Source organism: Haliotis cracherodii, unplaced genomic scaffold, assembly GCF_022045235.1.
Source record: "Haliotis cracherodii isolate W230 unplaced genomic scaffold, xgHalCrac1.p SCAF_12, whole genome shotgun sequence".
Classification (NCBI taxonomy): domain Eukaryota; kingdom Metazoa; phylum Mollusca; class Gastropoda; order Lepetellida; family Haliotidae; genus Haliotis; species Haliotis cracherodii.
Window position 1 is genome coordinate 41,183,945 of NW_027266267.1, and position 144,179 is coordinate 41,328,123.

The window sequence follows — 144,179 nt, forward strand, 5'->3', positions numbered from 1 at the left end:
AAATGACAGTGAAGAGGACGTCTGTTGATAATCTGAAAATTTTAGTTTGTGTGATTAAAGCCAAAATACAGCATTTATGGCAAAGATGTTATAGAGGTAGAGGATTCACAAGAATTATACACTTAAGTGTCATGTCATAAAAACACAATATTATAAGGAAATAAAGGTGCTGCAAACCCGACAAAGATCTATTTTATTATCCCCTGCCACAAAGTGAGAGGGGCACATAGGAATGGGTGCTGTCTGTCCATGAGTCTCTTCGTCCATTTAGCAATCACATTTAGTTTGAAGAAGCATAAATTGGAAACCATTTAATATTTTATTACTTTACCAAAATTCAGGTTTCTTTCATTACCAGGGCGTACCTTTACAACCAGATATATCCATATTTCTTTTAATATATCTTCTATGAAACTTTATACTCATATTAACCAAATACTGAAATTGTTGTGGTTTGTTGGATTTTCTATAAAAAAAAGACCTGCACTTGGTTGTCAAAGAACCGATACCATAATTACCTATTTGAGAGGCATACCACTTGACAAAGGAACTTGTACAAGGTATATATATGGTGAATTATTGTGAAGAAAAACACAAACCACAATTTACAAACGGCATCTGAACCAGCCTACTTCCTAACAGTGGGTTTAAATATTATCACATTGAAGTTTAAGTGAAGTTGTCAAGATTGAGTTATTAAAAATTGATACTGTATAAAAAAGATTCTAAAGTTAGTCTCCCTTTCTCCATCTATATGCACTACTATATGAACTAATTTCAAATGTGCCCCATGGTAGGGGGATAGTGAAGTGATAGAAGTGATAAGAAGTAAATGGGGACAAATTACAAAGCAAGCAAAATATCATGGAAGTACACATCTACATACCTGTCCATACAGCCTTAAATCCCTTCCAGGTATGATATCCATCTGTAGTAAACACAACACGGTAGTAGACGGCTGACTGGACAATGTAGCGCTGTCTGTCTCCACTTAGATGGACAAGGAGGTTGTCAGAGGCGTCATAAACCTGCAGATTACAAATGGAGTAATTACATGTAAATCTACATTATGTAGGTCAAGGAAATGAAGATTTTTCTGGAATTATCTGTTTTTCTTTTTCGTTTGTTGTTTTACGCCGTATTTCTATTATGACATTTTCTAGAATGCTCGCGGCAGACACTCTGACAATGAGACGTCTCAAAATTAAATACTGGGTACAATTTGAACGGTCCACATGAATTCACAGCTATACAAAAATAAAAATACCAATAATAACTACAAATTCCTGTGTTAGGTCTCAAACATGATGATAGCTTATAGACAATGAAGAGGACTTGTTAAAAATCTAAAGATTTTAGTGTGATTACAGCCAAAGTAGAGGATTTCAGTCATTGATGTAATTAAGGTTTTGTATTTGTAAGAGTTATTTCCAATGATAGCACACCTGTCCAGGACTTGCCCAGATTACCTCTTCAGAGGCATCCCATCAGACAAAGGAGACCGCCCAAGCATTTTGATGACTACGTTACTGATTTTTAATATCACAGTGTGCCAAAACATTTATGTTGCAGTGTTTTCTTTAGTATGATGGAAAGAAGTCACTCAACCAGTTCATGCATTCCATGGTAAAAGAAGATCAGACATGGTTAGCATTCATGTTTATCTGTGACAACTTCCCACTGGTGACATTTTAGTGAACTTGGCAAGTGGTGATAAATTTTGATATTCATATTTTTATAATCTGTCAAACTGTATATAAATGTGTGTGTTAAATCATAAATATTCAAAGGGACTGTTCCCAACACTCATCAATATCTTAATGAATGAACATTAGTTTATCGTATGGATTAAATAAAGATCTCACTCTGTATATGCTCTAGACTCAGTGATCATGGATGCGTTTTGCTCATAGGTTCAGGAAGAAATGGAGGTATTTATGTATATGGGTCCAGTCTTTGTGGTAACGTAAGCTTGTAATGGTTTTTCAAAGAGATGTTCGCAAAGTTTAATCACAATGACATCGTAGGTAAATAGACTGACAATATCAGTTGTTGAAACTCTTTCAACACCAGTCAACCAGAAGCGTTTACTGCTGTGACAATGAGTTTCCAGAGACTCTTGTGTGATAGCATCTTCACGACGCAAGAGAGTTAACTGACTTTAAAAGTCAAGTTGCCACCCTTGCCGAACTAGGCTGTAAATCCTGGCCTCGATTGTAGCGCCACCAGTGGTTATTACGAGTTATGTCCCTTCTAAGCCTCTCCTATGAACTAATCAGATTCCATCACTTGCAAAATGAAGACTATCTGATCAATTATCAAGATCTATATTTTGATAAAACGGGTCTTACATCGAGAAGCGCATCAAATCACGCGAGCACCTTGATTAAAAACATGAAAAGGTTTGGAAAATATCTGTTGACGAGTTGGCAGTGCAAATGCTTTGCAAATCCTGCAATTGACCGAAATCTGCACGACTGTTTACGAACAGAAATCTCTGCTTGTAAAACATCTTTGCTGCTGTATCCTATACACCATTTGAAAGGTCTGATCCTATTGTTTATAAATATGAAAGTTATGTTTATCATACTATTTGAATAATGCATTTACAAATTAATTAAGTTTGCGGTAAATAAAAAGATGTAAGCTAACACATTCATAACGTCCAGATTTAGGACCAAGGAAGCTAAAATTGTCATATAAGATTTCATAAAATCTACTTACCTACTTTTAATAACATTGCAGGCAATAGTGAATAATTTCTTAATCTATCAATAAAAAATTATAAAATGATAATTGAAATGGGATATGTATTTCAGACATTGTGTAATGTGATAGATTTAACAAGCATGAAATACTCACAATCCCCGCCGATATGACATATCCGGTTGTGTGCAATGCATTAGCTCCTGTGAACTATGTTCACTGGGCCTTTTTGTAAATGGCCTAATTGCAGCACTAAAAAAAGTTATTACTGGTGTTGTTTTGCCATCTGCAGTTTATGATAGAATATGTACCTGTATTTGTAATGAATAAGGATGAGACATATGGACGAACAACTTCTTTATTACAATTAGGAGAGAAGTTAAGTACAGACCATGGTTGACAAGAATATATAGTGTTCATACAGTTGAGTAGGTTTAAGATCAGTTACACTGTTGTATTTGTAATGAGTTGTGTTTCTGCATGAAGTTAGTCAGTGAATGTAACAACTGTGTCCATGACACTTTTGGAGGAACATATACTCAAGCAATGCAGAACTTACCAACAAGAAAGGAAATGTATTCAATACTGTGAGATGACATTATTTGCCAAGTTTGGTGAAGAAATATGGTACGGTTTTCAAGATCTGCTCCGGAAACGAGGACTACCGGCATTTTCAGTCTAAGTTAAAGTCGTTGCCATTGAAACTATTAAAAAAATAAAAAATTAAATCCCAAACTATCAAAAGACACCAGTTCACCAGTAGGCCTATCTATGTGCCAAATATGGTGAAGAAAAATGGTACGGTTTTCAAGATCTGCTCCGGAAACGAAATGTGACGGCTGGACGGACGGACGGATGGAAGGACGGAGGGAGGGACGGACGGCACTCATTCCTTTATCCACCTTCCACTTCATGGCGGGGGATAATAAATGAATGATATGACAGGTAGGTTTATAAAATTATATACTATTTTGACATCACTACAGATTGGCCGGTCTACCGGCCTACGTCTGGGGACTTGATGCTTCTTGGTCGGTATAGATGATCTACAGGCCTACGGTGTTGAAAGAGTTAAGCAAGTTAAATTTGAAAACACAAAATCATTGTCAATATACCGGTACATCACAAACATATCGCGATACGTAATTGTTTCAATTTCATATTGCGGTTTAAAGGTATACCAGTAATACTGTGCAGCCCCACAATATAAAGATGTAACATTCTTTATATCCATTCACCAACATTGACAAACATGATGCTGTTTGATTGTGTAATCATTAGCCTTTCAAATTTCTTACTAATGATTGGAGAATAGGGTCCTTCATATCAGTATCGTATCAGTATTATGTTCTATTTGATGTCTGCTAAAGTATTTTCTAAAATATTCACTAATCTTGTTCACTTATCTGCATGCTTCATGCCATATTGGTTCTAATTGCTTAAAAAAGTGCACAATACCTAGCATACATTTAAACAAAATAACAACACCTACCTCGACAAAATCATTCCATACATTTAATTTGAAATCTTCAAACACAAGAGTGAGCAGTGTCTCTCCTGCATCAATGATGTAGGTACAGTGCAGGTTGTTGTAATAATGGCCAGGGTAGTTAGGTGAGGAGATAAAGCCAGATGAGCCTGTGTAGCGCCCTCCGCATCCTGAAGTAGAAACATTAAGGCTTGAATGTATGGCATGTTTACAATGTATCTTTTTATGAAGAAATTAGAGAAATTTGAACTTAAAAACAAATGACTGTAGTGTGTGAATGAGTATGAATTAAAAAGTTGGTTCCAAAACATAAGATAATCACTTTTATATGTGGAAAGATATTTCTCTCCAATTCAAGCATAATTAAGAGTAAAGTAAAGAGTTAAGTATACGAGGTTGAGGAAAGATATAAAGCCGTAACTTATGCAGAAAGATTTTGTCGTTATATCACCAAATAACAAAGTGAATAGAGGATGAATTACATGTCCTACTTATGTGTGACAGATAAACTGCTCTCAACAATTCCTACTTGGACAGACATCTTATATCAAATTCTGTTCAATGAGGTAAGGATATATGGATGAACAACTTCTTTATTATCATAGGAGCTATGTTTAGGTGTAGGTTCTAACACTGTTATCCAGTAAGTGATGTGACACATCACAGCACAGCACTTCCTTTCTGTAGGGATAGGTGAAAGCCACCAGCCCACTGACACTAAGCAAATCACCAACTGATACGCTCCTATTGTAATAAAGAGGCTGTTCATCCATATATCTTATCCTTACTTAGTTCTCAATTTTCTAAATGCCTCGCAAAGACGTTTCTGTTAAACACTTTTCTGATACTATCACCTCTGAAAACACTGATATATTACACTAGTCCTATTATCTCTGAGTAACCAAAGCATTCTTCTTTTTAATTTAAGATCTGTCTTTCCAATATACTTTTCATTGCATCCACTAGAAACAATCAATCTAAACTAAACTCGTACATCACAAATAAAGCAGCCACACAAACCCACAATTCCACTCAGTGAACATTTAGATACATGTGGAAGCAGCAATTTTTTAGTTTTCCCGCTATAGGAGCTAAATTATGATCATGAACCTACATGGTTTCAAAAAGAGCAACATTTCATATTTTCATGTATATATATTAGCAGGCATTCTGAGATACGCACAGCGCAGGGGTTGCTATCCTACATGGAAACCATTAGGGGCGGCGGCGCTTAGATTCGGAGGGGGAGCCTGGTCGATCTACGACCAACAATTCCCACACAGAATGTCAAGGGACTCCTTACGCTGCTGGTACAACATTGACACGGACCTGTGGGTGCAGTACATGGTCACACAGCCGGTATGACAACCAGTCAGGTGGAAGGGGCACATTGCCAGTAAGGTATGCTGGGACTTTAAGAAGTTTGGTTGTAGCAGGCACAACTGTAAGTACGCTCACAAATGTGGTAAGTGTGGCAGAAATTCCCACAGCTCTAGGAATTGCTTTCAAGGGAATGGGAACCAATCTATCTCTGACAGCAAACCAGTCGCCAGGAAAGGTAAATTCAATGGCCCCTTCCCCCAGTGGATCTCATTGATATGGCACCCTGGTTACGCCAATATGCTGAGGTCAGTTATAGAGACGCTAATTACTTATAGGTGGGTTTTAGTTTTGGTTTCAAGCTTGAGTTCCAGGGTAGCTGCACACGTCGCCTTGCGATCAGAGATTCACCAAGACACGGCAACCTACGTCAAACAAAAGCTACAAAAGGAAGTGGACCGTCGCAGGATGGCGGGCCCCTTCAAGGACATCCCCCTGGACAACCTCCAAGTATCCCCAATAGGTCTGGTGCCAAAGAAGCAGCCAGGCCACGTTCAACATTCAGGTAAGCACACAGACAAATTCAAACTAATTCACCATTTATCCTAACCCAAGATCAAATCTTTAAATGACTTTATAGACGCAGAGGCCTGCTCCGTAGTGTATGCCAGATTTGGTGAAGCTATTCACATGGTTCAACAACTGGGAAAGGGGCATTACTATCAAAATTCGACATCCAGTCAGCCTTTAGAATAATACCAGTCCACCCATCCAATTTCGATCCAGTTGGCATAAGACATGAAGGTGAGTTCTATTTTGATAAATGCTTACCATTTGGCTGCTCCATATCTCACGCCATATTTGAAACATTTAGAACCTTCTTGAAATCCCACCTCCAAACACCAGATTATGCATTACCTGGAGGTCTTCCTAACAGGAGGCACAGCGGGCACCAGCCAGTTCTTAGACAACCTTAACAGATGCGTTCATACACTGGAACAGTTTGGGGTCCCTATTGCCCACAACAAGACTGTCTGCCCCACTACACAGCTGACAATCTTAGTCAAAGATCAAGGAGGTGACAGCGGAAATCCAAGACATCCTGTCAACTGATAACATAAAGGTCACAAAAAGGGCCCTTCAGTCCCGCAGGGGCAAGCTTAACTTTATGTTCAGGGCTGTACCAATGGCAAGGGCATTCAGCCGTAGGCTTATAGATCTGCTCAGCAAAAGTAACCAACCATTTTACAACATTAGGATTACCAACTGGGTCAAGGAAGTCTTACAAATGTGGTTAACATTTCTCACCAGTAGTAATGGCATTTCAGTGTTTCAGGATCAACTACAGGTAGACAGCCATTTGCTTCAGCTGTTTACAGATGCAGCCGCTGGGGCTGGCTTTGGGGCCTACCTGCAGGGCAAATGGTTTAGTGGCAGATGGCCAAACCAGTGGGTGACGGATGGAACTACATGAGACTTGCCACTACTGGAGCTATTCCCTATCTCACTGGCCATCCAATTTTGGGGCAAGCAACTAGCAAACGAAAAGGTCCTCTTCTACTGCTACAACCAAGCCGTCATCGCAATCATCAACAAACAGTCTACCAAAGCCCCAAGAGTGATGATCCTACTCCGCTACCTAATCCTGCAGTGCCTCCGGTATAATATTCTGTTTAAGGCAAAGAATGTCCGCACCCATGCTAACACTATTGCCCTGGGTTAGAAATTGGCACTAGTCCTATAGTCCTTGCCAAACTGCCCAATAGTAAAGGTATACTAAGGACTAGTAGAATTTTGACATTTTTAAAGGTTTTGATATATGCTATCATTATAAGGACAAGTGGACTGAAACTGTTAGTTTCTACCGCACTATTTCCCCCCATCTCAAAAACATTATCAGCTGATCACCGCAATTATGTAACACCGGAAATACCAGTCAACAAATATGAACTGAAATACGCAAGTTAATCCTATTACTATAATATCTGGTTATAAAAAAGTGTACATTGTTTATCTGGACTAATGTTTGCAATATAGTTTATCAATTTTATTCATAATTTCATTCAATAATTATTATTATGTTTACAATAATTTCAGCGAAATCTTATGCGAAGTGATCGGTAGATCGTACAACTTGCCGTTATTTTCAGCAACCACGGTCATATTACTGCTATTGATGCCTTGAAACGAACTTCAGTTGCAAGAGAATGGATACACATATCATAAATGCCATACCTTGACTAGTTAAAAGTCATATTTGAGGCAGTTTTAAATGTCAACATAACGTTTTCACAATCGAAATACATGTAGCGCGGGAAGTCCCTACGGTGACTGGTCAGATTGTTCCATACATAAACATATCCTGCATACCACCTGTACCAAAGTGCTACGCTTATGGTTCTTATAATTTTAAATATATACAGTGAAAGCTGCAACTAAAATAACAAACACGACATTGGAATATATTATTCCTGATAAAATTATAATTTCAGATACAATTTCTTCCGAGCATTGCATCAAAATTCTTTGAAGTTGTATCATTGGGTACTTTTTAACTGAATCACCGGTAGATAGGGAGGAAACGTGTGCACAGCTGATCGCTATTTCCGGCTTAGTTTACGAGAAAATACACACGGTCATCTTAATCTCTGCATATTTATCAAACAATGCTTGGGAGAGCAGGAAAAACAATTTAAATGGTAAATCATCGTGCCTACTGATTTTTTATATCAAATTACATCTTTTTAATTGACCAAGTTTGTTATACCTGTTTATTCGCCTGAATTCGCTGAAGGGATATGATATGTTTTTTAGTGCATATTTACACTCTATAAATTGTTTTTTACACTATGAATGATAAACAACTTCTATTCTAATCTTTTTTTAAACTCTGAAACGTGCAACGTAGATGGTGGTAGGTAGGCAGAGCATGTATACTGTTTTGTTGGTCATCTACTACCTACAACTCCACCTCAGCTAAACCACTGATCATTCATAACGCTTATCAATTATTTGGACCCCGAAGGTAGCGTTGCAGCGAGGGATCACTGTAGTACCTGCACACCCTCGGTCATTTAATCCACTCTTATCTCGTTTTTATTATAGGCATGGGCATCCACTGTTTGGTGGCCTATGCCTCTCCTTTAACATAGACTATAAAAAAAGAGTGCTATTGAGCCTTCAGAAGAAAAAGCCACTTGGGCTGCTTTATGTCATCAGAAAAAATGATTATATGTGAAATTAATACACACAAAAGGTCCCATCTCTGGAAAAATAACTTCAGTCTTTATAAGTATCTCTTACATAACCTAACTTCAGCACATGCACCAAGTAAAATATCATGGATCAAGAGGGCGTAACTCTGTAAAGAAATAATTCACACATCAATTTCCGAACTCAGTCTTGACAAGTATGTCTTACATAAGCATGCAAACTTTCATTCATGTAACTTCAGTAGTTTCTTAGAAAAGTTGTCCCCATTTCACGCAATTTACACCTAGTTGAAGGAGCAAGGGCCTTAACTCTGTAAAAAAATGAATCAGGGAGGTCGGATGTACCTATATACTGAAGGCAATGATTATCATGGATGGGGTGTGACCATCAAAGTGGATTCCACAGGTTCATACATCTTCAACCAACTTGACTGATTCATGGAAATTATTTCAGATATCTTAATAATTAATCTTCAAATTGCTGATGGCTGAGGTCATTTGGAAATATTCACAATTTTTATCAACTTTTGAAAGGGCATTCTTCTACATCATGAACAAATTTTTAAAAATCTATGGGACATTTTAGATGACAATAAGTCAATGTCCTTGACATTGAACCGAACTGAAAATTGCTAACAAACAACAAATAGGTAAAATGCTTTCTGTGACCTAGAAAATAAGATAACTAATATTAACTGTGTTCTACAAACTTCCCTAAGACACCATCATGAGGTTCTGAAGATGTCCTGCTTGACAAGCAGTAAATTGGACAAATGCTTCCCATGAATTTTAAAGAAAAGTCAACAACATCACAATCAACAGGGGTCTGCAAACACCTCTAATATACCTTGGCACAGACACTGAACCATATTCGTGCAGAGGTTCTGGAGATAATTTGCTAACAACAACTATGGGACATACAGACAGATCCCAATACTAAGTCCCTGCTTTAAGTAAAGGTATGTCGGCCAGGGACAAAAAGAATAAGGTTTTTCATAAGAACTACTAATACATTGGCACCAACTGAAAGCTACTATAGTGACAGGGTGACTTTCCACTTGCACAAAGAATAAGGAAGTTGTTTTCGTTTTTTTATCTGAACACAAAATACACAAGTATTTCAAGATGGCTTGATTGTACCAATGCAGAAGCAGTAACACTTCAAAGGTATCAACGTCAGTAAACAGAAACTAAAGCTTTCACTAACTATAATCGCAGTGAAGTGGTTTTTTCCTCTTACTTCAATGCCAATGCTACATGTGAAGGGAGGTAACTCACTGTTATCAAGAGCATTTTAAACATCATTATCCCCAATAATATCGTCAAACTAGTAAAAGTACTTTGCCATGGCTAATCCAGCATGTAAGATACACAAAATAGTGGATTGGGTGGTAATGACAGGTTTGGGGTCATCAGCTTCAGATGACATGGGTCATTGCTCGTGTGATTAACACCCGGTGTGTCTGATTCAGATTTGTTTTGTTACAGGCCACCATACTAAAGATGAAATGTAACTGACATCAATACACTGAAACTTTATGTAATATGTCAATTACACAAACACAATGGGAGGATACAATTGTTAAGGATGCAAAAATGTACCTCTCTTTATAGTACATTACTATAACTGAACATATGAGCATTCACTTACCATCGGCATTATGAAGTTTTCCAATGAGAATGCAAAACACAACAGAGAGATACAGTATCCAGCTATTTGTATGGTTCATCTTGGTGTGAGTCATCGTACTGTCCACATGTACTCACAACACACCCTTGACACCTGCATATTCAGTCATCCAGTAAGACTGAATCATCCCAAACTGCGATGTCACTTTATATGCGAGTTCGCTGTGGAGTGTTTCATAATGCATGTGTTTGATACTTCCTGCTTTTCATAAATAATGGGCCTGCCCCTTCGAATATCATAATTATTTTTTATAGAAATTGATACAGTATGCCTTCTAGCCCTGTCCACCATCGATTATACACCAGATGATGTCCAGTTACTTATGAATGTACTGAATTACTTATGCTGCTGTCCTTGATTGCACATAACAAGAGAGGGAAGAACCCTATCTTGCCCATCTCTTGTAAATATGTTGTGTTTGTTTGTTTGTTGTTTAACGCTGCACTCAGCAATATTCCAGCTATATGATGGCGGTCTGTAAATAATCGAGTCTGGACCAGTCAAGCCAGTGAAATCATGACACAATTGGGATACAATGACATGCATCAACCAAGTCAGCAAGCCTGACCACCTGATCCTGTTAGTCGCCTCTTACGACAAGCATAGTCGCCTTTTACAGCAAGCATGGGTTGCTGAAAAAAAATTCTAACCTGGATCATCAGGGGTCGTGTATACCATGCATGTAATAGGTTCCATTATTATGGTAGCATCAAATAAAATTGTTTGTTTGTTGTTTGATGACACATTCATCAATATGACGGTGACCTGTAAATAAGAATCCAGTGGTTGGACGTGAAGTGCTGCCAATTTCCAGATAGATTGGAGACAAAAGACGCTCTCCCACTCAACTGGAGTCGGCATTATGTTGAAAGTCAGTAGACATAGATTGGAGTCTATAGTTATAGTCAGGTTGAAAGGATCGGAAATGATGGGATGGTTGGGAATGAACTTGCGATTTCCCTGACCTACTGGTGTGGAACTTTTTCGGTTATTCTCTTGTTGTGTCAGGCTGATGTGAGGACTCCAATGTATACTGAGATATGTCCCTTCCGTGACTGGATTGTAAAGAATCCTTCCCCAAGGGGGCAAACTTACATCCATGCTTCCTGAGCCGGTTCTCTTTAACACTTGCATGGAAAGGATGATTCGTGGGCCTTTACTGCCAAGTTTATCGTGGATACTTGAAACCGTTCTGTTGTATCCTGACAGACTTCATCAATGATCTCCCGGAGCTTGTCATTAAAAACCTTGGGTGCCATGATGGGTTCTGACATAACCATCCTCTTAGTATGATCCGAGACAGCACTAGATCATATCTGTGACAGTAGCTGTAGCCTCTGGATCCATCTTGGGTGGTTGATGTGTCCTCCTGCACACGGACGATGGTATCAAGCATAAGTCCAACTTGATCCATCCTGATGGATTGCAGTGTGCTTCCCTTGATACCCTCGTATGATTCCGGTTGTGGTGGAATGACACACAGAAGAGTATCTTAAACATGCCGGGACAGAGCTGGGGCATGACAGCCAGTGTATTCTGGCATCTGTTGTAACTTCTGTTCTTCTGTCTTAGATTGCCTAGCTCTAGCAGGACATAAGATTGTAGAGATGTTCCAATAATTCCGAAAGGATAGAAGTCTGTTGACATAGGTCCCTCAATAAGCAGCTGGTGTTGCTGCTGGTAAGCGCTGTATCCCGTCTGGTGGTTGTTGCTCAAACCATATGCTTCTGAGAAGATCCAGCAAGGTGACCATGATGGCCCTATAAGGGATGATGCTCTGTAATTAGTAGAGTGTGTGCTGGCAATCTGGCCAATGCGGTGGTCCACTTGGTTCTGTAATGGTTGGTAAATACACTGGTCTCCCCGTGGATAGTTGTACATGAGTCTGACTGCCCGTATGGGTAAAGCTTGGGGCTTCTACCCCCGATGACTAGCTTGTGTTGTGTTGTTGTGTGCTCCATCTGACGACCATGCAGTCCGAGTTGATGATGAAGTTGATGGGCTAGTCTCATGTGTCTGTCCCACATGAGGCCTCTTGGCCAGGGCATTCTTCTTAGTCTGATCATCTTGACATCACTTCAGTCATTCCCCATCTGTGAATAGTGCTAATTCCAATGCCGACCTGCTTGTTAAAAAGTTGCTCCAGCAAACTTCTGGAGATGGCAGGGGTCAGTTCACCCAGAGCAGGAGTCTTAGGCGTTATGACTTTAGGAGACAACTGGCTGGGATGAAAGGAGAAGGTATGAAGATGTTCCCTGCCTTCTTAGCCCCATCTTACTTCTGGCTTCCTAATGGAGTCCGACAACTTGATGAAGGCCAATAGGGAGAGGGTGGTGCACTGCTCACATATCGTCTCTGCAGAGCAAAAGACATATCTACACTTCAAGCAGGAAGGATGAGGATCTCCCATGATCATATAATGACCACACAACTTGCACCAAGAGGGAGAGATAAAGGAAGCCATGACAGCTCACACTCACAACATCAACTTTATACTTATGTGATTATCAACCGATCAACCAACTTACTGAAGATATGTTCCTAATTTAGCTGAATAAAGTAGATAACTGAACTAGCTAGACTAAAGATTTAGTTAAAGCGTGATTGCAGCCAAAATTCATGATCATGGCAATGACGTAATGGAGGTAGAAGGATTTGTCATAATTATAAATTTTTGGCACAGCAAATTGCAGCACCTTAGATGACTAGCACATTAAATTTTATTTTGCACTTGTCCATAAAAAAGATCTCCTGCAGAGCTGCCATCTGGTTAATGGCAAAAGTGGCACAAGGAAATGTCACTAGTCCTTCCTGTATTCTACTCTGACTACTCAGCCTCAGACTTGAGTTGTTATTTTAACGCTGCAACCTGTGACACTTATCCCCAATGTTATCCATAACAGCATAAATGATATCTACAGTTCAAGTTGAGTATATTGGATATTAACTTATAGTAGATAGCCTCAGTGCACGGTTCCTTTAGATAAAAAAAAGAACAAAATTAAACGTTCCATTTCAATAGTGAATTTCTTCAAGAGAAAAATAAATCGATAATGACTGTTTGTCTCATATGTAAACCTTGTTAAATTCTGGCTCATTTCAAACTATGGTTTGAAGGAAATGAAGTCAAATTTGCATAAACATTATCCTGTCAAAAATTGAAACGAATACACATCATGTTTTAAATGAAACAACAAATAGAAATTTCAGTGTTGCTATAAAAAAACATCCCTGAGTCACGGAAACCATCCACAATTTTCTTCCTTATTACTGTGCAACTCTCTATAAATGTATTTGCCAATGAACGTACCAGGAAACAACATAACACCTGACAACTGAATTAACAAAAAGCCTATCACAAGAGCAAAGTTAAACATGCCCTTGACAATCAGAGCTGTGTGTAGTGTGTGCACTTACGTATGATGCACACATCCCATTCTTGGGTACATGTTTTGAGAAAAAATGCTATTGCATATATTGTGCGCAGTCAGTTATGATGAGTCAATGTTTGAGGCTTCCTGCAGTCTTGCTATTTCGATCATGTAAACAGTACATTGGCATATAATAGTCAAATAACAAAGAATTTTTACATGTCAAAGTCTGACGATTATGTATACATTCTCTGACAACTAAGGTTCGTTTCAAGGCATCAGTGGCGGTAATCTAACCATCGTTGCTGTAAATATAGGTGAAAATATTGTAAATGTTTTTTTAATCTGGATACTTCTAATAACCTGACACGTTACATTTCCTGATGAACTGATGTTTCGGTACCATGAGTGAACATGCCCCAATATATTGCATGGATCAATAATTCTAGAGACTTTACTTCTTAGTTCACCTGACTGAAATTCAAGTGAACTTATGTCGTGGCCTTTTTGTGAGTCATTCGTCCTAAACATTTTCTACTCAGAAACCACTAATCCAATGGTACTGAAAATCCTTACACTTATTCCAATAAATTATGACATCACAATTTGTCAAGAGAGGTTCGAATCCAACTTTCAATATGGCCGCCTTGTCAGTCACATTGAAAACCTATTTTAGACAATTATTCAGTCAAATTTTTTTTAAAAGAAATGAAATCAAATGAAATTTGGCATGTGCAATAGTAGTGCGGCTCAACAGACATGTTTCATTTTTTGCAATATTATAAATTTTGACCTTGATTTGACCTTGATTTGACCTTTTCACTTTGACCTTACTGCAAGCTGAAACTAGTCCTGGACATTGCTGTCAGTTTTGATCAAAATGTAATGGAAATTTAGTTTATGTGTAATTAGTTGTTTGGCTGAACACATGCTCCATATTTATCAATATATTAAATTTGACCTTTATTTGACCTATGCAGTTTAACCATACTGAAAACTGAATCTTACCGTCAGTTGTGTTTAAAATCTAATGAAACTTGGTGTGTGCAGTTAGTAGTGGTGCTCAAAATATATGTTGCGTTTTTTGCGATATATTAAATGTTCACCTTTACATTTTAACCATGCTCATACATTTTTTTTAAAATACATCATCTGTAAACATCATCTCAGAAACCACTGGATCAATGAAGCTAAAATTTCACATGATTGTTCCCAACAAAGATGACATCCCAATTTGTTCAAGAGTATCAAATACGATCTGCCACAGCAGCCATACTGATCAATTCTTTTGGCCATTACTCTTACCTTATTTGTTCAGAATGTCATGGAATTTGGTACCTGATTAGTTTGAACACGTTCTGCTTAGTTCTTAGTTCTTAAATACCCTCAAAAGGCATACATGTATTTGGCTGAGGGAGCTGCACTTTGGCATATATGATTCTCCATATGATGACATCATATTTTGTTTTTAGATTTTAGTGGTAGTTTTTTAGTTTTGAGTATTTATGCAGAAAAAATGAGAATATCATTACTGACAGCAACTCTATTTAAGTGCCTGTCTTTGCTGACATTTTAAACTGTTGACTACATATCCAGGTGAAAATGCTCATCAGAATAGTGCTTAACCGAAAAACATAAGACAATATTGCTGGGTAATTTTACAGTACAAAGTGGGGCGGCAGAGTGTATCACAGAGAAGGTGAAATAAGGGTTAGTACAGTGGAACATTCCTACCGAAAAGGTTATCGGTCTAGCGTCTGATGACGAAAGCGTATCACTTGACAGCAAAGTGGAGTCAGTGTTCAACTGCAACAAGGCAGCAGCCTTTTCATGATTTATGTGCACTGAATCACCCATAGGGTGGCTTCAGCATCCCTTGATGCAGCCAAAGTATCCAAGACTATCGCTAATTATAGAGAAACACTGAATAACATTTACAAACTGTACAAATATTCAGCGAAGAGATACACCAGATTACGTGAACTGTCTGATGTTCTTCTGATTCTGATTTTCAAGTGTAAAACAGCCTTTGAGGAGACAAAAGATAACTGGTCTGCACTTGTCATGGAAATAGAAGAAGGAGCAGCAGAGCGAATTAATGGTGCAGCAGTCAACATCCAGAAAAAAATAAAATTATGCAGATGCACATTCAGTACAGGCTTTTCAAAATTCACGTGCAGGCTTCATCGATGAATTGTGCAGTACATTACATGACAGATTTCCCGAAGACAGTCTGTCTGACCCTTACTTGCCTTGACAAAGTCCCAAACCCATCTCACTTCCCAGATTCACAAGAAGAATTGAATGACTATGGAAGGGATTCCCTAAATCAGCTGAATACCCGTTTAGCCCTTAGATTGGTCCAATAAATAATGACGACTCACACATAGATTGAAGTCACTGATTTCGTCTCTTTGTCAACAGCTTTTTATGTTTATGATAAAGAAACAGCCTGTGAAGTAATTATTGTGGACTTATTTATTTTGAAGAATTGACTTCAAAAGTATTTGATTATTTGGAGGATTTAACATAAAAACCAGTGTGCACACTGTGTAAATCTTCAATATATCACTTTGAATGTCTGGTTTTATTTCAATCAGGAGTCAAATTAACACTGTGCTAATGTAGCTGTATAATTCTAATGGTTTATTATGACCTTGTTACTTAACCTGGATTTTATATTGTTCGCTGAATATCTTACTTCTGTCATTAGGAATTTGGTTTGATTTGGTTCACCGCCATTAAATGTATTGATCACCGTTCCCTTGAACAGGAAGAACTACATTCATGTATATTACTTGTACTGTATAAACAGGAGCTTGCAACTCAGACAGGGTACATAACCAAGGGTGTTGAGTAGTTTACAATACCAATGTATTATATTTGGCTTCAGTCTCTGACAGAATATTAAAAATGCGACTATTACCTAAATTTAAGTTCTTTCACATGTGGACTGGACCGGAAAACATAATGTGCATTTGAGACACAGTTTCAAAACTGCACTAAAAAGAATATATCATACATTTCAGTTTCACACAAAATCTTCCTTAAGCAGATTTGTCTTCCCACCAGGTTTTTTACTCTCCAGAAGCTCTTACATAAAGAAATAAGGCATGCACAAACGGAACATGGTCAGTTAATTCTGAAGTGCTGTGACAGATCATTTAATTAGTTTAGCATGTTAAATGCATGTGTTTATCTGTTGGATTGAATGCTTACACTGCAATCAGCAGTATTCTGCTATTCTGTAAATCTGTATGTGATCGAGTGTGGACCAGACAAATCAGTGATTGATATCATGAGCAGAGTCCCACGTTGTCAGGGTATGACTGCAGCATTCAACAAAGCCACTGTGTCTGACCCACCGATCTAGTTTAGTTGCCATGTATGACCAGCAAGAGTCCTGAGGTCATAATCTAACCCGGGCTCCCTATGTAGTTGCTAAATGTATAACATGGCTGCAATTATGCTAAGGTAGGGCCCTTAACAGATGAAAGAAATCTATCAGGTTCTCAAGTAGTTCATGAAAAATTCTGACAGTTTGTCATGTTTTGTACATATACTGTATGATAGTAGTGTATGAATATTGCCAACTCTTGTATCAAATTTCCACGAGTCATCGCCACATTCTTTGAGATATTCCTTGTTTACTCTAGATATTCTCAAAGATATCATATTGGATTAGTAGTTTATTGTCTTCAAATGACTACATAAGACATGTAAGCGTAGCCAGTGTAGCTTAGATTCAAGGCATCGCCAGCAAGTATGATGTTAATATATCAGTTGTACCCAGTAAGTGTATGTTGTATATATTGTGGTGTCAGTCTTTCTTCTGAGTAAAGCATTTAGGTATTATTGTACATGTACACACATCTTTCGATCTTCATTTCAAGTGAGAAACCAAGGAACATGACTCTGTTAGAATCAGTTTTCTGTCTAATCTTGACTTCTGTCTAAACCGGAGTTACATCCTGGTCCCAGGCAAGTCCGGTTTAGACAGATTCCACTGTATCCCATCTTTTAATAAAAGTGTTATATTGGACAAAGGTTGTCATGATTTGGATACCATGATAAAAGCATCAAATTCTGGTTCCAACGTTATTTTTTAACTCTTTCAACACCAGTCAACCAGAAGTGTTTACTGCTGGGACACCGAGTTCCCAGAGACTCTTGTGTGATAGATGAAGCCAACATTTATCAAAGAAAATACCTGCTTGTAACATATATTTGCTACTACATGTTATACACCATTTGAAAGGTCTGATCCTATGGTTTATAAATATGAAAGTTACGTTTTTCACATTATTTAAAATAATGCCTTTACAATTTAAATAAATTTGTTGTAAATAAAAAATGTACGCTAACACGTTGTTTACATCCAGATTAAGGACCAAGGAAGCGAAAACTTGACGATTTTCGGCAAATATATGATTTCATAATATCCACGTACCTATTTCTGTTTTATTTTCATTGTTTACATCATTGGGAAATCATTTTAAAAAGAATTATAAATAGTTTCTGTCATCACTCATTTCCCGATAACAGCGACTGTCCGCTCAGTAAAATGAAGAAATACCCCTGTTTTCAAGGTTTCGTATGAATAACACGTTCGTCGAAGAATGGCATGTGACACATCGCTGGAAAGCTTATTCCTTCATCTACACGCTCATAACATCGACTGTTTTTTTTCTGTAGTTATAACAAGCGATTTCATTGGATTAAAATTGGTTTCTAATGACGCTTTCTTGCCAAAATCTGCTACAAGTTTCGTGATTGGTCAATTTTGAGCACGTGACCTAAGGCAGCCAATCAAATTACAGCTGTGATACCAAGCTCGTGTTCGATAAATTACAGAAGTTTGCGAAAGAATTTTGTTAAATCGTGTTATTCTGAACGTTTAGAGCAGGAAATCACGATATGTATTAAAAATATGGAACTTCGTGAATGTATCGTGCTAGGTTACGAGCTGTGACAAAGATTTTTCATGCATATATTTTTGCATTAAACATCGTGTCCGAGCCGAGAATTCAAGGCGACGAAAGCCGAGATGTCATTTGACTTACATTACACGCGATCGCACGAAAAGATGGAAATAATAACTTAGATGTAAGTTTGATTACTTTTATATATATTTTTGTTGATTATATATATTACTTTGTATAATGTATTTAAAGATTTGTTTAAAACGTCTTTATTTTCTTCTTTGACGTGTTCGATGTGGACCCGTTGTCGAAATGTGTGTCAGAGAATTTTATTTTCAATAACATCGCGGGAAATAGTGAATAATTTTTTAATTTAACGATAAAAAATGTTCAATTGAAATGGAATATGTATTTCAGACATTGTGAAATGTGATAGATTTAATAAATGAATGATATTACAGGTAGGTCCATAAAATTATAGTACTATTTTGACGTGACTACGGCTTGGCCGGATAACCGGCCTGCGGTGTCTGGGGACTCGATGCTTCTTGGCCGGATAACCGGCCTACGGTGTTGAAAGAGTTAATACTGTGAAACTTTATTGAAATATATACAAATCCATATAGAAATATGTCTTTCTCTGATGTTTTGAAAGACACACCATGATGTCTAACAAAAGGTTTGAATTACATTTGATGATAAAACTCCTACTCAAGTAGTAATATGGTCACGTGAGTCAAATGACACTTAAACAATCAGGTGAACGTGAGTATCTTAAAACAATGTCGTCAACAGCCATCCATTTCATTATTCCTCATCTTTATATGCAGTATGATATCACCATCTCTTATGATTTGTGATGATAGCTCATGTACATGACTTCAATATCGATATTTGCGTTAGAACAGTTTCATTACTCATGAACAAAACAATACAAAAACATATTCTTGTGATCTTAAGCAAATTTTCACAATGTTTAAGAGTTAAAATGGCCTTGTTCTAAGCATATTAGAGTTGGGTCCCTTATCTTTGAGCACTTTAATACCAATCTGTCTTTGATGACATAGAAGAAAAACAATTTTTGTCATTACAACAAGTTATTTTCGCATTGAAAGTGTTACGTTATACATAAGCATACAAATCCATTTGATCTATCAGTATGTCGTTTCGAAAATAGGCAGTATTTTTTCTCGCAATGCCACATGTGCAGTTCCAATATCAGATATGAAAAGCATAGTAGGTGAAAATATAGAAATACTGTTGGACTATTTTGTGAAAGAAACAAATAAAAATGTTAAATGTAACTCTGAGACACTTTATGTCTGAAGGATTTGTGTCTCACTCCACACCAAGTTCCACAATGTGCATGTGTCAGTGACCAAACATTGATCTGGATGGCCATGGATTGGGATGTCTATGAATGGAAGTAATCATTGAGATGATGTTGCTGATAGAGTATAACCCTGATCATAGGTATTCAGGGATCTGGCAATGATAAGGCAGGTATGTTTTAAATGTATCTTTATCACCACTGATAAAATAAAATTGTCTCTCTTCAAGCCACAGTACCGTACATTGCTACAATAGGTCAAGACTGTTTTGAGACTTTAAAAACATCAAAAAATATTTTTACAAAGATATACATGAATTAGTTCTTTTCATTTTGATAAATTACACAATGTAGTACTGTTGTCACTCAGGCCCATGTATTAATTCAATCTAAATCAGACTTTTGGAAGAAAGCGGTGAACAAATATATATTTTTTCAGAATACCAAGGATGTTTTGTGTTGCACCAATGGCATCACAATACATGTAGGTTAATATATCGATACACAGGTATTCATGATCACATCACCAGAGGTTATCACAGGAAATAGTAAATCACTGCTTGAATTGAATATATTTTCTGTTAACATTCTCTCACATCACAAACACTTAGCTGAAGATTACAGAGACATATAAATCAACCATTATGTGTTTCTATTACACTAAAAACTTCATATTTTCTGTTGGTGACATCCATGCGAGTGCTATGGAATCAATGCTTTATAGTACATGCCTAAGGTGGAAGAGGTAACATTCTGTAGATCAATTTTTCAACATTGACAAACATGATGCCATTTGTTTGTGGAATCATACACTGAAAGCCTTTCAAAAATCTTATTGATGATCAAAGAATGGGCTCAGTCCTATCAGTATCATACCAGTGTTACCTCATATTTTCTGTCTGTAAAGGTATATTTTTTTTATTGCTTGTCGTAAGAGGAGACTAACGGGATAGGGTGGTCAGGCTCGCTGACTTGGTTGAAGCATGTCATTTATCCCAATTGCGTGGAACGATGCTCATGATATCAATCACTGGATTTTCTGTTCCAGACTTGATTATTTACAGGCTGCCGTCATATAGCTGGAATATTGCTGAGTGCGGCGTAAAACAACAAACAAAACAAAATCATTCCATTATGACCAAGTATACATCCTCAAAAAACAACATCTATACATACCTTGACAACATCATTCGATGACTCTGTAATGAAGTCTTCAAACACAAGAGTGATCAGTTTCTCCCCTGCATCAATGATGAAGGTACAGTACAGCTTGTTGTCATAATTGCCAGGGTAGTTAGGTGAGGAGATGGAGCCAGATGAGCCTGTGTAGCGCCCACCGCATCCTGAAGTAGATACAATAAGGCTTGTTAACATGGCTTGTTTATAATGTATCTTCTCACCAAGAAATTAGAGAAATCCATGGATTTATAACAAAATTGGTGTAGTGTGTGAATGAGTAAAAGGTCAAACAGTTGTTTCAGAAGAAAACATAATTACTTTTAATGTGGAACAATATTTCTCTGCCAATTCCAGCATGATTAATGCTCTCAATGCAACTGTCAAACCCATTCGACAGGCACATAGTCGAAGGACACCCAAAAATGAAACTTGCTATAACAGTTTAACGAGTTGGCTTTGCATATATTTTAAGTTATGTATGCTATGCATAAATGCTCAGCATGCAAAATATCAAAACTTTCAGTAGTTTTTTTACATAAAAATAAAATAAAGGGAGTTAAGAAAGTATCGACCACATTTATCGGCACACAATTACCAGAAACGGCCATTGTTGACTTTTGGCACTTCACGTTCAGCGGCATGCAGTCCGATATTTTCTTTATAATTTTATAATTTTTCATATTCGATCATCAAACAATAGTTATCAGTTTTAATAATAAAAACAATACAACCTCTATTACATCATAGCCATAAATCCTGTATTTTGGCTGCAGAGAACACTATTACTTAACCTCTTGATATCTTTAACAGATATCCACTCAACTGTCAATTATAGTCTGGAAGGTAATTTAAGGTACCCACGTTTACTACAATATCTGAAAAACTATTGGACCTACTCCAGTCAAAAGTGGTATGAAATTATTAAACAGTCATATATAACTGGATATTACATTTAAAGACAATCGGTACATGAATAAAAAATCTGTCTCTTTAGCTATCACTATATTTCATCAACAACCAGACCTGTTCGTCACGGGTGGAACAAGCATTCATTGTAACAGCCATCTGCATAATGCTGTTGAACCAATCAACTCACCACGAAAGGGTGCACGGGAATCAGCACGCACGAATACGGTGTTAGCTTTGGGCGTCTCAACGTGCGCGATTCCCATGCACCCTTTCGAGTTGAGTTGATTGGTTCAACTGTGTCATATGGCCCTGTGATGCAGGGGTAGCATTATGCAGATGGCTGTTTCAATGAATGCTCGTTCCACCCGTGACGAACAGGTTTGGTTGTTGATGAAATATAGTGATAGCTAAATAGACAGATTTTTTATTCATGCACCGATTGTCTTTAAATGTAATATCCAGTTATGTATGACTGTTTAATAATCTCATACCAACTTTGACTGGAGTAGGTCCAATAGTTTTTCAGATATTGTAGTAAACGTTGGTACCTTAAATTACCTTCCAGACTGTACACACAACTAGATTTTCCCCTAATAGCACATGTAGCTTCTCGGCTCTTCTCTGCAAAAAGGCAGGAAAAACGTCATTTCTTTCCAAAGAATGGGGGAGGATGGTGGGAGTATTTACTGATGTAATAAAGGTAGTATTCTTAGAATTATTAACAATGATAACTATTGTTTGATAATTCCTGCGAATCCTTTACCTCTATTACATCATAGCCAGAATATACAGGATCTGAAAGGCGGGATCTGCCTCTAGTATCGCCCTGTGTAGTTGATAGCAATCCAATATGAGTTCTTGTATATTTCCAGATTCAAACCCTTTCAAGAGGTAATTAGTCTAGAATCTCTTTTAGAGGACTTGAAATAGGGTATTATGATTATATCAGTCAATATGCGATACCTTCACCTGAAGTACCTTATTATTTCCTGATAATCATGAAATGATGTCTTTAGTTCTATTCTAACTCATCATTTGTCGAAGATTCTGAGAGTGACATATATTCCATTTTTGGAAGATCCGGGGAATGCCAATATCCTCTAGGCTGAATGCTCGCATGAGTCTGTTAAGCACCGGATGTGTTCCGATCATTAATCCATCGAGCTTGAGAACGGAATGGAGGGTGGATCTATATCATTCAATGGTTCCATGTCGGAAGTTATTATCCTCTCATAGGTGTAGAAGGAAATTTGCAACCATGGGAATGTCCACTGTGACATTAGTTAGACCACACCTGTTTCTCCACTGGACAAATTTGTTCCATCTGTTGTCATAAAGTTGGGTGGATGACGATCTCCATGATCTTGCGACAGCAGTAGAGGCAGCTTGGGAGAACCTGCATACCTGCATTCTCTACAAGATACTTTCAAGGCGGTGAGATGGAGGCTTGGAAGATTGGAGTAAAATAGGTTCCACTTGGGCTGACGCAGGAGATCTTTGCGAAGTGGAAGAGTGAGTGGCTCGTCCATCAGGAGCGATAGTAGTCTGGGATACCATGTCCTGCTTGGCCAAGATGCAGCGATGAGGATGACTGTGCAATTGGTCACTTCCAACTTATGTATGACCTTGTCAAGGAGAGATCTAGGAATGACCATGGAGGGAACTCGTAGGCGAACAGTCCTGTCCAATCCATGGATAGTGCATCTATCTGGATCTGAGTTGACATAAACCAGAAGTTGATGGTTGAGACAGGTCACGAAGAGGTCCAGATGTGGGGTGTCCCAAATGGAGGTTATCCAGTTAAACACGTCTGGGGGAAGAGCCCACTCTGTGGGTACGATCCTCCCTCTCAGGGATAGGCTGTCCGCTAGTATGTTCAGTTTGCCTGGAATGTCTCGATCCTTCTGGCAGCTGAATGAGTCAGCCAAGGCAAATAGCTGAGTAGTTTCATCAGCGAACTGGACTTCAGCCTTCTGTCTGTGGCAATCAGTACGGATAATTTGATGAGGCAATCTTTTCAAATCTGGAGAGCATCATAGATTGCTATCATCTCTCTGCAGTTTATGTGATGAGCTGTTTCAGTCTCGTCCCATAAACCCTGAACTTCGAGGTCGTCTATGTGAGCTCCCCAACCTGAATCCGACGCGTCTGTGAACAGGTGGTGTTCAAGACCAGGTAGGGTGAGAGGAATCCCCGTCATTACATGATCTCGTTGAGTCCACAAGATTAGATCTTGGCGCAGATAGAGAGGTATAAGTACCAGTGTATCCTATTTATGATTATCCCTATGCTTGGATCTATCATCAGAGGAAGAAATGTGTACCCACCTTTTGAAGCTGTAGGTGATGATCCCTCCAAGCAAAATCCCTTTAAGATTGGGCTGAATATCGCATTGGTAAAAGGATGGAAAAGTTTTCTGTGATTCTCACTGACAACTTGAAACCACTTGTTCTGAGGAAACTGAAGTCCATGAGGCAAGACTTGTGGCTAGAGCTCTGATTTCATAGGAAGAACACGATCCTGGGTGAGGCCTGGCGATACCATGAGGCTATGGGGCCTTAAGCCATTCAGCTACGGTGGCCTTAGTAACGTTGGTGATGGGGAACTGTAGAAGCTAAAAGAACTCGAGAGCTCTTATGGGGCACAGAAGACTGTCAGGATGATCCATCGTAGGTCACAGTGCAGGAATGGTGTAATGTCTGTGACCCAAGGGGCCAAGAGCAGCAGCTTGGTTCTTAGCTATGAAATCCAGGAGAGAACGTAAGGTGACAAAAGACCCATTGGGGGTACGAGTGAGGCTTGAGTAATCGAGTACGTGTAGCTCAGAGAACCTAGCAGCAGTTGCCATGGCTAATAGGAAGGCAACTTTCATTTTCTTTTGGAGTAATAACAGATATCATGTGGGAAGCCACCAAAGTCCTGTCTACCAACAACAACTGGAGACAAAGGAAACTACAAGAAGCCATTGACATCAGGAGACACCAGCCAGCCATGAGCGGTGACCAGGGAACCCATCTGCCTAGTGCTTGGGACATTGCTTTGATCTTTGTCAGGGCTAATTGCCTAGCTGGCTTCAATTTGCCCCTTGCTATGTCCATTCTTACACCTATCAGTGCTAATTTACCCCCAGTCTGGTCGACTCCTTCACAATGGGTTGTGAGGCATGATTTCTTTCTGTAGGCTTAGACAAACGGTTGGTAGAGCTGTGGGGGGATCTGAACGGTCATGGACAGTCCCCCATGTGGCCTCATGGCCTGGGTATTCTTCTGCCCCTTGGTGGAATCAAGTCTTTTGAGCAAATAATAGCTCCAGCAGGGTGACCGGAAACTCTGGATGTGCCAGCGGCACAGACAACTGTTTAGTGTCTGATGGTTGATCAGACACTAGAGAGCAGAGAGCTAGGTTGTTTCTCAGTCTGGGAGATAATATCATCCACTTTTCTCTTGGCTGCATCTTTTCTCTCCCTTTCCTGGAGAGAGGGAGACAGAGGGGACAGCGATCATCCTCTGGACAGGTGGATTCTCTGCACTTCCAACACTCTACGTGAGGGTCGCCCGAGATCATAAATTGGCCATATTTGTGACAAGCTGACTCAGGAGGAGAGGACGCCGGGAAATCCCATGTCTATATCATGCATCTAATACTTATGAATCAAAGCCCATAAAACCACTAAATCATTAGTTGGATTAAGAAACTTATACTGAAATGTATTAGAATAGTGTGACTACAGCTGAGTGCTAGACAAATACGTAGACGTGTTGAATAGCACACACAGGAAACAAGTGAGGTTTTCCCGCCTTTACGCACAGAAGAGATGTAGACTGCTAGAGGTGCTATGGCGGGGACAACAGATTGTATAGTTGACAGTGAAGAGGACCCCAGTTGAAAATCTGAAAAATTAGCATGGTGTGATTGCAGCCAAAATCGAACAATAGTTATCATTGTAAATAATTCTAAGAATACCACCTCTATTACATATCTGCCATTAATCCTGTATTTTGACTTCAATCACACTAACTAAAATTTTCAGATTTTCAACATACGTCCTATTCACTGTCAATTACACACAATTTGTTGCCACCAAGTAGTTTCGTAACTACCCACGCCGTGACGTCACCATGGCGGCAACCTCACTTTTTTCGCTCATCTCCTATTAGATGTAGATGAATTGGGGAGGTTGGAAGGAGTAATTCATATGTAATAGAAGTATTCTCAGAATTGGACGATAGTTTGTGCCGCGACCACTGGACCAAAGGAATAAATGCCCTGTAGGTCCGGCTGCACGGCACGTAAGTAAAAGCTGGTGTAGGTGTTTTGTCAGGCCCACTGATACCTGGAAACTACTTGTTCTACAGAGACTGTAGTCCATGACACGTGATTCATGGCTAGGGCTCTTATTTCGTGAGCTGAGCAGGATCCGAGGCGTGGTATGGAATTCTGAGCCTGTGAATAGCTTTGTGCAACTGTGGCCTTCATCTATCCTGCTAAAGTAGCCTTTGTGATATCCTTGTTCCAGTTGGTCTTACAGGAAAGTAAGAGTCTCCTTCGATGGCTATGTGGGTCTGAAGACTTGAGAGCTCTGATGGGACATAACAGTCTGTCTGGGTGATCCACTGTTGGTCCCAATGCCGGGATTGTATAGTGTCCATGACCCAACGGTCCCATTGTGGTAGATTGGTTCTTGGCTACAATTTCTTGGAGCGATCTTTTATTTATAGAAGCCCAATGTTCATCATGGGTAAGACTAGAATAGTCTGAGGCATGTAACTCCGAAACTTTGCTGCTGTAGCCATGACTAGCAGAAACGATGTTTTCCTGGCTTTTTGTTGTAGGGTAGCCTTCGCTATGGGTTCATAAGATTCCATTTGCAATCCGTCTCCTCCACCTTGTGGATGACTTTGTCTAGGAGAGACCATGGTGGGAATGCATAGCCAAATAGATTCGTCCAATCCATCAAAAGAGCATGATCTTGTGAGCTCTTGGGTCGGAAATTTGACTGACATAAACTGGAAGTTCATTGTTCTGGCAGGTGGCGAATAGATCTATGTGTGGTATGTCCCATATCTGAGCTATCCAGCTGAAGATCTGTTCTCCCCCAATGTAAGACGCTGTCGACCAGTATCTTCAGTTTCCCGGGTATATTTCTCGCTTCCATCCGGCAACCAAGGCAAACAAGCGTGTCGTCTCCATCATCTTGGAGTTGGATCTGTTTCCTCCCTGCTTCTGAATATATGCCACTACTGTGGTGTTGTCTAGGGCTTTTATGATTCACTTGCGTATTCGGTGAATCGAACCATAGCTATATATGAATTGAATTCATTACTCATCATGTATTTGTTGCAGCCCTAATGTTGTCCCTTGCTATGAGAACTTATGATAGATGAAGATGTGTTCTCCATTCCAGGATTGCGTAATATATGGCCTTCATACCCTGCAGTTGATATGAAGGATCTTCTCTGTGTTCCATGATCCCTGTGCTGTGAGATCGTCCATATGAGCTCCCCATCCCGAATCTGATGCGTCTGTGAATAGGTGATGTTCTGGCTTCGGATAAGTCAGCAGGATGCCACACACACATGCTCTTTGTGATTCCACCAATGGAGGTCTTGTAGCAAAGTTGGAGGTAATTGAGACTGGAATTCTAGCCCCTTCGATCATATAGAGTTGACCCATGTCTGTAGAGGACATAGCCTCAGCCTTCCTCTGAAGGTCATATCCTGTAAAGATGTCAAGTTGCATGGCAGAGACTTCACCATCTCAGCAACTTGCTGGTTTGACCTGAGATTGATTGGGTCATCTTAATAGTCTTGTCGAATCGATGCTCTGGTGGACATAGATATCCCCTGTATTCCTGGAATCTTACTCCAATGTATATAATGTCTTGGACCGGAGTGATCTCTGACTTGGCTGGGTTGACTAGAAAACCTAGGTAAGTCATAAGCTGGACCAAGAATACCATGTTCTGATGTAGTTGATCTTTCCCTTGGTCTTCCGCTAAGAAGTCGTCCAGATAACCATAGATTCGAACTAGCTAGAGATGGGGGAACTTGATGGCTGGCACTGTAATCCTGGTGAATATCCAAGGTGCTATTGCTATCCCAAATGGAAGGACTTGGAATTTGTAGCGTGAAGCATAGATATTTCCGAGATGATGGATGTATCGGGACGTGAAGATATGCCTCTGTAAGATCTAGGCTGATAAGCCAGTCTCCCTTCTTCAACGTCGACCCCAACCCTCTTTAGATCTATTAGCGCCCTCATCTCGGTTGTGTTCTTCTTCGGCACTAAAAAGACTAGGGAGTAAAAAGCCTTGGTGTTGTTGGACCCCTTAATTGCCGAATGGCTCGCTTCTTTAGTAGCTTCCTGGCGGTCAATTCTGCAGCTGCTAACTTCGCACTGGTCAGGTGAAATCTTCAACCCATGGGGTGGATGTTCAGGCTCGGATGTTTCCTGATGTGTAGCTTGTAGCTGTGAGCCACGTCGTCTAGAATCCAGTGGTCGGGTGTAACCTGCTTCCAATTTTCGGCGCATGGCAAGACGCCCACCCTCCCAATGGGCCTGGAGTCGGTATTATGTTGAAAAACGGGGGCGTAAATCGCAATCCATAGACGTAGCCAAGTGGAAAGGGACTATAACGTCAGAGGGGGGGGGGTTGTTGTAAGGAAGTCAGAATTTTCTTTCCCTCTGCCCTTTGATCTTCCACGGCGATTATATCCTCGTTTCTTGAAGCAGTCCTGCCAGACTTGGGATGACAGTAAATCTTCCTGAATCATGGAGACAGTGGGTTAGTCCCACTTGATCGGTCCTAATAGTCATAGTCATCCTTCATAGGATGGTTGTAGAGGCGGTATGGTGTGTCTGATTCCAGCGACAAACCAATTTATATATGCCCCGATGTCCATGGAGTATCTGGCAACCGATGCTATATCCTTGAAACATGATGTCGGGATTGCGCACTAATTTGAAGAAATTTGTAGAATCCAAGTGTTGCAACTCCGGAATTATAGCCTTGAGCGTCTTGTATAACTTCTGTTTTATAGGTGGAAGAGACCTAGACGTTCATCGTGCTTGAGTCTATGGATGTTATTCGTTGATTGATCTACGACCTTGCCAGCATAGCAGGGCCAAGGTAACGTCTGATAAATATGCTGAGATGGAGCAGGCAAATAACATACCCCGTATTCTGGCGCCTGGGCTGGTGAATCCTCTGTCAAATGCAGCCGAAGTGAAGGCATAAGGTGGTATAGCTCTTCATTCGTTTCTACAAAAGTGTAGCCATCGCTGTGATATCGTTGGGGTGAGTTGTCTATTTCTGATTCTGGCTCTGAGTAGCCTTGGGTATCTCCTGTTGGTGGTGGATAATCATATCCCTCAGAATCTGCCCCGTAGGGCTCGTCATCCTCTGGTGACCATGACTCCAGCATAATAAGTGTTTGCGTGGCTTGTAGCCCTTGGGTAATGGTAGCCATGCCTTGGCTGTCCTCACAGCTGGCTGGTCAGTCGGCTGGCAGCGAGCTGGGTAATTCTGTGGAGTCGTCCATGAGGCTGGTTTGGGTCCCATTGAATGATCAAACGGTAAGCCGTGGTCGGTAGGATTGGTAGCTGTTGGTTGCTGGCCCATGGAGTCTAAGTCTTCACAGATGGATGGTTGGACGGCTTATCAGTTGGGTGGAATGCCGTGGGGCCATACGCCGTGGGGCCATACGGCGTCTGGCTGGTTGCCGTGGACGGCCTGTCCATGCATATCGTGCGGCTCAGCTTGTAGATCTTGTGTAGGCTGGCCCACGTCCGTGGACAAAGATCTCTTAGTCTTAGCCAGAGCTGATACTGATTTTTCAGTGATGATCTTATCAACCTTTTTCTTCGCCGCCTCTCTCCTCTTGACCTTCTTCGTGGCCTCTGACATTTTGGAGAATATCTCTTCGGATATGTGGGTGCACTTTTCACATTGTCTTCTCTTCTCCATTGTGCAGGTCTTCCCTCTGCACTTCGTGCAGTTTACATGAGGATCTCCCATGATCATAATTCGATCACACTTCTTACACCCAGGGTTGATGGGAAACTGCATGGCGACCTCACAAACCCACCAGCTATACTCACATGCGTGTAGTCTCTTTCAGCAGCACTATTACTTCAAATATATATTTATTCTTATGTCTCTTACAATAGCAATCTTATCAGAATAATCTTAGGTTAATGTGATCTACTACCATGTTACCATGTGCTAGATTGTCACTTCTACTATAGTAGGTGTTGATTCTAGCACACACAGGAAAAAAGTGATATGGCCGCCGATGTGACGTCACGGCATGGTTAGTTACGAAACTACTTGGCGGCAACTAATTGTTTGTAATTTACAGTGAACAGGGTTGAACATGAAGAGAAGTTAATTCCTATATCATAAAAAGTGTATGCCTTGAGTAGAATAATAGCATTTTGTAGGCATGTTTTGTGAACGGATATGGATTACGTACCCAGTATTACCAGATTCTGTCCACAGTCAGGGATGATTGGTCCCCCTGATGCTGGTGAGCCTCTGTAACACTTGTAATGACCTTCGTCTTCCCAAGTTACATCAGAGAGCACGAATCTGAACAGACCGGTTCCTGATGATGACACGTGTCCAATGAATCTCACTCTAGATGTGAACTTGTCACTGGCAGCTCTGACATCATTGTGGCTTGTGACGTGAAGAAGGCATGTCTTTGTCTCACTTTTACAGACACTGAACTCCCTGGTCCCAGGATCCGGGAGAGTCCATGACAACGTGGCATAGCCGCCAAACCTGGCATACTCAGATGAAGTAACTGCAAAACAGAAAATTTATGAAAGTTTGACAGAGAGTACACTTGCAAAACATGTATCACATATGAAACACAAAGAGTGAATTATTTAAGAAAATTTGTTTGCAACAAAAGCAAAAACAAAACATCTAAAGAAGTGAGGTCAATGCTCTAGCAGTGTACCTCGTGTACATGTAACCATATGATGACTGTATAACATCATATTAACTACAAAAATGTCAGAGCTTACACAAAACACATATTTGTCCATAGGTCTGATTATAGTCATACAATGAGACTATAAATGTGTTGTAAATATTAGGGCTGCAACGAATACGCTGTGAGGCGAATATGATTCATATCACGAATATATGGTAACGAATATGAATATTTAATCACTAATACAGTAACAGGTCATCAGTTGATGTATTATTCATCATATTCAGCGAAACAATAACAAAATAAATTATTTGACATGGTTTGACCATGTTGATGGTGTTAATGATAATTATAATATTATACATTCATATACTGCACTTATCCAGGTACTAGTATCTGCTAAAATGCGACAATGACCAGTGACCACATAGCTGTCAAATTAAACAAGCGTTTAGTTGACAAAGTCATCTATATCCCCCACCCATTTTAACACGTTACGGTCCCAAACCAGGTAACTGACCCAACATTTCTCTTGCCCATGTCAAAAAAGCTGCAATGGAAATTCTAATATAAACATTTCTAAAACTCCTTAATATCAAATGGCACTAGTTCAGTATGCGCTTTATATTTAGACATGCAATGTTTGGCAAGGAAATATTTAACAGTTTATTTGTTATACTACTTAAGTAAACCAATCCTATATTAAAACTTAAATCCAACTTGTTGTCATGGAAACATAAACAATAAGAATTTCTAAAAGTGCTATATATCAAAAGGCACCAGTTCAGTATGTGTCTGGTAAACACGCAAAGTTTTGTAAGAAATTATTTAATGGTTTTTGAGTTACGCTCCGGAAACGAACACCACCCTTATAGAACCTAAGTCCAACTTGTTGCAATGGAAACGTAAAAAATAAAAATCTATAAAATTCCTAAATAGCAAAAGGCACCAGTTCAGCATGAGTCTGATAGACATGCAAAGTTTCGTAGAGAAATAGTTATGCTCTGGAAACGATTTCGGGACGCACATACACACGCACGCACAGACGGAACCCATTTCTATATTCCCCGCCAACTTCGTTGGGGCGGGGGATAAAAAGGACAAGATCTGAGGCTGTAAATGGGCCTATTCCAAAGAATTTTGTATTTATCATTTTCCATGATGCCCTCTACATATTCCGGGTCGTACCATGGATGGACCTCTCTGTCATAACAACAAGCATGGTGAAGACGGGAAAAAAATGATCAAGACACTGTCATGTCGCTTAAGATACTGTGTTTGTGCCAAAGCGGGGCATCCACTGACAACGTGTTGCACAGTCTCATTCAATTCATTGCATAATCTACATTTCATATTTACATTTTGATGCAAAATCACACATTGGTGGATTCAAGTGGGAAGTCACTGGTCCTGAGCAGCAAACAGTAAGCCTACTGTTTCACTCTCAGGTCAGCCGACTTCATCCAAGCAAAGGACTCTGCAGGGTTGCTGATCATCTCAACACACTGCACATAAACTCGATTCAGTAGTCCTTCAGATAGCCTCTCCTTGAAAAGTCTGGGCCGTTTTGATATGGTACTTTGCTTGGTTGACACTCATTTCTGTAACCTCCAGCAGTACAGAACCATCAACAAAATAAACACTGACATAGAGATTACCGTATTTTCTTGAGTATAGTGTGCACTTTTTTTCGAAAAGGTAATCTTAATCCCTAGATATAAAACAATGCCTAGCAGAACATTAAGTACTATTTAAACGGTAAATAAACATGTCTGGCGATATTTTATCTCAAATTTCGAATTTGTACTGACAAAGTTTCTCGGCACCCGTTCATTTGCCGGACTTCGCTGAAAGGGTATGGTGTAATTTTTTTCTGCGCCTAATATTCAAATTTCTTTTTTTCCAAAATATTGAACCCGCTAGAGGGGGGTGCGCATTATACATGGGTGCGCACTATACTCAAGAAAATACAGTATGTCCTTTACCCTTGGCTCGTTTATGAAAACAGTGGAATGCCTTGTTGTCATCATGAGTCTTGACATGCTTCACAAGATGATTAACAGACAAATATATGTGTGCAAAAATGCACAATACATTTCTATCATGAAGAGCCTCCACATTAATCAAACCATGCCCTCCCATTATGATTGGTAAATATAAGCGATTGGGGGAAGAGCGAGGATGGTGGGATCTATTGTCAGACATGATTCTTCGTGTGAGAGTGTCAATACCCTGAATTTCTTTTTTCGTCCAATCAACGACACCAAAAAATAGGAAAGGACAGGTACAGCATAAGTATTTGTGGCTTTAACTTTATTGTCGGTGTTCAGCTCTGAACTCCAGATTTTTTCGAGTCAACATTTGTACCCAGCCAGAAGTTTGTCCTTGATATGTGCATTCTGGAGTTTTTCCCTAACCTGCATCCCTAAGTACATATAGGCCTATTATCAGCATCACAGAGCCAGAGGCCAGGAACATGGTACAGGCAGTTATCACTAGCAAAGCAGAGGAATTGGCAGGGGCCAGCATCAAGGTAACCAAGGGCCAGCTTCACCTCAGTTGCCAGGAAAATGAAACCCTCTACTGCCATGAGTCGGGTTGTTGGTGGGGTGGAAACCAAATACCTGTGAGATACAGGGTCAATAATTACGAAATATTTCTTCAACTATTTCTTCAAACCATTCGGTATTAAGCTTCTCCAAAAACAGGGGTGGCTCATGCTTTGGACAGCCAACGGTTTGGAGAAACCAAACATTAGATATATTGAACTGGAAATTGACACATTACGAAAAACAATTCCTAAATTGCTCTGATCTGGCAACCAGGCAGCAGAGGAAGGAGATGCCACGTATACATGGGATGACTGTTATTAGACTATGTTGAGACATGCTACTTCAAGAGCATGGACAGAACTTAAATGTGGTCTCTGAGATGTCTGTCCATGAGTCATGGATCAAAAGTTTCATGAAAATATCTGAAACAAGATCCATCTTGGGTACTGTAAAAGTAGTGGCAAGAGAGCCAGTCTGCGTACCAGGAAAGTATAATGTGGTTGTTGATGCAAACTCTCATAAAAACAACAGTTCTGTTCAATATGCAATGGTACAACAGATTCCGGTTTCACCTGGGCATTAGTCTGCAAACTTCCATGTTGTGAACCCCCTGGTTCAAGTTCAGAAAAAAGCCTTCCAAATCAGGGTGGCAAACAATCGGAGTGTCTGATATTTGGTGGGTATACAGTTTAGCATATTGGAAATATATTCAGGAACTTCCACAAGAAAAAGAAATCAAATTCAGAAAATTCAAGATGGAGCAGAAGAATACCTGGAAGTTTTTTGCTTTTGTGTTATACATTGCTTGGTTCAAAACAAATTATATGAGAAATTTGATTTCTATAATAATTTCAGGCCCAATATATATCTGGAGAAATCAGAAATAGTTTCATTTGATTTCTGGGTTAATCCAAAGACGTATATTGGTCTTTGGTTAATCTTACTTTCAAATTGGGAATCAGCTCGAAAAAGAAATTGTGGGCTCGTCTGTGATCGGAGTTAAATTTGCAGGGGATTTTAAAATTTAAACAAAATGATTTCAGTAGTTGCAATGTACCTTGTTACTTTGCACAGGATTATTGTAAAGTTTGTTACTATAGCATGAAGTTTAAGGGTGAGACATTTGTTGTGTCTCCAAGTAAGGGGCAAATCAGGGTGTTGAATAAATCAGAATTGTCAAGTGTTATAGAAATGGAAAAAAAGTGAAGTTAAGAAACTTGTAGAATATTTGGTTGAGATGGAAATATGAGGGAATTCAGCTTTTGCAAAAGAGACTGCAAAATGGAAATAATTCCTCTCAAAATTACATTGATGTGAGACAAGAAATGTTAGATTAGTCCCTCTAGATTTCCACTCACTTTGAGAAGGATGCAACATACTTTATATGACCACAAGAGCATTGGGTAATGTTATTGCTAAGTGTTTCGAAGGGCACAGCTGAAGTTTATTCAGCACTCCCCATTGATGTTAGTTTGAACAATGATGAAGTGAAGCTATTTTAGAAGGCTTAGAAGTTGGTCTGCAAGGCATATAGACAAAAGTTTAGGTATTGAATGACACGGGGTGATTATACATATGTGGAGTTCGCTAGGTAAAAGGAGACTTTGTTTGATAGGTGGTGTTTATGGATGTTGGCCAGGAATTTATACTTCTTAATTAAATCAAACTAAGAATTTGTACAGTGTATTTTCAAATTAACAACTTCTGAAATGTGTTGAGACCATGACTTATCTAGACAAAGGCGCCCTTGAAGAGACATGTCTTGAGCGTCTTTCTAAAGATTGTGAGATTTTCTGTTTCTCAGATTTCTTGTGGCAGATTGTTCATAGCAATGGGTCACCATGTTGAAATGATCTATCACCATATCTGTTGGTGTGGTACTTTCGTACCACTAGCTGATGATGATCTTTTAATCGGGGAGACATGCTGGCTTGTATGGTACAAGCAATTCCTGTAAGTATGGATTGGCAGCCATTGTAGTCATGTGTTCTCGCTAAGGTGTTCTAGTCAGAAATTCTTGCACCTGCATTCTGAACATGCAGTAGTTTTACTACATCACTCTTTGGTAGATCATAGAGGAGGGAATTACAATAAACCAACCTGGAGACGACAAAAGCTTGGATCAACAATGAAATTTCCTTTGTCCGATGTTGATATGAGTTTGTCCTTTGGTAATTTGCACATTTGAATATGGCTGTGATATGCTTATCTAATCTGTAGAGCGGATCCATGATGACACCCAGATTTCTCGCACAATGATACACCGTTGCCGTTAGCTGCAATTTGGAGCATGTGTGGTAGGAGAATTTCGTTGATGTATCATTGAGCCGTAAGATGGCCCTGGATATGGACCAAACCTGCACTACCATGATGAGAGATAGCCTCCCACATCATAATGCTACCCCCACCAAACCTGTCCACTCCCTGAACGCAGTTTCCTGCATAATGTTCTCCCCGACGTCTGTAGACCCATGCTCTTCCATCCTCTCGATATGGAGGAGAAATCTTGATGCTTCGTTGAACCAAACATCTCTCCATCGCAGTTGAGGCCATACCCTGTTGACAACACCAATGCAGTCATTGTTGACGATGTTGTCGACTCACTATGACACGTCTAACAGGACATCTTGCTTGTAGACCTGCTGCTCTTAAACGGTTTTGTATGGTCTGGTCGGAGATTCTGCGCAGTCTGGGTATTTGGTATGCTCGTAGGTGGCGTAGTCGGATGTAGCAATCTTGGGGTGGTTCCTCTTGGTCATCCCAACCTTGGCCAATCATGTGTTGACCCATGCCGGTGCTGGGCGCTACATTGAAAATCCTGGCTATCTTGTCGAACTGTCACTGTTCGATTGACACAGATGCCAGGCAATCGAAAACCCTGCACTTTAATACAGTTCATAGTGCTGCTGCACATGCAGTGTGTGCAGCTCCATGGCCCTTTTGTTAATGTACTAGGTGCGTTTTTCTGAATCGTACATGTTCCCCAACTAATTTTGTTTTTATGGCCAAAAATATCAGTTTTTGCGTTTCTTTTTTTGAAGAGTATATAAACTATGCAAAAGAAACTAGGGGATATGAAAATACACCAATGAAAGAAAGTGATAAATGTGGCATGAATATTTCCGAAGAAATAAAGAAGCTACCAAACATAACATTGTGACAGTCATGAAGCACATGACCTCGGACAGCACATTTCAAGGGGTGGTGTGGCTGATTTACCATGTCACATGTTTTTATGCAGATGCATATTGTTATCTTGGAACCAAACCTCTGGTGGTATAGCGTCTGCAGGGAGGAAAGAATGTTGGGGGTCGATCCCCAGCCGCGTCCTACCAAAAGATGTTAAAAGATGGTACTTATTGTTACCCAGCCAGGCGCTTGGCAGTAAGGTGCTAAATCAAGGACTGGTCCCCTTGGAGTTAGTATACAGTGTCTGAGTGGGATATTCATGTTACACTGCAGCATGGTATCTCAGTTGGCTAGAACTATCAAATCGGCATTAGTCCAATACTAGTACAGACAGACAGAAAGACAGATCGATATGTAAGTATAACCTGGGTATTTTGGAAAAAAGGGTTTTTAATATTAACTTAAAATGTACTTTATTAAATCAGGCTTTAGGTTAAAATACAGATGAATATGAGAGAAGTGACTGTACAGGGTGAGGGCATCACCCCCAGGGCAAATGATTATTGATTTTGCTAGTGACTTTTCATTAGTAAAATGAAATTAGTGGAATCCGGTCTTGCAATATAAGTGTCAGAGGGGAAATGAATGGATTGAACAAATTATCAGTCTTGATGAGATCAAATATTTCTGAGTACCGGTACTACTGTTCGATTGGAATGTCTGATTAACATGATTAAGTATCTTTTCGGCACCTTCCAGTCTGACAGAGTATTTAGTTTTCATCATAAAGTTCTTTGAGTTAGGAGTATGTTCGGTTGATCAATGATTTAGGAAATTAACTGAGGGTTTGGTTATGAGGAGCTTGATAGTAAAACTGATTGGAATGAAAATTGGGGTTCATAAGGAGGTGAGCGATGGGACTCATTTCACATGATGTCAAACATAATTTTTCTGGGAGGAGCTAAAATTATCATTGATAGTATTTTGTTAGTTGTCCGGGAGTAGTGCGGGGATTCGAAAACTCACAGCTGAACAGAGAGGTTCTCTCTGTAGATTTGAATTCCGGGTCATAAAAGCAGTAAAGTTAACAGTTGGCGAGAAAAGCTATCAGGCTCTTCAATACATCCCTTAGGTATGTGTTGTATTTAAGTAATACACGCAACAAGAAAACAACTGAGAACCTAGTTTACATTTACTATAACTTCTATCTTCAATAAATGGACTGAAGCACCCAAGTTGACTTGTGATTTGAGAGCTACATCATCCCCAGAACCAAGGAGTGGTTAACCAGAGAAAGTGACCAAAGGTAGTTTGGAAATGTCCTAATGAGCATTTTATGGACATTACTATGTTAATATCAAACAGCATGATCATCTTTGGAATGGATCCATAATGGTATGGGGTGGTATCACAATGACTGGCCAAACTGTGCTCCATATTGTCCATGGCAGAGTCACAGGTCAATACTATCAGGAAAACATCATTGCACAACTCATGTTGCCATTTGCACAACATGTTTTACAACGTGTCATCTTTCCAGATGATAATGAATGTGCTCATCGTGCCAGGATTGTGACCCAATTCCTCCAACAGCAAAACAGCCACGTCATGCCATGGCCATCACTCTGTTCTGACCTCCTCCTCATTGGCAGACGTGTACCGTATATCACTGTGTATGAGGCGAGTTTTTCGTACCTAGAATGAGGGGGTTAAGAAGGGGGGTCATCTTATACATGGAGTCGAAGATCTCATGTTTTTTTCCAGTTGTTTCACTTTCAGCTTCCACTGGCGATTTCAACTGGCGTTCGATAGCCTGCCCAGCAATTGACAATAAAACTTCCCATTTTGTCCTAAATAACTGTTCCAATTTACCTTTTTTTATACATGAACATGCTTTGTATCTGTTTTCCTTGAATAAAGTTGAATATTTTCTGCAAATTAAGTTGAAATGACCCTCGCCTCGATCCAGATTGTCAAGCCAGCTGACACGGTAAAACAATCAACATAAGTGAGCAGAGAGACGGAAGTACTGGTAAGCATTTGCATATTGCACATGTGACCTAACATGTGATAGCCGGTGAAGCTGAAATCAATTCCCGTTGTTTTTACAGTTGTATTAACAACCGTTGGGGACAGTGTGTGTAAGTGATTGTTGAATTAACATTCTGAATGTGAAGCAAACATAAGCCTTGTTAGTTACAACATGGTTACTTGGCGATTAAATAACTCACCATTGTCTCTTATGTTATTACTTCATAAATGAATTTCATTACACTAGCACCAATTTGGTGTCGCACCGTGTAAACACAAAAAGGCGACGTGTGCTGGAGTTACACACGCAACCAATCTTCGTAGAAAATATAAGGTTTGTGTGCGCACTTGTGATGTGCTTCATTCCAGGTCGCTTTATACACGGAGTGTAGGATTTTGGGTCGATTTTGAAGGCGTGTACAGGGGGGTCGTCTTATACGTTGGGTCGCCTTATACACAGCGATATACGGTACGTCAATGTCGATTCCATTCACTACTTTCAATGAACTTGGTGTTGCTCTCACTGATGAGCGGAAGAACATATTTGTTTGTTTGTTTGTTGTTTAACGCCACAATATTCCAGCAGCCTGTCAATAATCGAGTCTGGACCAGACAATCCTGTGATTGATATCATGAACATCGATCCACGCAATTGGGATACATAGCTATTAGTCGCCTCTTACGACAAGAATGGGTTGCTGAAGACCAATTCTAACTTGGATCTTCATGGGTTGGAACAACATGAATCAAGTTGACATTGGCCAACTCATATGCATGCCTCCAAAAAGTCTTGCATGTCTGTGTGGTTGACCTAATATTAGTGAGGTTGGCTGCAAAATGAAAATTTCGAAACTGATCCCCAACCTTAACAACCGAGTGCACCACCTTGTCATCACACCTGCCATTAGAACCCATGAGATCCTGCAGCCTGTGTATCATTTCCATTTGCTTATATGATATAGATCAGAAGATATGTCTTGATGATTCCCACTATCCCCTACTGTTTTTGCATAGTATATATCAGGGATGTACATTAGTCCCAAATCAAAATAAGCAGGACATGTCAACAAGTGAGTGAGTTAGTTAAAATTTAAAGTCATATTGGCAACAACAGACAGTAAAATAACTAGACTTATCACAGATTGATATTAAAACTAGCATGGAACCATATAAATACATCACTATGCATGACAATACATATATAAAAACAGGCTATCGAGTGAGATCACCATGCTTGGGACCATGGGGACTTACAGTACTTCTGCTATCTGCATGGACCCCTGCAGGAATTACATCATCCCTTCAGGTTTCGGCGATTATTGACACATTTAGCCTAACATTAAAACAGCACATAGTCTACAAATAAAAAACGTGGTACTTAGAACAAATCTACTTGGCAGGGTATGTCAATTATTTTACACTACTTCAAACCCCTTTGAGGGTCATCTACTAACAATCTCTGTTATCACATTTATTCTGCCAGTTATAAAAATCCTGTATTTTATACACAACATAGTAATCAAAATTTATGAAAATTCAATTTCTTTTCTAAAAAACAATTACTAAATGAGAACTGATATTAAAAAGATTCATTATGGTTGAAACTTTGAACTAGTTATCCCTTGTGATGGAAAAAACAATTCAGTCAAGCAGGACATGCTTGACTGCAATGCTTTCATCACAAGGGATTTAGAAGGTAGGATCCTCACCTAATTTCATGTATTTTATTTATAGCTTCTTGGGTGTCCCATCTGATGACAACTTTGCTATCGCTGTAGCTGATAAGTGGTGTCAGATTTGTTGCGTGCTGCTTTAGCTGCAGCATCAGCCATGGAGTTACCAGTGATCCTAATGAAGCGGCCATAAAATTTCTGAGTCCCGTGATGGGATTCGAACCACAGACCTTCTGATCCAAGGTCAGACGCCTTGTCCACATGACCAAAGAGGTTAACCCCGTCAGCAAGCTGACAAGGTAAGGATATCATCTGTAGGATGACTCCACGCCCTGCTGCACCAACATGGCAGAGTAGCCAACAAAAGACGATGCCATAATGCCCAGTAGCAAGTTCATTATATAATTCAACAATTTCGACCAAAAGTGGATGCTGACATGACATGTTATGAGTGAGTGAGTGAGTTTAGTTTTACGCCACTTTTGGCCATGATTGCTTCAATAAATTTGTATTTTAAAACTTATTGTTTTGCTGTTGTGCTTGTGATCACTGGATGAAGTCCCAGCTGGGATTAAGGAGTCTACCTCAGATCAGTGGATCTAATACAAGACAAACCATTGAGATGGGATTTAAATTATTTATTTGTAAAGCTAGGTGGCCTTTACTAAGTGCAGGCACGTGATGTCTACTAACATTTCGGGGAGTTGATGTCTTGGCCATATCCTCCCTGTTCTGTTGCCTGTACACAGGCCAGAGTCCTGTGTCTAGATCGACAATCGGATCATCTAGAAAACCCATCCATCTGACGAAAGGTGGGGGTAATACACATGCTGGACTGTATGCTGGGATGAGTAACAATGGTGAACGACAATGGGCCATCAGCCATGTTGGTTGTACCGGTGGCGATGGTGGTGGTTCGTGTTGCTTCAGGTGATTTTTATGATCGTCCTGGCGTCTTTTGGCATATTGCACAGATGAACCTGTAGGAGCTACGAGCGCTCCTAATGTCTTTGTAGTCCATCCTGGCAGGAGTAACTTTTAGAACGTTGTGGGCAATCAAGGTCTTCCATGATTGTGAGTGCTGATTGTTACGTCATTGAGATAGATGTCAAAGTTAGTAGTAGTCATGTTTTGATTGGTGTATCAGAATTGGGTTTGTGTGGAGAAAGAGCTGTTCCAGATAGAAACAAAAGACAATGAGGGAGTGGGGGGAATTCCAGGATTAGATCTTGTCGTTTATCCCAGCTACATCAGGGACACCACCGACTTTATCCAGACCCTAGGTAACTTCAACCTCCCACCAAACAGCAACATCATCTTTGTCACATCCCTTTACACCAAGATGCCAAATACGGGAGGCCTTCGATCTGTAGCCCAGGCTATTAGATGATTCAAACCTAACTGGTCTATCAGACCCACTAGTTTTTCAAACTTAAGTCAAATGACATCTCGACTTCCGTCGCCTTGAATTCTCGGCTCGGACTTGATGTTTCATGCAAAAATATATGCATGAAAAATCTTTGTCACAGATTGTAACCTAGCACGATACACTCACAAAGTTCCATATTTTTAATATATGTTGTGATTTCCAGTTTAAAAGTTCAGAATAACACGATTAAACAAAAATCTTTCCTCAACTTCTGAAATTTATCATAAACGAGTTTTGTACAACACCTGTAATTTGATTGGCTGCTTAAATTTGACTAATCACCTTGTAGCAGATTTTGGCAAGAAAGCATCATTAGAAACCAATTTTAATCCAATGAAATCGCTTGTAATAACTATGAAAAAACTCCAGGCGATGTTACGAACATGTAGATGAAGGAATAAGCTTTCCAGCAATGGTTCATATGCCAGTCTTCGACGAACGTGCTATTCATACGAAGCCTCGAAAACGGGGGTATTTCTTCATGTTACTGAGCGGACAGCAGGGGTCCGGAAATTGTCATATGCGCCGGACATGTCCGATTGGGAATCTCAAAAGTCCGGTTTAAAATATTGCTTACCGGACATTTAAATTTTTCTGTACAGACATTTTAAAAAGTATTGTCCGGACATTCTTAAATTTTGAAAGGACATGATCAACAGTTAGGACTGAGCAGTTTCTGTCTGCAGTTGTAACCCAATGAAGATAATCTACACTGACAAGCTTTGTTTGTTTTGATTGCTGTTAAAATACATCGTACCTACATGCTAGTCCAATCGGTCAATCACTGTAATAGGCAATAAACTGAGTTGAAACTGATTAATCGACTATTAATTACTGAGAACATCTTGTTCATTTGAGTGAAAGTGTTTGCAACTGTACATAAAAACCTTGCATCATCGATGTACCTCATTATCCTCACAATGCTACGATACGTAACCTCAGACAAGAAGCGAAAGCGTGACGACAGCCAGTCGACCGATGCAGATCAGTCGAGCGGATCTGCCAAACCCTCAAAGTCTGGACAATCATTTTGTAAGTCGTGGCTAACGACTTTCACTTGGTTGACATACAATGAGGATTTGCAGATTTTATTATTTTCAGTAGCTAGTCGTATATTGAATCTTGATTGACCGCCACTTTGCTTTCTGTTATGGTCAATAATTAAGAACAGATGAAAAAAGTATTCAAATAACTATTGCTATCAAAGATATTTTAGTATTTGTGATTATATTATCTATCTTGTTTTTAAATAATCTTTAGTTATTTAAAAAAACTTTTATTCCGTGAGGTCATGTGATAACCAAATATGGGATAATACTCTCGATCAAAATGTTACAACGCGTACACTTGAGCAGACTCATGAATATTAATTAGACCATTCACTACGTTAACAGATCGTTATTATAACAGAAACAAACGTATGTTTCCCATGTATATCTAAAATGATATTATTTGTTATTAATTGTCCGGTGAATTAAACAATTTAAATTAAAACAATTCATAATTGGTTATATTATGAATACGTAACAACTTGTAATGTGTGTGAAAAGTTGTACTAAAATACTCTATTTGAAGGGTGTGTGGCCTAAATGCAAATGTCCGATTGGGATTTTATATTTTCCGGACCCCTGGCGGACAGCCTCTGTTATCGGGAATTGGGTGATGAGCAGATACTATTTATAATTCTTTTTAAAATGATTTTCCAATTATGTAAACAATGAAAATTAAACAGAAATAGGAAAGTGGATTTTATGGAATCTTATATTTGCCGAAAATCGTCAAGTTTTTGCTTCCTTGGTCCTTAATCTGGACATTAACAACGTGTTAGCTTACATTTCTTATTTACAACAAACTTAATTAAGTTGTAAATGCATCATTTTAAACAATGTGAAAAACATAACTTTCATATTTATAAACACTAGGATCAGACCTTTCAAATGGTGTAGAGCGTGTAGTAGCAAAGATATTTTACAAGCAGATATTTTCTTTGATAAATGTTGGCTTCATCTATCACACAAGAGTCTCTGGGAACTCGGTGTCCCAGCAGTAAATTCTATTGGTTGACTGGTGTTGAAAGAGTTAATAGATTAAACAATGTGGGGAACCATGCTCTGCTGGGCCAGATTGGTGCTATCAAGATTATTATGCACTCTGTTTCCTCCACCTTGTGGATGACTTTGTCTTGGAGAGACCATGGTAGCAAATAGACACACGTCTAATCCATCGAAAGCGCATCAATCTGGTGAGCCATTGGGTTGGGAACTGGACTGACATAAACTGGAAGTCGATGGTTCTGGCAGGTGATCTAGGTGCTGCATGTCCCATAACCTGGTTATCCAAGCTAAGATCTGGGGATGTAAGGTCCATTCTGTTGCCACTATTCTCCCCTAGCTGTAGGCAAGGATGTTAAACTTCCCGGGAATATGGAGTCTGTCACGGCAAACAATCATGTAGTCTCCATCATCAGAGAACTGGAACTGGTTCCTCCTTGTTTCTGAATGTATGCCTCTACTGTGGTGTTGTCCCTGGCTATGTGGGTAGGTGATTGGGAAAGACATATCTTCCATGCCAGGATGGCATAATAGATGGCCTCCATTTCATTGCAGTTGATATGTAGGATCCTCTCTCCGGTGCTCCAAGATCCTTGTACCGTGAGATCGTCAATATGGGCTTCCCATCCTGAATCTGAATAGATGGTGTTAAGTCTTCAGAGAAGTCAGAGGAATGCTGCTCATCACATGCTCTCTGTGAGTCCACCAATGCACGTTCTGTAATAAGTTGAGAGGTAAGTTAGTCTTGAACGCTTAGGTATGGGATCATTGTGAAGTGATCCATGTATGTAACATCAACCTTCCTCTAAAGGTCATAACCGGTAGAGACGTTAGGTTGCCTAGAAGAGACATCCACCACCTTAGAGACCTGCTGGGTTGACTTGATAGGGATTGAATCATAGTAATAGTCTTGACAAATCGATCTTCTGGTGGACATATGGTAAGACCTGGAACTCGTAACAACGACCATTGATTGCAAAGCACAGGTATGGGCATCTTGTAGGTCGAGGCTGATGAGCAAATCTCCTGTATTCAAACTCGACCGCAATTCCATACAGATTCCATCTGGAACTTTGGAGGAGGTACCAGAAATTTCTTGTTGAGGATCATCCTCATGTCAGGCGAATTCTTTTTTGGAACTAAGAATACTGGAGAATAAAAGCCTTTGGTCTTGTTGCTCTCTGATAGTTTCCGAATAGCTCGCTTCTTTAGTAGCTTCCTGACGGCCAGATCTTCTGTGCTAGCTTGGCTACGACTCGACAAAAGCTGTGTCCAACGACTTGAGATTTCAGAATGGAATGCTTCTTGAAATGCAGTTTTTATCCATGAGCCATGACGTCTAGACCCCCAGCGGTCGGGCGTAATCTGCTTCCAATTTTCGGTGGATAACAGAAGACGCCCTCCCACTGGCCCCGGAGTCGGCATTATGTTAAAAGATGGTAGGCGTAAATCGCAGTCAGCAGACGTAACCATATCGAAAGGGTCCATAACGGCGGAATGGGTGGCAAGGAACTCAGAACCTGCGTTCACCTCTGCCCCCAGATCTGTCCCGGCAATAGGATCCTCATTTCTCAGAGTCGGACAGACGAAAAGATCACTGAGAAGACTGACGTTTGTCGTATTCCCGACTCAGTTGGAATGAATCCTTCCCCGAAGGGACAAACTTCTTCTCAGGTGGTTGTTTATATGACAAGTCCTTCTGAACCAAGGAACGCTTCTGGGATAGGAAGATCCATTTGCCTTGGCAGCTAGGTTGATAGTTGATACTTGAAATCGTTCAGTTGTATCATGTCTGATCTTGTCTATGACATGTCCCAAATTGCCATTGAACGTCTTGGGAGCACATATTGGTTGTGACATTATTAACCTCTTCGATTGTGTTGGAAACTGCTTTTGAACGAATCTGTGCTAGTAGTTGTTGACGCTGAACACAGAGTAGCTGTGAAGACATCCAGACTTGGGTGGAGAGCAAGTCTTCTTGCATTCAGACTATGGTGTCTAGTGGGGCTGCAACGAATACACTATGAGGCGAATACAATTCGTATCATGAATATAGGGTAGCGAATACGAATATAATATTGTTATAATACAATAACAAGTCAGCAGTTGATGTATTATTTGTTATATTCAGCATGTTCAGTGAGGCAACAACAACATAGATTATTTGAAATGGTTTGTTAATTATTAATATATTATCAATATATTATTCATTTATATGTATATGCTCAAATGCAACAATGACCAGTGACCACAATACTGTCAAATTAAATAGTATAAGAGTGTTGTCTTTTGAAGAAATCTATGCATAAAATATGTTCTTATGGGTATTTTTTTTATGTAAATGCATATGCTTGCATATTCATAAATATTCGATTCTAGTGGCCACGAATAACGAATTCAATTCATGAATGGATATGGTTCGATTCACTGAGTACGCGAGTGAATCGTAACAGCCCTAGTCTCTAGCAGGCTGAGAATGAGTCCAACTCGATCCATCCTAATATTCATACAAGTCTCTCCGGATAAGCCGATGTCTGCAACGGTGGAATGATGTGCTTGATTCCGGCGACAAACCAGTTGATATAAGCGCAATGTCCATTGAATGTCTGGACGCAATGGACAGGTCCTTGATCCATGAAGCAGGTAACGTGACATTAGTATTAGGGTTGCGTACTAGCTTTTAAAGTCTTCATCCAGAACTTGATGATCCGGAAGTGGAGAATCATGTATTTTATACAACTTCCACTTCAATGTTGGTAAGGGTAGGCGGTCATCATGTCTGAGCTTTAGTAGATTTTCAGACCCCTGATCTACCATCCTGCCTGCATAACTCGGCCATGGCAATGTCTGGTGGATGTGTTGAGATTATGTAGGAACATGACATCCTCCGTATTCTGGCATCTGAGGTGGTGAATTTTTGGTCATTGGAGGTTGGAGTACAGGCATAAGATGATACAATTCTTCAATGAGTTCAACAAAGCTGTATCCTTCTGTATAATCCCACTGGGGTGAATCGTCAGCCTGATTAACCTCTTCATATAGGTCCGATTCCACCTCAGAATGACCGTGGGTAACTCCTGGGAGGGGTGGATGTTTGTCATAATCCATACACTTAACATGTTCCCCGTGCGGTTCATCATCTGCATGTGGCCAGGATTTCACTATAAGTAAGGTCCGTGCAGCTTGTGATTACTGCCTGTGTATAACGGAGCCCTTACGGGAATGATGGTCCTCCATCAAACCGCTGGACTGTCCCATGATATAATCTTCGTCTCGGTCGGTTGGACGGTCCCGTGCAGTCCGAGCAGTCAGCTTTGGCACCGTCAGTTGATGAATCTTCCGTGACAATAAAATGGCCACACTTCTTACAAGCAGAAGTGGGAGACTCCATTGCGACCACACAAACACCTCGCACCAGCCTTATACTCACTTGAGTACGATCGTCACTATAATAAGCAGCTATTGATATAGACTTAATATGTCTGTTTTAAGAAAACATATAGAACAATCTAAGATTAATGTGACTAATACCAAGTGATAGGTAGTTACAACTATAACAATAGGTGTTGACTCTAGCACACACAGGAAAGAAGTGAGGTTCCCGCCATTATGCACATCATAGCTTGGGTTGCTATAGTGCTATATTGGGAACAACTAATTGTGTAAATGACAGTGAAGAGGACGTCTGTTGATAATCTGAAGATTTTAGTTTGTGTGATTAAAGCCAAAATACAGGATTTATGGCAAAGATGTTATAGAGGTAGAGGATTCGCAAGAATTATACACTTTAGTGTCAACACAAAAGGGATATATTATAAGGAAATAAAGGTGCTGCAAAACCGACAAAGAACTATTTTATTATCCCCTGCCACAAAGTGAGACGGGCACATAGGAGTGGGTGCTGTCTGTCCATGAGTCTGTTCATCCATTTAGCAATCACATTTAGTTTCCAGAGCATAAATTGGAAACCATTTAATATTTTATTACTTTACCAAAATTCAGGTTTCTTTCATTACCAGGGCGTACCTTTACAACCAAATGGGTTGTTTCTGGATCATATATCCATATTTCTTTCAATATATCTTCTATGAAACTTTATACTAATATTAAAGAAATACTGAAATTGTTGTGCTATGTTGGATTTTCTCAAAAATAAGATCTGCACATGGTTGTCAAAGAACCATAATTACCTAATTGAGAGGCATACCACTTGACAAAGGAACTTGTACAAGGTATATATATGGTGAATTATTGTGAAGAAAAACACAAACCACAATTTACAAACGGCATCTGAACCTGCCTACTTCCTAACAGTGGGTTTAAATAGTTTCACATTGAAGTTTCAGTGAAGTTGTCAAGATTGAGTTTTTGTATAAAAAAGATTTTGAAGTTAGTCTCCCTTTCTCTTTGTATATGCACTACTATATGAACTAATTTCTAATGTGCCCCATGGTAGGGGGATAGTGAAGTGATAGAAGTGATAAGAAGTAAATGGAGACAAATTAAAAAGCAAGCAAAATATCATGGAAGTACACATCTACATACCTGTCCATACAGCCTTAAATCCCTTCCAGGTATAATATCCATCCGTAGTAAACACAACACGGTAGTAGACAGCTGACTGGACAATGTAGCCCCGTCTGTCTCCACGTAGATGGACAAGGAGGTTGTCGGAGGCGTCATAAACCTGCAGTTTACAAATGGAGTAATAACATTTAAATCTACATCATGTAGGTCTAGGAAATGAAGATTTTTCTGGATTTATGTTTTTCTTTTTTGTTTGTTGTTTTACGCCGCATTTCTATTAGTGTATTACATTTTCTAGAATGCTCGCGGCAGACACTCTGACAATGAGACGTCTCAAAATTAAATACTGGGTACAATTTAAACGGTCCACATGAATTCACAGCTATACACAAATAAAAACTAGAAAGTGTTTTTACTCGTAAAAACATATGTCTCCCCCCACTCCCCTAACCCCCATTCATTCGTTTACTTCACGTTAAACCCATCTCTTCATTCCCACCCTCCATTACTAAATAACAGAGACAAAAATAGAAATTTCAAACAACTAATGGGCACCACTTCAGTGCTGGGTTAATGTGTATACAAAGTTTCGCGAAAAAATATTAAATGGTTTCTGAGTTATGGTCAGGAAACAAAGCTTACCCCCATTCAGAGTCTATGTTCAACTTATCTCCATGGAAACGGGAAAAAATAAAAATGTCAAAAGTCTCTAAATAGCAAAAGGCACCACTTCAGTGCGAGGTTAATGTGTATACAAAGTTTCGCGAAAAAATATTAAACAGTTTCTGAGTTATGGTCAGGAAACCAAGCTTACCCCCATTCAGAGCCTATGTTCAACTTATCTCCATGGAAACGAGAAAAAATAAAAATGTCAAAAATCTCTTAATAGCAAAAGGCACCACTTCAGTGCTGGGTTAATGTGTATACAAAGTTTCGCGAAAAAATATTAAACGGTTTCTGAGTTATGGTCCGGAAACCAAGCTTACCCCCATTCAGAGTCTATGTTCAACTTATCTCCATGTAAACGAGAAAAAATAAAAAAGTCAAAAATCTCTAAATAGCAAAAGGCACCACTTCAGTGCTGGGTTAATGTGTATACAAAGTTTCGCGAAAAAATATTAAACAGTTTCTGAGTTATGGTCAGGAAACCAAGCTTACCCCCATTCAGAGCCTATGTTCAACTTATCTTCATGGAAACGAGAAAAAATCAAAATGTCAAAAATCTCTAAATAGCAAAAGGCACCACTTTAGTGCTGGGTTAATGTGTATACAAAGTTTTGCGAAAAAATATTAAACGGTTTCTGAGTTATGGTCAGGAAACAAAGCTTACCCCCATTCAGAGCCTATGTTCAAGTTATCTCCATGGAAACGAGAAAAAATAAAAAGTCAAAAATCTCTAAATAGCAAAAGGCACCACTTCAGTGCTGGGTTAATGTGTATACAAAGTTTCGCGAAAAAATATTAAACGGTTTCTGAGTTATGGTCCGGAAATGGTGGAACGCCGATGCCGACGCCGACGGGAACCGTGCCAAAAACAATATGTCTCCCTCCATTCTGGGGGAGACATAACACCAATAATAACTACAAATTCCTATGTTAGGTCTCAAACATGATGATAGCTTATAGACAATGAAGAGGACTTGTTGAAAATCTAAAGATTTTAGTGTGATTACAGCCAAAATACAGGATTTCAGGCATTGATGTAATTAAGGTTTTGTATTTGTAAGAATTATTTCCAATCAGAGGCATCTGGTCAGACAAAGGAGACCACCCAAGCATTTTGATGACTACATTACTGATTTTTAATATCACAATGTGCCAAAACATTTATGTTGCAGTGTTTTCTTTTGTGTGATGGAAAGAAGTCACTCAAACAGTTCATGCATTCCATGGTAAAAGAAGATCAGACATGGTTAGCATTCGTGTTTATCTGTGACAACTTCCCACTGGTGACATTTGAGTGAACTTTGCAAGTGGTGATGAATTTTGATATTCATATTATTAAAATCTGTCAAACTGTATAAAAATGTGTGTGTTAAATCATAAATATTCAAAGGGACTGTTCCCAACACTCATCAATATCTTAATGAATGAACATTAGTTTATTGTATGGATTATACAAAGATCTCACTCTCATGCTTTGCAAATCCTGCAATTGACCAAAATCTGCACGACTGTTTACGAACCAGATTTCGATTTCGTTGCACAATTTTGATTGAACTATGCACAGATCCGTTAGTCCGGCCAAAATGTAACAGTATACTCCATGATACCAGCCTAGTTCAGCAAGGCTGGAAACTGGACATTTACAGTCTTCCTCTCTTGCCTTGGGCAGATGGTGTGATAGATGAAGGCAACATTTATAAAAGAAAATATCTGCTTGTAAAACATCTTTGCTACTCTCTGTTATACACCATTTGAAAGCTCTGATCCTATTGTTTATAAATATGAAAGTTATGTTTTTCATACTATTTGAATAATGCATTTACAACTTAATTAAATTTGTTGTAAATAAAAAGATGTAAGCTAACACATTCATAACGTCCAGATTTAGGACCAAGGAAGCGAAAATTTGACGATTTTCAGCAAATATAAGATTTCATAAAATCCACTTACCTATTTTTAATAACATTGCAGGCAATAGTGAATAATTTCTTAATCTATGAATAAAAAATGATAAAATGATAATTGAAATGGGATACGTATTTCAGGCATTGTGAAATGTGATAGATATAACAAGCATGAAATACTCACAATCCCCGCCAATATGATATGTCCGGTTGTGTGCAATGCATTAGCTCCTGTGAACTATGTTCCCAGGGCCTTTTTGTAAATAGCCTAATTGCAGCACTTAAACAAAGTTATTACTGGTGTTGTTTTGCCATCTGCAGTTTATGATAGAATATGTAACTGTATTTGTAATGAGTAAGGATGAGACATATGGACGAACAACTTCTTTATTACAATTAGGAGCAATGGTTTCGGTGTAGGTTCTAACACCCTTATCGAGCAAGTGAAGTACAGAGTATGGTTGACAAGAATATTTAGTGTTTATACAATTGAGTAGGTTTAAGATCAGTTACACTGTTGTATTTGTAATGAGTTGTGTTTCTGCATGAAGTTAGTCAGTGAATGCAACAACTGTGTCCATGACACTTTTGGAGGAACATACACAAAAGCAATGCAGAACTTTCCAACAAGAAAGGAAATGTATTCAATACTGTGAGATGACATTATGTGCCAAGTTTGGTGAAGAAATATGGTACCGCCCTTTTCAGTCTAAGTCAAAGTCATTGCCATGGAAATGGAAATGGAAATTTTTTTTAAATCCCAAACTATCAAAAGGCACCTGTTCACCACATCTATCTATGTGCCAAGTTTGATTGATGAAGAAATATATTACGGTTTTCAAGATCTGCTCCGGAAACGAGGACTACCGCCATTTTCAGTCTAAATCAAAGTCGTTCCAATGAAAACTAAAAAAATTAAAATTTTAAACCCAAACTATCAAAAGGCATCAGTTCGACACTAGACCTATCTATGTGCCAAATATGGTGAAGAAAAATGGTATTGTTTTCAACATCTGCTCCGGAAACGAAATGTGACGGACAGACGGATGGATGGAAGGACGGAGGGAGGGACGGACGGCACCCATTCCTTTATCCCTCTTCCACTTCATGATAGATTTAATAAATGAATGATTTGACAGGTAGGTTTATAAAATTATATACTATTTTGACATGACTACGGATTGGCCGGTCTACCGGCCTACGTCTGGGGACTTGATGCTTCTTGGTCGTAATAGATGATCAACAGGCCTACGGTGTGGAAAGAGTTAAGTTAAATTTGAAAACACAAAATCATTGTCAATATACCGGTACATCGCAAACATATCGCGATACGTAATTGTTTCAATTTCATATTGCGGTTAACTGGTACACCAGTAATACTGTGTAGCCCTACGATATAAAGATGTAACATTCTTTATATCCATTCACCAACATTGACAAACATGATGCTGTTTGATTGTGTAATCATTAGCCTTTCAAATTTCTTACTGATGATTGGAGAATAGGCTCATTCATATCAGTATCGTATCAGTATTATGTTCTATTTGCTGTCTGCAAAAGTATTTTCTAAAATATTCACTTATCTTGTACACTTATCTGCATGCTTCATTCCATATTGGTTCTAATTGCTTTAAAAATAAAGTGCTAGCATACATTGAAACAAAATAACAACAACACATACCTCGACAAAATCATTCCATCCATTTAATTTGAAATCTTCAAACACAAGAGTGATCAATGTCTCTCCTGCATCAATGATGTAGGTACAGTGCAGGTTGTTGTCATAATTGCCAGGGTAGTTAGGTGAGGAGATGGAGCCAGATGAGCCTGTGTAGCGCCCAACGCATCCTGAAGTAGAAACATTAAGGCTTGAATGTATGGCATGTTTACAGTGTATCTTTTTATGAAGAAATTAGAGAAATCTGTGAACTTAAAAACAAATTACTGTAGTGTGTGAATGAGTATAAATTAAAAAGTTGGTCCAAAACATAAGATAATCACTTTTTAATGTGGAAAGATATTTCTCTACCAATTCCAGCAGAATTAAGAGTAAAGTAAAGTGAAGATTCATTCTTCTTTTTAATTTAAGTTCTGTCTTTCTGATATACTTTTCATTGCATCCACTACAAACAATCAAGTAATGTATAATGGATATATTGTTGCACCATATACCTATGCTGATCTTGTATTTGCATGGTGGCTGTATTAGAAGTCTATGGCGTCTATAATGAATAAAATGTCTGTCTGTCACATTAAAAATCTGTAAATCAACACAACGGATAAATAGTAAAATAATTATAATTTATCAGTTACTGCCCCAAATGAACAACTCTGGGCAGAAGTGACCAGGAACAACTTTCTTTATAATTACCCAGTAATAAAAGGGGAAGAACAGGTGGCCAAGTGACACTGAAAGTTGTTGTGGCCCTTAGTTGGCTACTCTCTTTTAAAAAGAGGGATTTTTATATAAAACGTTGGGTTCACATTTCCATACTGGAAACATTTGCTTTCTTTATTCCAAAATACAGTTCAGGTTTCCTTAAGAATCAAATAGTCATCATAATAATCAGAGAGAACTCTAGGTTTCCAAATTATGTTCGCTGCCAAATATGTAAAAACTCCAAAATCAATCAAAATGCTAACTGAGACCCTGAAAATAAGGTCAATATCACAACAAGAAATCAGCGTTATCACTATCCCACGCCATGGGGCACATTAGAATTTTGTTTGTTCATAAAGTATTGAATATAATTACATTTCGAACTGACTACAAAGTGGCTTTATCGCACTTATCCAAACCATGGGCTAATTACTGCTGTAACTCAATCCCCCCCCCCAGGTCAGCGCCCTGCCCCGTGCCCAGGGCACAAGTGTCACCCCTCCTTTGTTCCATCGTCTATAGCCATTCGTGCAACGTCTCTCTTCAAGTACACACATGTTTTGCCATATCTAATTGCTCTCACTTTGTTCGTTTTCTTTGTTCACAATCGCGTTTGATTTGCCGATTTACACTTTGAATACCATCCATTTCAGTACCGATCGTATCAAACTTATTTTGCTTTACTCTCCAAGTTCACCCAAGGGACATTTACGACTTGATGATTACCACCTTCATCAACTCGACTCTCCGTGATGCCTTCCAAGAAAAGTGCAGCCATCAACCACAACTCATGAGGGGTGCCAACCAGGCAAGGACAACCTGGATGCAAACCCAGGGTACTAGAGTTCAGGAGGCCAGAGCCGATGGTGAGTTTTCGAATAACGGGAGTATAGAAGGTGGCATGTCCACAATTCCTTCCAACAATGCAATTAACATGCAATCTGCACAGCTTACAAATGCCGCGCAGGCTATTAACTCAGGTAGCCAGGTAAACCAACAACTTGTTAAAATACTTCAGTTACTAGAACATTCAGCACCCAGCCAGGTCAGCGCATACCAAGAAGTACAGCTCGGCTTCAGTTCACCCGCCATTTCACCCACCATAGGGAGAATCACCGAAGCTCTTAACATGGATGCCAGTGACGCGGCTTGGTCAGACAATCAGAACACAATATACAGGGATTCCCTATCCTTCTGTGCAGACTGAATAGACGCACATGTCAAACAACCACTGAGGGGAAAAATCTGTCATGGCGATTTTGTCAATCTAGGCACCCTACTACCAAACACCGAGGAAAGCCACAAGGATGGAACAATAATCATTGTCGATCAATAATCACGCTGGATTCAGCTTTCCACATTTACATGTATGTATGTATGTATGTATGTATGTATGTATGTATGTGTATGTGTGTGTATATATATACATATATATATATATGTGTGTGTGTGTGTGCGCACGCACGCACGCACGCACACACGCACAGTGAAAGCTGCAACTAAAATAACAAACACGATATTGGAATATATTATTCCTGATAAAATAATATTTTCAGATACAATTTCTGTCGACCATTGCATCAAAATTCTTTAAAGTTGTATCATTGGGTACTTTTTGACTGAATCACCGGTAGATAGGGAGGAAACGTGTGCACAGCTGATTGCTATTTCCTATTACGAGAAAATACATACGGTCATCTTAATCTCTGCATATTTATAAAACAATCCCTTGGAGAGCAGGAAATACAATTTAAATGGTAAATCATCATGTCTAGTGATTTTTTATATCAAAATTTCATCTTTTTAATTGACCAAGTTTGTTATACCCGTTTATTCGCCTGAATTCGCTGAAGGGATACGATGTGTTTTTTAGTGCATATTTATACTGGATAAATCGTTTTTCACACTATGAATCATAAACAACTTCTATTCTAATCTTTTTTTAAACTCTGAAACGTGCAACGTAGATGGTGGTAGGTAGGCAGAGCGTGTATACTGGTTTGTTGGTCATCTACTACCTACAACTCCAACTCGGCTAAATCGCTGATCATTCATAACGCTTATCAATTATTTGGACCCGGAAGGTAGCGTTGTAGCGAGGGATCACTGTAGTACCTGCACACCCTCGGCCATTTAATCCACTCTTATCTCGTTTTTATTATAGCCATGGGCATCCCCAGTTTGGTGGCCTGTGCCTCTCCTTTAGCATAGACTATAAAAAAAAAAGTCCTATTGAGCCTTCAGAAGAAAAAGCCACTTTGGCCGCTTTATGTCATCAGCAGACATTATTAATATATGTGAAATTAATACACACAAAAGTCCCATCTCTGGAAAAAAACCTTCAGTCTTTATAAGTATCTCTTACATAAAACCTAACTTCAGCACATGCACCAAGTAAAATATTATGGATCAAGGGGCGTAACTCTGTAAAGAAATAATTCACGCACCAATTTCCGAACTCAGTCTTGACAAGTATGTCTTAGATAAGTGTAACCTTAGGTTCCGGGTACTTTACCCTTCTACCTTTGGTCACTTGTCCTTATCAATCACTCCTTGGTTCTAGGGATGATGTAGCTCTCTCAAAATCACAAGTCAGATGGTTTGCTCCAGTCCTTTTTATTTATGATAGAATTAATCATAAATATACACACATGGTCCTCAGATAAGTTCTTGTTGTTGCCTGATATAAATACAACACATACCTAGATGATGCTTTGAAAGGCCTGATGGTTTATTTGATAAAATGTAACATTCCAGTACGTAGCTAAGTAATCAGCTAAATAGATGATGGCATGTTGACCAAAATTTATAGAATAGGCCAATGTCACACTCAATAATCGCTGCACATTTAGTAAGGTTGTAGTAGTTTCTTATTTCGTTCTGAAAGACTTGAAATGACGGGAGTCTTTTGTTTAACTTACTTTTAAATATAAGGTCTTTTATTATCAAAAAGATGATATTTAGAGGGTCATTGCGTTTTTCTGGAAAGCCAATCATCACATGTTTCTTTGTAATTTCGATTTGGATGTTAGCCTTTTGAAGTAGCCAAGCTTCAAGTTGACGCCAGATTTGCTGAACCATATTACAGGACCAAAAAAGATGGATTGGGGTCTCGATATCAACTGAACAAAAACTGCAATTTCGACTTTCAACATAACCTAATTTACACAAGAGAACATTAGTCGGAAGTATATGATGGAGTATTTTGTATTGGAGCCATTGCAGTTTAGTGTCTCTCGTACATCGAAAAGGCATTCTATTGTATTGGGACTAGTTATCAATTGAGTCATCCGTTAGAATATTCTTTTCCCATTTCGTACAGTGTACATTTTTTGTAGTGACTTCTGAAATTAGTAAGTTGTAGAAGCATTTCGATCCATTTACAAATTTAAGTACATTTTCGATACATGGGGGTATAATTGGATTTTGCAACTTGTTCAATTCTTCTAGTTCAACATTACTTGCCTTAAAATAGTGTTTTATGGCCACGATAAGGCCGTTATATAGTAGGAAGTTCGTTTTTATCTCGAAAGATTTTAAAAAGTTGTCAAACGACAGAAATTTTCCATCTTTGTCAAGGAGGTCATTTATGAAACGTACCCCCTTTTGATTCCAGGTGCTATAAAAAACGGGCTTACGCCCAATACATATGTTACTGTTAAACCAAATATTATCGGCCAGTAAATGATTTGCGTTGTGTTCCAGTTGAGCGTTTAAGTCCCACCAGGCAGTCAAAATATCTTTGTAGTAATTGTTAGGGGTAATTGGTAGTAGTTTATTTCTTAAGTAGTTACAGTTATGTTCTAATATATTGCCTGCACCTACCGGTAACTTGGGAAGATTAAGATTAAATAGATAACTCCACTTGGATTTCGAAGTAAGAAAGCGTCTTATCATTGATATTTTTTTAGCCTGGATTGTTGCTTTAATGTTGGGGACATTGAACCCTCCATCCCCTTTTTCACAAATGATTTGGTTTCTCTTAATTTTGTCAGGCTTATTCTTCCAGATAAACTTAAAACAATTTCTTTGAAATGCATTAACAACATCAGTGTTTGGATTTGGTAGTGAACTGAATAAGTGATGTAGCTTAGGAATAATTAACGATTTTAAAATCGTGTTTCTGCCAAGGGGAGTAAGGTTGCGGGCTGACCAAATAGACATTAGCTGTTCACATATTCTAATCTTTTCTGTATAATTTGTTACTATCATATCATCAAGATCCTGGGTAAATGTAATTCCTAGAAGGTCAAAGTCACTTTGGTCCCAATTGAGATTAAGTTGGGGGCATAATTTCATTCTTGAGCGTTTTTTGGATCCAATCCATATGAGACGCGTTTTTTCAATGTTAACTTTTAGACCTGAAAATCTGGCAAAGACGTTTAATACATTAAACACAGGAAAGAGACATTGTTCGGAACCGTCTAAAATACATACATGTTGTATCGTCTGCAAACTGATTGATTAGAAATTCTACATTGTCTATATTTACCCCTTTGATATTTTTGTTGTTTTTTATCATTATGGCAAGAATCTCTGCACAGAGAATAAATATGTATGGAGAGAGTGGATCACCCTGACGACATCCCCTTTGTATATCAAACATAGGCGAACCATAACCATTTACAAGTACACTGGATTCTATCCCGTTATATAATGTCATGAACCACGAACGTATTGATCGTCCAAAATTGAAGAAGGCTAGTGTCTTTTCTATGAAGGACCAGTCAACTGTATCAAATGCCTTTTCAAAGTCGATTAGTAGGAGTAGTCCAGGAATTTGGTGTGATTGTGTGTATTCCATAAGGTCATAAAGTAACCTCGTTATCTCGCCAATATACCTACCAGACATAAAGCCTTTTTGGTCGTCGCTAATTAATATATGGAGCACAGATTTTATTCTTTTGGAGTCCCCTTTTTAGAGTAATGGGCCATCACCTTTATCATATGATTGATTTATAGATCGGATTAAAAATTTGTTGATATCTGACCAAAAAAATTTAAGAAATTGAGCAGTGAAACCATCGGAACCGGGGCTTTTATCATTTTTCAAACATTTCAGTGCTGCAAGTAGTTCTTCATAGTCAAGTTTGCCTTCTAGTGATGATGATAAATTTCTATCCAGCTTGGGCACATTACAATCCTTCAATACATTTTCAAGATCAACATTACTAACATCATTTTTCTTATGATAGAGTTTGGAATAGAATTTTCTAATTTCTTCTTGAATTTCCTGTTGATTTGTTAAAACATCTCCATACTCGTTTTGCAGACAAGAGAAAGATTTATTTATGAAATTTCTAGACTCTAACGATAAGAAATATTTGGTTGGTTTTTCCCCCTTTTCGACTGCGTTTACTTTTGCCCTTATCATAAGCCCTTGTGTTTTGATCTTATTAATATATTCTAGTTTTGCATTTATCGTATCAATTTCCTTTAGTATCTTAGATTTAGCTTCAATGTCTTTAGTCGCATCCATGTCCTCGGTTAACTGATTAATCTTAGATATGAGTTCAGTTTCATCTCTTTCTCGTTGGCGCTTTTTGTAAAATGAATATTTAATAGTCTCGCCCCTTATCTGCAAGAGTAGAATTTCGAAAAACATCTGGTCATCTATGGTAAACTCACTGTCAGTAGAGTCATAATTCTTGTATTGTAAAATTGTTTCCCTGGGGGTTATGCCCTCACCCTGTACTGTCACTTATCTCATATGCATCCATATTTTTACCCAAAGCTTAATTAGGTTAACTACATTTTAAGTAAATATTAAAAAACCCTTTTTCCAAAATACCTTGGTTATATAAGCATGCAAACTTTCATTCACGTAACTTCAGTAGTTTCTGAGAAAAGTTGTCGCCATTTCACACAATATGCACCAAGTTGAAAAGCACGGAGCAATACCCATAACTCTGTAAAAAAATGAATTTACAACACCAATTTTCGAACTTATTTCAGATCATGACCAGTAACATCTGTGTGTAAAATTTCATTTCTCGGACTTAAAGACTTTTTGAGAAAATGTGTCTACTTTGAGAAGATAAGGGACTGACAGATGGACGGACTGACGGACAACTCCGTTGCTATATCCCCCGCCACGAAATAATAAAGAAAGTGTGGTCTGCCGACTGTCCTAAATGAGGTCAAGGTCGCCACTTTCATTCTTGGACTTTCCAAAACAATTGAATAAAATCTGTACAGTCTACCGGTAGTCATTTAGCTGCTGAAATGTTTCTTCAGGACATATGTTCTAAACAGACCATGCCTGTAAAGACATTCCACATGAGCAACATGATATTTTTTTCAAATGTTTAGATACATGGATAAGTGATATCTGAAAATGCTGACAGCAGTTATGGAAACCAGAATAAAACAAGAGTCACGTGAAATGATGAGACTTGTAAATAAATGAATCAAGAGGTCGGATGTATCTATAGACTGAAAGCAATGATTATCATGGATGGGGTGTGACCATCAAAGTGGATTCCACAGGTTCACAAATTTTCAACCAACTTGACTGATCCATGGAAATTATTTCAGACATCTTAATAATTAATCTTCAAATTGCTGATGGCTGAGGTCATTTGGAAATATTCACAATTTTTATCAACTTTTGAAAGGGCATTCTTCTACATCATGGAACAAAATTTTTAAAATCTATGGGACATTTTAGATGAGAATAAGTCAATGTCCTTGACATTGAACCGAACTGAAAATTGCTAACAAACAGCAAATAGGTAAAATGCTTTCTGTGACCTTGAAAATAAGATCACTAATATCAACTGTGTTCTACAAACATCCCTAAGACACCATCATGAGGTTCTGAAGATTTCCTGCTTGACAAGCAGTAAATTGGACAAATGCTTCCCATGAATTTTAAAGAAAAGTCGACAACATCACAATCAACAGGGGTCTGCAAACACCTCTAATATACCTTGGCACAGACACTGAACCATATTCATCCAGAGGTTCTGGAGATAATTTGCTAACAACAACTATGGGGACATACAGACAGAGCTTAATACCAAGTCCCAGCTTTAAGTGGAAGCATGTTGTCCAGGGACAAAAAGAATAAGGTTTTTCATTGGCACTTACTGAAACCAACTAAAGTGACAGGGTGATTTTTGGCAGTAATCACTTGCACAAAGAATAAGGAAGTTTTTTTATTCATAACACAAAATGCACAAGTATTTGTATCTAAAAAAATTCCAAGATGGCTTGTTTGTACCAATGCAGAAGCAGTAACACTTCAAAGGTATCAACGTCAGTAAACAGAAACTAAAGCTTTCACTAACTATAATCGCAGTGAAGTGTATTTTTTTTCTCTAACTTCAATGCCAATTCTACAAGTGAAGGGAGGTAACTCACTGTTATCGAGAGCATTTTAAACATCATTTTCCCCAATAATATCGTCAAACTAGTAAAGGTACTTTGCCATGGCTTATCCAGCATGTAAGATACACAAAATAGTGGATTGGGTAGTAATGACAGGTTTGGGGTCTTCAGCTTAAGATGACATGGGTCATTGCTCGTGTGATTAAAACCCGGTGTGTCTGATTCAGATTCATTTTGTTACAGGCCACCATACTAAAGGTGTAATGTAACTGACATCAATACACTGAAACTTTATGTAATATGTCAATTACACAAACACAATGGGTGGATACAATTGTTAAGGTTGCAAAATTGTATCTCTCTTTATAGTACATTACTAAAACTGAACATATGAGCATTCACTTACCATCGGCATTATGAAGTTTTCCAACGAGAATGCAACACACAACAGAGAGATACAGTATCCAGCTACGTGTATGGTTCATCTTGATGTGAGTCATCGTACTGTCCACATGTACTCATAAGACACCCTTGACACCTGCATATTCAGTCATCCAGTAAGACTAAATCATCCCCAACTGAGATTTCACTTTATATGAGAGTTGGCTGTGGAGTGTTTCATAATGCATGTGTTTGATACTTCCTGCTTTTCATAAATAATGGGCCTGCCCCTTCGAATATCATAATTATTTTTTATAGAAATTGATACAGTATGCCTTCTAGCCCTGTCCACCATCGATTATACACCAGATGATGTCCAGTTACTTATGAATGTACTGAATTACTTATGCTGCTGTCCTTGATTGCACATAACAAGAGAGGGAAGAACCCTATTTTGCCCATCTCTTGTAAATATGTTGTGTATAACATGTTTATTTGTTTGTTTGTTTGTTGTTTAACGCTGCACTCAGCAATATTCCAGCTATATGATGGCGGTCTGTAAATAATCGAGTCTGAACCAGTCAAGCCAGTGAAATCATGACGCAATTGGGATACAATGACATGCATCAACCAAGTCAGCGAGCCTGACCACCTGATCCTGTGAGTCGCCTCTTACGACAAGCATAGTTGCCTTTTACAGCAAGCATAGGCTGCTGAAAAAAAATTCTAACCTGGATCATCAGGGGTCGTGTATACCATGCATGTAATAGGTTCCATTATTATGGTAGCATCAAATAAAATTGTTTGTTTGTTGTTTGATGACACATTCATCAATATGACGGTGACCTGTAAATAAGAATCCAGTGGTTGGACGTGAAGTGCTGCCAATTTCCAGCATATGACAAAAGACGCTCTCCCACTCAACTGGAGTCGGCATTATGTTGAAAGTCAGTAGACATAGATTGGAGTCTATAGTTATAGTCAGGTTTAAAAAATCGAGAAATGATGGGATGGTTGGGAATGAACCGTTCTGTTGTATCCTGACAGACTTCATCAATGATCTCCCGGAGCTTGTCATTAAAAACCTTGGGTGCCATGATGGGTTCTTACATAACCATCCTCTTAGTATGATCGGAGACAGCACTAGATCATATCTGTGACAGAAGCTGTTGCCTCTGGATCCATCTTGGGTGGTTGATGTGTCCTCCTGCATACGGACGATGGTATCAAGCATAAGTCCAACTTGATCCATCCTAATGGATTGCAGTGTGCTTCCCTTGATACTCTCATATGATTCAGGTTGTGGTGGAATGACACTCAGAAGAGTATCATAAACATGCCTGGACAGAGCTTGGGCATGACAGCCACTGATTCTGGCATCTGTTGTAACTTCTTTTCTTCCGTCTTAGGTTGCAGGACATAAGATTGTAGAGATGTTCCAATAATTCCGAAAGGATAGAGGTCCGTTGACATAGGTCCCTCAATAAGCAGCTGGTGTTGCTGCTGGTAAGCGCTGTATCCCGTCTGGTGGTTGTTGCTCAAACCATATGCTTCTGAGAAGATCCAGCAAGGTGACCATGATGGCCCCATAAGGGATGATGCTCTGTAATTAGTAGAGTGTGTGCTGGCAATCTGGCCCATGCGGTGGTCTTCTGTAATGGTTGGCAAAGACACTGGACTCCCCGTGGATAGTTGTACATGAGTCTGACTGCCCGTATGGGTAAAGCTTTGGGGCTTCTACCCCCGATGACTAGCTTGTGTTGTGTTGTTGTGTGCTCCATCTGACCATGCAGTCCGAGTTGATGATGAAGTTGATGGGCTAGTCTCGTGTGTCTGGCCCACATGAGGCCTCTTGGCCAGGGGATTCTTCTTAGTCTGATCATCTTGACATCACTTCAGTCATTCCCCCTCTGTGAATAGTGCTAATTCCATTGCTGACCTGCTTGTTAAAAAGTTGCTCCAGCAAACTTCTGGAGATGACAGGGGCCAGTTCACCCAGAGCAGGAGTCTTAGGCGTCATGACTTTAGGAGACAACTGGCTGGGATGAAAGGAGAAGGTATGAAGATGTTCCCTGCCTTCTTAGCCCCATCTTACTTCTGGCCTTCCTAATGGAGTCCGACAACTTGCTGAAGGCCAATAGGGAGAGGGTGGTGCACTGCTCACATCTCGTCTCTGCAGAGCAAAAGACATATCTACACTTCCAGCAGGAAGGATGAGGATCTCCCATGATCATATAATGACCACACAACTTGCATGAGGAAGGAGAGGTAAAGGAAGCCTTGACAGTTCACACTCACAACATCAACTTTATACTTATGTGATTATCAACCGATCAACCAACTTACGTATACTGAAGATATGTTCCTAATTTAGCTGAATAAAGTAGATAACTGAACTAGCTAGACTAAAGATTTAGTTAAAGCGTGATTGCAGCCAAAATACATGATCATGGCAATGACGTAATGGAGGTAGAAGGATTTGTCATAATTATAAATTTTTGGCACAGCAAATTGCAGCACCTTAGATGACTAGCACATTAAATTTTATTTTGCACTTGTCCATAAAAAAGATCTCCTGCAGAGCTGCCATCTGGTTAATGGCAAAAGTGACACAAGGAAATGTCACTGGTCCTTCCTGTATTCTACTCTGACTACTCAGCCTCAGACTTGAGTTGTTATTTTAACGCTGCAACCTGTGACACTTATCCCCAATGTTATCCATAACAGCATAAATGATATCTACAGTTCAAGTTGAGTATATTGGATATTAACTTATAGTAGATAGCCTCAGTGCACAGTTCCTTTAGATAAAAAAGAACAAAACTAAACATTCCATTTCAATAGTGAATTTCTTCAAGAGAAAAATAAATCGATAATGACTGTTTGTCTCATATGTAAACCTTGTTAAACTCTGGCTCATTTCAAACTATGGTTTGAAGGAAATGAAGTCAAATTTGCATAAACATTATCCTGTCAAAAATTGAAACGAATACACATCATGTTTTAAATGAAACAATAAATGGAAATTTCAGTGTTGCTATAAAAACACATCCCTGAGTCACGGAAACCGTCCACAATTTTCTTCCTTATTACAGTGCAATTCTCTATAAATGTATTTGCCAATGAACGTACCAGGAAACAACATAACACCTGACAACTGAAATACCAATCAGCCTATCACAAGAGCAAAGTTAAACATGCCCTTGACAATCATCCACATACACTATATTTTCTTGTGTGTAGTGTGTGCACTTACGTATGATGCACACATCCCATTCTTGGGTACATGTTTTGAGAAAAAATGCTATTGCGTATATTGTGCGCAGTCAGTTATGATGAGTCAATGTTGGAGGCTTCTCGTAGTCTTGCTATTTTGATCATGAAAACAGTATGTTGGCATATAATAGTCAAATAACAAAGAATTTTTACATGTCAAAGTCTGACGATTATGTATACATTCTCTGACAACTAAGGTTCGTTTAAAGGCATCAGTGGCGGTAATCTAACCATCGTTGCTGTAAATATAGGTGAAAAAATTGTAAATGTTTTTTTAATCTGGATACCTCTAATAACCTGACACGTTACATTTCCTGATGTATTGATGTTTCGACACCATGAGTGAACATGCCCCAATGTATTGTATGGATCAATAATTCTAGAGACTATACTTCTTAGTTCACCTGACTGAAATTCAAGTGAACTTATGTCGTGGCCTTTGTGTGAGTCATTCGTCCTAAACATTTTCTACTCAGAAACCACTGATCCAATGGTACTGAAAATCCTTACACTTATTCCAATAAATTATGACATCACAATTTGTCAGAGACGTTCGAATCCAACTTTCAATATGGCCGCCTTGTCAGTTACATTCAAAACCTATTTTAGACCATTATTCAGTCAATTTTTTTTTAAAACAAATGAAATGAAATGAAATTTGACATGTGCAATAGTAGTGGAGCTCAACAGACATGTTCCATTTTTTGCAATATTATAAATTTTGACCTAGATTTGACCTTTTCACTTCGACCTTACTGCAAGCTGAAACTTGTCCTGGACATTGCTGTCAGTTTTGATCCAAATGTAATGAAATTTAGTTGATGTGTAATTAGTTGTTTGGCTGAACACATGCTCCTTATTTATCAATATATAAAATTTTGACCTTTATTTGACCTATGCAGTTTAACCATACTGAAAACTGAAACTTACTGTCAGTTGTGTTTAAAATCTAGTGAAACTTGGTGTGTGCAGTTAGTAGTAGTGCTCAAAATACATGTTGCGTTTTTTGCGATATATTAAATGTTCACCTTTACATTTTAACCATGCTCTTAAATTTTTTTAAAATACATCATCTGTAAACATCATCTCAGAAACCACTGGATCAATGAAGCTGAAATTTCACATGATTGTTCCCAACAAAGATGACATCCCAATTTGTTCAAGAGTATCAAATACGATCTGCCACAGCAGCCATATTGATCAATTCTTTTGGCCATTACTCTTAGCTTATTTGTTCAGAATGTCATGGAATTTGGTACCTGATTAGTTTGAACACATGTTCTGCTTAGTTCTTAGTTCTTAAATACCCTCAAAAGGCATACATGTATTTGGCTGAGGGAGCTGCACTTTGGCATATATGATTCTCCTTATGATGACATCATATTTTGTTTTTAGATTTTAGTGGTAGTTTTTTAGTCCTGAGTATTTATGCAGAAAAAATGAGAATATCATTACTGACAGCAACTCTATTTAAGTGTCTGTCTTTGCTGCCATTTTAAACTGTTGACTACATATCCAGGTGAAAATGCTCATCAGAGGAGTGCTTAACCGAAAACATGAGACAATATTTCTGGGTAATTTTACAGTACACTGTGGGGCGGCAGAGTGTGTCACAGAGAAGGTGAAATAAGGGTTAGTACAGTGGAACATTCCTACTGAAAAGGTTATCGGTCTAGCGTCTGATGATGAAAGTGTGATCACTGGACAGCAAAGTGGAGTCAGTGTTCAACTGCAACAAGGCAGCAGCCTTTTCATGATTTATGTGAACTGAATCACCCATAGGGTGGCTTCAGCATCCCTTGATGCAGCCAAAGTATCCAAGACTATCGCCAATTATAGAGAAACAATGAATAACATTTACACACTATACAAATATTCGGCGCCGAGATACACCAGATTACGTGAACTGTCTGATGTTCTTCTGATTCTGATTTTCAAGTGAAAAACAGCCTTTGAGGAGACAAAAGATAACTGGTCTGCACTTGTCATGGAAATAGAAGAAGGAGCAGCAGAGCGAAATAATGGTGCAGCAGTCAACATCCAGAAAAAATGAAATTATACTCATTTATTGCAACAACCTACATGCTATCGGTTGTGTTGTATCATATGGACAAACTTGTCACAATAATTTAGGAAAAAATTCTGAAACTTGGCACGAAAATGCCAATTTTGAACTCAACCTGTGACTCACTGCAAGGATTGCTAGAAACACCTGGAGGAAAAGAGCAATCGTTTATTGACAACATCGGAAACAGCGTGTTTCGTAGTGTGAAACTTACATATGCAGATGCACATTCAGTACAGGCTTTTCAAAATTCACGAGCAGGCTTCATCGATGAATTGTGCAGTACATTACATGACAGATTTCCCGAAGACAGTCTGTCTGACCCTTACTTGCCTTGACAAAGTCCCAAACCCATCTCACTTCCCAGATTCACAAGAAGAATTGAATGACTATGGAAGGGATTCCCTAAATCAGCTGAATACCCATTTCAGCCCTTAGATTGGTCCAATAAACAATGACGACTCACACATGTCATAGATTGAAGGCACTGATTTCGTCTCTTTGTCAACAGCTTTTTATGTTTATGATTAAGAAACAGCCTGTGAAGTAATCATTGTGGACTTATTTATTTTGAAGAATTGACTTCAAAAGTATTTGATTATTTGGAGGATTAAACATAAAAACGGGTGTGCACACTGTGTAAATCTTCAATATATCACTTTGAATGTCTGGTTTTATTTCAATCAGGAGTCAAATTAACACTGTGCTAATGTAGCTGTGTAATTCTAATGGTTTATTATGACCTTGTTACTTAACCTGGATTTTATATTGTGCGCTGAATATCTTACTTCTGTCATTAGGAATTTGGTTTGATTTTGTTCACCGCCATGAAATGTACCGTATATCGCTGTGTATAAGGCGACCCCACGTATAAGACGACCCCCCTGTACACGCCTTAAAAATCAACCCAAAATCCTATACTCCGTGTATAAGGCGACTGTAGCTTGCCGACTGTAGCGTATTTCGCACACGGACATCACAAGTTAGTTAGTTACTTTGGAGATTTAACGTGCGCTTTCCGACTGGTGCGTATTTCGCACACATCACAAGTGCGCACACAAACCTTATATATGCAATAAAAATATGTTTATCTTGCGATGTTTTTTTTCAATAATGATAGGTCGCGTGTGTAACTCCAGCACACGTTGCCATTTTGTGTTTACACAGTACGACACCAAATTGGTGCCCGTAAAATAAAATTCATTTATGAAGTAATAACATATAAGAGACAATGGTGAGTAATTTAATCGCCAATTAACTATGTTGTAACTAACTAGGCTTATGTTTGCTTCACATTCAGCGTGTTTATTCCACAATCACTTGTACACACCGTCTCCAACACTTGTCAATACAACTGTAAAAACAGCGGGAATTGATTTCAGCTTCACCGGTTATCACATGTTAGGTCACATGTGCAATATGCAAATGCTTACCGATACTTCCGGCTCTCGAATTACGGATGTTGATTGTTTTACAGTGTCAGGTGGTTAGATAATCTGCATCGAGGCGAGGGTCATTTCAACTTTATTTGCAGAAATTATTAAACTTTATTCAAGGAAAGAGATACAAATCATGTTTATGTATGGAAATAGTTATTGGAACAGTTATTTAGGACAAAATGCGAAGTTTTATTGTCAAATGCTGGGCTGGCTATCGGACGCTGGTTGACATCGCCAGTGGAAAAAAATGTGAGATCTTCGACTCCGTGTATAAGACGACCCCCCTTCTTAGCCCCCCCATTTTAGATACGAAAAACTCGCCTTCTACACAGCGATATACGGTATTGATCACCGTTCCCTTGAACAGGAAGAACTACATTCATGTATATTACTTGTACTGTATAACCAGGAGCTTGCAACTCAGACAGGGTACATGACCAAGGGTGTTGAGTAGTTTACAATATCAATGTATTATATTTGGCTTCAGTCTCTGACAGAATATTAAAAATGCAACTATTACCTAAATTTAAGTTCTTTCACATGTGGACTGGACCGGAAAACATAATGTGCATTTGAGACACAATTTCAAAACTGCACTAAAAAGAATATATTATACATTTCAGTTTACACAAAATCTTCCTTAAAGCAGATTTGTCTTCCCACCAGGTTTTCTTCTCACCAGAGGCTCTTACATAAAGAAATAAGGCATGCACAAACGGAACATGGTCAGTTAATTCTGAAGTGCTGTGACAGATCATTTAATTAGTTTAGCATGTTAAATGCATATGTTTATCTGTTGGCTTGAATGTTTACACTGCAATCAGCAGTATTCTGCTATTCTGTAAATCTGTATGTGATCGAGTGACTGATATCATGAGCAGAGTCCCACGTTGTCAGGGTATGACTGCACGCATTCAACAAAGCCACTGTGTCTGACCCACCAATCCAGTCTAGTTGCCATGTATGACCAGCAAGAGTCCTGAGGTCGAGTGACTGATATCATGAGCAGAGTCCCACGTTGTCAGGGTACGACTGCACGCATTCAACAAAGCCACTGTGTTTGACCCACCAATCCAGTCTAGTTGCCATGTATGACCAGCAAGAGTCCTGAGGTCATATTCTAACCCGGGCTCCCTATGTAGTAGCAAAATGTATAACAATTAACATGGGTGCAATTATGCTAAGGTAGGGCCCTTAACAGATGAAAGAAATCTATCAGGTACTCAAGTAGTTCATGAAAAATTCTGACAGTTCGTCATGTTTTGTACATATACTGTATGATAGTAGTGTATAAAAATTATTGCCAACTCTTGTATCAAATTTCCACGAGTCATCGCCACATTCTTTGAGATATTCCTTGTTCACTCTAGAAAATTCTCAAACATATTATATTGGATTAGCAGTTTATTGTCTTCAAATGACTACATAAGACATGTAAGCGTAGCCAGTGTAGCTTAGATTCAAGGCATCGCCAGCAAGTATGATGTTAATATATCAGTTGTACCCAGTAAGTGTATGTTGTATATATTGTGGTGTCAGTCTTTCTTCTGGGTAAAGCATTTAGGTATTATTGTACATGTACACACGTTTTCGATCTTCATTTCAAGCGAGAAACCAAGGAACATGACTCTTTGTTAGAATCAGTTTTCTGTCTATAATCTTGACTTCTGTCTAAACCAGACTTACATCCCGGTCCCAGGCAAGTCCGGTTTAGATAGATTCCACTGTATCCCATCTTTTAAAATAAGTGTTATATTGGACAAAGGTTGTCATGATTTGGATACCATGATAAAAGGATCAAATTCTGGTTCCAACGTCAAGTTTTTTAATACTGTGAAACTTTATTGAAATATATACAAATCAATATAGAAATGTTGTCTTTCTCTGATGTTTTGAAAGACACACCATGATGTCTAACAAAAGGTTTGAATTACATTTGATGATAAAACTCATACTCAAGTAGTGATTGGGTAACGTGAGTCAAATTACACTTAAACAATCAGGTGAACGTGAGTATCTTAGAACAATGTCGTCAACAGCCATCCATTTCATTATTCCTCATCTTTATATGTAGTATGACATCACCATCTCTTATGATCTGTGATGATAGCTCATGTACATGACTTCAATATCGATATTTGCATTGGAACAGTTTCATTACTCATGAACAAAACAATACAAAACCATATTCTTGTGATCTTAAGCAAATTTTCACAATGTTTAAGAGTTACAATGGCCTTGTTCTAAGCATATTAGAGTTGTGTCCCTTATCTTTGAGCACTTTAATACCAATCTGTCTTTGATGTCATAGAAGAAAAATAATTTTTGGCATTACAACAAGTTATTTTCGCATTGAAAGTGTTACGTTATACATAAGCATACAAATCCATTTGATATATCAGTATGTCGTTTCGAAAATAGGCAGTATTTTTTCTCGCAACGCCACATGTGCAGTTCCAATATCAGATATGAAAAGTATAGTAGGTGAGAATATAGAAATACTGTTGGACTATTTTGTGAAAGAAACAAATAAAAATGTTAAATGTAACTCTGAGACACTTTATGTCTGAAAGATTTGTGTCTCACTCCACACCAAGTTCCACGATGTGCATGTGTCAGTGACCAAACATTGATCTGGATGGCCATGGATTGGGATGTCTATGAATGGAAGTAATCATTGAGATGATGTTGCTGATAGAGTATCACCCTGATCATAGGTATTCAGGGATCTGGCAATGATAAGGCAGGTATGTTTTATATGTATCTTTATCACCACTGATAAAATAAAATTCTCTCTCTTCAAGCCACAGTACCGTACATTGCTACAATAGGTCAAGACTGTTTTGAGACTTTAAAAACATCAAAAAATATTTTTACAAAGATACACATGAATTAGTTCTTTTCATTTGGATAAATTACACAATGTAGTACTGTTGTCACTCAGGCCCATGTATTAATTCAATCTAAATCAGACTTTTGGAAGAAAGCGGCAAACAAATATATATTTTTCAGAATACCAAGGATGTTTTGTGTTGCACCAATGGCATCACAATACATGTAGGTTAATATATCGATACACAGGTATTCATGATCACATCACCAGAGGTTATCACAGGAAATAGCTAATCACTGCTTGAATTGAATATATTTTCTGTTAACATTCTCTCACATCACAAACACTTAGCTGAAGATTACAGAGACATATAAATCAACCATTATGTGTTTCTATTACACTAAAAACTTCATATTTTCTCTTGGTGACATCCATGTGAGTGCTATGGAATCAATGCTTTATAGTACATGCCTAAGGTGGAAGAGGTAACATTCTGTAGATCAATTTTTCAACATTGACAAACATGATGCCATTTGTTTGTGTAATCATACACTGAAAGCCTTTCAAAAATCTTATTGATGATCACAGAATGGGCTCAGTCCTATCAGTATCATACCAGTGTTACCTCATATTTTCTGTCTGTAAAGGTATTTTTTTTATTGCTTGTTGTAAGAGGAGACTAACGGGATAGGGTGGTCAGGCTCGCTGACTTGGTTGAAGCATGTCATTGATCCCAATTGCGTGGAACGATGCTCATGATATCAATCACTGGATTTTCTGGTCCAGACTCGATTATTTACCGACTGCCGTCATATAGCTGGAATATTGCTGAGTGCGGCGTAAAACAACAAACAAAACAAAATCATTCCATTATGACCAAGTATACATCCTCAAAAAACAACATCTATACATACCTTGACAACATCATTCGATGACTCTGTAATGAAGTCTTTAAACACAAGAGTGATCAGTGTCTCTCCTGCATCAATGATGTAGGTACAGAACAGCTTGTTGCCGTAATTGCCAGGGTAGTTAGGTGAGGAGATGGAGCCAGAAGAGCCTGTGTAGCGCCCACCGCATCCTGAAGTAGATACAATAAGGCTTGTTAACATGGCTTGTTTATAATGTGTCTTCTCACCAAGAAATTAGAGAAATTAAAGGATTTATAACAAAATTGGTGTAGTGTGTGAATGAGTAAAAGGTCAAACAGTTGTTTCAGAAGAAAACATAATTACTTTTAATGTGGAACAATATTTCTCTGCCAATTCCAGCATGATTAATGCTCTCAATGCAACTGTCAAACCCATTCGACAGGCACATAGTTGAAGGACACCCAAAAATGAAACTTGCTAGAACTGGTTAACGAGTTGGCTTTGCATATATTTTAAGTTATGTATGCTATGCATAAATGCTCAGCTTGCAAAATATCAAAACTTTCAGTAGTTTATTTACATAAAAATAAAATAAAGGGAGTTAAGAAAGTATCGACCACATTTATCGGCACACAATTACCAGAAACGGCCATTGTTGACTTTTGGCACTTCACGTTCAGCGGCATGCAGTCCGATATTTTCTTTATAATTTTATAATTTTTCATATTCGATCATCAAACAATAGTTATCAGTTTTAATAATAAAAACAATACAACCTCTATTACATCATAGCCATAAATCCTGTATTTTGGCTGCAGAGAATACTATTACTTAACCTCTTGATATCTTTAACAGAAATCCACTTCATTGTCAACTATAGTCTGGAAGGTTATTTAAGGTACCGACATTTACTACAATATCTGAAAAACTATTGGACCTACTCCAGTCACAGTCAAAGTTGGTATGAGATTATTAAACAGTCATATATAACTGGATATTACATTTAAAGACAATCGGTGCTTGAATAAAAAATCTGTCTCTTTAGCTATCACTATATTTCATTAACAACCAGACCTGTTCGTCACGGGTGGAACGAGCATTCATTGTAACAGCCATCTGCATAATGCTACCCCTGCGTCACAGGGCCATATGACACAGTTGAACCAATCAACTCTACACGAAAGGATGCGCAGGAATAACGCACACGCATGAATACGGTGTTAGGGTTGGGCGTCTCAACGTGTGTGAATCCCGTGCACCGTTTCGAGTAGAGTTGATTGGTTCAACTGTGTCATATGGCCCTGTGACGCAGGGGTAGCATTATGCAGATGGCTGTTTCAATTAATGCTCGTTCCACCCTTGCTGAACAGGTGTGGTTGTTGATGAAATATAGTGATAGCTAAAGAGACAGATTTTTTATTCAAGCACCGATTGTCTTTAAATGTAATATCCAGTTATATATGACTGTTTAATAATCTCATACCAACTTTGACTGGAGTAGGTCCGATAGTTTTTCAGATATTGTAGTAAACGTCGGTACCTTAAATTACCTTCCAGACTATACACACAACTAGTTTTTCCCCTAATAGCTCTTCAGCTCTTCTGTGCATAAAGGCAGGAAAAACATCACTTCTTTCCAAAACATCTCACCAATGGAGGCAGATGAATTGGGGAGGTGGGAGGGAGTATTTACTGATGTAATAGAGGTAGTATTCTTAGAATTATTAACAATGATAACTATTGTTTGATAATTCATGCGAATCCTTTACCTCTATTACATCATAGCCAGAATATACCAGAGGGATAAGGCGGGATCTGCCTCTAGTAACTCCCTGTGTAGTTGACAGCAATCAATATGAGTTCTTGTATATTTCCAGATTCAAACCCTTTCAAGAGGTAATTACTCTAGAATCTCTTTTAGAGGACTTGAAATAGGGTATTATGATTATATCAGTCAATATGCAATACCTTTAATTGAAGTACCATATTATTTGCTGATAATCATGAAATGATGTCTTTAGTTCTATTCTAACTCATCATTTGTCGCAGATTCTGAGAGTGACGTAACTTCCGGTTATGAAGTCACTACTGGCTCTAAATGACGTCAATTCCTCTTTTATGACTGGTTTTAATGGCATTTCTAGAACCTCTGACGTCATTTATGCCGTCACTTCCGGTCTATATTCCTTCCGATTGTGATGTCACTTCTGGTAGATCTGTTTATCATATAATGGGTAGGTTTCTCGGCGGGACAAAGCCAACGGATCAAAAAGATATACGTTGGGGTCATATGCGGATAGAGATGCAAATATCAAAGGTCAAGTAGGGACAACTTTCACTGTTTATAAACAAACATGGTGTCGCCTTCGTCATTCGGCGATCGAGTCAGAATTAACCATCGGGAATCTGGATAAACTACAGGGATAATTGCTATCATTATCAAAAGAACAGTCTAATATACTGAAAATCAGTGTCTAACTGTGACGCAGCTAAGGCATTTTATAAGTTTTGGCAACTTTGGAGATATAAATTTCGAAACTATTTTGCGAGGGCACGAGGCCTAGCCAAGCGGGATCAGTAGCCATATCTGTGCTTCTTGACCTCTGCGGCTTGAAACCTTCTCAACAAATTTAAATAGTTGGATTTGGTCGAAATATGTTTGAATTGTTACCTTGTTTGGTTTTGTCACTGTGTGTACATCTCACTACACTTCTTAACGTTATGACAGGACAGACCGACTGACAACAAGGTCTGACCATGGCCGTGACGTCTCATAGACTAGGGTTAGAGTAGCTTCCCTTTGACAAAGAGCAGTTACTCTAGCGGACAGACCGATGGATTGCCGCGAAGGCAATTAAAAACAATTGTTGTTTTGTGTATATGTTGCTTCGCCACTGTATAAGAAACAGATTTCAGTTGGAACTATATTGGCTACTGTCACTGTCCGACTGACACATCACTTACCCTGTGACGTAATCAATATTAATGCGTGCATTCCAGTAAAACTCGCAATGTTTCGGTAATGTTTGTGAAAGAAGGAAAGCGATTTTGAAGCACAGAATTAAAGAATGACATTATATGATAAAGAGGTTATCAAGCTTGTGTGTTTGGGGATGGTAAATATCCTGTATTAGGAATAAACACCATGTATTTAGCTCGCCAAGGCTCGCTAAATGCAATGTTTATTCCTAATGCAGGATATTTACCATCCCCAAAGACACTCTCGTGATAACCTCTATTTATCAGCTGTTCTAATACATCAACCGTAACTTGTGATATCTTTATCCAAGTGGGTTGGATGGTGAGAGAAATAGCCGTCGAACACGTCGGCAATGTGGATCAGTGGCTGTCAGATAGAACTTGAGATTGTATAGGACAAAGGAGGCGATCAGGATGATCCACTGTAGGTGCCAAGGCGGGAATAGTATAATGTCTATGAACCAATGGACCAGTAGCCGAGGACTGATTTTTTATTTTAACTGATATATTCCATTTTTGGAAGATCCGGGGAATGCCAATATCCTCTAGGCTGAATGCTCGCATGAGTCTGTTAAGCACTGGATGTGTTCTGATCATTAATCCATCGAGCTTGAGAACGGAATGGAGGGCAGATCTATATCATTCAATGGTTCCATGTCGGAAGTTTTTATCCTGTCATAGGTGTAGAAGGAAATTCGCAACCATGGGAATGTCCACTGTGACATTAGTTAGACCACACCTGTGTCTCCACTGGACAAATTTGTTCCATCTGTTGTCATAAAGTTGGGTGGATGACGATGTCCATGATCTTGCGACAGCAGTAGAGGCAGCTTGGGAGAACCTGCATACCTGCATTCTCTACAAGATACTTTCAAGGCGGTGAGATGGAGGCTTGGAAGATTGGAGTAAAATAGGTTCCACTTGGGCTGACGCAGGAGATCTTTGCGAAGTGGAAGAGTGAGTGGCTCGTCCATCAGGAGCGATAGTAGTCTGGGATACCATGTCCTGCTTGGCCAAGATGCAGCGGTGAGGATGACTGTGCAATTGGTCACTTCCAACTTATGTATGACCTTGTCAAGGAGAGATCTAGGAATGACCATGGAGGGAACTCGTAGGCGAACAGTCCTGTCCAATCCATGGATAGTGCATCTATCTGGATCTGAGTTGACATAAACCAGAAGTTGATGGTTGAGACAGGTCACGAAGAGGTCCAGACTTGGGGTGTCCCAAATGGAGGTTATCCAGTTAAACATGTCTGGGGGAAGAGCCCACTCTCTTGTACGATCCTCCCTCTCAGGGATAGGCTGTCTGCTAGTATGTTCAGTTTGCCTGGAATATGTCTCGATCCATCTGGCAGCTGAATGAGTCAGCCAAGGCAAATAGCTGAGTAGTTTCATCAGCGAACTGGACTTCAGCCTTCTGTCTGTGGCAATCAGTACGGATAATTTGATGAGGCGATCTTTTCAAGTCTGGAGAGCATCAAAGATTGCTATCATCTCTCTGCAGTTTATGTGATGAGCTGTTTCAGTCTCGGTCCATAAACCCTGAACTTCGAGGTCGTCCATGTGAGCTCCCCAACCTGAATCCGATGCGTCTGTGAACAGGTGGTGTTCAGGTGCAGGTAGGGTGAGAGGAATCCCCGTCATTACATGATCTCGTTGAGTCCACCAGATTAGATCTTGGCGCAGATAGAGAGGTATAAGTACCCGTGTATCCTATTTATGATTATCCCTATGCTTGGATCTATCATCAGAGGAAGAAATGTGTACCCACCTTTTGAAGCTGTAGGTGATGATCCCTCCAAGCAAAATCCCTTTAAGATTGGGCTGAATATCGCATTGGTAAAAGGATGTAAAAGTTTTCTGTGATTCTCACTGACAACTTGAAACCACTTGTTCTGAGGAAACTGAAGTCCATGAGGCAAGACTTGTGGCTAGAGCTCTGATTTCATAGGAAGAACACGATCCTGGGTGAGGCCTGGCGATACCATGAGGCTATGGGGCCTTAAGCCATTCAGCTACGGTGGCCTTAGTAACGTTGGTGATGGGGAACTGTAGCTGCTAAAAGAACTCGAGAGCTCTTATGGGGCACAGAACTGTCAGGATGATCCACCGTAGGTCATAGTGCAGGAATGGTGTAATGTCTGTGACCCAAGGGGCCAAGAGCAGCAGCTTGGTTCTTAGCTATGAAATCCAGGAGAGAACATAAGGTGACAAAAGACCCTTTGGGGGTACGAGTGAGGCTTGAGTAATCGAGTACGTGTAGCTCAGAGAACCTAGCAGCAGTTGCCATGGCTAATAGGAAGGCAACTTTCATTTTCTTTTGGAGTAATAACAGATATCATGTGGGAAGCCACCAAAGTCCTGTCTACCAACAACAACTGGAGACAAAGGAAACTACAAGAAGCCATTGACATCAGGAGACACCAGCCAGCCATGAGCGGTGACCAGGGAACCCATCTGCCTAGTGCTTGGGACATTGCTTTGATCTTTGTCAGGGCTAATTGCCTAGCTGGCTTCAATTTGCCCCTTGCTATGTCCATTCTTACACCTATCAGTGCTGATTTACCCCCAGTCTGGTCGACTCCTTCACAATGGGTTGTGAGGCATGATTTCTTTCTGTAGGCTTAGACAAACGGTTGGTAGAGCTGTGGGGGGATCTGCCCCTTGGTGGAATCAAGTCTTTTGAGCAAATAATAGCTCCAGCAGGGTGACCGGAAACTCTGGATGTGCCAGCGGCACAGACAACTGTTTAGTGTCTGATGGTTGATCAGACACTAGAGAGCAGAGAGCTAGGTCGTTTCTCAGTCTGGGAGATAATATCATCCACTTTTCTCTTGGCTGCATCTTTTCTCTCCCTTTCCTGGAGAGAGGGAGACAGAGGGGACAGCGATCATCCTCTGGACAGGTGGATTCTCTGCACTTCCAACACTCTACGTGAGGGTCGCCCGAGATCATAAATTGGCCATATTTGTGACAAGCTGACTCAGGAGGAGAGGACGCCGGGAAATCCCATGGCTATATCATGCATCTAACACTTATGAATCAAAGCCCATAAAACCACTAAATCATTAGTTGGATTAAGAAACTTATACTGAAATGTATTAGAATAGTGTGACTACAGCTGAGTGCTAGAGAAATACGTAGACGTGTTGAATAGCACACACAGGAAACAAGTGAGGTTTTCCCGCCTTTACGCACAGAAGAGATGTAGACTGCTAGAGGTGCTATGGCGGGGACAACAGATTGTATAGTTGACAGTGAAGAGGACCCCAGTTGAAAATCTGAAAAATTAGCATGGTGTGATTGCAGCCAAAATCGAACAATAGTTATCATTGTAAATAATTCTAAGAATACCACCTCTATTACATATCTGCCATTAATCCTGTATTTTGACTTCAATCACACTAACTAAAATTTTCAGATTTTCAACATACGTCCTATTCACTGTCAATTACACACAATTTGTTGCCACCAAGTAGTTTCGTAACTACCCACGCCGTGACGTCACCATGGCGGCAACCTCTCTTTTTTCGCTCATCTCCTATTAGATGTAGATGAATTGGGGAGGTTGGAAGGAGTAATTCATATGTAATAGAAGTATTCTCAGAATTGGACGATAGTTTGTGCCGCGACCACTGGACCAAGGGAATAAATGCCCTGTAGGTCCGGCTGCACGGCACGTAAGTAAAAGCTGGTGAAGGTGTTTTGTCAGGCCCACTGATACCTGGAAACTACTTGTTCTACAGAGACTGTAGTCCATGACACGTGATTCATGGCTAGGGCTCTTATTTCGTGAGCTGAGCAGGATCCGAGGCGTGGTATGGAATTCTGAGCCTGTGAATAGCTTTGTGCAACTGTGGCCTTCATCTATCCTGCTAAAGTAGCCTTTGTGATATCCTTGTTCCAGTTGGTCTTACAGGAAAGTAAGAGTCTCCTTCGATGGCTATGTGGGTCTGAAGACTTGAGAGCTCTGATGGGACATAACAGTCTGTCTGGGTGATCCACTGTTGGTCCCAATGCCGGGATTGTATAGTGTCCATGACCCAACGGTCCCATTGTGGTAGATTGGTTCTTGGCTACAATTTCTTGGAGCGATCTTTTATTTATAGAAGCCCAATGTTCATCATGGGTAAGACTAGAATAGCCTGAGGCATGTAACTCCGAAACTTTGCTGCTGTAGCCATGACTAGCAGAAACGATGTTTTCCTGGCTTTTTGTTGTAGGGTAGCCTTCGCTATGGGTTCATAAGATTCCATTTGCAATCCGTCTCCTCCACCTTGTGGATGACTTTGTCTAGGAGAGACCATGGTTGGAATGCATAGCCAAATAGATTCGTCCAATCCATCAAAAGAGCATGATCTTGTGAGCTCTTGGGTCGGAAATTTGACTGACATAAACTGGAAGTTCATTGTTCTGGCAGGTGGCGAATAGATCTATGTGTGGTATTTCCCATATCTGAGCTATCCAGCTGAAGATCTGTTCTCCCCCAATGTAAGAGGCTGTCGACCAGTATCTTCAGTTTCCCAGGTATATGTCTCGCTTCCATCCGGCAACCAAGGCAAACAAGCGTGTCGTCTCCATCATCTTGGAGTTGGATCTGTTTCCTCCCTGCTTCTGAATATATGCCACTACTGTGGTGTTGTCTAGGGCTTTTATGATTCACTTGCGTATTCGGTGAATCGAACCATAGCTATATATGAATTGAATTCATTACTCATCATGTATTTGTTGCAGCCCTAATGTTGTCCCTTGCTATGAGAACTTATGATAGATGAAGATGTGTTCTCCATTCCAGGATTGCGTAATATATGGCCTTCATACCCTGCAGTTGATATGAAGGATCTTCTCTGTGTTCCATGATCCCTGTGCTGTGAGATCGTCCATATGAGCTCCCCATCCCGAATCTGATGCGTCTGTGAATAGGTGATGTTCTGGCTTCGGATAAGTCAGCAGGATGCCACACACACATGCTCATTGTGATTCCACCAATGGAGGTCTTGTAGCAAAGTTGGAGGTAATTGAGACTGGAATTCTAGCCCCTTCGATCGTATAGAGTTGACCCATGTCTGTAGAGGACATAGCCTCAGCCTTCCTCTGAAGGTCATATCCTGTAAAGATGTCAAGTTGCATGGCAGAGACATCAACCACCTCAGCAACTTGCTGGTTTGACTTGAGATTGATTGGGTCATCTTAATAGTCTTGTCGAATCGATGCTCTGGTGGATATAGATATCCCCTGTCTTCCTGGAAACTTACTCCGATGTATATAATGTCTTGGACCGGAGTGATCTCTGACTTGGCTGGGTTGACTAGAAAACCTAGGTAAGTCATAAGCTGGACCAAGAATACCATGTTCTGGATGTAGTTGATCTTTCCCTTGGTCTTCCGCTAAGAAGTCATCCAGATAACCATAGATTCGTACTAGCTAGAGATGGGGGAACTTGATGGCTGGCACTGTAATCCTGGTGAATATCCAAGGTGCTATTGCTATCCCAAATGGAAGAACTTGGAATTTGTAGCGCCAGCCATTGATTGTGAAGCATAGATATTTCCGAGATGATGGATGTATCGGGACGTGAAGATATGCATCTGTAAGATCTAGGCTGATAAGCCAGTCTCCCTTCTTCAACGTCGACCCCAACCTCTGCATGGACTCCATCTGGAATTTTGGAGGCAGCACCAGATATCTCTTGTTGAGGGTCTTTAGATCTATTAGCGCCCTCATCTCGGTTGTGTTCTTCTTCGGCACCAAAAAGACTAGGGAGTAAAAAGCCTTGGTGTTGTTGGACCCCTTAATTGCCGAATGGCTCGCTTCTTTAGTAGCTTCCTGGCGGTCAATTCTGCAGCTGCTAACTTCGCACCGGTCAGGTGAAATCTTCAACCCATGGGGTGGATGTTCAGGCTCGGATGTTTCCTGATGTGTAGCTTGTAGCTGTGAGACACGTCGTCTAGAATCCAGTGGTCGGGTGTAACCTGCTTCCAATTTTCGGCGCATGGCAAGACGCCCGCCCTCCCAATGAGCCTGGAGTCGGTATTATGTTGAAAAACGGGGGCGTAAATCGCAATCCATAGACGTAGCCAAGTGGAAAGGGACTATAACGTCAGAGGGGGGGGGGTTGTTGTAAGGAAGTCAGAATTTTCTTTCCCTCTGCCCTTAGATCTTCCACGGCGATTATATCCTCGTTTCTTGAAGCAGTCCTGCCAGACTTGGGATGACAGTAAATCTTCCTGAATCATGGAGACAGTGGGTTAGTCCCACTTGATCGGTCCTAATAGTCATAGTCATCCTTCATAGGATGGTTGTAGAGGCGGTATGGTGTGTCTGATTCCAGCGACAAACCAATTTATATATGCCCCGATGTCCATGGAGTATCTGGCAACCGATGCTATATCCTTGAAACATGATGCTGATAATGTAACATTCATGTCGGGATTGAGCACTAATTTGAAGAAATTTGTAGAATCCAAGTGTTGCAACTCCGGAATTATAGCCTTGTGCGTCTTGTATAACTTCTGTTTTATAGGTGGAAGAGACCTAGACGTTCATCGTGCTTGAGTCTATGGATGTTATTCGTTGATTGATCTACGACCTTGCCCGCATAGCAGGGCCAAGGTAACGTCTGATAAATATGCTGAGATGGAGCAGGCAAATGACATACCCCATATTCTGGCGCCTGGGCTGGTGAATCCTCTGTCAAATGCAGCATAAGGTGGTATAGCTCTTCATTCGTTTCTACAAAAGTGTAGCCATCGCTGTGATATCGTTGGGGTGAGTTGTCTATTTCTGATTCTGGCTCTGAGTAGCCTTGGGTATCTCCTGTTGGTGGTGGATAATCATATCCCTCAGAATCTGCCCCGTAGGGCTCGTCATCCTCTGGTGACCATGACTCCAGCATAATAAGTGTCTGCGTGGCTTGTAGCCCTTGGGCAATGGTAGCCATGCTGTGGCTGTCCTCACAGCTGGCTGGTCAGTCCATGAGGCTGGTTTGGGTCCCATTGGATGATCAAGCGGTAAGCCGTGGTCGGTAGGATTGGTAGCTGTTGGTTGCTGGCCCATGGAGTCTGAGTCTTCACAGATGGATGGTTAGACGGCTTATCAGTTGGTTGGAATGCCGTGGGGCCATACCGCGTCTGGCTGGTATGGCTGGTTGTCGTGGACGGCCTGTCCATGGATATCGTGCGGCTCAGCTTGTAGATCTTGTGTAGGCTGGCCCACGGCCGTGGATAAAGATCTCTTAGTCTTAGCCAGAGCTGATACTGATTTTTCAGTGATGATCTTATCAACCTTTTTCTTCGCCGCCTCTCTCCTCTTGGCCTTCTTCGCGGCCTCTGACATTTTGGAGAATATCTCTTCGGATGTGTGGGTGCACTTTTCACATTGTCTTTTCTTCTTCACTGTGCAGGTCTTCGCTCTGCACTTCGTGCAGTTTACATGAGGATCTCCCATGATCGTAATTCGATCACACTTCTTACACCCAGGGGTGATGGGAAACTGCATGGCGACCTCAGCTATACCCAAGTGCGTGTAGTCTCTTTCAGCAGCACTATTACTTCAAATATATATTTATTTTTATGTCTCTTACAATAGCAATCTTATTAGAAAAACCTTAGGTTAATGTGATCTACTACCATGTTACCATGTGCTAGATTGTCACTACTACTATAGTAGGTGTTGACTCTAGCACACACAGGAAAAAAGTGATATGGCCGCCGATGTGACGTCACGGCATGGGTAGTTACGAAACTACTTGGCTGCAACTAATTGTTTGTAATTTACAGAGAACATTGTTGAACATGAAGAGAAGTTAGTTCCTATATCATAAAAAGTGTATGCCTTGTGTAGAATAATAGCATTTTGTAGGCATGTTTTGTGAACGGATATGGATTACGTACCAAGTATTACCAGATTCTGTCCACAGTCAGGGATGATTGGTCCCCCTGATCCTGGTGAGCCTCTGTAACACTTGTAATGACCTTCGTCTTCCCGAGTTACATCAGAGAGCACGAATCTGAACAGACCGGTTCCTGATGATGACACGTGTCCAATGAATCTCACTCTAGATGTGAACTTGTCACTGGCAGCTCTGACATCATTATATCCTGTGATGTGAAGAAGGCATGTCTTTGTCTCACTTTTACAGACACTGAACTCACTGGTCCCAGGCTCCGGGAGAGTCCATGACAACGTCGCATAGCCGCCAAACCTGGCATACTCAGTTGAAGTAACTGCAAAACAGAAAATTCATGAAAGTTTGACAGAGAGTACACTTGCAAAACATGTATCACATATGAAACACATAGAAAGAATTATTTATGAAAATTTGTTTGCAACAAAAGCAAAAACAAAACATCTAAAGAAGTGAGATCAATGCTCTAGCAGTGTACCTCGTGTACATGTAACCATATGATGACTGTATAACATCATATTAACTACAAAAATGAAAGAGCTTACACAAAACACATATTTGTCCATAGGTCTGATTATAGTCATACAATGAGACTATAAATGTGTTGTAAATATTAGGGCTGCAACGAATACGCTGTGAGGCGAATACGATTCATATCACGAATATATGGTAACGAATATGAATATTTAATCACGAATACAGTAACAGGTCATCAGTTGATGTATTATTCATAATATATTCAGCGAAACAATAACAAAATAAATTATTTGACATGGTTTGACCATGTTGATGGTGTTAATGATAATTATAATATTATACATTCATATACTGCACTTATCCAGGTACTAGTATCTGCTAAAATGCAACAATGACCAGTCAAATTGAACAAGCGTATAGTTGACAAAGTCATCTATATCCCCCACCCATTTTAACACGTTATGGTCCCAAACCAGGTAACTGACCCAACATTTCTCTTGCCCATGTCAAAAAAGCTGCAATGGAAATTCTAAAATAAACATTTCTACAACTCCTTAATATCAAATGGCACTAGTTCAGTATGCGCTTTATATATAGACATGCAATGTTTGGCAAGGAAATATTTAACAGTTTATTTGTTATACTACTTAAGTAAACCAATCCTATATTAAAACTTAAATCCAACTTGTTGTCATGGAAACATAAACAAAAAGAATTTCTAAAAGTGCTATATATCAAAAGGCACCAGTTCAGTATGTGTCTGGTAAACATGCAAAGTTTTGTAAGAAATTAATTAACATTTTTGAGTTACGCTCTGGAAACGAACACCACCCTTATAGAACCTAAGTCCAACTTGTTGCAATGGAAACGTAAAAAATAAAAATCTATAAAATTCCTAAATAGCAAAAGGCACCAGTTCAGCATGAGTCTGATAGACATGCAAAGTTTCGTAGAGAAATAGTTATGCTCTGGAAATGATTTCGGGACGCACACACGCACGCACGCACACACGCACGCAGGGACGGACGGAACCCATTTCTATATCCCCCGCCAACTTCGTTGGGGCCGGGGATAAAAAGGACAAGATCTGAGGCTGTAAACGGGCCTCTTCCAAAGAATTTTGTATTTATCATTTTCCATGATGCCCTCTACATATTCCAGGTCGTACCATGGATGGACCTCTCTGTCATAACAACAAGCATGGTGAAGACGGTAATCAAATGATCAAGACACTGTCATGTCGCTTAAGATACTGTGTTTGTGCCAAAGCGGGGTATCCACTGACAACGTGTTGGACAGTCTCATTAAATTCATTGCATAATCTACATTTCATATTTACATTTTGATGCAAAATCACACATTGGTGGATTCAAGTGGGAAGTCACTGGTCCTGAGCAGTAAACAGTAAGCCTACTGTTTCACTCTCAGGTCAGCCGACTTCATCCAAGCGAAGGACTCTGCAGGGTTGCTGATCTTCTCAACACACTGCACATAAACTCGATTCAGTAGTCCTTCAGATAGCCTCTCCTTGAAAAATTGAGTCTGGGCCGTTTTGATATGGCACTTTGCTTGGTTGACACTCATTTCTGTACCCTCCAGCAGTACAGAACCATCAACAAAATAAACACTGACATTGAGATTATGTCCCTTACCCTTGGCTCGTTTATGAAAACAGTGGAATGCCTTGTTGTCATCATGAGTCTTGACATGCTTCAGAAGATGATCGTCAGACAAATATATGTGTGCAAAAATGCACAATACATTTCTATCATGAAGAGCCTGCACATTAATGAAACCACACCCTCCCATTATGATTGGTAAATATAAGCGATTGGGGGAAGAGTGAGGGTGGTGGGATCTATTGTCAGACATGATTCTTCGTGTGAGAGTGTCAATACCCTGAATTTCTTTTTTCGTCCAATCAACAACACCAAAAAATATGAAAGGACAGGTACAGCATAAGTATTTGTGCCTTTAACTTTATTGCTGGTGTTCAGCTCTGAACTCCAGATTTTCTTGAGTCAACATTTGTACCCAGCCAGAAGTTTGTTCTTGATATGTGCATTCTGGAGTTTTTCACTAACCTGCATCGCTAAGTACATATAGCCCTATTACCAGCATCACAGAGCCAGAGGCCAGGAACATGGTAGAGGCAGTTATCACTAGCAAAGCAGAGGAATTGGTAACCAAGGGCCAGCTTCACCTCAGTTGCCAGGAAACTGAAACCCTCTATTGCCACGAGTCGGATTGTTGGTGGGGTGGAAACCAATTACCTGTGAGATACAGGGTCAATAATTACGAAATATTTCTTCAACTATTTCTTCAAACCATTTGGTATTAAGCTTCTCCAAAAACAGGGGTGGCTCATGCTTTGGGCAGCCAACGGTTTGGAGAAACCAAACATTAGATATATTGAACTGGACATTGACACATTGCGAAAAACAATTCCTAAAAGAGGAATCTTGACAACAGCTCTGATCTGGCAACCAGGCAGCAGAGGAAGCAGGTGCCACGTATACTTGGGATGATTGTTATTAGACTATGTTGAGACATGCTACTTCAAGAGCATGGACAGAACTTAAATGTGGTCTCTGAGATGTCTATCCATGATTCATGGATCAAAAGTTTCAGGAAAATATCTGAAACAAGATCCATCTTGGGTACTGTAAAAAGTAGTGGAAAGAGAGCCAGTCTGCGTACCAGGAAAGTATGATGTGGTTGTTGATGCAAACTCTCATAAAAACAACAGTTCTGTTCAATATGCAATGGTAAAACAGATTCCGGTTTCACCTGGGCATTAATCTGCAAACTTCCAATGTTGTGAAGCCCCTGGTTCAAGTTCAGAAAAAAAACTTCCAAACCAGGGTGGCAAACAATCGAAGTGTCTGATATTTGGTGGGTATACTGTTTAGCATATTGGAAATATATTCAGGAACTTCCACAAGAAAAAGAAATCAAATTCAGAAAATTCAAGATGGAGCAGAAGAATACATGGAAGTTTTTTGCTTTTGTGTTATACATTGATTGGTTCAAAACAAATTACATGAGAAATTTGATTTCTATAATAATTTCAGGCCCAATATATATCTGGAGAAATCAGAAATAGTTTCATTTGATTTCTGGGTTAATCCAAAGACATATATAGGTCCTTGGTTAACCTTACTTTCAAATTGGGAATCAGCTCGAAAAAGAAATTGTGGGCTCGTCTGTGATCTGAATTAAATTTGCAGGGGATTTTAAAATTTAAACAAAATGATTTCAGTAGTTGCCCTGTACCTTGTTGCTTTGCACAGGGTTATTGTAAAGTTTGTAACTATAGCATGAAGTTTAAGGGTGAGACATTTGTTGTGTCTCCACGTAAGGGGCAAATCAGGGTGTTGAATAAATCAGAATTGTCAAGTGTTATAGAAATGGAAAAAAAAAGTGAAATTAAGAAACTTGTAGAATATTTGGTTGAGATGGAAATATGAGGGAATTCAGCTTTTGCAAAAGAGACTGCAAAATGGAAATAATTCCTCTCAAAATTACATTGATGTGAGACAAGAAATGTTAGATTAGTCCCTCTAGGTTTCCACTCACTTTCAGAAGGTTGCAACATACTTTATATGACCACAAGAGCATCGGGGAAATGTTATTGCTAAGTGTTTCGAAGGGCACAGCTGAAGTTTATTCAGCACTCCCCATTGATGTTAGTTTGAACAATGATGAAGTGAAAAAGCTATTTTGAAGGCTTAGAAGTTGGTCTGCAAGGCATATAGACAAAAGTTTAGGTACTGAAGGACAAGGGGTGATTATACGTATGTGGAGTTCGCTAGGTAAAAGGAGACTTTGTTTGATAGGTGGTGTTTATGGATGTTGGCCAGGAATTTATACTTCTTAATTAAATCAAACTAAGAATTTGTACAGTGTATTTTCAAATTAACAACTTCTGAATGTGTTGAGACCATGACTGATCTAGACTAAGGCTCCCTTGAAGAGACATGTCTTGAGCGTCTTTCTAAAGATTGTGAGATTTTCTGTTTCTCAGATTTCTTGTGGCAGATTGTTCATAGCAATGGGTCACCATGTTGAAATTATCTATCACCATATCTGTTGGTGTGTGACTTTGGTACTACTAGCCGATGATGATCTTTTAATCGGGGAGACATGCTGGCTTGTATGGTACAAGCAATTCCTGTAAGTATGGATTGGCAGCCATTGTAGTCATGTGTTCTCGCTAAGGTGTTCTAGTCAGAATTCTTGCACCTGCATTCGGAACATCAGTAGTTTTACTACATCACTCTTTGTTTGATCATAGAGGAGGGAATTACAATAAACCAACCTGGAGACGACAAAAGCTTGGATCAACAATGAAATTTCCTTTTTCTGATGTTGATATGAGTTTGTCCTTTGGTAATATGCACATTTGAATATGGCTGTGATATGCTTATCCAAACTGTAGAGCGGATCCATGATGACACCCAGGTTTCTCGCACAATGATACACCATTGCCGTTAGCTGCAATTTGGAACATGTGTGGTAGGAGAATTTCGTTGATGTATCATTGAGCCGTAAGATTGCCCTGGATATGGACCAAACCTGCCCTGCCATGATGAGAGATAGCCTCCCACATCATAATGCTACCCCCACCAAACGCAGTTTCCTACATAATGTTCTCCCCGACGTCTATAGACCCATGCTCTTCCATCCTCTTCGACGGACGAGAAATCTTGATGCTTCGTTGAACCAAACATCTCTCCATCGCAGTTGAGGCCATACCCTGTTGACAACACCAATGCAGTCATTGTTGATGATGTTGTCGACTCACTATGACACGTCTAAATGGACATCTTTCTTGTAGACCTGCTGCTCTTAAACGGTTTTGTATGGTCTGGTCGGAGATTCTGCGCAGTCTGGGTATTTGGGATGCTCGTAGGTGGCGTAGTCGGATGTAGCGATCTTTGGGATGGGTCCATAATGGTATGGGGTGGTATCACAATGACTGGCCGAACTGTGCTCCATATTGTCCATGGCAGAGTCACAGGTCAACACTATCAGGACAACATCATTGCACAACTCATGTTGCCATTTGCACAACATGTTTTACATTTCGTGTCATCTTTCCAGATGATAATGAATGGGCTCGTCGTGCCAAGATTGTGACCCAATTCCTCCAACAGCAAAACAGCCACGTCATGCCATGGCCATCACTCAGTCATGACCTCCTCCTCATTGGCAGACGTGTACCGTATATCGCTGTGTATGAGGCGAATGAGGGGGTCGTACCTAGAATGTGGGGGTTAAGAAGGGGGGTCATCTTATACATGGAGTCGAAGATTTTTCCAGTTGTTTCACATTCAGCTTCCACTGGCGATTTCAACCGGCGTTCGATAGCCAGCCCAGCATTTGACAATAAAACTTCCCATTTCGTCATAAATAACTGTTCCAATAACTATTTTCATACATAAACATGATTTGTATCTGTTTTCCTTGAATAAAGTTGAATGTTTTCTGCATATTAAGTTGAAATGACCTTCTCCTCGATCCAGATTGTCAAGCCAGCTGACACGGTAAAACAATCAACATAAAAGAGTAGTGAGACCGAAGTACTGGTAAGCATTTGCATATTGCACATGTGACCTAACATGTGATAACCGGTGAAACTGAAATCAATTCCTGCTGTTTTTACAGTTGTATTAACAACCGTTGGAGACGGTGTGTTTAAGTGATCGTTGAATAAACACGCTGAATGTGAAGCAAACATAAGCCTAGTTAGTTACAACATAGTTAATTGGCAATTAAATTACTCACCATTGTCTCTTATGTTATTACTTCATAAATGAATTTTATTATATAAGCACCAATTTGGTGTCGCACCTTGTAAACACAAAAAGGCGACGTGTGCTGGAGTTACACATGCAACCAATCTTCGTAGAAAATATAAGGTTTGTGTGCGCACTTGTGATGTGCTTCATTCCAGGTCACTTTATACACTGAGTGTAGGATTTTGGGTCGATTTTGAAGGCGTGTACAGGGGGGTCGTCTTATACGTGGGGTCGCCTTATACACAGCGATATACGGTACTTCAATGTTGATTCCACCCACTACTCTCAAAGAACTTGGTGTTTCTCTCACTGATGAGCGGAAGAACATATTTGTTTGTTTGTTTGTTTGTTTTTTTAGCCACAATATTCCAGCAGTCTGTCAAAAATCGAGTCTGGACCAGACAATCCAGTGATTGATATCATGAACATCAATCCACGCAATTGGGATACGTAGCTATTAGTCACCTCTTACGACAAGAATGGGTTGCTGAAGACCAATTCTAACTTAGATCTTCATGGGTTGGAACAACATGAATCAAATTGACATTGGGCAACTTGTATGCATGCCTCGAAGAAGCATGTCTGTGTGGTTTACCTAATATTAGTGAGATTGGCTGCAAAATGCAAATTTCGAAATTGATCCCCAACCTTAACCCTTTCGCCCCGACTGCCCGATTTATCGGGCAGCATAAACCGTGTCCCAGTACCCGACTGACCAAAAAATCGGGCGAGAACTGTCCAAGCCCCACACACGGCTGCCCGATAAATCGGGCGGCGCGACCGTGTTTACAAAATCGCTCTTTCTACTTCCTTTCTCGTGTGTAATCTCGTTCTCAATATGGAAACGAGATTTACACGTGATTGACACGTCATTCGATGGAATTTCCCCGTCTTTTGGCGCAAAAATCGCGGATGTCACCTGCTTTCGCGACAGGTATTTTTCTCGCTTGAATCGTAAATCTAGCGTAATGGCGGCCAACTACGATTCGGATAGCGATCAGATGACTCTATGACAACGACTCTATCGGGAATAATAATGTGTTTGATTTGAATAATTTAAGCGAAAGGGAGAGGGAATTTCGTGAAGATTTTGGTGAAGATTTTGACGGTTTCGACGAGGTGTGCCCCCCCCGCCAACTTTCAAGAATGGGAGTGGCAGAGGGACCACAACGGTGGAGACATGAGGGATTTTGAAGAGGCGACAGGACTCAAGAATATATATTGACACGGTGAGTGAAATATCGTGCTATTGATTTTTTCCAACTGTTTTACAATGATTCTGTGTTTGAACAGATTATCAGTGCGACGAATGAGAATGCAGCCTACAGGTGAACGAGCGATCACAACAACAACAAAGGTGAGTGGCATGACGTATCTCTTTTTTTTTTTTTAAATTTACGTTTCTGATCGCAATCCGAATTGTAGTTTGCCGGTTTTTCGTATGTCCTTATATTTCGCTCAATTTGAATAAAATTTATTTCTATATTCATGTTTGTTTTCTTGTTTTTTTACATCTTAATTTAAATTTTAGTAACAGTAATGATTATTTATTTATTAATTGATGTAATAAAGTTCTGATTTAATTTATTATGCAATTGTAAATAACAGTGTATTGTAAATATGTTATCAAAACTTGTATATTTGCAGAACTTGAATTTACGATCTTTCTGTCCTTTTAAAATCTTTCCCTCCTTTCAGATCAAACTGTGATATCTTCTCTGTGATGTCATTCTTATAGTAGCTGTGGTTCAATGTTCAGGTAATGTGATAAATTACTATTTAAAAACTTAAAAACTTAATTTTTTTTTCAAATCCTGAAAAAGAACAAAATAAATCAAATATTTGTGTTTTTACCTGTGTTAACGAGTTTACCTGCGTTAACAAGTTTACCTGTGTTAACGAGTTTACCTAAGAGGCTGTAAGTGTATCATAAGTAATATGTGACATCAGTATAGAAAACAAAGTCAGTACCAAGAGTTGTAAACTTGTTTATTTGTTTACAGATGTGCATGAAGAGAATTTACCTGTAACACCTGCGATTACCTGTGCCGTCCAAGATGACAAGACCACTGTGTTATGTTTACCTTGTATCTGTGATTTATTTTTGTGATTTTTAATACAATTTGAGCCAAAATTCATTGTCTGTTTTCATTTTTTCAGTGTTTTCAAGTTTTAATTCACTTGTAAACACCTGTAATTAGAAAATAACAAAGGTTAGAGACAATAACAACAAAGAATATTAAAGTATACTTAATCCTCTTTACAATGGTATATGATAAATGTATATTAAAAGCAAGTTTCTGGTAGAAAAAGTGCATCAAAAATGATAGTGTAATACTGGGAGGCCAGGGAGGCCAGTGTACAGGCCTTGTCAGTGTCAGGGACTGCAGGGTTTCAAGGGACATAACTCTGGGGCAGCCAGTGATGAAAGAGTTAACAACTGAGTGCACCACTTTCTCATCACACCTGCCATTGGAACCCATGAGATCCTGCAGACCGTGTATCATTTCCATTTGCTAATATGATATAGATCAGAAGATATATCTTAACTCTTTCATCACTGGCTGCGAGATTACACACGAGAAAGGAGGTAGAAAGAGCGATTTTGTAAACACGGTCGCGCCGCCCGATTGTGGGGCTTGGACAGTAGCCGTCCGATTTTTCGGGCAGCCGGGTACTGGGACACGGTTTATGCTGCCCGATAAATCGGGCAGTCGGGGCGAAAGGGTTAATGATTCCCACTATACCCTACTGTTTTTGCATAGTATATATCAGGGATGTACATTAGTCCCAAATCAAAATATGCAGGACATGTGAACAAGTGAGTGAGTAAGTTAAAATCTAAAGTCATACTGGCAACAACAGACAGTAAAATAACTAGACTTATCACAGATTGATATTAAAACTAGCAGGGAACCATATAAATACATCACTATTAATCTATACATGACATTACATTATAAAAACGGTCTATCGAGTGAGATCACCATGCTTGGGACCATGGGGACTTACAGTACTTCTGCTACCTGCATGGACCCCTGCAGGATTTACATCATTCCTTCAGATTTTGGCGATTATTGACACATTTAGCCTAACATTAAAACAGCACATAGTCTACAAATAAAAAACGTGGTACTTAGAATAAATCTACTTGGCAGGGTATGTAAATCATGTTACACTACTTCAAACCCCTTTGAGGGTCATCTACTAACAATCTCTGTTATCACATTTATTCTGCCAGTTATAAAAATCCTGTATTTTATACACAACATAGTAATCAAAATTTATGAAAATTCAATTTTTTTTCTAAAAAAACAATTACTAAATGAGAACTGATATTAAAATGATTCATTATGGTTGAAACTTTATACTAGTTATCCCTTGTGATGGAAAAATCAATTCAGTCAAGCAGGACATGCTTGACTGCAATGCTTTCATCACAAGGGATTTAGAAGGTAGGATCCTCACCTAATTTCATGTATTTTATTTATAGCTTCTTGGGTGTCCCACTTCTGCATTAGATCTCTAATGCAACATCTGATGACAGCTTTGTTATTGCTGTAGCGGATAAGTGGTGTCACAGATTTGTTGCGTGCTGCTTTAGCTGCAGCATCAGCCATGGAGTTACCAGTGATCCTAATGAAGCGGCCATAAAATTTCCAAGTCCCGTGATGGGATTCGAACCACGGACCTTCTGATCTGAGGTCAGACGCCTTGTCCACATGACCAAAGAGGTTAACCCCGTCAGCAAGCTGACAAGGTAAGGATTTCATCTGTAGGATGACTCCACGCTCTGCTGCACTAACATGGCAGAGTAGCCAACAAAAGACGATGCCATAATGCCCAGTAGCAAGTTCATTATATAATTCAACAATTTCGACTAAAAGTGGATGTTGACATGACACGTTATGAGTGAGTGAGTTTGGTTTTACGCAGCTTTTGGCCATGATTTCTTCAATAAATTTGTATTTTAAAACTTATTGTTTTGCTGTTGTGTTTGTGATCACTGGATGAAGTCCCAGCTTGGATTAAGGAGTCTACATCAGATCAGTGGACCTAATACAAGACAAACCATTGAGATGGGATCAAAATTATTTATTTGTAAAGCCAGGTGGCCTTTACTAAGTGTAGGCATGTGGTGTCTACTAACATTTCGGGGAGTTGATGTCTTGGCCATATCCTCCCTGTTCTGTTGCCTGTAAACAGGCCAGAGTCCTGTGTCTAGATCGACAATCGGATCATCTAGAAAATCCATCCATCTGACGAAAGGTGGGGCTACTACACTTGCCGGACTGTATGTTGGGATGAGTAACCATGGTGAACGACGATGGGCCATCAGCCATGTTGGTTGTACCGGTGGCGATGGTGGTGGTTCGTGTTGCTTCAGGTGATTTTTATGATCGTCCTGGCGTCTTTTGGCATATTGCACAGATGAACCTGTAGGAGATATGAGCGCTCCTGATGTCTTTGTAGTCCATCCTGGCGGGAGTAACTTTTAGAACATTGTGGGCAATCAAGGTCTTCCATGATTGTGAGTGCTGATTGTTACGTCATTGAGATAGATGTCAAAGTTAGTAGTAGTCATGTTTTGATTGGTGTATCAGAATTGGGTTTGTGTGGAGAAAGAGCTATTCCAGAGAGAAACAAAAGACAATGAGGGAATGGGGGGAATTCAAGGATAATATCTTGTTGTTTATCCCAGCTACATCAGGGACACCACCCACTTTATCCAGACCCTAGGTAACTTCAACCTCCCATCGAACAGCAACATCATCTTTGTCACTATGGAAATTTTTTATCAAAACAACAATAAAAATAACAGCTATCTTTATGTACATAATAATAATGACATGTAAGTTGTTGTTTGAGAAGGGAATATGTTGCCTTTACGTTCTGATATTTTGACGATGATTCCCTATCCCATAATGCCACTCACAAATCACTAACCACTGACAAATCACATGCACGTGGGTATCAAGCACCTGTTTTCACCTGTTGTCAAGGTGTCATAGGTCATGGACATTCACCTTGATCTACTAACACCTGGTTATGCTCAGTTTCACAACAGTCAGTTTTGTTCATATTTTTACACACTTTTACGTGTAAAAAGACATAAAAACCTTTGATACGCTGTATTTGTGCCAAGGCCCAATTAGTACTAATTGACTTGTTTGAATATTTATATATTTTGTATATTAACTGCATTTATTTAAAATCTGAGATCGAAAAAACAATGGTTTTTTTCATTTCCGTGAGTACTATCATGATATAACATTTATACTAAGTTTTCCTATAAATAATTAGATCCACATCAAGTGCTTTTATGAGTTATCATAGTGTAATATTTATACATCATTTCATATAATTATAGTTTTGTAAGTAATACTTATCATCAGGTAAAATGCATACATAAAATATCAGTAGTGTCAGTTATACCTTTTTAGATAGATGCTAGCCTAAGGTATTGGGAGCGCATCTCCTAGACATACTATTCAATAAGACAAGAGTTATGTCTACATAGTTTCATAGATTTGAAGCTTTTAGATAAATGCTAGCCTAAGGTATCAAGATCCCATCTCCCAGACAAAAGATATGTCTACATAGACTTATAGATTACCTTGAACTATTTTATTTAAGTAAATCTGTCATCACCTATATTAGAATAACATTCAGCAATTACTTCAATTTAGACTCATTAAGGATTAGCCCCCATACAAGCTCGTCTAGAGTGATTTAAGGATTAGCCCCAAAACATGCTTGCCTATAGTGACACCATAATCTCTTTCAAAGCACCCAGTAAATATGTCAACAAGATTAGTGCCAGTCCAACAGGATTAACAGGATTAAGTATTCCACTTCGTCTAGCCATTCATAAACCATAAGGCACAGCCCATCGTGTATCAACCAATCATATTCCATTTTATTGTTCTAATTTTTGTTAAATACATACAGAAACCAAATGTTAAGGCAGAAGGGGTTTGACGCTCATACCAAGCAGATCTCCCTCCCAACTCTCTGTGGCACCCTCAGCTATATTATAAGTAATTGTAAATTGATCATTGTTAATTGTTCTTGTAAATAAAATTTGTGATTAGTCTCCTGTGACTCCGGCTCTTTGCTGACTAATTCCCCGAAGAAATCCAGCATGCCATTTGGAAGGTTTTGTACATCCTATAACAGTCAATAATGGTACTTTAGGTGCGGCGTGTCCCATAACCTGGTTATCCAAGCAAAGATCTGGGGATGTAAGGTCCATTCTGTTGCTACTATTCTCTCGCTACTGTCTCCGGTGCTCCAAGATCCTTGTACCGTGAGATTGTCCATATGGGCTTCCCATCCTGAATCTGACGCGTCTGTGAATAGATGGTGTTCAGGCTTCGGAGAAGTCAGAGGAATGCTGCTCATCACATGATCTCTGTGAGTCCACCAATGCACGTTCTGTAATAAGTTGAGAGGTAAGTTAGTCTTGAACTCTTAGGTGTGGGATCATTGTGAACTGATCCATGTATGTAACATCAACCTTCCTCTGAAGGTCATAACCGGTAGAGACGTTAGGTTGCCTAGAAGAGACATCCACCACCTTAGAGACCTGCTGGGTTGACTTGATAGGGATTGAATCATAGTAATAGTCTTGACAAATCGATCTTCTGGTGGACATATATATATCCCTTGTGTAGTTGGAAACTCACTCTGATGTAAACAATGTCTTGACCCGGAGTGGTCTCAGGCTTGGAGTGACTGACTAGGAAGCCTAGATAGGTCATAAGCTGGACCAGAAATAGCATGTTCTGGTGTAGCTCATCTTCTTCTTGGTCAGCTGCCAGGAAATCAGCCAGGTAGCCATGGATTCGTACTAGGTGGAGGTTAGCAAACCTGATAATTGGTGCTGTAATCCTGGTAAACAGACAAGGGGCTATTGATATCACAAATGGTAAGACCTGGAACTCGTAACATCAACCATTGATTGCGAAGCACAGGTATTTCCATCACAATGGGTGTATCGGGACGTGAAGATGGGCGTCATTTAGGTTGAGGCTGATGAGCAAATCTCCAGTCCTCAAAGACGACCACAATTCCATACAGATTCCATCTGGAACTTTGGAGGAGGTACCAGAAATTTCTTGTTGAGGATCATCCTGATGTCGGGCGAATTCTTTTTTGGAACTAAGAATACTGGAGAATAAAAGCCTTTGATCTTGTTGCTCTCTGATAGTTTCTGAATGGCTAGCTTCTTTAGTAGCTTCCTGACGGCCAGATCTGCTGTGCTAGCTTGGCTCCGACTCGACAAAAGCTGTGTCCAACCTGCGTTCACCTCTGCCCCCGGATCTGTCCCCGCAATAGAATCCTCATTTCTTATAGTCGGACAGACGAAAAGACCACTGAGAAGACTGACGCTTGTCGTATTCCCGACTCAGTTGGAATGAATCCTTCCCCTAGGGGACAAACTTCTTCTCAGGTGGTTGTTTATATGACAAGTCCTTCTGAACCAAGGAACGCTTCCTGGATAGGAAGATCCATGTGCCTTGGCAGCTAGGTTGATAGTTGATGTTTGAAATCGTTCAGTTGTATCTATGACATGTCCCAAATTGCCATTGAACGTCTTGGGAGCACATATTGGTTGTGACATTATAAACCTCTTCATTTGTGTTGGAAACAGCTTTTGAACGAATCTGTGCTAGTAGTTGTTGACGCTGAACACAGAGTAGCTGTGAAGATATCAGGACTTGAGTAAGTCTTCTTGCATTCTGACTATGGTGTCTAGTAGGGCTGCAATGAAAACACTATGAGGCGAATACGATTCGTATCATGAATTTAGGGTAGCGAATATGAATATTAATTCATGAATACAATAACAAGTCAGCAGTTGATGTATTATTTGTTATATTCAGCATGCTCAGTGAGGCAACAACAACATAGATTATTTGACATGGTTTGTTAATTATTAATATATTATTAATATATTATTCATTTATATACTGCACTCAAATGTAACAATGACCAGTGACCACAATACTGTCATATTGAATAGTATAAGAGTATTGTCTTTTGAAGAAATCTATGCATAGAATATGTTCTTATGGATATTGTTTATGTAAATGCATGTGCTTGCATATTCATAAATATTTGAATTTAGTGGCCACTAATAACGAATTCAATTCATGAATGGATACGGTTCGATTCACTGAATACGCAAGTGAATCGTAACAGCCCTAGTGTCTAGCAGGCTGAGAATGAGTCCAAATTGATCCGTCCTAATATTCATACAAGTCTCTCCGGATATGCCTTCATATGATGTCTGCAACAGTGGAATGATGTGCCTGATTCCGGCGACAAACCAGTTGATATAAGCGCCAATGTCCATTGAATGTCTGGATTAACCTCTTCACATATGTCCGATTCCACCTCAGAATGACCGTGGGTAACTCCTGGGAGGGGTGGATGTTTGTCATAATCCATACACTCAACATGTTCCCCGTGCGGTTCATCATCTGCTGGTGGCCAAGATTTCGCTATAAGTAAGGTCCGTGCAGCTTGTGATCACTGCCTGTGTATAACGGAGCCCTTACGGGAATGATGGTCCTCCATCAAACAGCTGGACTGTCCCATGATGTAATCTTTGTCTCAGTCAGTTGGACAGTCCCGTGCAGTCAGAGTGGTCAGCTTGGGTACTGTCAGTTGATGGATCTTCCGTGGCAATAAAATGGCCACTCTTCTTACAAGCAGAAGAAGTGGGAGACTCCATTGTGACCTCACAAACACCTCACATCAGCCTTATACTTACGTGAGTAGGATCGTCACTATAATAAGCAGCTATTGATATAATAATATTGACTTAATATGTCTGTTTTAAGAAAACATAGAACAATCTAAGGTTAATGTGACTAATACCAAGTGATAGGTAGTTACAACTATAACAAGAGGTGTTGACTCTAGCACACACAGGAAAGAAGTGAGGTTCCTGCCATTACGCACATCATAGCTTGGGTTGCTATAGTGCTATATTGGGAACAACTAATTGTGTAATTGACAGTGAAGACGAAGTCTGTTGATAATCTGAAAATTTTAGTTTGTGTGATTCAAGCCAAAATACAGCATTTATGGCAAACATGTTATAGAGGTAGAGGATTCGCAAGAATTATACACTTTAGTGTCATGTCATATCAACACAAAAGGGATATATTATAAGGAAACAAGCATGAAATACTCACATCCCCCACCAATATGACATGTCGGGTGTGTGCAATGCATTAGCTCCTGTGAACTATGTTCACTGGGCCTTTTTGTAAAGAAATATAGTACGTTTTTCAAGATCTGCTCCGGAAACTAGGACTACCTCCATTTTCAGTTTAAATCAACGTTGTTGCCATGGAAACTCGAAAAAATAACTTTTAAAAAAAATCCAAAACTATCCAAAGGCACCAGTTTACCACTAGACCTATCAATGTGCAAAATATGGTGAAGAAAAATGGTACGGTTTTCAAGATCTGCTCCGGAAACGAGGACTACCGCCATTTTCAGTCTAAATCAAAGTCGGTGCCAAGGAAACTAAAAAAATATTGTTTTTAAACATGCCAAACTATCAAAAGGCACCAGTTCACCACTAGACCTATCTATGTGCCAAGTATGACGAAGAAATATGGTACGGTTTTCAAGATCTGCTCCGGAAACAAGGACTACTGCCATTTTCAGTCTAAATCAAAGTCATTGTCATGGAAACTCCAAAAATAAAAAAAAATTAAATCCCAAACTATCAAAAGGCACCAGTTCACCACTAGGCCTATCTATGTGCCAAGTCTGACAAAGATATATGGTACGGTTTTCAAGATCTGCTCCAGAAACGAGGACTACCGCCATTTTCAGTCTAAATCAAAGTCGGTGCCAAGGAAACTCAAAAAATAACTTTTTTAAAAATCCCAAACTATCAAAAGGCACCAGTTCACCACTAGATCTATCTATGTGCCAAGTTTGGTGAAGAAATATGGTACGGTTTTCAAGATCTCCTCCGGAAACGAGGACTACTGCCATTTTCAGTCTAAATCAAAGTCGTTGCCATGGAAACTCAAAAAAATATTTTTTTTTAAATCCCAAACTATCAAAAGGCACCAGTTCACCACTAGACCTATCTATGCGCCAAGTATGGTTAAGAAATATGGTACGGTTTTCAAGATCTGCTCCGGAAACGAGGACTACTGCCATTTTCAGTCTAAATCAAAGTCGTTGCCATGGAAACTCAAAAAATAACTTTTTTAAAAATCCCAAACTATCAAAAGGCACCAGTTCACCACGAGATCTATCTATGTGCCAAGTTTGGTGAAGAAATATGGTACGGTTTTCAAGATCTCCTCTGGAAACGAAATGTGACGGCCGGAGGGACGGACGGCACCCATTCCTATATCCCCCTTCCACTACGTGGCGGGGGATAATAAAGGTGCTGAAAACCCGACAAAGACCTATTTTATTATCCCCTGCCACAAAGTGAGAGGGGCACATAGGAATGGGTGCTATCTGTCCATGAGTCTGGTTGTCCATTCAGCAATCACATTTAGTTTCCAGAGCATAAATTGGAAACCATTTAATATTTTATTACTTTACCAAAATTCAGGTTTCTTTCATTACCAGGGCGTACCTTAACAACCAGATGGGTTGTTTCTGGATCATATATCCATATTTCTTTTAATATATCTTCTATGAAACTTTATACTCATATTAACCAAATACTGAAATTGTTGTGCTATGTTGAATTTTCTAAAAAAAAGATCTGCACATGGTTGTCAAAGAACCGATACCATAATTACCTATTTGAGATGCATACCACTTGACAAAGGAACTTGTACAAGGTATATATATGGTGAATTATTGTGAAGAAAAATACAAACCACAATTTACAAACGGCATCTGAACCAGCCTACTTCCTAACAGTGAGTTTAAATATTTTCACATTGAAGTTTCAGTGAAGTTGTCAAGATTGAGTTTTTGTATAAAAAAGATTCTGAAGTTAGTCTCCCTTTCTCCATGTATATGCACTACTACCGTATTCGACGTAATAAACGCCCAGGACGCTCTCAAAATTAGAAATAGGGACTCTTATTTTGGTGGAAAAGTTGAAAGATAAATTTCGTGGTTTATGCTGACAGCCTGAAATGTTTATATACGACAGATATATTTTTCCCGAATTTATTGCCCATAATTAAGGGTGCATATAACACACGAGTGCGTATTATACACGAATAAATAAGTCTTGTGTACATTGATCAATCGGAAGGGGGGCTAATTGGGATTGTTCACAAGCCAATATATTAATAAATATTGCTGTGGGCGCTTATTACAGCGGGGCGCTTATTACGTCGAATCCGGTATATGAACTAATTTCTAATGTGCCCCATGGTAGGGGGATAGTGAAGTGATAGAAGTGATAAGAAGTAAATGGAGACAAATTACAAAGCAAGCAAATATCATGGAAGTACACATCTACATACCTGTCCATACAGCCTTAAATCCCTTCCAGGTATAATATTCATCCGTAGTAAACACAACACGGTAGTAGACAGCTGACTGGACAATGTAGCCCCGTCTGTCTCCATTTAGCTGGACAAGGAGGTTGTCGGAGGCGTCATAAACCTGCAGATTACAAATGGAGTAATTACATGTAAATCTACATCATGTAGGTCAAGGAAATGAAGATTTCTCTGGATTTATCTGTTTTTCTTTTTCGCTTGTTATTTTACGCCACATTTCTATTAGTATAGGACATTGTCTAGAATTCTCGAGGCAGACACTCTGACAATGAGACATCTCAAAATTAAATACTGGGAACAATTTGAACGGTCCACATGAATTCACAGCTATACACAAATAAAAATACCAATAATAACTACAAATTCCTGTGTTAGGTCTCAAACATGATGATAGCTTATAGACAGTGACGAGGACTTGTTGAAAATCTAAAGATTTTAGTGTTATTACAGCCAAAACAGAGGATTTCAGGCATTGATGTAATTAAGGTTTTGTATTTGTAAGAATTATTTCCAATGATAGCACACCTGTCCAGGACGTGCCCAGACTACCTCTTCAGAGGCATCCCGTCAGACATAGGAGACTGCCAAGGTATTTAACATCACAGTGTGCCAAAACATTTATGTTGCAGTGTTTTCTTTTGTGTGGTGGAAAGAAGTCACTCAACCAGTTCATGCATTCCATGGTAAAAGAAGATCAGACATGGATAGCATTCGTGTCTATCTGTGACAACTTCCCACTGGTGACATTTTAGTGAACTTGGCAAGTGGTGATGAATTTTGATATTCATATAACCATATATCGCTGTGTATAAGGCAAGTTTTTCGTACCTAAAATGAGGGGGCTAAGAAGGGGGGTCGTCTTATACACGGAGTCGAAGATCTCACATTTTTTTCCACTGGCGATGTCAACCGGCGTCCGATAGCCAGCCCAGCATTTGACAATAAAACTTCGCATTTCGTCCTAAATAACTGTTCCAATAACTATTTCCATACATAAACATGATTTGTATCTCTTTCCTTGAATAAAGTTTAATAATTTCTGCAAATAAAGTTGAAATGACCCTCGCCTCGATGCAGATTGTCAAACCACCTGACACGGTAAAACAATCAACATCTGTAATTCGAGAGCCGGAAGTATCGGTAAGCATTTGCATATTGCACATGTGACCTAACATGTGATAACCGGTGAAGCTGAAATCAATTCCCGCTGTTTTTACAGTTGTATTAACAAGTGTTGGAGACGGTGTGTACAAGTGATTGTGGAATAAACATGCTGAATGTGAAGCAAACATAAGCCTAGTTAGTTACAACATAGTTAATTGTTGGCGATTAAATTACTCACCATTGTCTCTTATATGTTATTACTTCATAAATGAATTTTATTTTACGGGCACCAATTTGGTGTCGTACCGTGTAAACACAAAATGGCGACGTGTGCTGGAGTTACACACGCAACCTATCATTGTAGAAAAAAACAACGCAAGATAAACATATTTTTATTGCATATATAAGGTTTGTGTGCGCACTTGTGATGTCCGTGTGCGAAATACGTTACAGTCGGCAAGCGCACGTTAAATCTTCTAACGGTATATCAGTCAGACTTGTGATGTGTTTCATTCCAGGTCGCCTTATACATGGAGTATAGGATTTTGGGTTGATTTTTAAGGCGTGTACAGGGGGGTCGTCTTATACGTGGGGTCGCCTTTTACACAGCGATATACGGTATTATAATCTGCTAAACTGTATATAAATGTGTGTGTTAAATCATAAATATTCCCAACACCCATCAATATCTTAATGAATGAACATTAGTTTATTGTATGGATTATAGAAAGATCTCACTCTGTATATGCTCTAGACTCAGTGATATCATGGATGCGTTTAGCTTCAGGAAGAAATGGAGGTATTTATGTATATGGGTCCAGTCTTTGTGGTAACGTAAGCTTGTAATGGTTTATCAAAGAGATGTTCGCACAGTTTAATCACAATGACATCGTAGGTAGAAAGACTGACAATATCAGTTGTTTTAACTCTTTCAACACCAGTCAACCAGAAGTTTTTCCTGCTGTGCTGAACTAGGCTGGAATTCCTGGCCTTGATCGTAGCCCCACCAGTGGTTATTACTAGTTATGTCCCTTCTAAGCCTCTCCTGTGGACCAATCAGACTCCATCACTTGCATTTGTATAAAGCAAAATCAAGATGATCTGATCGATATTCAAGATCTATATTGTGAAAATATCTGTTGACGAGTTGGCAGTGCACATGCTTTGCAAATCATGCAATTGACCGAAATCTGCACAACAGTTTATGAACCGGATTTCGATTTCGTTGCGCAATTTTGATTGGACTATGCATAGACCAGGGGTCCGGAAAATTTAAAACCCCAATCGGACATTTACACTTATGCCACGCCCCCTTCAAACAGCGTGTTTTAGTACGACTTTTTACACACAAATTACAAGTTGTTACGTATTCATAATATGATGAATTATGAATTGTTTCAATTTAAATTGTTTAATTCACCGGACAATTAATAACAAATAAAATCATTTTAGATATATATGGAAAACATACGTTTGTTTCTGTTATAATAACGATCTGTCAACGTTGTGAACGGTCTAATTAATATTCATGAGTCTGCTCAAGTGTACGCGTTGTAACATGTGGATCGAGACTATTATCCCATATTTGGTTGTCACGTGACCTCACTGGGAAAGTTTTTTTTTAAACTAAAGATTATTTAAAAACAAGACAGATAATATAATCATAAATCCTAAACTATCGTTGATAGCAATAGTTATTTGAATAATTTTTCATCTGTACTTAATTATTGACCATAAAAAATTTGATATCGATCGTCCCAGAAAGCAAAATGGCGGTCAATCAAGATTCAATATACGACTAGCTACTGAAAACAATAAAATCTGCAAATCCTCATTGTATGTCAACCAAGTGAAAGTCGTTAGCCACGACTAACAAAATGATCATTCAGACTTCGAGGGTTTGGCAGATCCGCTCGACTCGCTGTCGTCACGCTTTCGCTTCTTGTCTGAGGTTACGTATCGTAGCATTGTGAGGATAATGAGGTACATCGATGATGCAAGGTATTTATGTACAGTTGTAAAAACATATTACACTCAAATTAACAAGATGTTCTCAGTAATAAATCCTCGATTAATCAGTGTCAACTCAGTTTATTGCCTATTACAGTGATTGACCGATTGGACTATCATGTAGGTACGATGTATTTACAGCAATCAAAACAAACAAAGCTTGTCAGTGTAGATAATCTTCATTGTGTTACAACTGCAGACAGAGATTGCTTAGTACAAACTGTTGATCATGTCCGGTCAAAATTTAAGAATGTCCGGACAATACTTTTTAAAATGTCCGGACAGAAAAATTTAAATGTCCGGTAAGCAATATTTTAAACCGGACATTTGAGATTCCCAATCGGACATGTCCGGCGCATATGACGGTTTCCGGACCCCTGGCATAGACTCTTTAGCCCAGACAAAATGTGACTCCATGATACCAGCCTACTTCGGCAAGGCTGGAAACTGGACTTTTACAGTCAGTTAACTCTCTTGCCTCGGGCAGATGGTGTGATAGATTAAGCCAACATTTATCAAAGAAAATATCTGCTTGTAAAACATCTTTGTTGCTGTATGTTATACACTATTGGAAAGGTCTGATCCTATTGTTTATAAATATGAAAGTTATGTTTATCATACTATTTAAATAATACATTTACAACTTAATTAAGTTTGTTGTAAATAAAAAGATGTAAAGCTAACACATTCATAACATCCAGATTTAGACCCAAGGAAGCAAACATTTGACGATTTTTGGCAAATATAAGATTTCATAAAATTCACTTAGCTATTTTCAATAACATTGTGGGAAATGGTGAATAATTTCTTAATCTATCGATAAAAAATGATAAAATGATAATTGAAATGGAATACGTATTACACACATTGTAAAATGTGATAGATTTAATAAATGAATGATATGACAGGTAGGTTCATAAAATTATGTACTTTTTTGACATGACTATGGATTGGCCGGTCTACCGGCCTACGGTGTCTGGGGACTTGATGCTTCTTGGTCGGTAAAGATGATCTACAGGCCTACAGTGTTGAAAGAGTTAAGCAAATTAAATTTGAAAACACAAAATCATTGTCAATATACCAGTACATCACAAACATATCGCGATACATAATTGTTTCAATTTCATATTGCGGTTTACCGGTATACCAGTAATACCGTGCAGCCCTACAATATGAAGATGTAACATTCTTTATATCCATTCACCAACATTGACAAACATGATGCTGTTTGATTGTGTTATCATTAGCCTTTCAAATTTCTTATTGATGATTGGAGAATAGGGTCATTCATATCAGTATTGTATCAGTATTATGTTCTATTTGCTGTCTGTATAAGTATTTTCTAAAATATTCACTAATCTTGTACACTTATCTGCATGCTTCATTCCATATTCTAATTACTTTAAAATTAAAGTGCACAATACCTAACATAAATTTAAACAAAATAACATCAACACGTACCTCGACATAATCCCAATAATTTAATCTTAAATCTTCAAACACAAGAGTGACCAGTGTCTCTCCTGCATCAATGATGTAGGTACAGTGCAGGTTGTTGCCATAATTGCCAGGGTAGTTAGGTGAGGAGATGGAGCCAGATGAGCCTGTGTAGCGCCCACCGCATCCTGAAGCTAAGAAACATTAAGGCTTGAATGTATGGCATGTTTACAACGTACCTTTTTATGAAGAAATTAGAGAAATCTGTGAACTTAAAAACAAGTTATTGTAGTGTGTGAATAAGTATAAATACAAAAAATGGTCCAAAACAGAAGATAATCACTTTTAAATGTGGAAAGGTATTTATCCGCCAATTCCAGCATGATTGATAGTAAAGTAAAGAGTAAAATATACAAGGTTGAGGAAAGATATGAAACTGTAACTAATGCAGAAAACTTTTGTCGTTAAATCACCAAATAACAAAGTGTAAAGAGGATGAATTACATGTCCTACTTATGTGTGAGGGATAAACTGCTCTCAACAATTCCTACTTGGAAGACATCTTATATCAAATTCTGTTCAACAAGTATTTGTCACAAAGTGACGAAATGTCCCCCGCCTGTATATACACCATAGTACCAAATATGAAGACAATCCAGCGATTAGTTCTTCGGATATTGCGGCAACACCGTTTTCCAACTCCAAAAGCAGATTTGCCTGCTGTGACCTTGAAAATGAGGTCAAGGTCACCAAAACAGACTGGTTTCTGCGGAGTCTGTATATACACCATAGTTCCAAATATGAAAACAATCCAGTGTTTAGTTCTTGAGATATCGCTGCAACACCGTTTTCTAACTCAAAAAGCAGATTTGCCTCCTGTGACCTTGAAAATGAGGTCAAGGTCACCAAAACCGACTGGTGTCTGCGGAGTCTGTATATACACCATAGTTCCAAATATGAAAACAATCCAGTGTTTAGTTCTTGAGATATCGCGGCAACACCGTTTTCTAACTCCAAAAGCAGATTTGCCTGCTGTGACCTTGAAAATGAGGTCAATTCAAGGTCACCAAAGCCGACTGGTGTCTGCAGAGTCTGTATATACACCATAATTCTAAATATGAAGACAATCCAGCGATCAGTTCTTGAGATATCGCGGAAACACAGTTTTCTAACTACAAAAGCAGATTTGCCTGCTGTGACCTTGAAAATGGGGTCAAGGTCACCAAAACCGACTGGTGTCTGCAGAGTCTATATAAACACCATAGTTCCAAATATGAAGACAATCCAGTGTTTAGTTCTTGAGATATCGCGGCAACAAACAGGTGGGACGTACGGACGTACGGACGGTCGTGAATACTACATCCCCCGATTCGCACTTTTGCGCGGCGGGGGACAATGAGGTAAGGATATATGGATGAACAACATCTTTGTTACAATAGGAATCTACGTTGAGGTGTAGGTTCTAACACTGTTATCCAGTAAGTGATGTGACACATCACAGCACATCCAGTGTTCGAATTAGCTGCCTGATGGCTATCCAGTGACTAGTAACTATCCTGTAGGGATTGGTGAACCTAATTCCTAGCTGCCCGACTCTGTTGTAGAAAATTTCATTACCTCACTGACAATTTTGAATCAGACATTGATATGTGACTCACTTACCTGAGAGCAAGAGCTATCTCGGTGATACTTTAAATCTGAGAAAAGTGATTATCTACTCTGCATGTATTTACAAATGCCGACCTTCAACTTTCAATACAGGCAAGTTTCATTTGTAAGCCACCAGCCCACTGACACTGAGCAAATCACCAACTGATACGCTCCTATTGTAATAAAGAGGCTGTTCATCCATATATCTTATCCTTACTTAGTTCTCAATTTTCTAAGTGCCTCGCAAAGTTTCTGTTAAATACTTTTTTGATACTATCACCTCTGAAAACATTGATATATAACACTGGTCCTATTTTCTCTGAGTAACTAAAGCATAGTAAAGTTCTAACTCTCAGGCACAATATAGTAATAATTGAATAAGTGGAGTAAGATTAAACACAGTTTTAATTGGCTAGTGCTTTCAACTTGTACCACGTACGAGTCTCATCAGGCCATAACTGAATAACGGACATGAAGTAGTAACATATAGTTACGTGACGTCATAACATTTAGGAGAACTATGACGTCACAATACCAAGGTGACAATGGACAAATAACTTACGCCCATACATTTAACTTAGGCGCGTATTTATGAATGAAATGTTGCTCTTTTTGAAACAATGTAGTTCATGATCAAAATTTTGCTTATATAGCAGGAAAACAAAAAAATTGCTGCTTCCACATTTACTGAATGTTTACTGAGTGGAATCGTGCGTTGTGTGGCTGCTTTATTTGGGAACGGTGAAGATTCATTCTTCTTTTTAATTTAAGTTCTGTCTTTCCGATATACTTTTCATTGCATCCACTACAAACAATCAAGTAATGTATAATGGATATATTGTTGCACCATATACCTATGCTGATCTTGTATTTGCATGGTGGCTGTATCATAAGGCTATGGCCTCTATAATTAATAAAATGTCTGTCTGTCACATTAAAAATCTGTAAATCAACACAACGGATAAATAGTAAAATAGTCATAATTTATCAGTTACTGCCCCAAATGAACAACTCTGGGCAGCAGTGGGCAGCAGTGACCAGGAACAACTTTCTTTATAATTACCCAGTAATAAAAGGGGAAGAACAGGTGGCCAAGTGACACTGAAAGTTGTTGTGGCCCTTAGTTGGCTTCTCTCTTCTAAAAAGAGGGATTTTTATATAACACGCTGGGTTCACATTTCCATACTGGAAACATTTGCTTTCTTTATTCCAAAATAAAATTCAGGTTTCCTTAAGAATCAAATAGTCATCATAATAACAGTGTTTGAAATACCTGCCTGCCAGACGGATTGATTTCATCTCGGACTGCCTGACGGTCGCGTTATATTTCATATGTAAAAATATTCTAAAAATAAGCATTATTTTCATGATGTATTCTAGGATATCAAATACAAATCTGATCTAAAAAGTGTTTGCTATTTCTTTTCTTGCATTACTTCATGTTCAATGAATTCGATTTAAAGTTTTAATTAAATTATCCTGAGAAACATATGATTATAGTGGGCAGGCAGGTTTTGGTCAGGGCTGGCAAGTATTTCAGCTAGCCAGTCCTGTGGTCTGGCTGAAAATTTTGGGAGTTTCATACCCTGATAATAATCAGATAGAACTGTAGGTTTCCAAATTATATTCGCTACCAACTATGCACAAACTCCAAAATCAATCAAAATGCTAACTGAGGCCCTGAAAGTAAGGTCAATATCACAAGAAGAAAACAGCGTTATCACTATCCCCCACCATGGGGCACATTAGAATTTTGTTTGTTCATAAAGTATTGAATATAATTACATTTAGTACTAACTACAAAGTGGCTTTGTCGCATGTATCCAAACCATGGGCTAAGTACTGCTGTAACTCAATCCCCCACCCCCCACCCAGGTCAGCACCCTGCTCCGTGCCCAGGGCACAAGCGTCACCCCTCCTTTGTTCCATCTTCTATAGCCATTCGTGCAACGTCTCTCTTCAAGTACACACGTTTCGCCATATCTAATTGCTCTCACTTTGTTTGTTTTCTTTGTTCACAATCGTGTTTCATTTGCCGATTTACACTTTGAATACCATCCATTTCAGTACCGCCTTCATCAACTCGACTCTCCGTGATGCCTCCCAAGAGAAGTGCAGCCATCAACCACAACTCATGAGGGGTGCCAAGCAGGCAAGGAAAGACAACCTGGATACAAACCCAGGGAGTATGTATAGTACAGGAGGCCACAGCCGATGGGGAGTTTCCAAATAACGGGAGTATCGAAGGTGGCATGTCCACAATTCCTCCCAACAACGCAATTAACATGCAATCTGCACAGCTTACAAATGCCACGCAGGCTATTAACTCGGGTAGCCAGGTAAACCAACAACTTGTTAAAATACTTCAGTTACCAGAACATTCAGCACCCAGCCTGGTCAGCACATACCAAGAGGTATGTCAGTTCACCCGCCATTTCACCCACCATAGGGAGAATACCTGAAGCTCTTAACATGGATGCCAGTGATGCGGCTTAGTCAGACAATCAGAACATAATATACAGGGATTCCCCATCCTTCTGTGCAGATGGAATAGATGCACATGTCAAACAACCGATGAGGGAAAAATCTGTCATGGCGATTTTGTCAATCTAGGCACCCTACTACCGAACACCGAGGAAAGCCACGAGGATGGAACAATAATCATTGTCAATCAATAATCAAGCTGGATTCAGCTTTCCACATTTTCATGTATGTATGTATGTGTGTGTGTGTGTATATATATATATATATATATATATATAATAATCCACAGCTTTCCACATTTTCATGTATGTATGTGTATGTATGCATGAACACACGCACGCACGCACGCACGCACGCACGCATATATTAGCAGGCACTCTGAGGTACGCACAACGCAGGGGTTGCTATCCTACATGGAAACCATTAGGTGAAGTACATAGTCACACAGCCGGTACAACAACCAGAGTCAGGCGGATGGGTCACAATGACACAGGCGGACATCGCCAGTAAGGTATGTTGGGACTTTAAGAAGTTTGGTTGTAGCAGGCACAACTGTAAGTATGCTCACAAATGTGGTAAGTGTGGCAGAAATTCCCCCAGCTCTAGGACCTGCTTTTGAGGGCATGGGGTCGAACAGACACCATACAAGCCCAACCAAACTATCCCTGACAGCAAACCAGCTACCAAGACAGGTAAATTCAATGGCCCATTCCCCAGTAGATCTCAATGAAATGGTACCCTGGTTACACCAATATGCTAAGGTCACCTTCGCAGGATGGTGGGGCCCTTCAAGGGCATCCCCCTGGACAATGTTCAAGTATCCCCCATAGGTCTGGTGCCAAAGAAGCAGCCAGGCCACGTTCAACACTCAGGTAAGATAACAGACGAATTCCGACTAATTCACAATTTATCCTATCCCAAGATCAAATCTATAAATGACCTTATAGGTACTGTTTAGTTGGTCATCTACTACACCTACAACTCCACCTCAGCTAAACCACTGATCGTCTTTAACGCTTATCAATTATTTGGACCCGGAAGGTAGCGTTGTAGCGAGGGATCACTGTAGTACCTGCACACCCTCGGCCATTTAATCCACTCTTATGTCGTTTTTATTATAGGCATGAGCATCCACAGTTAGGTGGCCTGTGCCTCTCCTTTAACATAGACTATAAAAAAAGAGTCCTATGGAGCCTTCAGAAGAAAAAGCCACTTTGGCCACTTTATGTCATCAGAAAAAATGATTAAATGTGAAATCAATACACACAAAAGGTCCCGACTCTGGAAAAAAAACTTCAGTCTTTATAAGTATCTCTTACAAAACCTAACTTCAGCACATGCACCAAGTAAAATATCATGGATCAAGGGGGCGTAACTCTGTAAAGAAATAATCCACACACCAATTTCCGAACTCAGTCTTGACAAGTATGTCTTACATAAGCATTAGAGGTGTAACGATACGGGAGGGTCGCGATACAATACTTATCACGATACAGGGGTCACGATATAATACGTATCAGGATACAGTGTTTACTGGTACAAGCTTAGCCAAGTTGATGTCTTTCTGCTCTCTAAAAGATGTGACAAGTACAGCTGAAGAAGATATAAGGTGTTTATTTAACTGTTATAGCAAATTCTCAGCAATACAGTATGTTTTACTGAAACAACAAACTGGCTTTGAAACTGTTAAACGTATTTCATGTATTTTCTTGAGTATAGTGCGCACCAATGTATAATGCGCACCCCCCTCTAGCAGTGTCAATATTTTGGAAAAAAAGAAATTTGAATATTATGCGCAGATAAAAATTAGCGAAGTCCGGCAAACAAAAGGTTGATGAGAAACTTTGTCAGTACAAATTCAAAAATTTGAGATAAAAAATCACCAGACATGTTGATTTACCATTTAAATTGTATTTTTTGTTCTGCTAGGCATTGTTTTATATCCAGTGATTAAGATTACCTTGTGTATTTTCTCGTAAACTAAGCTGGACACAGCAATCAGCTGTACACACGTTTTCTTGGAATCTACCGCTGATTCAGTCAAGACACACCCAATGATATAACTTTACAGGATTTTAATGCAAGGGTCGGCAAGAGTTGTATCTGAAACTATTTTTTTATCAGGAATAATATATTCCAATATCTTGTTCATTTAGATGCAGCTTTTACTAAACATATTTAAAAAAATAATATTAACCCTTAGCGAAGCAGCTGATCGCTATTTCCGGGTATTATTTTTTACATGGAACCAGTCTGACCAGTCACTGTCAAGGCTCCCGTGCACGTGATCGCGAGAATTACGTGTTGACATAGAATCGTCCAACAAAAACAAATATGACTTCTAACATGTCACAGTATGGCATTTATTATATATGTATCCATTCTCTGTCAACATAAGTTTGTTTCAAGGCGTCAATAGCGGTAATCTGACCGTGGTTGCTGTTAATAACGGTGAGTTGTGCGATCTTCCGATCGCTTCACACACGATTTTGCCAAAATTAATTAAAACAATATTAAAAGGAATTTTGAATAAAATTAATGAAATAAGTTACGAACATAAGTCCAGATATACAAAAAACACTTTTTATAGCCAAACAATGTAATTACCTGAATAATTTGCGAACTTCAGAATGGATTTGTTGACATGGTATTTCCGGTGTTACGTGCTCACGGTAATGTCTTTCCATGGGGGAAAAAACATCAAAACTCATTCATTTGTGTATAATGCGCACCCCCTCCTGCACAGCTGTTTTTTTTGGAAAAAAAAAGTGGGCACTATACTCAAGTAACTATACTCAGTAAGTAAAACTGTGTTATGAAAATATCGTATGTATCGCAATACATGCTTTCCAAATCGATGCATCGTATAGTGGGCTGTACATCGGGATACAATACTGTATCGCCGTATCGTTACACCACTAATAAGCATGCAAACACTCATTCATGTAACTTCAGTAGTTTCTGAGAAAAGTTGTCCCCATTTCACGCAATTTACACCAAGTTGAAAAGCAAGGAGCAAGGCCCATAACTCTGTAAAAGAATTAGATTTACAACACCAATTTTCAAACTTATTTCAGATCATGACCAGTAACATCTATGTGTAAATTTCATTTCTCTAAGACTTTTTGAGAAAATGTGTCTACTTTGAGAAGATAAGGGACTGACGGATGGATGGACTGACGGACGAACTCCGTTGCTATATACCCGGCCACGAAATAATAAATAAAGTGTGGTCTGCCGACTGTCCTAAATGAGGTCAAGGTTGCCACTTTTATTCTTGGACATTCCAAAAGAATTGAATAAAATCTGTACAGTGTAGTCATTTAGCTGCTGAAATGTTTCTTCAGGACATATGTTCTAAACAGACCTTGCCCTTAAGCACATTCAACATGAGCGACATGATATTTTTTCCAAATGCTTAAATATATGGATAAGTGATATCTGAAAATGCTGACAGCAGTTACGGAAACCAGAATAAAACAACAGTCACGCGAAATGACCAGACTTGTAAATTGTAACTCTGTAAAAAAATGAATCAGGGAGGTCGGATTTACCTATAGACTGAAGGCAATGATTATCATGGATGGGGTGTGACCACCGAAGTGGATTCCATAGGTTCACAAATTTTCAACCAACTTGACTGATCCATGGAAATTATTTCCGATATCTTAATAATTAATCTTCAAATTGCTGATGGCTGAGGTCATTTGGAAATAGTCACAATGTTTATCAACTTTTGAAAGGGCAATCTTCTACATCATGAACAAATTTTTAAAAATCTATGGGACATTTTAGATGACAATAAGTCAATGTCCTTGACATTGAACCAAACTGAAAGTCGCTAACAAACAGAAAATAGGTAAAATGCTTTCTGTGACCTAGAAAATAAGATCACTAATATTAACTGTGTTCTACAAACATCCCTAAGACACCATCATGAGGTTCTGAAGATTTCCTGCTTGACAAGCAGTAAATTGGACAAATGCTTCCCATGAACTTTAAAGAAAAGTCAACAACATCACAATCAACAGGGGTCTGCAAACACCTCTAAGATACCTTGGCACAGACACTGAACCATATTCGTGCAGAGGTTCTGGAGATAATTTGCTAACAACAACTATGAGGACATACAGACAGAGCCCAATACTATGTCCCCGCTTCAAGTAAAGGTATGTCGGCCAGGGACAAAAAGAATAAGGTTTTTCATTAGAAATACTAATACATTGGCACCAACTGAAAGCTACTATAGTGACACGGTGACTTTGCACTTGCACAAAGAATAAGGAAGTTGTTTTCGTTTTTTTATCTTAACACAAAATACACAAGTATTTCAAGATGGCTTGATTGTACCAATGCAGAAGCAGTAACACTTCAAAGGTATCAACGTCAGTAAACAGAAACTAAAGCTTTCACTAACTATAATCGCAGTGAAGTGTTTTTTTCCTCTTTGCTACATGTGAAGGGAGGTAACTCACTGTTATCAAGAGCATTTTAAACATCATTATCCCCAATAATATCATCAAACTAGTAAAAGTACTTTGCCATGGCTTATCCAGAATGTAAGATACACAAAATAGTGGATTGGGTGGTAATGACAGGTTTGGGGTCATCAGCTTCAGATGACATCGGTCATTGCTCGTGTGATTAACACCCGGTGTGTCTGATTCAGATTTGTTTTGTTACAGGCCACCATACTAAAGATGAAATGTAACTGACATCAATACACTGAAACTTTATGTAATATGTCAATTACACAAACACAATGGGTGGATACAATTGTTAAGGATGCAAAAATGTACCTCTCTTTATAGTACATTACTATAACTGAACATATGAGCATTCACTTACCATCGGCATTATGAAGTTTTCCAACGAGAATGCAACACACGACAGAGAGATACAGTATCCAGCTACGTGTATGGTTCATCTTGATGTGAGTCATCGTACTGTCCACATGTACTCACAACACACCCTTGACACCTGCATATTCAGTCATCCAGTATGACTAAATCATCTCCAACTGCGATGTCACTTTATATGCGAGTTCGCTGTGGAGTGTTTCATAATGCATGTGTTTGATACTTCCTGCTTTTCATAAATAATGGGCCTGCCTAAGTGAATATCATAATTATTTTTTATAGAAATTGATACAGTATGCCTTCTAGCCCTGTCCACCATCGATTATACACCAGATGATGTCCAGTTACTTATGAATGTACTGAATTACTTATGCTGTTGTCCTTGATTGCACATAACAAGAGAGGGAAGAACCCTATCTTGCCCATCTCTTGTAAATATGTTGTGTTTGTTTGTTTGTTGTTTAACGCTGCACTCAGCAATATTCCAGCTATATGATGGCGGTCTGTAAATAATCTAGTCTGGACCAGTCAAGCCAGTGAAATCATGACGCAATTGGGATACAATGACATGCATCAACCAAGTCAGCGAGCCTGACCACCTGATCCTGTTAGTCGCCTCTTACGACAAGCATAGTCGCCTTTTACAGCAAGCATAGGCTGCTGAAAAAAAATTCTAACCTGGATCATCAGGGGTCGTGTATACCATGCATGTAATAGGTTCCATTATTATGGTAGCATCAAATAAAATTGTTTGTTTGTTGTTTGATGACACATTCATCAATATGACGGTGACCTGTAAATAAGAATCCAGTGGTTGGACGTGAAGTGCTGCCAATTTCCAGCATATGACAAAAGACGCTCTCCCACTCAACTGGAGTCGGCATTATGTTGAAAGTCAGTAGACGTAGATTGGAGTCTATAGTTATAGTCAGGTTAAAAGGATCGGAAATGATGGGATGGTTGGGAATGAACTTGCGATTTCCCTGACCTACTGGTGTGGAACTTCTTCGGCTATTCCCTCGTTGTGTATAGTCAGGCTGATGTGAGGACTCCAATGTAGACTGAGATATGTCCCTTCCGTGACTGGATTGTAAAGAATCCTTCCCCAAGGGGACAAACTTACATCCATGCTTCCTGAGCCGGTTCTCTTCAACACTTGCACGGAAAGGATGGTTCAATCCATGGGCCTTTACTGCCAAGTTTATCGTGGATACTTGAAACCGTTCTGTTGTATCCTGACAGACTTCATCAATGATCTCCCTGAGCTTGTCATTAAAAACCTTGGGTGCCATGATGGGTTCTTACATAACCATCCTCTTAGTATGATCCGAGACAGCACTAGATCATATCTGTGACAGTAGCTGTAGCCTCTGGATCCATCTTGGGTGGTTGATGTGTCCTCCTGCATACGGACGATGGTATCAAGCATAAGTCCAACTTGATCCATCCTGATGGATCGCAGTGTGCTTCCCTTGATACTCTCGTATGATTCCGGTTGTGGTGGAATGACATGCAGAAGAGTATCATAAACATGCCGGGACAGAGCTGGGGCATGACAGCCAGTGTGTTCTGGCATCTATTGTAACTTCTTTTCTTCTGTCTTAGGTTGCCTAGTTCTAGCAGGACATAAGATTGTAGAGATTTTCCAATAATTCCGAAAGGATACAGGTCCGATGACATTGGTCCCTCAATAAGTTGCTGGTGTTACTGGTGGTAAGCGCTGTATCCTGTCTGGTGGTTGTTGCTGAAACTGTATGCTTCTAAGAAGATCAAGCAGGGTCCGTGCAGTGACCATGATGGCCCTATAAGGGATGATGCTCTGTAATTAGGAGAGAGTGTGCTGTCAATCTGGACTATGTGGTGGTCGGCTTGGTTCTGTCATGGTTGGCAAAGACACTGGACTCCCCGTGGATAGTTGTACTTGTACCTGACTGCCCGTATGAGTAAAGCTTTGGGGCTTCTACCCCGATGACTAGTTTGTGTTGTGTTGTTGTGTGCTCCATCTGACCGTGCAGTCCGAGTTGATGATGAATTTGATGAGCTAGTCTCATGTGTCTGTCCCACGAGGCCTCTTGGCCAGGGGATTCTTCTTAGTCTGATCATCTTGACGACACTTCAGTTATTACCCCTCAGTTATTCTATTGCCAACCTGCTTGTCAAAAAGTTGCTCCAGCAAACTTATGGTGATGGCAAGGGTCAGTTCACCCAGAGCAGGAGTTTTAGGCGTCATGACTTTTAGAGACAACTGGCTGGGTTGAGTGTCAGGGATGTTCACTTACTTCTTAGCTTAGAGGGAGGTGCACTGCTCACATATCATCTCTGCAGAGCAAAAGACATATCTACACTTCCAGCAGGAAGGATGAGGATCTCCCATGATCATATAATGACCACACAACTTGCATGAAGAGGGAGAGGTAAAGGAAGCCATGACAGCTCACACTCACAACATCAACTTTATACTTACGTGAGTATCAACCAATCAACCAACTTACTGAAGATAAGTTCCAAATTTGGCTGAATAAAGTAGATAACTGAACTAGCTAAACTAAAGATTTAGTTAAAGCCTGATTGCAGCCAAAATACATGATCATGGCAATGACGTAATGGAGGTAGAAGGATTTGTCATAATTATAAGTTTTTGGCACAGTGAATTGCAGCACCTTAGATGACTAGCAAATTAAATTTTACTTTGCACTTGTCCATAAAAAGGATCTCCTGCAGAGCTGCCATCTGGTTAATGGCAAAAGTGGCAGTCCACAAGGAAATATCACTGGTCCTTCCTGAATTCTACTCTGACTACTCAGCCTCAGACGTGAGTTGTTATTATTAACCCTGCAACCTGTGCAACTTATACCCAATGTTATTCATAACAGTATATATGATTTCTACAGTTCAAGTTGAGTATATTGGATATTAACTTATAGTACATAGGGAGCCTCTGTGCACGGTTCCTTTAAATGAAAAAGAACAAATTTAAAAGTTCCATTTCAAGAGTGAATTTCTTCAAGAGAAAAATAAATCGATAGTGACTGTTTGTCTCATTTCAAACTATGGTTTAAAGGAAATGAAGTCAAATTTGCATAAACAGCATCCTGTAAAAAATTGAAACGAATACACATCATTTTTTAAATTAACACAATAAATGAAAATGTCAGTGTTGCTATAAAAAAAAACATCCCTGAGTCACGGAAACCGTCCACAGTTTTCTTCCTTAACACTGTGCAATTCTCTATAAATGTATTTACCAATGAACGTAACTGGAAAAAACATGACATCTAGCCACTGAATTAACAATCAGCCTATCAAAAGAGAAAAATTAAACACACCCTTTACAATCACAATTGAGCCTTTTCATGATTTATGTGCACTAAATCACCCATAGGGTGGCTTCAGCATTCCTTGATGCAGCCAAAGTATCCAAGACTATCGCTAATTACAGAGAAACACTGAATAACATTTACAAAACTGTAACAAATACTGAGCAACGAGATACGCCAGATTACGTGAACTGTCTGATGTTCTTCTGATTCTGATTTTCAAGTGTAAAACAGCCTTGCAGTGTGCGTTGGCTGTCCGTGGGTAGGGCTGTTGAGGAGACGAAAGATAAGTGGTCTGCACTTATCATGGAAATAGAAGAAACAGCAGAGCGAAATAATGGTGCACCAGTAAACATCCAGAAAAAGGAAAAAAATATACCGTATTCGACGTAATAAGCGCCCCGCTCTAATAAGCGCCCATGGCGATATTTGCTAATAAATTTGCTAGTGAACAATCCCAATTAGCACCCCTTCCGATTGATCAATGTACACAAGACTTATTGATTCGTGTATAATACTCACTCGTGTGTTATATGCACCCTTAATTGTGGGCAATTAAATTTGCGAAAATATATCTCTCGTGTATGGTACGTACATACTTTTCTTTTGAATCATTTCAGGCTGTCAGCATAAACCACTGTACGAAATTTACAATTTTTCAACTCTGTTTTTGTTCTCACCAAAATTATATTCTAATAAGAGCCAACTATTTCCAATTTTGAGAGCGCCCCGGGCACTTAATACGTTGAATACGGTACTCATTTATACAACCTACATGCTATCATTTGTGTTGTATCATATGGACAAACTTGTCACAATATTTCAGAAAGAAATTCTGAAACTCGGCACGATAATGCCAATTTTGAACTCAACCTGTGACTCACTGCAAGGATTGCTAGAAACACCTGCAGAAAAAGAGCAATCGTTTACTGACAACATCACAAACGGCGTGTTTCGTAGTCTCATTGATGAATTGTGCACTACATTACATGCCAGATTTCCCGAAGACAGTCTGTCTGACCCTTACTTGTCTGTCTTGACAAAGTCCTAAACCCATCTCACTTCCTAGATTCACGAGAAGAATTGAATGACTATGGAAGGGATTCCCTTAATCAGCTGAATACCCATTTCAGTCCTGTGATTGGTCCAATACCGGTAAATAATGACGTCACACATATCTGAGATTGTGACAGGCCTACCAGGATTTCGCCAGCTGCAAAACTACAGTTGAGGGACTTGGTACACACACTTCAACAGAATTGTCAAATTATCATGGCTGATTACGAGGATGTTTATCCAGATGTTGCTGTTTGGCAGCTGTAGCCATGATGATACCTGTCTGCAGTGTATCACCCTAACGCGGCTTTGGTCTACAAAACCACATACATACGGCAAGTCATGACATACTTTGACAGTGTAGATTGAACAATATTATGATCTTGAACATGAATCCTGGTGGCATTTGATTGGCTAACCAACAGGGGTCCCGAAAATTTTAAATCCCAATCAGACATTTGCATTTAGGCCACGCCCCCTTCAAATAGTGTATTTTAGTACGACTTTTCACACACATTACAAGTGGTTACATTCAGTGTTCCCTCGTTATTGCGCGCTTCAATATAGCACTTACTCGGTTATAGTGTAGTAAAACATGGCTCCCAAAATTTACTAACATTTTTAAGAAACTCAAGCTTTCCAATGACGCGATGTTTTCTCCATCTCAGAAAACATTACCAGCTGATCACAGTGGTCACGTAACACCGGAAATACCAGTCAATAAATCCGAACTGAAGTCTGCAATTTAATCCTATTATTATGATATCTGGTAATAAAAAAATTGTTCATTGTTTATCTGGACTAATGTTTGGAATATATGTTATTAATTGTTTACAATAATTTCGGCGAAATTGTATGCAAAGTGATCGGTAGATCGCACAACTCACCGTTACTTACAGCAACCACGGTCAGATTACCGCTATTGACGCCTTGAAACAAACTTTAGTTGAAAGAGAATGGATACACATATCATAAATATCACGTATCATGACTCGCTAAAAGTCATATTTGAGGCAGTTAAACTTATAAATGTAACCATAACGTTTTCGCAATCGAAATACATGTAGCGCGGGAAGTCCTTACGGTGACTGGTCAAAATCGTTCCATACGTCAAAAAATATCCTGCATACTATCTGTACCAAAGTGATACGCTTATGGTTCTTATAATTTTAAGTATATATGGTGGAAGCTGCAACTAAAATAACACGATATTAGAATATATTATTCCTGATAAAATAATAATTTCAGAAATATTTTTTTCCGACCATTGCATAAAAATTCTTTGAAGTTGTATAATTGGGTACCTTTTCACTGAATCACCGGTAGATTGGGAGGAAACGTGAGTCATCTGATTGCTATTTCTGGCTTAGTTTACAAGAAAATACACGTGGTAATCTTTATCTCTGCATATAAAACAATGCCTTGGAGAGCAGGAAATACATTTAAAATGGTAAATCATTATGTCTAGTATTGTTTTATGTCAAATTTCATACTTTTATTGACCAAGTTTGTTATACCTGTTTATTCACCTGAATTCGCTGAAAGGATACGATAACGCTCATCAATTAGGCCCTATTTGGACCCTGTTTGTTTTTTAAAATGTCCGGCACATATGACCATTTCAGGACCCCTGCTAACCAAGCAATTTTCTTCTTGAGTTTGTTTCCACTAAGTTCAATTAAATAAGGCCCTCAGACACCTAGCAGACTACTGTTTCCCGATTGGCTGATAATTGAGTGGGCAGGGTTCGTGTTGCATTATTGCGCTGATTGAAGTCACTGATTTCACCTCTTTGTCAACAGCTTTTTATGTTAATGATTGAAAAAAAGCCTGTGAAGTAATCATTGTGGACTGATTTATTTTGAATAATTGACTTCAAAAGTATTTGATTTTTTGGAGGTATAAACATAAAAACCAGTGTGCACACTGTGTAAATCTTCAATATATCACTTTGACTAACTGTCTGGTTTTATTTCAATCAGGAGTCAAATTAACACTGTGCTAATGTAGCTATATAAATCTAATGGTTTATTATGACCTTGTTACTAAACCTGGAATTTATAATGTGCGCTGAATATCTTACTTCTGTCATTAAGGAATTTGGTTTGATTTTGTTCACCGGCATTAAATGTATTGATTACTGTTGCCTTGAACAGGAGTGAGGGAGTTTGGTCTTACACCGCTTTTAGCAATATTCCAGCAATATCACGGCGGGGGACATACATTCATGTATATTACTTATACTGTATAACCAGGAGCTTGCAACTCAGACAGGGTACATGACCAATGGTGTTGAGTAGTTTACAATACAAATGTTTTATATTCGTTTCAGTCTCTGACAGAATATAAATAATGCCACTATAACCTAACTTTAAGTTCTTTAAAATGTGGACTGGACCGGAAAACATAATGCGCATATGAGACACAATTTCAAAACTGCACTAAAAAGAATATATCATACATTTCAGTTTCACACAAAATCTTCCTTAACTCTTTCAACACCAGTCAACCAGAAGTGTTTACTGCTGGGACACCGAGTTCCCAGAGACTCTTGTGTGATAGATGAAGCCAACATTTATCAAAGAAAATATCTGCTTGTAAAATATATTTGCTACTACATGTTATACACCATTTGAAAGGTCTGATCCCATGGTTTATAAATATGAAAGTTATGTTTTTCACATTATTTAAAATAATGCATTTAGAACTTATTTAAGTTTGTTGTAAATAAAAAATATAAGCTAACACGTTGTTAACGTCCAGATTAGGGACCAAGGAAGCGAAAACTTGACTATTTTCGGCAAATATAAGATTTCATAAAATCCACTTACCTATTTCTGTTTTATTTTCATTGTTTACGTGCTTGAAAATCATTTTAAAAAGAATTATAAACAGTATCTATATCATCACCCATTTCCCGATAACAGCGGCTGTCCGCTCAGTAACATGAAGAAATACCCCCGTTTTCGAGGCTTCGTGTGAAAAGCACATTCGTCGAAGAATGGCATTTGACACATCGCTGGAAAGCTTATTCCTTCATCTACCTGCTCGTAACATCGCCTGTTTTTTTTCGTAGTTATAACAAGCGATTTCATTGGATTAAAATTGGTTTCTAATGACGCTTTCTTGCCGAAATCTGCAACAAGTTTCGTGATTGGTCTATTTTGAGCACGTGACCTAAGGCAGCCAATCAAATTACAGCTGTGATACCAAGCTCGTGTTTGATAAATTTCAAAAGTTGGCGAAAGATTTTTGTTAAATCGTGTTATTCTGAACGTTTTAAGAAGGAAATCACGATATATATTAAAAATATGGAACTTCGTGAATGTATCGTGCTAGGTTACGAGCTGTGACAAAGATTTTTCATGCATATATTTTTGCATTAAACATCGTGTCCGAGCCGAGAATTCGAGGCGACGAAAGCCGAGATGTCATTTGACTTACATTACACGCGATCGCACGAAAAGATGGAAATAATAACTTAGATGTAAGTTTGATTACTTTTAGATATATTTTTGTTGATTTCATTTATTACTTTGTATAATATGTTTAAAGATTTTTTTAAAACGTCTTTATTTTGCTCTTTGACATCTTCGATGTGGACCCGTTGTCGGAATGTGTGTCCGAGAATTTTATTTTCAATAACATCGCAGGAAATAGTGAATAATTTTTTAATTTATCGATAAAAAATGATAAATTGAAATGGAATACGTATTTCAGACATTGTGAAATGTGATAGATTTAATAAATGAATGATATCACAGGTAGGTCCATAAAAATATATTCTGTTTTGACGTGACTACGGCTTGGCCGGATAACCGGCCTGCGGTGTCTGGGGACTCGATGCTTCTTGGCCGGATAACCGGCCTGCGGTGTTGGAAGAGTTAAGCAGACTTTTCTTCCCAGGTTTTTTTCTCTCCAGAAGCTCTTACATTAAGAAATAAGGCATGCACAAACGGAACATGGTCAGTTAATTCTGAAGTGCTGTGACAGATCATTTAATTAGTTTAGCATGTTAAATGCATGTGTTTATCAGCAATCAGCAGTATTCTGCTATTCTGTAAATCTGTATGTGGTCGAGTGAGATATCATGAGCAGAGTCCCACGTTGTCAGGGTATGACTGCACGCATTCAACAAAGCCACTGTGTCTGACCCACCGATCCAGTCTAGTTGCCATGTATGACCAGCAAGAGTCCTGAGGTCGAGTGACTTATATCATGAGCAGAGTCCCACGTTGTCAGGGTATGACTGCACGCATTCAACAAAGCCACTGTGTCTGACCCACCAATCCAGTCTAGTTGCCATGTATGACCAGCAAGAGTCCTGAGGTCATATTCTAACCCGGGTTCCCGATGTACCGTATATCGCTGTGTATAAGGGGAGTTTTTCGTACCTAAAATGAGGGGGTTAAGAAGGGGGGTCGTCTTATACACAGAGTCGAAGATCTCACATTTTTTTCCACTGGCAATGTCAACCAGCACCCGATAGCCAGCCCAGCATTTGACAATAAAACTTCGCAATTTGTCCTAAATAACTGTTCAAATAACTATTTTCATACATAAACATGAATCTCTTTTCCTTCAATAAAGTTTAATAATTTCTGCAAATTAAGTTGAAAGGACCCTCACCTCGATGCAGATTGTCAAACCAGCTGACACGGTAAAACAATCAACATCCGTGAGTAGAGAGCCAGAAGTACCGGTAAGCATTTGCATATCGCACCTTTGACCTTACATGTGATAACCGGTGAAGCTGAAATCAATTCCCGCTGTTTTTACAGTTGTATTAAAAACGGTGTGTACAAGTGATTAACACGCTGAATGTGAAGCAAACATAAGCCTAGTTAGTTACAACATAGTTAATTGGCGATTAAATTACTCACCATTGTCTCTTATATGTTATTACTTCATAAATGAATTTTATCTTACGGGCACCAATTGGGTGTCGTACCGTGTAAACACAAAATGGCAACATGTGCTGGAGTTACACACGTGACCGATCATCGTAGAAAAAACAATGCAAGCTAAACATATTTTTATTGAAAATATAAGGTTTGTGTGCGCACTTGTGATGTGCTCATTCCAGGTCGCCTTATACACGGAGTATAGGATTTTGGGTTGATTTTGAAGGCGTGTACAGGGGGGTCGTCCTCTACATGGGGTCGCCTTACACACAGCGATATATGGTAGTAGCTAAATGTATAACATGGGTGCCATTATGCTAAGGTAGGGCCTCAACAGATGAAAGAAATCTATCAGGTTCTCAAGTAATTCATGAAAAATTCTGACATTTCGTAATGTTTTGTACATATACTGTATGATAGTAGTGTATGAATATTGCCAACTCCTACATTTAATTTCCAGGAGTCATCACCTCATTCATTGAGATATTCCTCTTTCACTGCAGATCTTCTTGAAGATATGATATTGGATTAGCAATTTGTCTTCAAATGACTAGATAAGACATGTGGCCTTAGCCAGTGTAGCTTAGATTCAAGGCATCGCCAGCAAGTATGATGTTAATATATCGGTTGCACCCAGTAAGTGTATGTTGTTTATATTGTGGTGTTGGTCTTTCTTCTGGGTAAAGCATTTCGGTATTATTGTACATGTCCACACGTTTTCGATCTTCATTTCAAGCGAGAAACCAAGGAACATGACTCTTTGTTAGAATCAGTTTTCTGTCTAATCTTGACTTCTGTCTAAACCGGAGTTACATCCCGGTCCCTGGCAAGTCCGGTTTAGACAGATTCCACTGTATCCCATCTTTTAAAATAAGTGTTATATTGGACAAAGGTTGTCATGATTTGGATACCATGATAAAAGCATCAAATTCTGGTTCCAACGTTGTTGTTTTATACTGTGAAACTTTATTGAAATACAGTAAACTACGGTTATAACGAACACGCTTATAACGAACTGACGGATATAACGAACTTAGTTTTTGGTCCCGACTATTTGCTGTAGTTATACTGTGTATATGCTTATAACGAACTACGGTTATAACGAACTAAAAAAAGTAGTCCCTTTGAGCTCGTTATAACCATACTTTACTGTATATACTAATCAATATAGAACTGTTGTCTTTCTCTGATGTTTTGAAAGACACACCATGATGTCAAACAAAAGGTTTGTAATACATTTGATGATAAAACTCATACTCAAGTAGTAATATGGTAACGTGAGTCAAATGACACTTAAACAATCAGGTGAACGTGAGTATCTTAGAACAATGTCGTCAACAGCCATCCATTTCATTATTCCTCATCTTTATATGCAGTATGATATCACCATCTCCTTTGATTTGTGATGATAGCTCATGTACATGACTTCAATATCGATATTTGCATTGGAACAGTTTCATTACTCATGAACAAAACAATACAAAACCATATTCTTGTGATCTTAAGCAAATTTTCACAATGTTTAAGAGTTACAATGGCCTTGTTCTAAACATAGTAGAGTTGTGTCCCTTTATCTTTGAGCACTGAATACGAATCTGTCTTTGATGTCATAGAAGAAAAACAACTTTTGTCTTACAAGTTATTTCGGATTGAATGTGTTACGTTATACATAAGCATACAAATCCATTTTATATATCAGTATGTCGTTTTGAAAATTGGCAGTATTTTTTCTCTCAGTACCACATGTGAATTGCCAATATCAGATATGAAAAGCATAGTAGAGGTGAGAATATAGAAATACTGTTGGAGTATTTTGTGAAAGAAACAAATAAAAAAGTAAAATGTAACTCTGAGACACTTTATGTCTGAAGGATTTGTGTCTCACTCCACACCAAGTTCCACAATGTGCATGTGTCAGTGACCAAACATTGATTGATCTGGATTGCCATGATTGGGATGTCTATGAATGGAAGTAATTATTGCAATGATGTTGCTGAGAGAGTATCACCCTGATCATAGGTATTCAGGGATCTGGCAATGATAAGGCAGGTATGTTTTATATGTATCTTTATCACCACTGATAAAATAAAATTGTCTCTCTTCAAGTCACAGTACTGTACATTGCTACAATAGGTCAAGACTGTTTTGAGACTTTAAAAACATCAAAAAATATTTTTACAAAGATACACATGAATTAGTTCTTTTCATTTTGATAAATCACACAATGTAGTACTGTTGTCACTCAGGCCCATGTATTAATTCAATCTAAATCAGACGTTTTGGAAGAAAGCAGCAAACAAATATATATTTTTTCAGAATACCAAGGATGTTTTGTGTTGCACCAATGCCATCACAATACATGTAGGTTAATATATCGATACACAGGTGTTCATGATCACATCACCAGAGGTTATCACAGGAAATAGTTAATCACTGCTTGAATTGAATATATTTTCTGTTAACATTCTCTCACATCACAAACACTTAGCTGAAGATTACAGAGACATATAAATCAATCATTATGTGTTTCTATTAAACTAAAAACTTCATATTTTCTGTTGGTGACATCCAAGTGAGTGCTATGGAATCAATGCTTTATAGTACATGCCTAAGGCGGAACAGGTAACATTCTGTAGATCAATTTTTCAACATTGACAAAAATGATGCCATTTGTTTGTGGAATCATACACTGAAAACCTTTCAAAAATCTTATTGATGATCACAGAATGGGCTCAGTCCTATCAGTATCATACCAGTGTTACCTCATATTTTCTGTCTGTAAAGGTATTTTTTTTATTGCTTGTCGTAAGAGGAGACTAACAGGATAGGGTGGTCAGGCTCGCTGACTTGGTTGAAGCATGTCATTGATCCCAATTGCGTGGAACAATGCTCATGATATCAATCACTGGATTTTCTGGTCCAGACTCGATTATTTACAGACTGCCGTCATATAGCTGGAATATTGCTGAGTGCGGCGTAAAACAACAAACAAAACAAAATCATTCCATTATGACCAAGTATACATCCTCAAAAAACAACATCTATACATACCTTGACAACATCATTCGATGACTCTGTAATGAAGTCTTCAAACACAAGAGTGACCAGTGTCTCTCCTGCATCAATGATGTAGGTACAGTACAGCCTGTTGTCATAATTGCCAGGGTAGTTAGGTGAGGAGATGGAGCCAGAAGAGCCTGTGTAGTGCCCCCCCGCATCCTGAAGTAGATACAATAAGGCTTGTTAACATGGCCTGTTTATAATGTGTCTTCTCACCAAGAAATGAGAGAAATCAAAGGATTTATAAAAAAAATTGGTGTAGTGTGTGAATGAGTAAAAGCTCAAACAGTTGTTTCAGAAGATAACATAATTACTTTTAATGTGGAACGATATTTCTCTGCCAATTCCAGCATGATTAATGCTCTCAATGCTACTGTCAAACCCATTCGACAGGCGCATAGTCGAAGGACACCCCAAAATGAAACTTGCTATAAGAGTTTAATGAGTTGGCTTTGCGTATATTTTAAGTTACGTATGCATAAATGCTCAGCTTGCTCAATATCAAAACTTTCAGTAGTTTATTTTTATTTTTTTTACATAAAAATAAAACATCACGAGTTAAGAAAGTATCGACCACATTTATCGGCACACAATTACAGGAAACGGCCATTGTTGACTTGTGGCTCTTCACGTTGAGCGGCATGCAGTCCGATATGTTCTTAATAATTTTATAATTTTTCATATTCGATCATCAAACAATAGTTATCATTTTTAATAATAAAAACAATACTACCTCTATTACATCATAGCCATAAATCCTGTATTTTGGCTGCAGACACGCTATTACTTAATCTTCAGATTTTCAACAGAAATCCTCTTCACTGTCAGCTATTGTCTGGAATTTAAGGTACCAATGTTTACTACAATATCTGAAAAACTATTGGACCTACTCCAGTCAAAGTTGGTATGAGATTATTAAACAGTCATACATAACTGGATATTATATTTAAAGACAATCGGTGCATGAATAAAAAATCTGTCTATTTAGGTATCACTATATTTCATCAACAACCAGACCTGTTCGTCATGGGTGGAACGAGCATTCACTGTAACCACCATCTGCATAATGCTGTTGAACCAATCAACTCAACTCGAAAGTGTGCACGGGAATCATGCTCGCACAAATACAGTGTTAGCTTTGGGCGTCGCAACGTGCGTGATTTCCGTGCACCCTTTCGAGTTGAGTTGATTGGTTCAACTGTGTCGTATGGCCCTGTGACGCAGGGGTAGCATTATGCAGATGGCTGTTTCAATGAATGCTCGTTCCACCTGTGACGAACAGGTTTGGTTGTTGATGAAATATAGTGATAGCTAAATAGACAGATTTTTTATTCATGCACCGTTTGTCTTTAAATGTAATATCCAGTTATGTATGACTGTTTAATAATCTCATACCAACTTTGACTGGAGTAGGTCCGATAGTTTTTCAGATATTGTAGTAAACGTCGGTACCTTAAATTACCTTCCGGACTATACACACAACTAGTTTTTCCCCTAATAGCACATGTAGCTCTTCAGCTCTTCTGTGTAAAAAGGCAGGAAAAACGTCAATTCTTTCCAAAAAATGGGGGAGGTGGGTGGGAGTATTTACTGATGTAATAGAGGTAGTATTCTTAGAATTATTAACAATGATAACTATTGTTTGATAATTCCTGCGAATCCTTTACCTCTATTACATCATAGCCAGAATATACCAGAGGGATCAGGCAGGATCTGCCTCTAGTAACTCCCTGTGTAGTTGACAGCAATCCAATATGAGTTCTTGTATATTTCCAGATTCAAACCCTTTCAAGAGGTAATTACTCTAGAATCGCTTTTAGAGGACTTGAAATAGGGTATTATGATTATATCAGTCAATATGCGATACCTTCACTTGAAGTACCTGATTATTTGCTGATGATCATGAAATGATGTCTTTAGTTCTAACTCATCATTTGTCGCAGATTCTGAGAGTGACGTAACTTCCGGTTATGATGTCACTACTGGTTCTAAATGGTCAATTCCTCTTTTATGATTGGTTTTGATGTAATTTCTAGATCATCTGACGTCATTAATGAAGTCACTTCCTGTCTATATTCCTTCCGATTGTGATGTCACTTCTGGTAGATCTGTTGATCAGCTGTTCTAATACAGCAACCGTATCTTTAGTGATATCTTTATCCAAGTGGGTTTTGCATGAGAGGAATAGCCATCAATGACGTCGGCAATGTGGATCAGTGGCTGTCAGATATAACTTGAGATTGTATAGGACAAAGGAGGCGATCAGGATGATCCACTGTAGGTGCCAAGGCGGGAATAGTATAATGTCTATGACCCAATGGACCAGTAGCCTTGGACTGATTTTGGGCTATAAAATCCGGAACAGACCACAAGGTGATGGAGGTCCAGTTGGGAGCGTGAGTGAGACTGGAATCAGGGGTCCGGAAATCGTCACATGTGCCGGACATGTCCGATTGGGAATCTCAAATGTCCGGTTTAAAATATTGCTTACCGGACATATATATTTTTCTGTCCGGACATTTTAAAAAGTATTGTCCGGACATTCTTAAATTTTTAAAGGACATGATCAACAGTTAGGACTGAGCAGTTTCTGTCTGCAGTTGTAACACAATGAAGATAATCTACACTGACAAGTTTCGTTTGTTTTGATTGCTGTATATACATCGTACCTACTTGCTAGTCCAATCGGTCAATCACTGTAATAGGCAATAAACTGAGTTGACACTGATTAATCGACTATTAATTACTGAGAACATCTTGTTAATTTGAATGAAAGGTGTTTACAACTGTACATAAATACCTTGCATCATCAATGTACCTCATTATCCTCACAATGCTACGATACGTAACCTCAGACAAGAAGCGAAAGCGTGACGACAGCCAGTCGACCGATGCAGATCAGTCAAGCAGATCTGCCAAACCCTCAAAGTCTGGACAATCATTTTGTAAGTCGTGGCAAACGACTTTCACTTGGTTGACATACAATGAGGATTTGCAGAGTTTATTGTTTTCAGTAGCTAGTCGTATATTGCATCTTGATTGACCGCCATTTTGATTTCTGTGACAATCGATAGTCAAATTTTTTTATGGTCAATAATTAAGAACATTCGAAAAAAGTATTCAAATAACTATTGCTATCAAAGATATTTTAGTATTTGTGATTATATTATCTATCTTGTTTTTAAATAATATTTAATTATTTAAAAAAACTTTTCCGTGAGGTCATGTGATAACCAAATATGGGATAATAGTCTCGATCCAAATGTTACAACGCGTACACTTGAGCAGACTCATGAATATTAATTAGACCATTCACTAAGTTAACAGATCGTTATTATAACAGAAACAAACATATGTTTTCCATGTATATCTAAAATGATATTATTTGTTATTAATTGTCCAGTGAATTAAACAATTTAAATTAAAACAATTCTTAATTGGTTATATTATGAATACGTAACAACTTGTAATGTACTAAAATACGCTAATTGAAGGGGGCGTGGCCTAAATGCAAATGTCCGATTCGGATTTTATATTTTCCGGACCCCTGTCTGGAATAGTTGAGAGCTTGGAGTTCAGAAACTCTGGCTGCAGTAGCCATGGCTAGTAAAAATGCAGCTTTACGGGATTTTTGGAAAAGAGTAGTGTTTCTAAGAGGTTTGTATGGAGCAGCTAGTAGAGCAGACAGGACAACTGATGTATTACAATTTTTGGAAAATCCGGGGAATGCGAATATTCTCTAGGCTGAATGCTTGCATTCCCTGCAAGATACTTTCAAGGTGACGAGATGGAGGCTTGGAAGATTGGAGTAACATAGGTTCCACTTGGGCTGATGCAGGAGATCTTTGCGAAGTGGAAGAGTGAGTGGCTCATCCATCAGGAGCGATAGTAGTCTGGGATACCATGTCCTGCTTGGCCAAGTTGGAGCGATGAGGATGACTGTGCAATTGGTCACTTCCAACTTATGTATGACCTTGTCAAGGAGAGATCTAGGAGAGACCACGGAGAGAACGCGTAGGCGAACAGTCCCGTCCAATCCATGGATAGTGCATCTATCTGGATCCGAGCTGACATAAACCAGAAGTTGATGGTTGAGACAGGTCACGAAGAGGTCCAGATGTGGGGTGTCTCGATCAATCCGGCAGATATCATCTCTCTGCAGTTTATGTGATGAGCTGTTTCAGTCTCGGCCCATAAACCCTGAACTTGGAGGTCGTCCATGTGAGCTCCCCAACCTGAATCCGACGCGTCTGTGAACAGGTGGTGTTCAAGACCAGGTAGGGTGAGAGGAATCCCAATCATTACATGATCTCGTTGAGTCCACCAGATTAGATCTTGGCGCAGGTAGAGAGGTATAAGTACCCGTGGATCCTATTTATCATTATCCCTATGTTTGGATCTATCATCAGAGGAAGAAATGTGTACCCACCTTCTGAAGCTGTAGGTGATGATCCCTCCAAGCAAAATCCCTTTAAGATTGGGCTGAATATCGCATTGGTAAAAGGATATAAAAGTCTTCTGTGATTCTCACTGACAACTTGAAACCACTTGTTCTGAGGAAACTGAAGTCCATGAGGCAAGACTTGTGGCTAGAGCTCTGATTTCATAGGCAGAACACAATCCTGAGAGAGGCCTGGCGATACCATGAGGCTATGGGGCCTTAAGCCATCCAGCTAGAGTGGCCTTAGGAACGTCGGCAATGGGGAACTGTAGCTGCTAAAAGAACTCAAGAGCTCTTATGGGTCACAGAAGACAGTCAGGATGATCCACCGTAGGTCATAGTCCAGGAATGGTGTAATGTTTGTGACCCAAGGGGCCAAGAGCAGCAGCTTGGTTCTTAGCTACGAAATCTAGGAGAGAACGTAAGGTGACAAAAGACCAATTGGGGGTAGGAGTGAGGCTTGAGTAATCCAGTGCGTGTAGCTCAGAGAACCTAGCAGCAGTTGCCATGGCTAATAGGAAGGCAACTTTCATTTATTTTGGGAGTAATAACAGATAAACAGATAACCTCTGTTAGGAAACTACAAGAAGCCATTGACATCAGGAGACACCAGCTAGCCATGAACCGTGACCAGGGAACCAATCTGCCTAGTGCTTGGGACTTATTGCTTTGATTTTTGTCGGGGCTCATTGCCTAGCTGGCTTCAAATTTGCCCCTTGCTGTGTCCATTCTTACACCTATCAGTGCTAATTTACCCCCATTTGCCGAGTGTCCATTACCAATTACTTAGCTATGATAACTTAAGTTTTGGCTTCCATTGTCTATTGCTAATCACCTATCAGCGCCAATCATCTCTTGGCTTCCTTTGTTAGCTTGTAACTTTTGTTATTTTACATCTTTTGTTATCTTATTAATTTTGTTGTTCTTGCATGGACATATATATGCTCTCTGCCTTATTGCATTCATGTGGATACCCGCCCACGTAGGAATATACGGTAATGAAAACGCTGATAAAGCAGCTAAACTATCCCTCAAAATCCCAGAAATAAGCTTAAACTTACCCAACTCAAAATTAGAAATTAAAAGTGTAAACAAGCAAAAAATCACACAAAAATGGCATAACCTATATCTAAACTCAAATAGACAAATAAAAAAAGTGCTCAGCAAACCACTAACCAAATCAAAAATTCTCCATCCATCAAAAACAATCGACAGAGTATTCACTAAACTCCAAACAGGACACACCAACCTAAATAACCACCTAAAAAAAACAAAAAAAAACACACTACAGGTAACTGCCCACACTGCAAACAACTAGAAACCCCAGAACATGCACTCATCCACTGCACACACTACCTAACACATCGAACCGCATTACAAACCACCCTCAATCTAAACAAGGCTCTCACTCTAGAAGCAATACTAAACCCACAAAATAAACTAGAAAATTTCAAGGCCTTAGGCGTACTCTTAATCAAAACGGAACTAATAAAACGCATCTAAAAACACAATAACCTACCAAATCAAAGTCACATAAACAAACAAACATCCACCATACCCAGCTTCCATAGTTCTCCCCATCGGCATCTATTCCAAATCTCAAAATTGCCAAATTCTATATAAGCAACCCCTAAAGCCCCCTCTTGGGTTGCAGACCACTTTTGCCCCTTTCGGAAACACATTAAAATTGCCTGGCCGGGCCCGTGTGCGAAATACGCATCAGTCGGAAAGCGCACGTTAAATCTCCAAAGTAACTAAGTAAGTAATGGCATTCATTCACCTGATGAAGGAGTACAGACAAGATTACATGTACAGGTAAGATTAACACAATGCAAATTTAACAAGGTTGATCCGTCACCGCTGATTGTATTGTTTTGATTCGCCGCTGATTGCATACAGCCAATTGTCAGTGACACTTGACACTGAGTGAGATTTCCCAGTTCGCTATACACGTCGCTAATAAGTGATAAATGGGTTTGTCGGTGATCAGATATCAGTTCGCTGTATCCGTTAGTTCGCTGTAGAGAGTTCGTTATATACGTAAATTATATATGATATAGGAGATAAATCAGGGATTTTTTAACAGTTCGTTTGTATCCGTTTGTTCGCTATATCCGTGTTCGTTATATCCGTGTTCTACTGTACTCCGAAACGTTGTGTTCCTCATAATAAAGAAGTTGACAGCCATATATTCTCTTCCTCATAAGGATTGTTGGACTCCTTTAATTCCCGAATGGCTCGCTTCTTTATTAGCTTCCTGGCGGCCAATTCTGCAGCTGCTAACTTCGCACCGGTCAGGTGAAATCTTCAACCCACAGCGTGGATGTTAGGACTCTAGACAGGTGTAGCTTGTAGCTGTGAGCCACGTTGTATAGAATCCAGTTGTCGGGTATAACCTGCTTCCAATTTTCGGCGCATGACAGAAGCGCCCGCCCTTCCACTGGGCCCGCAGTCGGTGTTATGTTGAAATACGGTAGGCGTAAATCACAATCCATAGACATAACCAAGTGGAAAGGGCCTATAACGTCGGATGGGGGGGTTGGAAGGAAGTCAGAATTTTCTTTCCCCTCTGCCGCTTGATCTTCCTCGGTGATTATATCCCCGTTTCTTGAAGCATGGGTGGGGAAAAGAGTCCTGCCAAGACTGTGACTTGTCGTACCTTCGCCTCAGCTGGAACGAATCCTTCTTGGAGGGAACAAACTTCTTCTCAGGAGGCTGTTTGGGCGCAGAAGACTTATGGTCCCACTTATTCTTGTGAGAATGTGATGACTCATGAGCTTTCACTGCAAGGTCTATGGTTGAAGTCTGGGAATGCTTGGCTGTATCTTGTTACTCCTCATCTATCACATTTCTGAGTTTCCAGTTGAAAGTTGTGGTTGCTGATATTGGTTGCGACGTCATCAACTTCTTGGTCTGGCTAGATACAGCCCTTGAACTAATCTGGTATAGGAGCTGTTGTCGCTGTAGTCTCAGTGACTACGAGGAAGTCAAAATAAACTAGAAAATTTCAAGGCCTTAGGCGTACTCTTAATCAAAACGGAACTAATAAAACGCATCTAAAAACACAATAACCTACCAAATCAAAGTCACATAAACAAACAAACATCCACCATACCCAGCTTCCATAGTTCTCCCCATCGGCATCTATTCCAAATCTCAAAATTGCCAAATTCTATATAAGCAACCCCTAAAGCCCCCTCTTGGGTTGCAGACCACTTTTGCCCCTTTCGGAAACACATTAAAATTGCCTGGCCGGGCCCGTGTGCGAAATACGCATCAGTCGGAAAGCGCACGTTAAATCTCCAAAGTAACTAAGTAAGTAATGGCATTCATTCACCTGATGAAGGAGTACAGACAAGATTACATGTACAGGTAAGATTAACACAATGCAAATTTAACAAGGTTGATCCGTCACCGCTGATTGTATTGTTTTGATTCGCCGCTGATTGCATACAGCCAATTGTCAGTGACACTTGACACTGAGTGAGATTTCCCAGTTCGCTATACACGTCGCTAATAAGTGATAAATGGGTTTGTCGGTGATCAGATATCAGTTCGCTGTATCCGTTAGTTCGCTGTAGAGAGTTCGTTATATACGTAAATTATATATGATATAGGAGATAAATCAGGGATTTTTTAACAGTTCGTTTGTATCCGTTTGTTCGCTATATCCGTGTTCGTTATATCCGTGTTCTACTGTACTCCGAAACGTTGTGTTCCTCATAATAAAGAAGTTGACAGCCATATATTCTCTTCCTCATAAGGATTGTTGGACTCCTTTAATTCCCGAATGGCTCGCTTCTTTATTAGCTTCCTGGCGGCCAATTCTGCAGCTGCTAACTTCGCACCGGTCAGGTGAAATCTTCAACCCACAGCGTGGATGTTAGGACTCTAGACAGGTGTAGCTTGTAGCTGTGAGCCACGTTGTATAGAATCCAGTTGTCGGGTATAACCTGCTTCCAATTTTCGGCGCATGACAGAAGCGCCCGCCCTTCCACTGGGCCCGCAGTCGGTGTTATGTTGAAATACGGTAGGCGTAAATCACAATCCATAGACATAACCAAGTGGAAAGGGCCTATAACGTCGGATGGGGGGGTTGGAAGGAAGTCAGAATTTTCTTTCCCCTCTGCCGCTTGATCTTCCTCGGTGATTATATCCCCGTTTCTTGAAGCATGGGTGGGGAAAAGAGTCCTGCCAAGACTGTGACTTGTCGTACCTTCGCCTCAGCTGGAACGAATCCTTCTTGGAGGGAACAAACTTCTTCTCAGGAGGCTGTTTGGGCGCAGAAGACTTATGGTCCCACTTATTCTTGTGAGAATGTGATGACTCATGAGCTTTCACTGCAAGGTCTATGGTTGAAGTCTGGGAATGCTTGGCTGTATCTTGTTACTCCTCATCTATCACATTTCTGAGTTTCCAGTTGAAAGTTGTGGTTGCTGATATTGGTTGCGACGTCATCAACTTCTTGGTCTGGCTAGATACAGCCCTTGAACTAATCTGGTATAGGAGCTGTTGTCGCTGTAGTCTCAGTAACTACGAGGAAGTCAAGACTTAGGATGATAGTAAATCTTCCTGAATCTTGACGATCGACTCAAGGAGACTGTGGATTAGTCCGACTTGATTGGTCCGAATAGTCATGGGCGTTTACGGCGCAATTCCTTCATAGGATGGTTGTAGAGGTATGGCGTGTCTGGTTCCAGCAACAAACCAATTTATACATGCCCTGATGTCCATGGAGTATCTGGCAACCAATGCTAAATCCTTGAAACATGTTGCTGAAAACGTAACATAATTTGTAGAAATCTTCATCCAAGTGTTGCAACTCCGGAATTATAGCCTTGTGCGTCTTGTACAACTTCCTTTCATAGATGGAAGAGGTAGACGTTCATCGTGCTTGAGTCTGTGGATGTTATCCGTCGATTGATCTACGACCTTGCCCGCGTAGCTGGGCCAAGGTAACGTCTGATAAATGTGTTGAGATGGAGCAGGCGCATGACATCCCCATATTCTGGCATCTGGGATGTTGAATCCTCTGTCAAATGCGGCCGAAGTGAAGGCATAAGGTGGTAAAGCTCTTCATTAGGTTCTACAAAAGTGTAGCCTCTGATGTGATATCGTTGGGGTGAGTTGTCTATCTCCTACAAACCCTCTGATTCTGGCTCTGAGTAGTCTTGGGTGTCTCTCCTGCAGGGTGTGTATAATCATATCCCTCAGCTTCTTCCTCGTAGGGCTCGTCATCCTCCGGTGACCATGACTCCAGCATAATAAGTCTCTGTGTGGCTTGTAGCCCTTGGGTAATGGTAGCCATGCCTTGGCTGTCCTCACAGCTGGCTGGTCAGTCGGCTGGCAGCTAGCTGGGTAATTCTGTGGAGTCCGTGAGGATGGTTTGGGTCCCATTGGATTGTCAGCCATGGTCGGTAGGCTTGGTAGCCGTTGGTGGCTGGCCCATGGAGTCTATGCGGCGGACCTACGGTTTCTTCACGGATGGATGACTTGACGGCTTAACCGTAGGGTGGAATGCCATGGGGACATACAGTGTCTGGCTGGTATGGTTGGTTGACGTGGACAGCCTGTCCATGGATATCGTGCGGCTCAGCTCGTAGATCTTGTGTAGACTGGCCCACAGCCGTGGACGAAGATCTCTTAGTCTTAGCCAGAGATACCGTCGCGATCTTAGCGTCCATTTCCTACAGCTTAGAATCAAGCATGTCTTTCATCATCTCCTGCTGTTCTCTCAGAAGTTGTTGGATAAGGCTCAGGGTAAGAGCAGGAGATGATGGGGTCGCAACCTCTCTCCTCTTGGCCTTTGTTGCGGCCTCTGACATTTTGGAGAATATCTCTTCGCATGTGTGGGTGCATTTCTCACATCTCTTCTCCAATGTGCAGCAGGTCTTCCCTCTGCAGTTCGTGCAGTTTACATGAGGATCTCCCATGATCATAAATCGATCACACTTCTTACACCCAGGGGTGATGGGAGACTGCATGGCGACCTCACAAACCCAACACCAGCTATACTCACGTGCGTGTAGTCTCTTTCAGCAGCACTATTACTTCAAATATATATTTATTTATATGTCTGTTACGATAGCAATATTATTAGAATAATCTTAGGTTACTGTGATCTACTACTATTGTTACCATGTGCTAGATTGTCACTACTACTATAGTAGGTGTTGACTCTAGCACACACAGAAAAAAGTGATATGGCCGCCAATGTGACGTCACGGCATGGGTAGTTACGAAACTACTTGGCAGCAACTAATTGCTTGTAATTTACAGTGAAGAGGACGTCTGTTGAAAATCTGAACATTTTAGTTAGTGTGATTGAAGCCAAAATACAGGATTCATGGCAGATATGTAATAGAGGTAGAAGTTTCCTAAGAATTATACAGGATTTATGGCAATGATGCGATGGGAGGTGAGATGGGAGGTACGTGTCATAACTGGTTCTACTCATGGTTTGTGCTGCAAGCCATGCACTTTAGCAGACAACTGTAGAGAAAAGTCAAATTAAAGATATTCGAACCTTCACCATTGAAGAATTCGATCTTAGCCAAGATCCCGGTCTTAAATCTAAGCTGTCTTTCAATTGTGCCAGAATCAGTTGAATACTGAGTGAGTGAGGATGGTTTTACGCCGCTTTAAGCAATATTCCAGCAATATCAAGGCGGGTGACACCAGAAATGGGCTTCACACATTGTACCCATGTAGGGAATCGAACCCAGGTCTTCGGCGTGACGAGCGAACAATTTAACCACTAGGCTACCCCACCGCCCCTGCAAGTGGAATAAGGTATGTTGATTGTAAAGTTGATTGTCAGCACCTGAGATTGATTGTAACTAAGGTTGTTCTGTTAAGTGGGCCCAGTTGATTAAAGGTGTTACAGGAAATTTTGTTTCACGTGCTGCAGTCATAATTATGGTTATGTAAAGGAATGAAGCATCTGAAGTCACTTGAAGTCAACAGCTGATAGGGATAGGAAGGCTGACTGACTGCCATGGGTTGCGCCTTGTTATCATGGAAGGATTTGATAAGAATATCATTTGCCATGTCGCCATGCTGCAGGATCCGTATTCGATAATTAAGGAATGCACAGAAGCATTTTCTAGCTTTACAGATGGAACTCGGGGGTTAATGCTGACAGGATTTTCATGATCAGAGGTAAAATTCAACATACTGGAAGATAGATTTGTTGGGATGACATGTACATAAATCCATAACTAACTTGTGGTTCAGAATTGTTCACAATGCTATTTGACAGTAGGGATGCAAAACAATGATTTTTTTCTCTTTTTGTCTGTTCTTCCATTACATACAAAGTTACATACAACATGATGCAATTTCATTTTATTTCAAGGATCTTTGATGAAACAGAAAGGAAGACACGTTGAACATGAAGAGAGGTTAATTCCTATATCATAAAAAGTGTATGCCTTGAGTAGAATAATAGCATTTTGTAGGCATGTTTTGTGAACGGAAATGGATTACGTACCCAGTATTACCAGATTCTGTCCACAGTCAGGGATGATTGGTCTTCCTGATCCTTGTGAGCCTCTGTAACACTTGTAATGACCTTCGTCTTCCCAAGTTACATCAGAGAGCACGAATCTGAACAGACCGGTTCCTGATGATGACACGTGTCCAATGAATCTCACTCTAGATGTGAACTTGTCACTGGCAGCTTTGACATCATTATATCCTGTGACATGAAGAAGGCATGTCTTTGTCTCACTGTTACACACACTGAACTCTCTGGTCCCAGGATCCGGGAGAGTCCATGACAACGTGGCATAGCCGCCAAACCTGGCATACTCAGTTGAAGTAACTGCAGAACAGAAAATTTATGAAAGTTTGACAGAGAGTACACTTGCAAAACATGTATCACTTATGAAACACAAAGAGTGAATTATTTAAGAAAATTTGTTTCCAACAACAGCAAAAACAAAACATCTAAAGAAGTGTGGTCAATGCTCTAGCAGTGTACCTCATGTATATGTAACCATATGATGACTGCATAACATCATATTAACTACAAAAATGTCAGAGCTTACACAAAACACATTTTTCTCAATAGGTCTGATTAGAGTCATACACGTGTAAATAAGATTATAAATTTGGCAGTGTTGTAATTATGTGTACTCCCTGTATTCTGCATATTTGTATATATTGTACTGCAATGATGTACTGACATCTTACTGTATAGTGTTGCTCTGAATGTAATGAACCCATACAGCTGATCTACTCTACAGCGTTGCTTTCAGAGTGTGGACTTTTCTTTAATCAACTCTATTCATAAGAATAAGCTGCAACTATTAACAGCTGTGGGATATGACAGGTAGCTTGGGTCATTTCAGTATGTTTTATGGAGTTAATTTGTTCAAGTCAGCTTAATTCCGATTGGTCTGGTTCAAATTCTAACTCAGCATTTCACATGAACACCATCCATTACACCTTGACCATGTTGACTGAACACAACCATCCTTTGCATAGAGTTTAAGTTGATCCACGAGATCAAACCCGGGTATTCTCTCAATGTCTGTCAACATATTGGGAGGTACCAAACCTAAGGCACCGAGAACTAGGGGAAGTCGGACAACTTGGTACCTCGGATGAAAGCGTGACATTTCGAAAGCAAGGTCCGCATATTAGCCAATCTTGTCAATCACATTAGTGTCAAAAGGGACAGAAAATTCAATGATATAAATGATTTCATTGGATTTATGAAAAAGGACAAGATCAGGTTTGTGGGCCTGGATACATCTGAGGCTGCAAACGGGCCTATTCCAAAAAAAATTGTATTTATCATTTTCCATGATGGCTTCTACATATTCCGGGTCGTACCATGGATGGACCTCTCTGTCATAACCACAAGCATGGTGAATACGGTAAAAAAAATTATCAAGACACTATCATGTCGCTTAAGATACTGTGTTTGTGCCAAAGCGGGGCATCCACTGACAACGTGTTGGACAGTCTCATTAAATTCATTGCATAATCTACATTTCATATTTACATTTTGATGCAAAATCACACATTGATGGATTCGAGTGGGAAGTGACTGGTCCCGAGCAGCAAACAGTAAGCCTACTGTTTCACTTTTCAGGCCAGCCGACTTCATCCAAGCGATGGACTGCAGGGTTGCTGATCTTCTCAACACACTGCACATAAACTCGATTCAGTAGTCCTTCAGATAGCCTCTCCTTGAAAAACTGAGTCTGGGCCGTTTTGATATGGCACTTTGCTTGGTTGACACTCATTTCTGTACCCTCCAGCAGTACAGAACCATCAACAAAAACAACACTGACATTGAGATTATGTCCCTTACCCTTGGCTCGTTTATGAAAACAGTGGAATGCCTTGTTGTCATCATGAGTCTTGACATGCCTCACAAGATGATCGTCAGACAAAAAAATGTGTGCAAAAATGCACAATTCAATTCTATCATGAAGAGCCTCCACATTAATCAAACCACGCCCTCCCATTATGATTGGTAAATATACAAGTATTCTTGAGTATAGTGCCCACTTTTTTTCGAAAAAACACAGCTGTGTAGAAGGGGGTGCACATTATACACGAATTATGAGTTTGAGTGTTTTTTTCCCCCATGGAAAGACATTACCTTGAGCACGAAACACCGGAAATACCATGTCAACAAATCCATACTGAAGAACGCCAAATAATCATGTAATTACACTGTCTGGCTATAAAAAGTGTTCTTTGTATATCTGGACTTATGTTTGTAACTTATTTCATTAATTTTATTCAAAATTCTTTTCAATATTGTTTTTATTAATTTCGGTGAAATCGTGTGTGAAGCGATCGGAAGATCGCACAACTCACCGTTATTAACAGCAGCCACGGTCAGAATACCGCTATTGACGCCTTGAAACAAACTTTAGTTGACAGAGAATGGATACATATATCATAAATGACATACTTTGACTCGTTAAAAGTCATATTTGTTTTTGTTTGATGGTTCTATGTCAACATGAAATTCACGCGATCACGTGCGCGTGAGCCTCGACGGTGACTGGTCAGACTGGTTCCATGTAAAAAATAATACCCGGGAATAGCGATCAGCTGCTTCTCTTAGGGTTATTATTATTTTAAATATATTTAGTAAAGGCTGCAAATAATTAAGAAAATAATGGACTATATTATTCCTGATAAAAAAAAAATAGTTTCAGATACAATTGTTGCCGATCCTTGCATTAAAAATCCTATAAAGTTACAATAAAGAACAATAAATGCTATTTAATCGGTAAATAAACATGTCTGGTGATTTTTTATCTCAAATTTCGAATTTGTACTGATGAAGTTTCTAATCACCCATTCGTTTGCCGGACTTCGCTGAAAAGGTATGGTCTAATTTTTTTCTGCGCATAATATTCAAATTTCTTTTTTTCCAAAATATTAAACCCGCTAGAGGGGGGTGTGCATTATACATGGGTGCGCACTATACTCAAGAAAATACGGTAAGCGTTTGGGGGAAGAGCTATTGTCAGACATGATTCTTCGTGTGGGGGTGTCAATACCCTGAATTTCTTTTTTCGTCCAATCAACAACACCAAAAGAATATGAAAGGACTGGTACAGCAGTATTTGTGGCTTTAACTTTATTGCAGGTGTTCAGCTCTAAACTCCAGATTTTCTTGAGTCTACATTTGTACCCAGCCAGAAGTTTGTCCTTGAAATATGCATTCTGGAGTTTGTCCCTAACCTGCATCCCTAAGTACATATAGGCCTATTATCAGCATCACAGAGCCAGAGGCCAGGAACATGGTAGAGGCAGCTATCACTAGCAAAGCAGAGGAACTGGCAGGGGCCAGCATCAAGGTAACCAAGGGCCAGTTTCACCTCAGTTGCCAGGTAACGCTCATTAGATACGTTTTGAAACAACTCGTTGTAAGATCAATGGTATCTGACAGACACTCGTGTAGTAATCTCTATGTATACTTGGACGATATCATCATATTTGCCAATTAAGTCATTCGAGGAGCATCTTGAAAGGTTGGAGGAAGTCTAAGATCATAAGACAACATGGGTTTGAGCTCAAACCAAGCAAATGTAACTTTCTACAGAGAGGAGTGAACTATCTTGGGCATGTGATATCCGCTGAGGGTGTTGCAACCAATCCAGATAAAGTGAAAGATCTTGCAGAGTGAAAAGTACCCAAGAGAGTAAAAGATTTGAGATCGTTTCTGCAGTTTAAAGCTACTGCAGGCGGTATTTGAAGAGTTTCTCCAAATGTGTTGGACCCTTGCATAATGTAGTCAACAAGTTCAATACAAGCAAACCCCAAGGATCTTCTAAGTCTGCTTCGGATGATAATTGTCAGTGTGCTCTGATACTTTGAAGAGTAAACTGATCTCTGCACCTGTACTAGGGAATGCTGATTTCACTAAACCTTTCATTGTTGAGACTTTTGCAAGTTTAACTTTAAATAGCCTTGGCTTTGTTCTGTCCCAAGAACAAAATTCTAAAAGAAGAGTAATTGGTTATGCCAGCAGGTGTTTGAGACCCACTGAGAAAAATTGCAATAATTACAGTTCCATGAAAATAGAATTGTTGGCACTCAAGTGGGCAATTTCACAAGTTCAGAGATTACTTGTTTGGGCACAAGTCTATACAGACAACAACCCACTGAGTCACCTTGAAACAGCTAATTCTTGCGTTGCTGCTTTGTTTTTTGTTTTTGTTTTATTGTTGTTTAACGCCGCACTCAGCAATATTCCAGCTATATGATAGCGGTCTGTAAATAATCGAGTCTGTAAATAATCGAGTCTGGACCAGACAATCCAGTGATTGACAATAGGAGCATCGATACACGCAATTGGGATCAATGACATGCATCAAACAAGCCTGACCACCTGATCCCGTTAGTCCCCTCTTACAACAAGCATAGTCGGCTTTTACGGCAAGCATGGGTTGCTGAAGACCTATTCTACCCGGGATCTTCACGGGTCTGCTGCTATGTAATGTGAGTGGAGAGATTTGCCTCCCCACTTGGTCACACATGTATAATGTAAGCATGTATTTTATGTTCTGTTCTACTATTATGTGTTATATAATCTCTTTTATTACCCACGTGGTGAAGATACAGGTGGTAAGATACTAATTTCTGATTATGTGGCCCAAAAATATCCCTAAGGCGAACAATAACATTCCCTATCTCTAGCGTAAAGCGCTGAGTAGATCACGGTTGTCTTTTCTTATTCCAGTGGTGACCTTGCCCTTCGTTCGAAGCTGTCACTGAATGCAAGCAGACTTAGCGTGTTGATTTTCACGTCTTTAGTAAAGGGTGGTACAGTAAACATGAATGTCTTTGGCGAACACTCTGATTTCCCTCTTCCAAAATGGTACGCCATGATATATATTCAAATGATAGGTCAAAGAAACCGAACCATCTTGAATGCACAGACCCCAGCAGTGCGAGTGACCGACTGTTGGTCCGATATTCAAAGCGCGGCGCTAATGTGACTTTTCAAATTTTCTTATAGGTGTCCTGCGTACTAACAACATGGTGCTTGAAAAACACAACTGCAGCGCATGTTGTTAATGCGTATGCATAGGAATGTAAACAATGCTCATATTTGGGCATATATCAGCCCTCTAAGTGGCGACCATTTTAGTCGCCAATGCAACCTAATATTATGATTGGCGCCCTAAATTGATCTACCAGTCGCCACATGGCTACCTTATCTTAAACCCAGTTGGCGACTATTTTGGAAATTTACGTAGGGCCATGTTTTTCACACATGTTCGCGATCGTTTACAGGGCTCGAAATTAACCGTATTTTGCGTGCCACCGCACGCCTAAAATGAAAATGGCACAGCTAAATCATTATCTTCGTGCTTCGATGGCACGGATGGCACTCTTTCAACACCGTAGGCCTGTTTTCCGGGCAAGCCGTAGTCACGTCAAAATATAGTATATATTTTTATGGACCTACCTGTAATATCATTCATTTATTGAATCTATCACATTTCACAATGTCTGAAATACGTATTCCATTTCAATTTATCATTTTTATCGATAAATTAAATAATTATTCACTATTTCCCACGATGTTATTGAAAATTTCGACAACGGATCCACATCGAACATTTCAAAGAGCAAAATAAAGACATTTTAAACAAATCTTTAAATATATTATACAAAGTAATAAATAAAATCAACAAAAATATATCTGAAAGCAATCAAACTTACATCTAAGTTATTAATTTCCATCTTTTCGTGCGATCGCGTGTAATGTAAGTCAAATGACATCTCGGCTTTCGTCGCCTTGAATTCTCGGCTCAGACACGATGTTTAATGTTGAGACCTCGCTTGTAAAAGCCCTCATTTTGCATCTCAAACCAGGACTTGACTTCAGAAATCAGTGTTTCATCATCAGTGAAACGTTTTCCCTTCAAAAATGACTTCATGGTTGGAAAAAGGTGGAAGTCAGATGGTGCAAGGTCAGGAGAGTAAGGAGGATGTGGAAGGATTTCATAGCCACAGGACCGCGCTTCTGTCTGGGCAACATGAGAGTTGTGTACTGGAGCATTGTCTTGCAGGAGA

General features: G+C 39.4%; 1 protein-coding gene and 1 pseudogene across 1 annotated transcript; both read right to left on the reverse strand.

Annotated features, from left to right (window-relative positions):
* Window positions 1-878: 878 nt before the first annotated feature.
* Window positions 879-93,121, reverse strand: LOC139457383 (scavenger receptor cysteine-rich domain-containing protein DMBT1-like). Its single transcript, XM_071238788.1, has 7 exons — window positions 93,067-93,121; window positions 82,484-82,816; window positions 71,653-71,819; window positions 48,481-48,622; window positions 30,603-30,935; window positions 21,217-21,383; window positions 879-1,028 (listed from the first exon to the last, which is right to left on the reverse strand). The coding sequence occupies exons 1-7, from the start codon at window positions 93,119-93,121 to the stop codon at window positions 879-881; spliced, it is 1,347 nt and encodes a 448-aa protein (XP_071094889.1).
* A 7,126-nt stretch (window positions 93,122-100,247) lies between these two features.
* The window catches only part of LOC139457898 (scavenger receptor cysteine-rich domain-containing protein DMBT1-like), a 78,839-nt pseudogene continuing 34,907 nt past the window's right edge, over window positions 100,248-144,179 (reverse strand).

Bases quoted from the DNA above. Each gene is read 5' to 3' on its own strand.
- LOC139457383 (XM_071238788.1), bottom strand. From the start codon at position 93,121: ATGGCTGATGGCCCATCGTCGTTCACCATGGTTACTCATCCCAACATA. The intron at 82,817-93,066 runs GCAAGTGTAGTA...TCTGTTTTGCAG, and splicing joins TCATCCCAACATACAGTCCG to TTACTTCAACTGAGTATGCC. The intron at 30,936-48,480 runs GTATGTAGATGT...TCTGTTTTGCAG, and splicing joins ATTTAAGGCTGTATGGACAG to TTACTTCATCTGAGTATGCC.